Here is a 143029-nt window from a genome sequence, read left to right on the forward strand (position 1 = left end):
TTTGGTGGTACTGGGGTTCCTGGAAACCCTTCTACCTCCAGGCTACACTCCCAGACCTATTTTATATTTTTATTTGGAAACAGGGTCTCTTAAGCCAGCAAGGCTGGCTTTGAACCTGCGTGATCCTCCTGTCTGCCTCCCAAGCATGGGGATTACAAGCGTGCGCCACCACGCCCGGCTACATTTTTAAAAGGCTCATTCCTGGTGACTCAGTCAGCCAATCAGGACTATGTACAACTCTCCAGCCGCGTGGCCCGACCGTCCCTTCCCCCATGGCCGGCTGACTCTCCGGAGGGGCCAGGTCCGAATCAGCGGTCTCTGATAACCCGGTTGGTGTTTTTACCTCCCCTCCAGACCCCTAACTCTATTTTCAACCTAATATTCGCCAGCTCCAGATACTTAGTGAGGCCCTCCAGGACTGAGATTCTGTTTCAAAATAAAGAATATAAAATAGGACTGGGGTTGTTGTACTGTTCAATCCCCAGTACCACACACACACACACACACACACACACACACACACACACAATTAGTAGCTTGTTTCTTTAGCATTAGTTTTTGTTTTTGTTTTTGGTATTGGGGTTTGAACCCAAGGGCATTCCACCTCTGAGCTGCATCTCAACCCTTTTTACTTTATTACTTATTTATTTATTTATTTATTTATGCAGAACTGTGGATTGAACCCTACCCAGGGGCATTCTACCTCAGAGCTCCACCCAGTCATATATATATTTGTGTGTGTGTGTGTGTGTGTGTGTGTGTGTGTTGGTGCTGGGGATTGAACCTCCGGGTCATTCTACCTCTGAGCTACCGAGCTACACCACCTACCTTATTTTTTTATTCTTTATTTTGAAACAGGGTCTCACTAAGTTGCGGAGGGCCTAAGTAGCTGAGGACGCCCGCTAAACATTATCCTCCTGTCTCAGCCTTGAGAAATGCTGGGCTTACAAGCCTGCACCATCACACCCGGCTTCCTTATTGTTTATTTTGAAACAGGGTGTCACTAAATTCTGAGGGCCTAAATTGCAGAGGATGATCCCGGATCATCTTGTCTCAGCCTCTCAACTTCTTGGATTATAGGCGCCTGGTTTTTCCCTTTTTATTTTATTTGTTTCTTTTGCGGCACTGGGGATGGAACCCAGGGGCATTCTACCTCCGAGCTACACCCTCAGTCCTCTTTTTAATTTTGAAACAGGGTCTCACGGAGTTGCAAAGGGCCTAAGTAGCTGAGGCTGTCTGCGAACCGCGATCCTCACGTCTCAGCCTCTATTAATGTCTCCTCAGCAGGGACACTGACAGTCACGACTTGTGGACCAGAATGACTGACACTGGAATACCAATAACTAGCGCCTCCTACTAGGCCAAGAGACCCTGGATCAGGTTCGTCATATATTTCGTTCTGACACAGACATTTCCATGCCATTGATAGATGAGCAGCATCAGATTCTGAATGAAACCGGGACAATCCTGCTGGAGAAGTTTGGGGGTTCTTTTCTCAGGTGTGTCCAAGAAAGTAAAAAAGGTGCACAGAAGTTACTGCACCTGGTGGCTGAAAATTTTCCTTCTTACAGAGATGTAATTCAGTTTAAGGGGAAAAGAATCTCTTTTTACAAACGAGCCCAAATCCTCATGGCAGACACATGGAGTGTATTAGAAGGAAAAGGAGATGGCTGCTTTGAGGATATCTCTAGTATCACCATGTTTGCTGACTACAGATTACTTCAGATCCTTGCTCACCTGGGAGCCCTGAAATACTCTGACGAGCTACTGAAGAAGCTTCTCCAAGGAGAAATGCTTTCATATGGGGGTAAACAAGAGGAGGAAATCCGGGGGTGCTCACTGTGGTGTGTGGAGCTGATCCCGGATTGCCTTCTGGAGCTTACTGCAAAAGAGGGTGAAAAGCCTAATGGAGAGATCAATTCCATTCTTCTGGATTTTTACTTATGGGACTATGCCCGTGACCATCAGGAAGATATGACAGAGATTCCATTTCATCGTACACAGTGCATATATATTGACCCCAAGGGTAAACTGACTGAAGAAAGTTGTATTTTTATATAATCATTGTGTGATCATGCTTTGATATTAAGAGAAGGTGGTAGAGGTTATGGGAATGAGAAAATTGATGATCCCGTTTCAAAAAAAAAAAAGGCTCATTCTTGTACTTGGGAGGCTGAGACAGGAGAATCATAGATTCCCGGCCAACCTCAACAACTCAGTGAGGACCTGTTTCAAAATAAAAAATAAGCTGGGCATAGTGGCACACACTTGTAATCCCAGTGCTTGGGAGGCTGAGACAGGAGGATTGTACAGGTTCGAAGCCAGCCTCAGCTACTTAGTGAGGCTCTCAGCAACTCAGTGAGACCCTGTTTCCAAATAAAATATAAAATAAGGGCTGGGTGTGGTGGCACATGCTTGTAATCTCAGCATTTGGGAGGCTGAGACAGGAGGATTGCGGTTTGCAGACAGCCTCAGCTACTTAATGAGGCCCTTTGCAACTCAGAGAGACCCTGTTTCAAAATAAAGAATAAAAAATAGGGCTGGAGGTGTAGCTTGGAGGTAGAATGTCCCTGGGTTCCATCCCCAGTACCGCTAAATAAATAAATAAATAAATAAATAAATAAATAGGTCTGGGAGTGCAGCCCAGAGGTAGAAAGCCCCTGGGTTCCACCCCTAGTACCACAAAAAGTAAAATAAAATAGGTCTGGGCATGTGGCCAGAGGTAGAATGCTCCTGGGTTCAATCTCCAGTAACACACCACACATACACACACACACACAAAAACGCACACACGCACACACTACTACTAATAATAACAACAGCAAAGTAAATAAATACAAGTTTGAAGCCAACTTCGGCTACTTATAAGGTAAGGGCCTCCGCAACTTAGTAAGACCCTGTTTCAAAATAAAGAATGAAAAATCGGAGCCGGGCATGGTGGCGCACATTTGTAATCCCAGCATTTGGGAGGCTGAGACAGAGGATCACAGTTCACAGACAGACTTGGCTTCTTAGCGAGGCCCTTTGCAATTCAGTGAGACCCTGTTTCAAAATAAAGAATACAAAATTGGGGTGGGGGTATAGTTTGGAGGTAGAATGCCCCCTGGGTTCCATCCCTAGTACCACACACACAACCCCCCCCCCCAAAACCTGGAGGAATAAAAGGCCGTTATGGTGGTATATAACTATGATCTCAGTACTCAGGAGCCTGAGACAGGAGGATTTCAGGTTGAGGCCAGCCTCATCAAATTAGTTTGCTGAGATTGTTTCAAAATAAAAAATAAAGAGGGCTGGAGGGTATATATATATATTTAATCTTCAGGACAAAAAATAAATAAAACATAAAGTTCTGTGGGCTTTGGTATAAAATACCCCAGATGTGGTCATTTCTTCTTTGTGTTCAGATTTAACCCAGGGGCATTCTACTCTCTGAGCTCCATCCCCAGCCCTATTTTTTATTCTTTATTTTGAAACAGGGTCTCACTAAGTAGCTGAGGGCCTCACAAGTTGCTGAGGCTGGCCTCAAACCTGTGATCCTCTGGTTTCAGCTTTCCAAGTACTGGGATTACAAGGGTGCATCACCACACCCTCCCTCTGATAGTTTTTGGAAAAGAAAATGAGGAGAAAACTTATTTTAGAGCCGGGTGTGGTGGCACACCCTTGTAATCCCAGCATTTGGGAGGCAGAGACTGGAGGATCGAAGTTTTTTGGACAGCCTCTGCTACTTAGCGAGGCCCTTAGCAACTCAGAGTGAGACCCTGTTTAAAATAACAAAAGACTGAAAAATAGGGCTGGGAATGTAGCCCAGAGGTAGAATGCCCCTGAGTTCCATCCCCAATACTGCAAAAAACAACAACAAAAAACCCTTATCTTTTTTGGTGTGGTACTGAAAACCCTTCTACCTCCGGGCTACACTCCCAGACCTATAAAAAAATATATATATTTTTTTGAAAACAGACCTATTATATATATATATATATATATATATTTTTTTTTTTTTTTTTTTTTTTTAAACAGGGTCTCTTAAGCTAGCAAGGCTAGCTTCAAACCTGCGCGATCCTCCTGTCTCTGCCTCCCAAGCACGGGGATGACAAGCGTGAGCCACCATGCCCAGCAAAAAAAAAAAAAAAAAAAAAAAACACCTTATTTTAATGGGTGCCAAAATGTGTTATAAAGCTATTGTAATTGGATTTTTTCTTTTGTGTTACTGGGGATTGAACCCAGGGGCTCTGCTACCACTGAGCTACACCTCAAGTCCTTTTTTTTTTTTTATTTTTGAAACAAAGTCTTGCTAAGTTGCTGAGGCTTGCCTTGAACTTGTGATCCTCCTGTCTCAGGTACTGGAATACAGATGTGGTCCAAGGCCAGCAAAGCTATTATAACTTTTTTTGGGGGGGTACTGGGGATTGAATCTAGGGACATTCTACCTCTGGGATACATTCCCAGTCTTATTTTTAGTTTGAAACAGGGTCTCCCTAGGTTGATGAAGGTCTCACACTTGCTGACGCTGTCCTTGAACCTGTGATCCTCCTATCCCAGCCTCCCAAGTGCTAGAATTATAAATGTGGGCCACCAAGTCTGACTAAAACGATTATAATTCAGCCGGGCGTGGTGGCGCACACTTGTCATCCCAGCATTCCGGAGGCTGAGACCAGAGGATCGCAGTTTGTGGACAGCCTCAGCTACTTAGTGAGGCCCTTTGCAACTCAGTGAGACCCTGTTTCCAAAATAAAGAATAAAAAATAGGGCAGAGAGTGTAGCTCAGAGGTCGAAAGGCCTTGGGTTCCATCCTCAGACCCGCAAAAAACAAACAAAAAATGCAAAAAATATTATAATTAAAATAGTGTGCATAAACAGAAATACACAAAAATATTAAAGATTAGAATCAGGTCATAATATAAATGAGAATTGAACATATTTAATGGTAGCATTTCAAACTGGGAGGTGGATTATTTGGGCCTATGAGTTTAAGACCAGCCTGTAATAGCAAAGTGAAATCCCATCTTAAAAGAAAAGTTAGAGATGGGCTTGGTGGCATATGCTTGTAATCCCAGCATTTGGGAGGCTGAGACAGGAAGACCTTGGTTCACAGCCAGCCTCAGCTACTTAGTGAGGCCCCTTGCAACTTGGTGAGACCCTGTTTCAAACTAAAGAATAAAAAATAGGGCTAGGAGGTGCAGCTTGGAGGTAGAATGCCTCGGGGTTCTGACTGTCCCTAGTACCTAAAAAAAAAAAAAAAAAAAAAAAAAAAAAGGACGGCAGGTACAAGAACAGCATGTACTAATTTAGCAACATCATGTTTCAAAATAAAAAATAAGTCTGAGACAGGAAAATCCCAGGTTAGGGGGGTGGGCTGTCTGAACAAGATAGCAAAATTGTTTCAAAAAATAAAAATAAAAAATAAACCCAGCATGGTGGAACAGGATTGTAATTCTAGAATTTGGGAGGCTGAAGGGGGGGCAGCCTCAGCAATTTAGTGAGGTCCTCTGCAATTTAGAACCTGTTTCAATAAAAAAAAAAAAAAGAAAGAAAGAAAGAAAATAAAATGGGCATGGTGAGGCACGCTTGTAATCCCAGCATTTGGGAGGCTGAGACAGGAGGATCATGGTTCAAGAATAGCCTCAGCTACTTAGTGAGACCCTATTTCAAAATAAAGAATAAAAGATAGGACTTGGGCCGTAGATCGGGGGGTTGAATGCCCCTGGGTTTCATTCCCAGTATGAAAGAAAGAAAGAAAGAAAGAAAGAAAGAAAGAAAGAAAGAAAGAAAGAAAGAGATGGGGGTGTAGCTCAGAGGTAGAACATCCTTGGGTTTGATCCCTAGTACCACACACACACACACACACACACAAATCTGAGAGAATAAAAACAATTAGAAAAATAAGGAAAAGACATGAATAAAAAATTGCCAGAAAAGATGGATGTGATGGTGCATGTCTGTAATAGTTGCTAGGGAGCTGAGGCAGGAGGGTCACATACTCCTGACCAGGCCCGGCAATTTAGCAAGACCTGTTTCAAAATAGAAAATAAGCCGGTTGAGCCGGGCGTGGTGGAGCACGATTGTAATCCCGGCATGCAGGAGGCTGAGACTGGAGGATCACGGTTTGCAGACAGCCTCAGCTACTTAGTGAGGCCCTCTGCAACTTAGTGAGACTCTGTCTCAAAATAAAGAATAAAAAAAATAGAACCGGGGGTGTAGCTCGGAGGCCGAATGCCCCTGGGTTCCATCCCGGACCGCAAAAAAAAAAAAAAAAAAAAAAAAGGAAATAAACTGGGTGTGGTGGCGCACCCTTTTAAGTACAGCATTTGGGAGGCTGAGACGGGGATCCAGGTTTGCAGATAGCATCAGCTACTTAGTCAGGTTCTTTGCAACTCAGTGAGATCCTGTTTCAAAATAAAGAATAAAAAATAGGGCAGGGGGTGTAGCTCAGAGGCAGAATGCCCTGGGTTCCATGCCCAGGACTGCAAAAATACATACATACATACATACATAAACACATACACATATAAATACATAAATAAAATAAAAAATAAAAGTCACTCAGTTGCAGAGGGCCCCTGGGTTCAATTCCCAGTATCCTCTCCTCCAAAAAAAAAAAAAAAAAAAGACTGCTGAAGAAATTTCTATAAAAATAAAGCAAATATCTAATGAAAACTTTATAATATGCTCAGCTTACCTAGTGATCAGGAATCAGGGGGAAATTATTTATTTTTATTTGTTGATGTACTTATTTATTTTTGGGGATCCAACCCAGGGGCATTCTATCTTCAGGCTACACCCCAGCCCTATTTTATTTTTTATTTAGAGACAGGGTCTTGCTAGGTTAATGAGAGTCTCACTACTTGCTAAAGCTGTCCTCTAACCTGAGACCCTCCAGGGTCAGCCTCCCAAGTAATGGGACTACAGGTGTGCACTACGACGCCTGGCTGAATTTTTTTTTATTTTCAAACTTAAAAAAGGGGCTAGTTAAGCTGGGTGTGGCGGCACGTGCTTGTAATCTCAGTACTTGGGAGGCTGAGACAGGAAAATCCGGGTTCGTAGACACCCTCAGCTACTCAGTGAGGCTTTCCACAACTTAGACCCTATTTCAAAATAAAGAATAAACCGGGCGTGGTGGCTTACTTGTACTCTCAGCATTCGGGAGGCTGAGACCAGAGGATCGCGGTTCGCAGACAGCCTCAGCTACTGAGTGAGGCCCTTTGCAACTCAGTGAGACTCTGTTTCAAAATAAAGAATAAAAAATAGTGCAGGGGGTGTAGCTTGGAGGTCAAATGCCCCTGGGTTCCATCCCCAGTACCAAAAAAAAAAAAAAAAAAAAAAAGAAAAGAAAAAAAGAAAGAAAAAGAGCTAGTTAATAGGTGAGGCCCTGCATTTGATTCCCACCAATACAAACATACACACCTACACACACATAAATCTATCTATCTATCTATCTATCTATCTATATATATATGAAATCTGTATATATATATACACAGATTTCATATATATACATATATCTATATCTATATATACACAGATTTCATATATACATATATATCTATATCTATACCCAGATTTCATATATCTATATCTCTATACAGATTTCATATATTTCAAAGGGGCAGGCTGTAATTTGCATCCTCACGCTCCCAGTACAACTGTGGGAAGCGGATCTATTTGAGGCATTTACCACGCTTTGAGTGGCCAACAGAGCATGAGTTAAGGCCTGGGGTGCATTTTCCCTTGGTTCCTACGGGGGTCACTGCCTCGTGGTTAAGTTCCAGAAAGATCAGGCGTTATTTTACTTAAAAAGAAGAAGAAGAAGAAGAAGAAGAAGAAGAAGAAGAAGAAGAGGAGGAGGAGGAGGAGGAGGAGGAGGAGGAGGAGGAGGAGGAGGAGGAGGAGGAGGAGGAGGAGGAGGAGGAGGAAGAAAACATGACCCCACAGTTGGCAAGATAAAGAGTTCTGGACTAAATTCGCCATTGGCCTCAATACTCCATGACATAATCGGAGTGGTGGGCAGTCTAGCCACCCAGAGCAGGGTGAGCGATTGCTGAGTTCAGAGGGTCCTGGGTCCGCGGAGGCCGAGTGTGCAGATCACTGAGGGGCGCCGCTGTCCTGTTCCCTGTCCACTCCAGAATCAGGGCCCCGGCCTGGTGTCCCCGAAGCTGGGCTCAGGCTGACAGCCCGCAGGGACTGTTCCCAGGTTCTAAAAATGTACCTTAAGCGTAGATTTTTCTTTCTTTCTCTCTCTCTTTCTTTCTTTCTTTCTTTTTTCTTTCGTGGTATTGAGGATTGAACCCAAGGGCATCCTACCTCTGAGCTAGACCCCAACCCCTATTTTTTTTTTTATTTCTTATTTTTGAGACAGGGTCTCACTAAGTTGCCGAGGCTGGTCGCGAACCTGCGATTGTCCCGTCTCAGCCTCCCAAGTCCAGGGATCCCACGTGGGCCCCCACGCCGGACCGCAGCTGACCACTTCATCAGCCCACACTCTTCCAGGCTGGCGGCCACGGCGAGTTTCACTTGGCGCGAATTACAAGAAAACCAGGAAATTCTTCAAACACAGACACGCCAAGGGCGGCTCCGGCGGGGGTCGCCCGGGGCGGGCCGCGCAGGGTCGGGGCGGCTCCCCCGAGAGCCCGCCACCGGGGCGGCCGCCGCCCGAGGGACCCCAGCCGCCCGGGGGCGGCGGCAGGGCGGCGGGCGCACCTTCGCTCTGATTGGCGGAGCCGCTCGGACTTTCTCTGTGGCGTCACCGAGTACCCGCCTGTAGCGAGGCCCCGTGCGCGTGACGTCACGGCGCGCCAGCCAATGGCGGGCGCCGGCCGCGGCCCCGAGGAGGGTTGTGGGCCCTTTTTTGTGAATGAAGCGGCACGGCCGGCCGTCCCGGGGTCCGCGAGCCGCGGCGGCGCGGGGCTGCGGGGCGGCGGCGCGCGGGCCGGGCGGCGGGGGCGCGGGCGCGCGGGCATGGTGGCGGCCCCCTGAGGGCCGCGGGCGCCTCCATGAAGCGCAAGGGCGAGCGGCGCGGGAGCTGGGCCGCCGCGCCCCCCTGCTCGCGCCGCTGCTCCGCCGCCGCGCTCGGCGTGAAGAGGAGCCGCCGCGCCGCGCCGCAGGACCTGCGCCGCCTGGAGCTCGGGGAGGACCTGTACCTGGACATCACCGGTGAGCGCCCGCCGCCACGCCCCGCGGCCGGCCGGGTCACCTTCCCGCGGCGCCCGCGTGGCCCGGCGCGGCCGGGGCGGCGATCGGGGGCGGCTCCGGCGCCCCGGGGTGCGGCGCTGCCAGCCCGGACGCGTGGGGCCCCGTGAACTCTCTGCAGCCCCTGGCTTCGGAGAGCCAGGCGGGCTCGGGCGGGAGGACAGTGAAGTTAGGCGCTGTTCGGACGGACAGCGTAGGAGGACGGATATTTCGGGCTGATGGACAGCCTAGACGAGGCTGAGAGTAGAGGGACGGTCTCCCGGCGTCGGTCGAACCGGGGAAGCGGAGGGCGCCCCCTAAGTGCTGTCCCGGCTGGCGCCCGCCGAGGTCCAGGGCGCCGGGGTGGCATGGCTGGACCCGCAGCCAGCCCGCCGAGGTCCAGGGCGCCGGGGTGGCATGGCTGGACCCGCAGCCAGCTCGCCGAGGTCCAGGGCGCCGGGGTGGCATGGCTGGACCCGCAGCCAGCTCGCCGAGGTCCAGGGCGCCGGGGTGGCATGGCTGGACCCGCAGCCAGCTCGCCGAGGTCCAGGGCGCCGGGGTGGCATGGCTGGACCCGCAGCCAGCCCGCCGAGGTCCAGGGCGCCGGGGTGGCATGGCTGGACCCGCAGCCAGCCCGCCGAGGTCCAGGGCGCCGGGGTGGCATGGCTGGACCCGCAGCCAGCCCGCCGAGGTCCAGGGCGCCGGGGTGGCATGGCTGGACCCGCAGCCAGCCCGCCGAGGTCCAGGGCGCCGGGGTGGCATGGCTGGACCCGCAGCCAGCTCGCCGGAGGGGTCTCTGGTCTCTAGGGCGTGCGTCCCCGGGCCTGGCCACGGACGGCTGGGGCTCGGGGTCTCCGCGCCCGGCTTCTCACCTGTGCCTCCTAAAGGGATCTTTGTTCCATGGCACTCAAGTCGAAAGCAAGTGGTACGCGGATATGGCACAGAAGTCCTAATTCTAAAGCTGCACAGGAGCGTGTAGAGTTGGTCTCACGGCCACGGTGGTGAGTGAACTGTTGCCAGTGTCTTGTCAGTCTTTCTAGAAACAGACCAGAAATGCAAACAAACGCACGTACGTAACATACATGTTCATTTTTACAGTGCCCATGCGGGGTAGCCTACGGCATATAGTTTTGCGCGGTTTTTCTTAGCTGAAGGATTATTTCGTATTGGTGCATACGAAGCAGCAGTCATTTTGATTTTAATTACTGCCTAGATCAAAGTGTATATGGTTTTAAAGACTAAAATATTGAAAAATGTATATGGACCAAATGCATATGTAAATTTAAATGTCTTACATCTTAGACCGTGTTCATGAACATTTAGGTTAAAAAGGTTTTTTTTTTGTTTTGTTTTTTTTGCCGGGCATGGTGGCGCACGCTTGTAATCCCTGCGCTTGGGAGGCAGAGACAGGAGGATCGCGCAGGTTCAAAGCCAGCTGAGCTGGTTTAAGAGACCCTGTTTCCAAATAAAAATATAAAAATAGGTCTGGGAGTGTAGCCCGGAGGTAGAAGGGCGACCAGGAACCCCAGTACCACCACCAAAAAAACAAGTTTTTTGTTTTTTTTTTGTTTGTTTGTTTTTGCTAGGCATGGTGGTATACCACTTGGGAAGCTGAGACAGGAGGATCACAGGTTCATAGCCAGCTTCAGCTGAGGACCTCAGCAACTTAGTGAGACCGTTTCAAAATGAAAGAATAAAATAGGCCTGGGGATGTAACTTGGAGGTAGAATGCCCCTGGGTTCAATCCCAGTACTTCAAAAACAAAAAGACAAAACAAAAAGATTTTCCTTTGAAATTGCTTGTCTTTCTGATGTGCTGGGCCTTGAACATGCTAGGCAAACTCTACCGCTGAGTTACAGCCCCAGGAAAAAAGATTTTTGACGGCATTAGAGGAAATCCTCCTCCTTCAGGGCAGTAAACTGGAGTGCCTGGCCTTGGAGCAGTGATAAATGAGTTAACTTCAGAAGCCAGCAAGCAGAACACCGAGAGGTGGTATTTTCTATAAAATCAAGACACTGTTAGATTACAAGCCCTATAGTGGAAGGGTCCAGGCCAAGTAAGAAGCCCAATAGTGGAAAGGCCTAGCCCAGTGTAAGGTAGCTCCGAAGGAGTGAAGGTCTGTCAGCTTTTTGAAGAATGTTTCTAGGTATCTCTCAACGATGATCTTGGCTCCTTAGAAAAATAACACTAAGTCAGGAGTGCTGGCGCACACTTGTAATCCTAGTGAGGCTGAGACAGCAGCCAGACTCAGCTACTAATTGAGGCCCTTCACAACTTAGTGAGACCCTGTTTCAGAATGAAAAATAAAAGAACTGGAGGTATAACTCAGAGGTGCAGTGCCCCTGGGTTCAATCCCCTGTACCTCAAAAAAAAAAAGGGCTGGGGTCGGGCATGGTGGCACAGGCTTGTAATCCTAGTACTTGGAACGCTGAGACAGGAGGATCGCGCAGGTTTGAAGCCAGGCTCGGCTACTTACACTTCCCAAATAAAATATAAAATAGGTCTGGGAGTATAGCCTGGAGGCAGAAAGCCCCTGGGTTCCATTTGTAGTACTACAAAAAGAGAAAAAGAAAGAGAGAGAAAGAAAGAAAGAAAGATGGATGATACTAAGAGAGCCTATTTCAGTGTGATGTACAAGGCCAATGAAAGTAACTCTGAGTGCAGGTTGAGGTACTTTTAACTTTTTTTTTTTATGAGGGGGCTTGAGTTGAGGCCTGTATTTCGCCAGTGGCACCAGTCTCTTCTCTCTTTCGCTCTTTTCTGCTGGGGATGGAGCTCAGGGCCAACCATATTCTTCTTAGCTGTGTCCCCAGCACCACCTGCTTGGTATTGGGAACGGAACCCAGGGTGCTGTACCACTGAACTGCACCTCAGCACCTTCTTATTTCTTATTTATTTATTTATTTAGCGGTACTGGGGATGGAACCCAGGGGCCTTGTACCTCCCAGCTACATCCCCAGTCCTATTTTTTAGTCTTTTTATTTTTTGAAACAGGGTCTCACTAGTTGTGAAGGGCCTCACTAAGTAACTGAGGCTGTCTGCAAACCACCATCCTCTGGTCTCCGCCTCCCAAATGCTGGGATTACAAGCGTGCGCCACCATGACCGGCCTTATTTTTTTGAGACAGGTTCTCACTGAGTTATCAAGACCTGGCCTCCGACCGATGATCTTCCCATCCCAGTCTCCCAAGTACTGCTATTATCTGCCGACACCACGGAGCCCAGCTCCACTCACTGTTTTCTGAACTTAAAAGGTGGCACATAAATGTGCTGAGAGGGGGGGGGGGTACTGTGAATCCAGGGGCATTCTACCTCTGAGCTACATCTCCATTCCTTTCCATACTTATTTTGAAATGGGATCTTGCTAGGTTGCTGAGAGGCCTGCTACATTGCTGAAGCTGGTCTTGAACCTGTACGTGTTGTATCCTAGAGGAAGCCAGGTGTGGTGGTGCACACCTTAATCACAATACTTGGGAGGCCGAGACAGGGGGATTACAGGTTCCAGGCTGCCCTCAGCAATTTATGGAGACCCTCGGCAATTTAGCAAGACCCTGTTTCAAAATATAAACTATAATGGAAGTCGGGCGTGGTGGCGCACGCTTGTAATCCCAGCATTTGGGAGGCTGAGACCAGAAGATCGTAGGTGGACAGCCTTAGCTACTTAGTGAGGCCCTCTGCAACTCAGTGAGACCCTGTTTCAAAATAAAGAATAAAAAATGGTGAGCTCGGAGGTCAAATGCCTCTGGGTTCCATCCCCAAACCCGCAAAAAACAAAAACAAAACAAAAAACAAATGGGCTGGGGGTATAGTTTGGAAGCAGAATGTCCCTGGGTTCAAAAAAAAGAAAATGAAACATTACCAAATGAGATATAAAACAGTAGGCCTTTCCTGTCAGTCCCTTCCCCCCAACTTTCTATTTGTATTCTAGCTTCTATGAAATTGAGCATACCTGTGGTGCCCTGCATAGTGTGCCATTATTATGCAGATTTTCTTCCTTGGTGGGTTCTAATCTTTATCTCCTGCAAGAACAGTTCTCTTTAATGGCTGCCTGGCTTTGCATCTGTGGCTGAGTCACGATCTGAAGAATGGGCATTTGGGGTTTGCTGGTTCCAATTTGCCAGTAGCAAAATGGCTGCAGGACGTAAGCGTCCTGTGTGCCTGGGTAATGCCAGGCAGGTATAGAAATGTATCCACTCATCCCTGCTCTTTTGGGCTCTTAGTGAGGCCTGCTGCTGGGAACATTCATATGCAAGTTTTTGCTGGCCAGAGTTTTCAGTTCCTTTGGATACATCCTCAGAGTGGGATGGCTGGGCCCTCATTGTGAGGAGATTGTTTTCCTGGACAGTTCTTGTTTTGGGATTGTGAAGAATCTTTCTTAGTAGAGTTGATTGTAAAAATTAATGCATGTTGTCACTTCTAGCCATCCTGCCCGTAAATACATTTTTAGAAATTTTACTGTAGTTCCTTGACATTTTTATGGTAATCTGTCTGATCTGTCAATTGAATTCCGGTGGACCCCAGGGTACTTCATGTGTGTGCATTTAATACTGGATGTCGAGCCGGGCGAGGTGGGCACGCTCGTAATCCCCGCGCTTGGGAGGCGGAGGCAGGAGGATCGCGCTGGTTCGGAGCCAGCCGCGCTGGCTTAAGAGACCCTGTTTCCACATAAAAAAGTTAAAAAATAGGTCTGGGAGTGTATTCCGGAGGTAGAAGGGCTTCCAAGAACCCCAGTACCACCACCACCAAAAAAAAAAAAAAAAAAAATAATAATAATAATAATAATAACACCGGATGCTGAATGCTTGTTTTTCTTTGGTCACCCTTTGTTATGTGAGCTTTACCGTTTAGCCTCTCACCAGCCACACTGGGCATTTTCTAGAGCAGACTAATAGGGGTTTAATTCCCATCCTGACCCGTTGTCCTCATGCCCATACATGTATTATTGCTCTGTGCCAAGACACGTTTTGTTTTGTTTTTAACTTGAGTTGTATCCCTGCTATAGTTCCAGTGTTCCAAAACAACAGATCATAAACCATGTACATTAAGGTATAGAGACATCGAGCATAGGTATTACTAGGTATTACAAGAAGCTCCTCGTAGTCAAGGAAGCAGAGAGAAAAAGGAGTCTTTTTAGTTGGATCTGAAGCGAGGTAACACTCACCCTGGGAGAAATACCAAAGAAAAAATCTCAGACACAGGCAGCTGTTTGTTTTTCTTTTATGAATCACCTTGATACCAGGCATCTGAATTATTTTCCAATTGTCCCATCCGTTAAATAGGGATTTCCATTAAGTGACACTGTACATTCTCTCTTCCTCTTCATTAATGAAATGAAAACAGTTAAAGAACCTTAATACTAGCCGGGCGTGGTGGTGCATGTTTGTAATCCCAGCATTCGGGAGGCTGAGACGGGAGGATCGCGGTTTGGGTTCGCAGACAGCCTCAGCTACTTAGTGAGGCCCTTTGCAACTCAGTGAGACCCTGTTTCAAAATAAAGAATAAAAAACGGGGATGGGGGTGCAGCTCGGAGGTAGAATGCCTCTGGGTTCTATCCCCAGTATAGCAAAAAAAAAAAAAAAAAAAAAAGAGAGATAGAGAAAGAACCTTAATACTATGGTATAATCTCCATAATCATGTCCAGGCTTAATAGTTGGTACAGACTTTGATTTATTTCACTATTTTTAAAAATACTGACTAGAGCTGGGTGTGGTGGCACATGTTTGTGATCCCACCTACTCTGAAGGTTGAGGCAGGAGGATCATAAGTTTGAGGCCAGCCCCTGCGATTTAGGGAGATCTTGTCTCAAAAATAACCAATGGGTTTAGGGTATGGCTCAGTAGTAGACTGTTTTTGGGTTTCAGCCTCCATGCCTTGACATTCTGCTTAGGAAAGAAAATTGGTAGTAACCACTGGCAAAAAGGTTCTTGATCGTTTGTTATAAATTTCTTTATCTATTTTTCTTGTTTGTTTTTTTTTTCTTCAATACTCAAGATTAAGCCCAGGGGCATTCTACCTATGACCTATACTCCCAGCACCCCCTTTTTTTTTTGCTGGGGATGGAACCCGGCATTCTCCCTCCTAGCTATAGCCCCAGCCCTATTTCTTATTTTTTTATTTTGAAACAGGGTCTCTGAGTTGCAAAGGGCCTCACAAAGTAGCCGAGGCTGTTCTTAAACTGTGATCCTCCTTTCTCAGCTTCCCAAATGGTGGGATTACAAGCTCCTGTCACCACCCCAGGATTATCTTTTTGTTTTGAAACAAGGTTTTGCTTGGTTGCTTGAAGTCTTCCTTGCTAAGGCTCCAGTCTCCAACCAGCGATCCTCCTATCACATACTGGTTTTACAGGAGTGTACCACCATACCCAGATGTTTATCTTTTTTTCCCCTCTAAGTTTTCCAATGCCTGTCATGATTTAAATTTTAAAGAGTGTCTGTAGTATAACAATAAATTTTGATTGGAGAACCTCTAGTTGAGATCAGGATTTTTAATTCTTTTTGCATGCTGGGGATTGAACTCAGGGCACCCTGCTAGCGAGCCAGCCACATCCCCACCCCCTCTGGTTCTGGCCTTGAAGCACTGATGAATACTGGTGTACTGGATACTCAGCAAATGAAATTAAACAGATACTTACCACCACCATCCTTCCTCTTTTAGGAGCTTTAAAATCCACAGCAGCTATCATTGGGGAAATTGATTCATTAATTCAAGAAGTACTTATGCTTCTGTGTAATTACTCATGTATATTCATGTTTGCTCCGATAGAAGTGTATATTTTTTTCTGGATAGAGGAGAGTGCTGTTACACAGTACACTGAGTGAAGAAGAAACTTCGTTTTCTAGTCCTGAGTTTCATGCTGTGGTAGGTTGTTGAGTTTCAGGAATGGAGACTCATCAGAACATTCAGTGTTCATTTTTTTTCTCGCCTGTAACTTGTTTCTGTTGGCTTTTTAGTACGTGGATTTCATTTCCTTGACTTATATGCTTGATTAATTTCTCAGCAACTTTACCTCCTTTTTGGCTGTAAATCTGACCCCTTTGACATTCTAGTACCACACACAGGCAAACATTTAATTTATTTAATTAATTTATTTATTTTGGTGGTACTGGGGGTGGAACCCAGGGGCATTTCTACTTCCGGGCTATACTCCCAGACCTATTTGTATTCTATTTGGAAACAGGGTCTCACTGAGTTGCTGAGAGCCTCACTAAGTAGCCGAGGCTGGCTTCGAACCCGTGCGACCCTCCGTCTCAGCCTCCCAAGCGCGGGGATGACAAGCGTGCGCCACCACGCCCGGCTTAGCAGTTTTAAATGCTACTCCTTAAAGGCACTTACCAGTGGTTGGGCCTATAGGTGGTGGAAAAATGGAAGGGTTACTTGTGTTGCAATGACAGTGCTGATGTTGGGAGCTGCCATAGCAAACTGTAATGCTCTGTGCCTTTGAGTGGCTGTGCCGTTCCTGTTGGGTCAAGGAGAGGTTAGGCCTGAAACCCTATTGTGGATTTTTAGAATGGAAAAGGCATGGGTGTGTATACACATGATATTTCACGGAAAATTCTGAGATTGTCTTTGAGGATCTGAGTTGATAGGACAGGTTGTGTGTGTGTGTGTGTTTAAGAATTTAAAAGATCAGCTGGGGGTGGGGTACATGCTTGTAATCCTAGTACTTGGGAGGCCCAGATAGGAGGATCGCAGGTTTGCAGCCAGCCTCAGCTACTTAGTGAGACCCTGTTTTCTTTTTTCTTTTTCTTTTCTTTTTTTTTTTTTTTTTTTTTTTTTTGTGTGTGGCACTGGGGGTGGAACCCAGAGGCTTTCTACCTCCAGGCTATACTCCCAGACCTTTTTTTATACTTTATTTGGAAACAGGGTCTCACTAAGTTGCTGAGAACCTCACTAAGTAGCTGAGGCTGGCTTCGAACCTGTGCGATCCTCCTGTCTCAGTCTCCCAAGCGCGGGGATTACAAGCGAGACCGTTTCAAAAGAGAGAATAAAAAAAACAGGAGTGGGTGTAGCTGAGAGGTAGAATGCCCCTGGGTTCAATCCCTAGTACCACAAAAAAGAAAAAATTAAAAAAGATCATCTAGAGATAATGCAACCTTTTACTTCCAACCCCTGAGGATACCAAGGGCCAGGGATAAGTGATTAGGCCAAATTGATGGTTTCTTGGCAAAGCCATGACTACCAGGCTTTGACTTTTCCAATAGATTAAGTTTTTCAGAGAGTTGTACGTAAAAGGCAGTCTTTGTCTGTCTGTCTGTCTGTCTCTCTCTCTCTCTCTCTCACACACACACACACACACACACAAAAGAAACAACAACAAAAATCCCAAACGATATGGACGTGGTGGCGCACACTTGTAATCCCAATACTTGGGAAACTGAGACAGGAGGATCGCGCAGATTGGAAGCCAGCCTCAGCTACTTAGTGAGGCTCTCAGCAATTTATGAGACCCTGTTTCCAAATAAAATAGAAAATAGGTCTGGGGGCGTGTAGCTGGAGGTAGAAAGCCCCTGGGTTCCACCTCCAGTACCACAAAAACAAACTCCCAGACACACAATCTCCACCTACTAGTTAGTCCTGTGCTACTTAGGCAAATAGAGCATGTCTTAGTAAGTGCTGGATTCGTAGCATGTGCGACGATACACGTGCGAAATGAATGGTCTGCTCGAGTGCCAGCTGCAGGCACTGCTCTGATAGGCTCTGCTCCCGTGGGCTTGGTTTTTCCTGTTCATGGAGAAAGTAAAATGCGGAGGATCTGCGGAAGAGCTAGAGAATAGAAGGATCCCAATGCCGTGGAATCTTGGGAGAGTTTTGGAGTCCAGCTCCACTAGTTAGGTACGAGGACACAGGGAAGCGAGCCCTTGCCCCGCACTGAGTTGGGCACAGATGGATTATGGGTTAGTCTTCTTAACTTTTGTGATACTGGGGATTGAACACAGGGGCGTTCTACCCCTGAGCTCTGCCCCAGCCCTAGTTTTCATTTTGAAATAGTGTCTTGTGATGTTGCTGAATCTGGCCTTGAACCTGTCATCCTCCTGCCTTGGCATTCCAGGTCCTGGGATCCTAGGCAAGCACTGCTGCTCCGGGCTCAGATGGGTTATTAATCTATCCGAGTCTTGTTCCTTTCATCTGTCACAGATCTGTCATGAGGAGAAAGAAAGTGAAAGTGATGCGTGGGGAACACCTGGCTAGGGCCCATTCATTGCTGCCGGGGCGGCACACGGCCCTCGGGGACCCTGGGTGACCGTCCTGCAGTGTGCTGCGTGCACAGAGGACAGTCACCATGGTTGGAAGGGTTTTTCAGCTAAGAAGCAAATGCTTACCCCGTCCATATACTTGTACGAAAGGTTCTGTGAGTCAGCACAGCAAGGCAGCCTGTTCCTCTCCGCTGCTGAGCGAGGGAGGGTGGAGACCCCGGAGGAGGCTGGCTCTGTACTTGTCACACGTGGAGGAGGATGCTCCGTGCTCCCTCCATAACAGAAACGTTTTTTCCTTGTTGAGCTATTGTGTGCATTTATTTGTGCTGAGGAGTTTGTAGGTTGCTTAATACTAAATCACTGAATCCCAGCCGAGTTGATGGGAATGGAGGTGTCTTAAGCATGCAAAGGCCTCCTGGGAAAGCCCCAGGCAGGAGGGCATAGAAAATGAGGCAACGGTAGGAGACTCCTTTTTGAGTGAATGTACATTTTTCCAAGTGGTTGGTTTGAAGACTGAGCATTCTACCTCCGATCTACACCCCCAGCCCTATTTTTTATTTGAAATAGGGTCTCACTGAGTTGCAAAGGGCCTCGCTGAGTAGCTGAGGTTGGCTGTGAACTGCGATCCTCCTTGTCTCAGCCTCTCAAGTGTGGAATTACAAGTGTGTGCCACCATGCCCGGCTTTATTATTTTTAATGCTGAGGGCCTAAGTTGCTGAGACTGACCTTGAACCCATGGTCTTCCTGTCTCAGCCTTCCAAGTCCTGGCATTACAGGCATATGCCACTGTGCCCAGCTTATATTTGTTCTAAAATAGTGTTTCACAGGTGATTATTCAAAAGATTAATATTAGTAGTGCGTATTATTGGAAGGCAGGGCTTTTTTTTTATGTTTGTTGTTTTATAAAGCAAATTGCCTTTCAGAGGACTTGGCCGTGCTTAATATGTAGTACAGAGATGGGAGTTATTTGGAAGAGTGGAGAGTTAGATATAAATAAGAAATTATATCTTTAAATCTAGTTTTTATTACACTGGGAAATTAATTTTAGTAGTCAGCATTTTATTTTCCTTCCCATCCTAGCTACAGACAGTTTTCTCTCCTACGTAAATTATGCTGACAGTCCTTCCCATTCAAGTTATTTCCATAAAGATCTATAAGCTGAAATGAAAAATGTGGGCAGATTATGGATCTGCACATCTCAAAGCCACTCCTCACTTGGAGCGGGGATCTTGATTAACCCGAAGTAGTAGGTGCAGGAATTGTGGGCACAGAGTGAAGAAATTAGGGCTGGTCTGTGCCTCAGTGGTGAGCACCTGGTAACACGCGCCAGGCCCTGCGTTCCCCAAAACCAGTTAATTAGTGACAGAGAAATGGGTTCACAGGAGCTCACCAATCTTCCAGTATTGTTTCTTGCTGTTAATTTTTGTTTTTTAGCTTCTGAAGTTAATCATTGAGTTTGTAGTTTTTTTGGCGGAGGGCACTGGGGATGGACGCAGGGGCATTCCACCTTCAAGCTACTTCCCCAGCCCGATTTATTTTTTTAATTTTTATTTTGAAACAGGGTTTCACTGGATTGCAAAGGGCCTTACTAAGTAGCTGAGGCTGGCTGCGAACCAGAATCCTCTTGTCTCAGCCTCCAAAATGTTGGGACTACAAGTGTCGCCACCATGCCCGGCTAGTTGGTAGTTTTTTTGTTTGTTTGTTTTGGGTTTTTTTTGGTGATGCTGGGGATGGAACCCTTCTATCTCCGGGCTACACTTCCAGACCTATTTTATATTTTTATTTGGAAACAGGGTCTCTTAAGCCAGGGTAGCCGGCTTCGAACCTGCGCGATCCTCCTGTCTCCACCTCCCAAGCGCGGGGATTACAAGCATCACCACCACGCCTGGCTGAGGCTGGCTATGAACCTGCAATTCTGTCTTAGCCTCCCAAGTACTAGTATTACAAATGTGTGCCACCACGCCAAGTTAAACTTTTTTTGGGGGGTACTGTGCATTGAACCCAGGGACCTTCTACCTCCAAGCTATACCCCCAGTCCTTTTTATTTATTTATTTTTTTATTTTGAAATGGTCTCACTAAGTTGCTGAAGGTTTTACTAAGTTGCTGAGACTGGCCTGGAACCTGTGACTCCATTTTAGCCTCCCAAGTACAGGAATTATAGACGTGTGCTACGGTACCTGGCTTTAAACTTTGTCTCCGTAATTAATTGAACCATGTTTCTAGGTTCTTGCTGAAAGAATACTTAAAAGGAATTGTTATAACTATAAAAGCTGTTTTTGTGTTGTGTGGTACTGGGATTGCCTGCAAGGATGCTTTTCCACTGAGCTACAACCCTGTCCTTTTGATTTTTTATTTTGAAACGGGTTCTTGCTAAATTACCATGTGCTGGCCTTAAACCTGGATCCTCATGCCTTAGCCTCCCCTTCTGGGAATACAGGCATGTGCTACCATGCCTGGCTTATAGCAGCTATTTTTTGAATTTATTCTAGGTTATTAATTCTTTCTAGGCACTTCTGTGCTTAACTCACAGGTTTATATTATATTCATGAGGCAAGAGGGAAATTTCATTAAATGCCAACATGGAACAGACAAGCATTTATATATTCTATTTTTTCTTTTTTGAGGTGCTGGGGATTGAACCCAGGGCTTTGAGCTTGGTCAATGTGTGATTTAATACTCAGCAACACCCCCAGAGTGTCTGTCTTCTCTCTCTCTCTCTCTCTCTCTCTCTCTCTCTCTCTCTCTCTCTCTCTCTCTCTCTTTGTGGGTCTGGGGATGGAACCTAGGGACATTCAACCTCCAAGCTAAACTCCCTGCCCTATTTTTTATTCTTTATTTTGAAACCACGTCTCACTGAGTTGCAGAGAGCCTCACTAAGTAGCTGAGGCTGTCCGCGATCCATGATCCTCCTGTCTCAGCCTCCTGAATGCTGGGATTACAAGCATGCACCATCACACCTGGCTCCTCTCTTTTTTTTTTTTAAAGTTATTTTTGTGTGTGGTACTGGGGATTGAACCCCAGGGATATTCTACCTTATACCATCAGCCCTTTATATTTTTTATTTTTTTATTTAGTTACTTTTTGGTGGGACTGGGGATTGAACCCAGGGACAGGCGTTCTGCTACTGAGCTATACCCCCAGCTGTATTTTATTTCTTATTTTGAAAAAGAGTCTTGTTAAGTTGCTGAGGCTGGCCTTGAACCTGCGCTCCTCCTATCTCAGCATCCCGAGTGTGGGGATTATAGGTATGTACCATGATATCTGGCTTTTTATTTTGAAACAAGGTCTCCCTAGGTTTCCATGTGGAACTTGGACCCGCTGTCCTCCTCTCAATCTCCCACCTATATTCTATTTATTTATTTTAGTATTCTGATTCTCTTTGATTTTCCAGTTTCGCTTAAGGGGCAGTTAGGAAAAGAACAAATCTGAATGGTGTGTGTGTGTGTGTGTGTGTGTGTGTGTGTGTGTAATTTAAAAACTAAGTCTAGTCTCTTGATCTTTGACACAGTTCCTTTAGTTTTGGTGTCATTTATATTCCAGAGGTGCGGTCTCTTCCAGCATGTTTTATTCTCCAGTCAGGTTCAAAGCTTTGCTCTGGTTGTCTTTTGCGTCTGCAGAGCTGCAGACGCCAGGCTGGATGGATTTGTTCTCACTGTCGCCCATAATGACCTCCTTTCCCAGGTAGTCCCTTTTGTCCCATTAAGACTTGGCTGGCAGACTGCTTTTCACAAAAGGAAAACATCTCTTTCCTGGTGCTGCTGGCGCCTTCAGGTTCTCTTTGAGAGTACAGTTGCTTCCTTGACGGTCTGTGCTGTATGATGCGGATCTCTGTGTACCGAGTCCACGGTGCGTGACGTCAGGACCCGTTCTGAACCCCGCAGCCCTGCACTGTAGGGTGGTCGAGCTGAACGCTGCTGCGTTGTGCCGATGGGTGCTCGTGGGTGTGAACTGCGCGGTGGAATGCGTCCTCCAGTGAGTATTACTGTGCCGAGCAAGGAACTGAGATAGGCGTTTTTGAGAAATGGAGAAGAGGATGCCAGGGTGTTAGCACCAGGCGCCTCTCCCCTGAAGATGGGCAAGGATAGAGGAGTCCTGGAGGAATCAGTCACTGCGTGCCTGCCTCTCTTTTTCAGAGTTTTTTGTGTCGGAATTGTCACCCGAACATTCCTATACAAAGTGAGTTCTTTTTTCATATTTGGTGAAAACAATCTATTATAGGATCTCTTCTCATTTGTGCCTGTGTATGCACACTTAAGCTCTGTGTGTGTGTGTGTGTGTGTGTGTGTGTGTGTGTGTGTGTGTGTGTTGTGTGTTGCTGGGGATTGAGCTCAGGCCCTCACGCACTGAGCTACATCACCAGCCTTTTTGCTTTTTATTTGAGATAGGGTCTCACCAAGCGGCCCAAGCTGGACTTGAACTTGGTGATCCTCCTGGGAGACTGAAAAGGAGGATTGCAGGTTCAAGGTCAGCCTCAGCCACTTAGGCCCTCCCCAATCTAATGAGACTGTGTTTCAGAATAAAAAGTAAAATAGGGCTGGGAGTGTAGCTCAGAGGTAGAATGTCCCTGAGTTCAACCCCTAGTACCACACACAAAAAAACCCCCTACATTTCAATTAATTCTATATGTAATTTGAATCTCAAAGTATCCCAGAGGATATAAGATTCCTTGTTTATTCTTGGTAAGCAGTAATTACAGTGTGTGTGTGTGTGTGTGTGTGTGTGTGTGTGTGTGTGTGTGTGCAGTGCTGCTTAGACTGAAGGCACTAAAGATTAAGATTGCTAAATATTTCAGGAACTAGATTTGGTATGTGTGACTTGAGCTGAAAAGCTTTCTGATTTTCCCATTTTTATGCTTGCTGAGGAAGAATTGCTTTGACATAAATTTTTATAAGAGAATTCAAATTTATGGCCTTAGTTTTTTGAAATACGGTCACGATAGCACCTCATACATGAAACGGAAGCGTCTCACATGCATTTCTTCCTCCAGTAACAGCGAAGCATCGAAAAAGCTCTGAGTTTAGCTAGCAAACACAACTAAGCCTGGGATTTTAACTCCTATTAATACAATCTAATTTTAAACTCTTGTGACTGAAAGGGCTAAAGGCACAAATTCCATCAGGATATGTTGAGTGCATCTCAGTGTCTTCCTTGCAGTTATCTCAAGAGCTGCGGTAGAGGTTTCAGATATCACTGCTGGTCTCCAGGAAGGGGCGCTGCCACCCGGACTGGGCACGGCTGACGCCGCCCACTGGTCCACAGAGGAGCTTACCTGGGAAGGTCCAGAACACTCAAAGGTAGCCAAGCCTGTAATCCCAGTCCTGGGAGGCCGAGACAGGAGGATTGCAGGTTCCAAGCCAGCCTTGGCAACGTAGTGAGACCCTGTTTCCAAATAAAAAAGAAAATCAGGGTTGGGGTATAGCTTGGAGGTAGTATACCCCTGAGTTCAATATGTAGTCACACACACACACACACACACACACACACACACACACACCCTCAAAGGTAGATGGTTCTGGGTGAACAGCTTACTTGGAAAGTACGTGTGAGCTGGCTTTTAAAAGTTTCCTTGTAGCCGGGCGTGGCGGCGCACGCTTGTCATCCCCGCGCTTGGGAGGCAGAGACAGGAGGATCGCGCAGGTTCGAAGCCAGCCGCGCGCGCTGGCTTAGGAGACCCTGTTTCCAAATAAAAATGTAAAAATAGGTCTGGGAGTGTAGCCCGGAGGTAGAAGGGCTTCCAGGAACCCCAGTACCACCAAAAAAAAAAAAAAAAAAAAAAAAAGTTTCCTTGTAGCCAGGTATGGTGGCACATGTTTCTAATCTCAGTACTTGGGATGCTGAGACAGGAGGATTGAAGGTTCAAAGCCAGCCTTGGCAACATAGTGAGACCCTGTTTGCAAATAAGAAAGAAAATCAGGGTAGGGGTATAGCTTGGAGGTAGAATGCCTCTGGGTCCAATACACCTACTATTATACACACAGTTCCCTTATGTTCACTCCAGAACGTTCTTGATCACAGCGATACACAAATCTACCCCCCCCCCCATTTTACAAGGTTGAGGATGGAGCCCAGTGCCTCCCCCATGCTAGGCCGTGCTCCCCTGAGCCACAGCCAGGCCCTGCGCCCTCCTCACTGCACCACTGCGCCCCTGTGGTGGCCGCTGGGGGTGGACAGCAATGGCAGGAGCTCTGCAGACCAGCCCCACCAGGCTCTCACTCAGCCGCAAACGAGCTTTACAACATGACACTTCATCTGAATTAAATAATAGCTTTGCCTCAAAAGAAAAGAAAATGAATGAGCTCTTTCTTGCTGGAGAGGGCATGGAAAGGAAAGTATTCCTCAAAGTACCTACTACCTATTAGGGCGAATTCTGGTTCTTACGAACAAATACATTTTTAGATCTTAACTTTGTGGATTCAGAAGATAAGCATGTCCAGGCAGGTGCTGAGGTGTGCGTGCTCAGTACTGCTTGTGCTCTGCCACCGAGCTACGTCCCCAGCCCCCAAGAGATTTTTTCTTAATGGGACAGTTTTGGCCGTTCTTTCCGAAGGAAAGATGTGGGATATTCTGAAACCAAACCCACTTGGGCCTTTTTTTTTTTTAATTAATGCTTTGGAATAAGAACTCTATTTGAAATGATTTTGGGAGCTGGAGGTATAGCTCAGTGGTAGAAGGCCTTGGGTTCAATCCCTGGCACTGCAAGATAAAACAAAGGATTTCAGAGAACAAATAATCTAATACGAAGATTGATGAATAATCTAATAACTGGGATCGATGAATAGGAATTTGTATTTTTTTTCCATGTCTGGGAATGGAACCCAGGGGCATTCGACCTCCGAGCTACACCCCCTGCCCTATTTTATATTCCTTATTTTGAAACAGGGTCTGACTAAGTTGTGGAGGGCCTCACTAAGTAGTTGGGACTGGCCAGGAACAGTGATCCTCCTGTCTCTGGCTTTCCGAATGCTAGGATTACAAATGTACCACCACGCCCAGCTGAATAGGAATTTTTTTTGTGTGTGTGTGGTACTGGGGGTGGGACCCAGGGGCTTTTCTATCTCCCGGCTATACTCCCAGACCTATTTTATACTTTATTTGGAAACAGAGTCTCAGTAAGTTGCTGAGAGCCTCACTAAGTAGCTGAGGCTGGCTTCGAACCTGTGCGATCCTCCTGTCTCAGCCTCCCAAGAGGGGGATTACAAGCGTGCGCCACCACGGGGATCACAAGCGTGCGCCACCACGCCTGGCTGAATAGGAAATTTTTAAGAATATGAAACGCTTCTTGAACTAGTGTGTCGTCTTTGCACAGGGCCATGTTACTCCTCTCTGCACAATTCCAGCTCCAGCATATGTACTACTGAAGCACGCATATGATATAATTTTTGTTTGATACTGCAAATTCAATTACTTGTTTACTTGGTGTACGCCCCAGTAACAGGGCCATGCAGTGCTGCTCCTGAATGCAGTGTCTTCTGAAATATTCTACTAAAAATAAACACGCTTATGTAAACCTGCAGCCGATATCATTATCAGGCTGGCTGCTACTTTGGTAACAGATATTCGATCCCACAAGGAAAGTTGGAGAGTGTAGAACTCGTGCTTATCTTTTTCTTTCCTTCTCTCTTTTCTTCCTTTCGCTCATTCTTTCTCTTTTTTTTCCTTTTCTTGTTTGTGGTATTGAACCCAGAGGCTTTTTTGCCTTTGAACTACATCCCCAGCCTTTTTTTTTTCCCCCCCAGTACTGGAGATGGAACCCAGGTGCATTCTATCACCAAGCGACACCTCCAGCCCTATTTTTTATTCTTTATTTTGAAACAGGGTCTCACCGAGCTGCAAAGGGCCTAAGTAGTCGAGGCTGAAACCGCCATCCTCCTCTCAAATGCTGGGATTACAAGCGTGCGCCACCACACCAGGCGCTAGCCCGATTTTATCTATTTGGAAACAGGGTCTCGCTAGGTTGATGGGAGTCTCACCGGTGACTTGTTGAGGCTGTCCTCGAACCTGCAATCCTATCTCAGCCTCCCAGGTACAGGGATAACAGGCGTGTGCCACCATGTCTGGCACCTTATTTTCTAAATTTTATTTATTTATTTATTTAGTGGTATTGAGGATGGAACCCAGGGAAAGCAGGTAGTTGGTAAAGAATAGAAGTTCATTTAGTTGTGGAGGTCATGAATTCTAAGAGCAGGGTGCTGGCGTTCTGGCATCATGGTGGGGGCTGCTTTCCCTTTTCCTTTCCTTCCTCCTCTTTTTATTTTTATTTTTGCAGTGCTGGCGATTGAACCCAAGGCCTTGTGAATACTAGGCAAGAGCTCTACCACTGAGCGACATCCCTAACGCCTTTTAATTTTTATTTGGAGACAGGGTCTTTATAAATTGCGCCGGCTGGCCTGAAACTTGTGATCCTCCTGATCCTCCTGCCTCAGCCTCGCCAGCAGCTGATACTACAGGCCACTGCACCCAGGTACATGCTGGTTATTTTTTTTAAAAAAGACAGAAGAAAAGTGATCATGATCCTGCTAGCAAGGATGTTTACCCTGTTGGTTTAGTTTAGACTTGATTGTGCTATAACAAGACCTGTCAAAACCCCAGCAGCTGACAGTGTAATTCTTCTGTTCACCTCTGTGGGTCAGCGAGGTTCTACCTCTGCGATTGCTGGGGAACTCAGGCCAGGGAGCAGGGACTTCTCAGTCTCACTTTCCCTTGGCCAGGGAGTGCTGTGGAAGGCTTTGAATAACAATCAGATGACTGGCCAGATTAACCAATGATCCCCGCTTGGGCCTGTTAGGCAGAGAGCTAGAAATACTTGGCAAATGGCACAAATGGCTATCCCATTTTGGCCTTTTAAATGTGTTCAGTGAGGGTTTAGCTATTTAGATATCTCTGTAGAAAACTTTTTTTTTACAACATGCCTTGGTATTTTCTTGATATTTCTTGATATTCTGTGCCGCGGGTTTATCACATTTCTTTGATCTGTGGGTTTGTAGAGTTCATCCATTTGGAAGTTTCCAGTAGTTACTGCCATAAGTACTCTTTGTACCCCCTTCGTTACTACGGCGCCCTGCTCTGAGGCCATTTAAGGCTCCCCGTGACTCACTGCTGCTCCTTCTGGTTCTTGTTTGCTTGGCTTCTCTCTGTTCTGTGGCTAAGCTCAGAAAAAAAAAGAAAAGCTCACTGATCTTTTCTTCTCCGTCTGTCTAATCTGCCATAGTTTCAGTCAGCTTTCTGATCGCTGTGACCAAAATACCCTACAAGAACAGCCTAGGAGAGGGCAGGCCGCCTGGTCCAGGTTTCCCAGGTCTCAGGCTCCAAGGCACGAGAGGTGGTGCTGGTGATGGCAGCAGTGGTGGCCGGGCTGCTGCCCGCCCACTGCAGAAGCCGGAAGCAGAGCACGGAAAGGGTGAGAGGACACCCTCAGTCCTATTTTTGAGTCTTTTTATTTTTTGAAACAGGGTCTCACTGAGTTGCAAAGGACCTCACTAAGTAGCTGAGGCTGTCCGCAAACCGAGATCCTCTTGTCTCTGTCTCCTGAATACTGGGATTATAAGCGTGCACCACCACGCCCCGCCAACTTGTCGATTTATTTTTTATTTTTAGTTTTATTATTTTGTGGTACTGGGGGTGGAACCCAGGGGCTTTCTACCTCCGGGCTATACTCCCAGACCTATTTTATATTTTATTTGGAAACAGGGTCTCACTAAGTTGCCGAGAGCCTCACTAAGTAGCTGAGGCTGACTTCGAACCTGCGTGATCTTCCTGTCTCAGCCTCCCAAGCGCGGCGATTACAAGTGTGTGCCACCACGCCCGGCCAATTTTGTCAATTTCAGTCCTTGAGAGTGTGAGACAGGTTCAAACCCAGCCCCAGCAATTTAGCAAGACCCCATTTCCAAGTAACAATAAAATAGGGATGGAGGTTTAGCTTGGAGGTAGAATGCCCCTGGGTTCAACCCTCGTACTGCAATAAGTAAGTGGAAACAAATAAAATATTATATATTTCTGTGGTTTACTTTAAATAGGGTATGTTATGTAGTATTTATTAAGTATTTAAAATATTTTTAAAAGTCTTTTGTAAACATACTTACAGAATTGCACACCTGTGCCGGGCGTGGTGGCGCACACTTGTAATCCCCGCACTTGGGAGGCAGAGACAGGATGCGCAGGTTCGAAGTCAGCTATGCTGGCTTAAGAGACCCTGTTTCCACATAAAAAGTATAAAATAGGTCTGGGAGTGTAGCCCGGAGGTAGAAGGGCTTCCAGGAACCCCAGTGCCACCAAAAAATAATTTAAAAAAAAAAGAATTTTACACCTGTCACCATGGTCTGTTTTTAGATGTGAATCTTGTACCTAGCCACAGTTCCTCCACACTCCCTTCTCCATCCCAGCCCACGCAAAGACCAACCTTGCTGTCACTGCAGCTTTATTTGGGATACGTCACTTAAATGAGTCATACCATTCGTGATCCTTTGTGGCTGGTTTCTTTATGCAGTTGCTTGTGACAGTCATCCGTGTCGGAGCATGTAATAGTGTTTTCCTTTCTGTGTTTAAGTCCCATTTGCAGCAGGTGAAGAGCACTGGGGACCACTCCTAAAGCAAACAGAGAGGGGGGAGTCTCCCACATCTGTCTTCATACAGAAAAGACCGTCTGCTACAACGGGGTGGGGCGCCCTGAGCGGGCAGCTGCGGGTCACGGGCTTCACATGGTCGGGCTGAGCGAAGGCCGGATGGGGAGGCTTCGGAGAATTGACTGTAATGAGCACGGTTTACTCCAGGCTGGGTCAGAATGACTGCAATTTCTCTTGAGGCTTTATTGGAAACAAAAAGCAACTTGGAGAGAGCTCCCAGGTCGTTTTTGTTTGTTTGGTTGGTTGGTTGGTTGGTTTTGGTGGTGCAAGAGACTGAACCCGGGGATATTCTTTTTTGTTTTTTTCTGGTGTTTGGGTATGGGGATGAACTCAGGGTCCTTCTAGCTCCAAGCTATACCCACAAGCCCCAGCCCTGTTTTTTATTCTTTATTTTAAAAGAGGCAGTGAACTCGTGATCCTCCTGTCTCAACCCACACCAGGCTATTTTATTTTTTATTTGGAAACAGGGTCTCACCAAGTTGCTGAGAGGCTCACTAAATTCCTCGGGCTGGACTGGAACCTGGGTTTCTCCTGTTTCAGCCTTCCAAATACTGGGATTACCAGCAGGTGCCACCAAGCCCGGCTGAATCCAGAGACATTTTACCTTCTACCTGCACACCTGGCCTTTTTTATTTTTTGGGATTGTTTTTTAATTGGTCTGAGTTATTTAGGACCTCACTAAATTTCTGAGGCTGACTTCAAAACTAATCCTACTGTCTCAGCCTGCTAGGTACTAAGATTACAGGTGTTGGGCCTGTAGTTTCAAGCGAGTGATCAAAATCTGTGAGAGTTGCTTAGCAGGGCAAAACTTTTTACCTCTACAGAAGGGTGGGCAGCCAGCTAAAAGCCTGATGAGCATGTGCAGCAAGCTTGCAGCTGTTGGGGTTCTTATCCTGGACTCGATCTTTCCTCTTGCCCAGATTGTTGGGGGTTTGGGTTCACAACATTGATTATCTGTTTTCTAAGACAGACAAACAGGAATCCTGAAACAAAATTTGGCAAAAAACAAAGTTTAAAGTAGAACTCTGTAATGATTGGCTTATTTCTAGGACAAGTAGGAGTGTGTGTGTGTGTGTGTGTGTGTGTGTGTGTGTGTGTGTGTGTTACTGGGGATTGAACTCAGAAGCATTCAACTTCCAAGCTATACCCTAGTCATAGTTTTATTTTGATTTTGAAATAGTGTCTCTAATAGTGTCTCTAAAAGTTGCTAAGAGCTCACTAAGTAGCTGAGGCTGGCTTCGAACCTGTGCGATCCTCCTGTCCCAGCCTCCCAAGCTCTGGGATTACAAGCCTGCGCCACCACGCCCGGCTTTTATTCTTTATTTTGAAACAGTGTCTCAGTAAGTTGCAGAGAGCCTCCCTAAGTGGCTGAGGCTGGCTGCAAACCTGCGATCCTCCTATCTCAGCCTCCCAAGTGCTGGGATTACAAGTGTGCGCCACCATGCCTGGCACTTTTGTGTGTGTGTGTGTGTGTGTGTGTGTGTGTGTGTGTGTAGTACTGGCAGTGGAACCCAAGGGCTTTCTACCTCTGGGCTATACTCCCAGACCTATTTTATACTTTATTTGGAAACAGGGTCTCACTAAGTACCTGGCACATGTTGAAGCCATAGAGATAGGGTGAGCCTCATGCCTTACTCTTAGAGATTATGCACAGCTACACTGCCTGCAGTTAGTGTCTCTGTTTCCCTCCTATTCTTTGTGTTTCAGCCTTGGTATGAGAAAAGTAAATTCCATGTTTTACTTTAAAGCTCCCATAATTGATAAACAACTGATACAGCCCAATACAAATGGAAGTAGAAAAAGATCATCAACCCCTGCACTTAGTAAGTGCACTGCCCAGAGGCAAAGAGGCACCACCTACCTAGGAATAAGTTATTAGCCTGTTGTACAACACTGATAAGAACAAACCAATAAGAAAACTGTATTAAAGGGCCAGGGTCAGAAGGGGGCAGAGTTCCATTTTCAGGCTCTCTAGCACATCTTTCGGGTACACTGCTCTTCTCTTCCCTTTCTATTTCTTACTGACTTTGTTTAAGCTGCACTGAGTTATCTATTAGTTTTAAATTTCTGATTTATTTATTTGAATCAAGGAAAAGAGTACGCCACGTGGTTACAAACCTTAATGTATGCCACATTTTTTATCCATTCACCCCATGTTGGATACTTAGGTTGGGTCCGTATCTTAGTGTTCTAGTCAGCATTCTTGCAGCTATAATCTAACAGATTGACCACATAATTTAGAGGAAAGATTTATTTATTTTCAGTTCTGGGTTCAGTCCATGTGGGGCCGGAGACCGTGGATCTCAGATCATGGTGGCAGGAAATGGAGAGGAGGAGAGCACGTGGGCTGTGCTTCTCGCTTGGTAGAGGCTGGAAGCCAGAGAGACAGCAAGGGGAGAAGGAACCATTTATAAAATTCCCAAGGGGCAGGTGTAGTGGCGCGTGCTTGTAACCCCAGCATTCCGGAGGCTGAGACCAGAGGATGGCGGTTTGCAGACAGCCTCAGCTACTTAGCGAGGCCCTCCGTAACTTAGTGAGGCCCTGTTTCAAAATAATGAAAAAATGGGCAGGGGGTGTAGCTGGGAGGTCAAATGGCCCTGGGTTCCACCCCCAGACCCACCAAAAAATAAAAAAAACCCAAGGCCGCACTCCCAGGGGGACCCACCTCCAGCTATAATGGTTTGAGATATTGCCATGGATTCTTATTCTTAGCCGGTTTAGAAAAAATGACCAGAACTTCATTGCTGCAAGCTTAGGCAAGCTTTTATTATTAAGAAAGGTAGAAAGAACCCAGGCATGTTGGCGCAGGCTTGCAATCCCAGTACTTGGGAGACTGAGACAGGAGTATCTCAGTTCGCAGCCAACCTCAGCTGCTTAGTAGACCCTCTGCAACTTAGTGAGACCCTGTTTCAAAATAAAAAGAATACAAAATAGGGCTGGGGGTGCAGCTTGGAGGTAGAATGCCCCTGGGTTCAATTCCCTGTATTGCAGGGGGAAAAAAAGAAAGAAAGAAAAAGAAAGAAAGGAGGGAGGGAGGGAGGGAAGGAGGGAGGGAGGGAACAATCCCAAGCCCTGCGTCAGAGGGATGCAGTGGAGTACCTTGAAAGTAAGACACTCAAGTCTTTGAACACATAACATTTTTATAAGAATTCATTCTTTCCTTTCCCATACAGTCTAGCCAATAATCTTCCTTTCCCCCCAAATACAGGGGAAGGCCTGCCAGTTATTTCTGCTGTGTGCGCCTTTTCTGTTGGTCATCTTTGTTCATCCTCACAGGGACAGACAGGTCTGACATCACTGATCAAAATGTGTCACTTGGTTAGCAAGGTCAGGGGCACATGGTATATGCTTGCTTTGTTTTTGGTTTTATTTTTACTCTGTATTTATTGCCCACCTGTGTCCTTGGTGAGTTCTTAGTCTTTCCCTATCTCTGTCCACTAGAAGTTACTTATTATGTTGAAAACTTGTTCTATAATAAAGACAGACAGGAATATAGAATAATTTTAAAATTATGGGGGTTGGAGGGTATAACTGTTTGGTGTAATTAGTAACTAATATTGAACTAATATAGCTTGCTTTTTCATCTTCTAACTTTAGTCTGAACTATTGCGAGAATCTATGTACTTCTTTTTCTCAGTGTAGGTGTTGGTGTTTTAACATTCGCCGTTCAGCTGGACTCACTGCCCAGTCTTGGCCCAACTAAAGTCCACCCTGGCCGCAGCCCTTGGCTGACAGCTTAGAGACAGAGAAGGGGACTTTATTGTTTCCCCTAAGTATGAAAACTTTTATTATCATTTTGATCAGGGCTTGGGGTGTAGCTCAGATTGGAATGCCCGTGGGTCCAATCTCCAATAAAACACATGCATACATACATATGCACACACGCTCGCACACACGCATCTTTCTTATATTCACTGCCTAAAAAGCTGAAATGAGACAGACATTGATCTTATCCCAGTACTTGGGAGGCTGAGAATAGGAGGATCACGGGCTTGAGGCCAGCCTCAGCAACTTGGTGAGACCCCACTTCAAAATAAAGTATGAAAAGGGCTCAGGTGTATCTCAGCGGAAGAACACCTCTGGGTTCAATTCCCGGTTGAAGGAGGAGGAGGAGGAGGAGGAGGAGGAGGAGGAGGAGGAGGAGGAGGAATAATCAGAACTTATCAAAGATGAGTTTTCTAAGATGAAAACTTAATCTGAGCGGAATCTCCTGCCGAATTGATTGCTCTGTTTCTCTGGGTCAAGAGCCTGGCTTCTATGACTGTGATAATCCAGATGCTTGATTCAGGGCATGTTAATGATGGCCTGTCTGATATGACTCATAAAATGCACACTTGCCAGAGACAGTTTTATCATGCACAGATCTTAGGACTTCTTTGGTACTGGGGATTAAACTGAGAGGCATTCTACCCCTTTTTTTTTTTAAGAAAAGTTTTTATTTTGAAACACGTTGCTGATTAAGTTGCTGAGGCTAACCCTGTGGTCCTCTTGTCTCAGCCTCCCAAATACTGGGATCACAGGCATATACCATAATGCCCAGATTTTTAGGATTTTTTTTTTTTTTATAGGTAATAGCAACTGCCAAAAAAATTGAGATGTAGAAAGGGTTGAGCTACTTCACACAACACTGCCAGCAGGTTGTAAAGAAATCTAGTCATTAAAGAATGACTAGTAGAGTAGCCAGGATTTGGGAGGCTGAGACAGGAAGATTGCTGGTTTGTGGCAGGTCTCCAGTACTTAGTGAGGCTCTCTGCAGCTTATTGAGACCCTGTTTCAAAATAAAAGTAAAGAATAAAAAAATAGGGCCAGGAAGGTGGGGGGTGTATCTCAGAAGTAGAATGGCACTGGGTTTAATCCCCAGTACTGTGCAAAAAACAAACAAAACCAGAAATGTTTTTCCACAACTGTTAACTTATTGAACACATAATTTATGAGCAAGAAAGTACAAAATAGATAACTGCCTCTATGCTTTGGTCCTCGGTATTCTTAGTACTCTGACCACTCCTTTTAGGAAAGCTTTGCTTGAAGCATGGGATCCGCTTATTCTTATAGCCGCACCAGCAGAACTCCTCAGTGCCCGCAGCTGGATGGAGAGGGCTCGTCTTGACAACCAGACTGAAGTCTCACACTCTTCTCAGTAAGAGTCCTTGGGACATGCGTGTGCGTGTGTGTGCACGTGCGCACGCGTGCTCACACCTACCTTCCAACCCCCTTGTTTATAAGAGACCAGGACGTCTCTGTTGCCCAGGCTGGACTTGAACTCCTGGGCTCGAGAAATCCTCCCGCTGCTGCAGTCGCGAGTAGCTGGGACTAGGGCCTGTTCCAGCATCCTGGGATCCGCCGGATTGTTCTCTGTTCATGTAAGAGTAGGAGCATCTCTAAAATATTTTAGACAACCTTTGTTATATGTGGCAGCCAGTTGACTTCTCTCTCTCTGCCTTTCTCTCTCACTACTCTGTTGCCTAGAGTGGACTAATTCCTGGGCTCAGGAGATCCCTTTGCCTCAGTTTCCCCATTAGCGTAGTAGCTTAGACCCAGTTGAGAGCCAGCCCCTCCCTCCCTCTTTTTTTTTCTTTTTTTTTCTTTTCTTTTCTTGTCCTGGATTGAACCCAGGGGCATTCTGCCCCTGAGCTATGCTTCCAGGCCTATTTTACTTTTTATTTGGAAACAGAGTCTTCTTGCTAAGTCCACGCAAGCCTCACTGAGTTGCCCAGGCTGGCTACAAACCTGTGATCCTCCTGTCTCAGCCTCCCAAGTACTGGGATTATAAGCATGTGCTACTACACCAGGCTGATGGTGGGTTTTCCTTAGAGCCCCTGCCCCCAGATCTAACCCTCTTCCAGGCCCAGTATACTGAATGAAAAAAAGAATTGGTTATCTGGATAGTCCACTTTCCTCCATAATGAATTCCTCAATACATTACAAGCTTCAGCTAAGAAGGCTCGTAAGGTGGCGCACACCTGTAATCCCAGCCCTGGGGAGACAGAGATAGGAAGATGGAGGGTTCAGGGACACCTCAGCAAGTGCCACTCTCAGCATCGGAGCGACACTGCTTCAGAACAAAAAGTAAACGGGGTTGGGGTCGGGGTGTAGCTCAAAGGTAGAAGGCCCCTGGGTTCAGTCTCCAGTACTACCAAAAGAACGTTTTTTTTTCAGATAAGAGCAATTAACTAGGAATTATAGAGCATTCAGTGACAAGGAAACTGGGGCTTGAAGCTGAGTTTCAGAGCCAGAGCGCATGTGAGCCGGGGCTGGGGAGATTGTTTCCCCCAGTGCTCGACCATCCAGGGCCCCTTGCTCACGGAGGAGACTTGATGGACTGGCCTGAGCGGCAGGTGGTCAGCTACCCTGCAGGCACATGGCTCAGTAGCTCTGGCCCAGGGCTGAAGGGAGCTTAGGCCAAGAGAGGCACGTGGGGCCATGGACTAGTTACGAACGCCTTTTCCATTCAAGAGTGCAAGCTTCAGGGCTGTATTTAACCTTTGACTGCACTGGGACAGTAGATCCTGTCCCCGCTAGGAATAGCTGTGGTTGCACCTGGCTGAGCGGGAGCAGAGCACACCAGGCCCAGGGGGTTGTGGAAGGAAAGGGCGGCTTCTTCGCCCTGCCCTCCTTCCAGGGGACACTGATGCCGAGGTTCACACACCGGACAAGCTCCTCCCTCGTCCACCGCCCAGTGCCTTCGCACGGTAACTACTCCAGCTGTTTGGTAGGTGTTTTCTGGTTGATTTTCGTACATATACATTTACATGTAGAGATATGGTTTCATTTTATCATACATGCATTTATACACATATATACATATATAAACAAACTTATACCCTAGGTCATTTATTTCTTTTATTTTTCCCAGGAATGGGGATTAAACTCTGGGCCTTATGCTAGGGAAAGAAAGATCGCTCACCTAAACCCCCAGCACTTTTCCTTTTGTTTTTGAGACAGAGTCTCAAGATGTTACCTAGGCTGGCCTTGAATTTGTAACTCTTCTGCCTCGGGACTCCTGAGTTGCTCAGATTACAGATGTGTACTTGTCTCGTTTTTTAAGACTTAATATATTTTTGTCCTACTGTGGAAAGTTTACATAATGATACACCTTATTGCATTTTTCTTTTTTTTTTTTCCCCCTTTCTATTTTTTTTTTTTTCTTCTTTTTTGCGGGCCTGGGAATGGAACCCAGGGGCGTTCGACCTTTACGTTAACGTGTAGATACAATGGTGCCCTCTTAACTGCGTGGGTTATTCCGACATCCCCTTCCCCAGTGGATGCCTGAAACTTCAATAGTACTGAACCTTTTTCTGTATATGCTGCGTTTTTTCCTGTGTGTATATTCTTATGAAAAAGTAGACAAGGTGGGAAATTAATAATCATGAATAAGAGGAGAAATAGAACAATATACTGTCATTAAAAGTACAGGAGTACCGTCTCACTCTCCATACCCTAATTCCCCACTACACTATAGTAATATTTTCAGAGAGAGATTACCTGAAACCTGGGAAGTGAAACTGTGGCTAATGGGGCAAGGCTATATGGTATCAGAATTCTTTTTTTTCTGGGTTCGTAATTCTTATTTTTATTATTCTTTGGTTTGAGGTAGGCCTCTCTTAAGTAGCTGAGGCCACCTGCAAATCCGGGAACCTCCTGTCTCAGCCCCCAAGTCCTGGGATTACGTGTGTGCACCACTTTGCCTGCATTCTAATTTTTATACAATGTTTTGTGATCGTCTTCAAGTATCTATAGTTATTTTGCCGGACAGTGTTTTTCCATTTATCTGATGGATATTTATTAGAGAAAGAGGTAGTCAACCAGACCCAGAAGTCAGATCAGACCCACAGACAGATTAGCCTCGAGGATGGGTATTTTATTTTATTTTTATTTTTACTTTTTTTTTTTTTTGTGGTACTGGGGTTCCTGGAAGCCCTTCTTCCTCCGGGCTACACTCACAGACCTATTTTTCATATTTTTTATTTGGAAACAGGGTCTCTTAAAGCCAGCAGGGCTGGCTTCGAACCTGCGCGATCCTCCTGTCTCTGCCTCCCAAGCGTGGGGATGACAAGCGTGCACCACCACGCCCGGCGCAGATGGTTTTTTTTAATGCTGGGGATTGAACCCAGGATCCTGTGTATGCCAGGCAAGTACTCTACCACTAAACTATACCCTAACTCCCGGATTTTTTATTTTTATTTTTTTTAAAGACACTTTTCTTTTTCTTTTTTTCTTTTTTTTTTTCTTTCTTCTTTTTTTCTTTTTGGTGGTACTGGGGTTCCTGGAAGCCCTTCTACCTCCGGGCTACACTCCCAGACCTATTTTTATATTTTTATTTGGAAACAGGGTATTTATTTATTTGTTTATTTTTGGTGGTACTGGGGATGGAACCCAGGGGCCTTCTACCTCCGGGCTACACTCCCAGACCTATTTTTATATTTTATTTGGAAACGGGTTCTCTTAAGCCAGCTGAGGCTGGCGTCGAACCTCACAATCCTCCTGTCTCAGCCTCCCAAGCGCAGGGATTACAAGCGTGCGCCACCACGCCCGGCTCACCCCTGGATTTTAAATCGTTCCTTAATCAACATTTGAAATTGTGAGATTTAGTTCCTACAGTATCACATTAGTCAAGGGAGAGTAGGGTTGGTGAACGGGTGTGATAAGGGTATGTAGGCAAGGGGAATTACTGTTTCAGTACTTTAGCTTTCTATTTTTGAAAACAAAAACACTAAAGAGAAGTATGTGGTTTACACGGAGTTAGGTTAATCACGGACCTGTGTGCAGCACTTTGATGGAGCCCTGTTTTAAGCCCCAGGTTGCTAAACACCTGTCCTTCAACCCAGCAAGCCAGTCTGTGGTAGTTCATTGCTCTGCTACCCTTACAAGAGAACGCTAACACGTGGAGAGAGAAGTGGTTTTGCAGATTGCTGGTTCCTCCTCTGATATAAAAAATACTCCTTAGGAGCTGGACGTGGTGGCACACACTTCAAATCCCAGTGCTTGGGAGGCTGAGACAGGAGGATTGCAGGTTCCAGGCCAGCTTCAGCTACTTAGTGAGGCCCTCCATAACTTAGTGAGACTGTTTCAAAATAAAGAACAAGAGCTGGGCAGGGAGGCACATGCTTGCAATCCCAGCATTTGTGAGGCTGAGACAGGAGGATCTGGGTTCCTAGACAGCCTCAGCTAATGCTTAGTGAGGCCCTTTGCAACCCAGTGACACCCTGTTTCAAAATAAAAATAGGGCTGGAGGTGTAGCTCAGACAGAATGCCCCTGAGTTCCATCCCCAGGACCACAAAACAAATATAAAAAAGGGGGGCTGAGGCTATAGCTTGGGGGTAGAAGTCCCCTGTGTTCAATTTCCAGTAACACACACACACACACACACACACACACACTTCCTGTTTGGATCTGGAAGGAAAATCTCTTTTCACTTTACTCTAGCTACTTATATTCTTTATTTGTTTTATTTTATTTTTTGTGGTACTGGGGATGGAACCCAGGGGCATTCTACATCCAAGCTACACCCCCAGCCCTACTTTTTATTCTTTATTTTGAAACAGGGCCTCACTGAGTTGTAAAGGGCCTCACTAAGTAATAGCTGAGTCTGTCCGCGAACCAGGATCCTCTGGTCTCAGCCTCCCAAGTGCTGAGATTATAAGAGTGCACCGCCATTCCCTCCTTCTCCTCTTCCTCCTCCTCCTCCTCCTCCTCTTCCTCCTCCTTTTTTTTTTTTTTTTGGTGGTACTGGGGGTGGAAACCAGGGACTTTTCTGCCTCCGGGCTATACTCCCAGACCTATTTTATATTTTATTTGGAAACAGGGTCTCACTAAGTTGCTGAGAGCCTCACTAAGTAGCTGAGGCTGGCTTCGAAACCGTGCAATCCTCCTGTCTCAGCCTCCTAAGCGTGGGGATTACAAGTGTGCGCCATCACGCCCGGCCTATTCTTTTTTATTTTTATTCTTTGCGCAGGTTCAAAGCCAGCCTCAGCTACTTAGTGAGGCCCTTTGCAACTCAGCGAGACCCTGTTTCAAAATAAAGAATAACAAATAGGGCTGGGGGTATTACTCAGAGGTAGGATGCCCCTGGGTTCCATCCCCAGTACCATAAAACAAAACAAAATAAAACCCTGGAGATTGGGTACGGTAGTGCATGACTGTAGTCCTAGTATTTGGCAGGCTGAGTTAGGATCATAGGTTCAAGGCTAGCCTCAACTTAGTGAAGCTCCTTGTTTACGAATAAAATAAGGGCTGGGGGTGTAGCTCAGATAGAAACCCTGGGTTCAATGCCAAGTGCGAAAGAAAGTGGGGGGAGGAATCACTGGAATTTCAAGAGATGGATAGTAATCAAAAGAAGCTACTTGTCTTAAGTTCTTGTGTTTGAGTATGTAAAAAATATTTTCCAAGTTGCCTTAAAACTGCTTTGAATTTTGCTGAAGAGTTGGCTTTGGGGAACCTCTGTTGGCCTGCAAGTTTACTTTTCAAAACTTGATCATTTTCATATGGTATAAGATTCAAAAGCTATATAAAGTTGGAAATCTCTCTTATAGATACCCAGTTTGCTGCTATGAAGGCACATACTACTACTACCAGATTCTTCCGTTTTCTAAAATTCTGCTGAGGCTGAGACAGAAGGATCGCAGTTCGCAGACAGCCTCAGCTACTTAGTGAGGCCCTTTGCAACTCCGTGAGACCCTGTTTCAAAATAAAAAGACTAAAAGAATAAAAAGTAGGGCTGGGGTGCAGCTAGAAGGTAGAATGTCCCTGGGTTCCATGCCCAGTACTGCAAAATTAAGTAAACAAATAAACAAATAAAATTCTGCTCTGAAAGGTTTCATTTTCAGTCCTATTCATGTATATATTTGTTTTACATGCACATGTGTGAATGGTGGTACTTAGTCTATTTTGGCAATCTTTTCGATTTTTAGTCTTAAATTTCTGCCAAATTGTCCTGTTTTGCCCTTCCCGGAGGTGAACGTAGTTCCTGTTCCTACCCACAGGCAATGTGCCTGTTTACCCATAACCTCCCCACAAATGGATGTGCAACTTTTCTGATTTTTGCCAATATGAGGAAAAACCAGTCATTTATAGCTTAAATTTTGATAACAAAATTGAAATTGAATGTTTTGAGATTAATAAAAAATCCTCTTGAGTTTTCTATCACTTAGGAAAGTGTTCCCTAGGAAGTTGAGGAATTCATGTTCTCTTTTAGGTTTTATATACTTAAAGTCTGATCCACCTAGAATCTTAGAATAAGGTTAGTTTTACATAAATCATACTGAAGTTAGAGTCTTTTTTTTTTTTAAGACTTAACTATGGTATTACTTCTCTTTTTTCTTTGAGGTACTGGGAATTGAACCCCAGAGGGTTTCTCCCTCTGAGCTACACCCAAGCCTTATTATATCTTTTTATTTTGAAAAAGTATCTCACTAGGTTGCAGATAAGTTGCCCAGGCTGGCTTTGAACCTGCAATTCTCCTCTCTCAGCCTCTGAAGTACTGGAATTACACGTGTGTCCTACCATGCCTAGCTTGCTTCTCTAAGGGAAGGTCACCGTGGAGAAAATTTTCGTGAGTTATACTTGAAAATTTGGCAAAACAAAGGAGCCAGTGAAATGGTGCACGCTGCCAGGAAGGGTATCCGTTTTGTTTTTAAGCCATCCCAGTACCATTAAAGGAACACATGACCTCTCAGGCTCGCCTTTAAAACGCCACAATTGAGCCAGGCGTGGTGGCGCACGCTGGTAATCCCAGCGCCTGGCAGGCTGAGACAGGAGGGTCGCGCAGGTTCGAAGCCAGCCTCAGCTACTTAGGCTCTCAGCAACTCAGTGAGGAGTATATCCCGGGGCTAGAAAGGCCCTGGGTTCCACCCCCAGTACCCCTCCACAACAGTACCCCACCACAACAGTACCCCACCACAACAGTACCCCACCACAACAGTACCCCTCCACAACAGTACCCCTCCACAACAGTACCCCACCACAACAGTACCCCACCACAACAGTACCCCTCCACAACAGTACCCCTCCACAACAGTACCCCACCACAACAGTACCCCACCACAACAGTACCCCTCCACAACAGTACCCCACCACAACAGTACCCCTCCACAACAGTACCCCACCACAACAGTACCCCTCCACAACAGTACCCCTCCACAACAGTACCCCACCACAACAGTACCCCTCCACAACAGTACCCCACCACAACAGTACCCCACCCCCAGTACCCCTCCACAACAGTACCCCTCCACAACAGTACCCCACCACAACAGTACCCCTCCACAACAGTACCCCACCACAACAGTACCCCACCACAACAGTACCCCACCCCCAGTACCCCTCCACAACAGTACCCCTCCACAACAGTACCCCACCACAACAGTACCCCTCCACAACAGTACCCCACCACAACAGTACCCCACCACAACAGTACCCCACCCCCAGTACCCCTCCACAACAGTACCCCTCCACAACAGTACCCCTCCACAACAGTACCCCTCCACAACAGTACCCCACCACAACAGTACCCCACCCCCAGTACCCCTCCACAACAGTACCCCTCCACAACAGTACCCCACCACAACAGTACCCCTCCACAACAGTACCCCTCCACAACAGTACCCCACCACAACAGTACCCCACCACAACAGTACCCCACCCCCAGTACCCCTCCACAACAGTACCCCTCCACAACAGTACCCCTCCACAACAGTACCCCACCACAACAGTACCCCACCACAACAGTACCCCTCCACAACAGTACCCCACCACAACAGTACCCCACCCCCAGTACCCCTCCACAACAGTACCCCTCCACAACAGTACCCCTCCACAACAGTACCCCACCACAACAGTACCCCTCCACAACAGTACCCCTCCACAACAGTACCCCTCCACAACAGTACCCCACCACAACAGTACCCCTCCACAACAGTACCCCTCCACAACAGTACCCCACCACAACAGTACCCCTCCACAACAGTACCCCACCACAACAGTACCCCTCCACAACAGTACCCCTCCACAACAGTACCCCACCACAACAGTACCCCTCCACAACTTGGAGGATGCCCCTTGTAGGCAGCCTGGACCTGCACCAGAGGCCGCGGGCCAGGGGGGATGCGGGGACTCAGATGTGTGTTGGGCGGGGCCGTGGGCGGGGCCTCGGAGGCGCGGGGGCGGGGACACAGGTTGTGTGGGCGGGGCCGTGGGCGGGCCTCGGAGGCGCGCGGGGCGGGGACGCAGATGTGTGTGGGCGGGGCCTCGGAGGCGCGCGCGGGCGGGGACGCAGGCTGCGCGGGCGTGGCCTCGGGTGGGCGGGGCCTCGGGTGGGCGGGGCCTGGGCGGCCGGCGCGTCCCCGCCGCGGCTGTGCGGCCCGGCGCCCCTGGGCGTCTGCGTCCCGCGGAGCCCGCGCTCGCCGCACTTCCGGGCGGCTGCAGTGCGGTCGCCGGCCGCGGGCGGCGCTGTGCCGGGCGGGCGCGGCGCTTTAAACTTTGTTTTCCTAACTTCGGGGGCATGGGGGCGGCGCCCGTCCCCGCCCGCGGCCCTGCGTCCGGCCTCCAGATGCGGCGGCGTCATGAGCCGCGAGCGCGCGCGGGCCGCGCTGGTGGTGGAGGTGATCCGAGGTGAGGGGCGCGGGGCGCAGCTGGCCGGAGGCCGGGGTCCAGGCGGCCAGAGGCCGGGGTCCAGGCGGCCAGAGGACGGGCCGGGGTCCAGGTGTGGGTCCAGGAGGCCGGGGTCCAGGTGTGGGTCTAGGAGGCCGGGGTCCAGGTGGCCAGAGGCGAGGGCCCGAGGTCGCCCGCGGTGGCAGGCACGGCTGCGGCCACCAAAATGCTGAGGTTACAAAGCAATACATGGAGCAGTGGCGTGCGCTGAATTGCAGCAAAAAAGAAAAAAAAAAAAGGCCACCAACCAAACTTTGCCACTCGGGTGAAGGCTGCGGGCACCCCAGGGCCCCCAGGCCGGCGGGGCACGGTGCTCGCCAACCGCAGGCATGCATGCATGCACGCAACACGGTCTCCTCCCCTGCACAAACCTCTCATTGCTTGTTTTAATGGTAATTTGACTAACTGCGAAAAAACAAAGTGGTGATTCCAAATTTGATGAAAATAGCGATTCCTAAGAACAGTTGGGTAAACGTACGGTTTGCTTTTGGTTCTGCTAGCTGTAAGCAGTCATTTTGAAGTGATTTTTCAAAGGATTTATTCTCAATACATGGAAATACGTTTTCTTCCCGAAATGTTGATGTAAACAGCAAAAAAAGTCATCTCGAAGCTCGACATAGGGTTTATGGCTGGACTATCAGGTACATGCTGCCTTTGCTGGAGTCCCTTACTCCAGGAGAGCTAAAGTCTTAGGAGAGATTTCTTCAGATCAATCCATGTCGCTATACAAGTGTCATTTGCCACTAGTGAAACGTATGCTTAGAGGCAGCTTGTTTATAGACTTTGCTTATTATTCTCCACCCAAAGAGCCAGAACTTAATTTTTTTTAATTACCCATTGCCACCCCTGCCATCTGAAACACGCGTGGTAAAAATGAAACTGCCCTCCTCTGAAACGAGTTGCATTATGATATATAGGAAGCCTCTTTAATAACGTGAAGGAAGGAACATTGCAATTTTTCCATTTCAGATCGCCTTTGTTTTGCCATTCTCTACAGCAGACCAAAGAGTGCGTCAAATGAACATTATTTCAGCATAGATAATGAGCTTGAATATGAGAAGTAAGTATTGTTTTTAAAAAGATTGCTAGTAGCTTTTGTTTCTTTGGAGGTTCTAAAGGTATGTTGTAAAATTGTGAATCCCCTTAGGTGCTCAGTGCAGAGTGCTTACTTTGAACCTGTGGTCATAAAGCAGCTTTGGGAGGGGATAAAAATGAAACGTAAAGGTAAACATTTAGAGTGGACGTTTAATAGCTTGCACTTTGAGATCCAAATGCGGACCAAGTAAGATCCTGGTTTTGCAGGTAGGACGTATGTACGGAAGACTAGCCTTCTTAATAGGAGGGATTTTTGTGTTAACGGAGGCTGGATTTAGGCCGTAGCGCTTGTCCTGTTTTTGTGTGTTTGTATATTTTTTTTTACCATGTTTGGATGAGACCCAGGGCTGCAGGCCTGTTAGGCAGGTGCACCCAGGCCCCCTGCTGCTTGTTCACACAGGCCTGGTTCCTCCCACTGAGGCAGTACCTTTGACTCGGAGGAGCCATCGATGTGGTTTGGTGGATGCCGTCTTGTCATCCACTGGATCTTGCTCACCCCCCAAAATGCCATTTATATTTGGAGCATCTAGAATATATATGCATGTTTTTGTGTTTCGTTTTTAAAGTTTCTACGCAGATTTTGGACCACTCAATCTGGCAATGGTTTACAGATATTGTTGCAAGATAAATAAGAAACTAAAGGTAATGTCCTTTTTTTTTTTTTTTTTTTTTTTTTTACTTAAGATTTGACTTAAGTAACCGTTGTTAGTTTAGTTTAGTCTTGGAAAAAATAGTAAGGAAGACCTATCAGTTTTTTTTTAAAGGTTTTAAACACATTCAGAAAAAAATTGAAAGCGTTCTTTCTCTTAAAAGAATGCAATTTCTTACTGAAATGACTCTTTAGGATGTCTTAAGAACAGAAATCTGTTTTTCACTGTGGTGGTATTTAGGACATACACATTTTGTTGTTGGTTTTTTTGGTTCTTTTTGTCTCTTAAAGTCATAGTGTATATATTTGTTTTCTAGTTTTGATCCAATCATTTGATTCTGGTTTGGGTTGCTGACTCTCAGAGTACAAATTGGTTATTCTGTAAGCCTTTTACTGTTTGACCTTATGGAACTAAAATTGAACAAGAGAAATTTCTTTCCTTGCTTTGGTCATTTTTCTATCTGCCTTCATTCTGGTTAGAGAGCCCCAGCCAAACTAACAAGACAAATGAAAAAATGAACTCTGCTGCTTCTCATACCTTTATTTTCTTTCTTTTTTCTTTTTTTTTTTTTGCGGGGGGTGATGGTACTGGGAGTGGAACCCAGGGGCTTTTCTATCTCTGGGCAATACTCCCAGACCTATTTTATACTTTATTTGGAAACAGGGTCTCACTAAGTTGCTGAGAGCCTCACTAAGTAGCTGAGGCTGGCTTCGAACCTGTGTGATCTTCCTGTCTCAGCCTCCCAAGCTCTGTGATAGGGTGCCCCACCAGGCCTGGCTCTTATTTTGTGTGTGTGGAGGTACTGGGGATTGAACCCAGAGATATTTTACGTTCAAGCTACACCCCAGCCCTTTTTATTTTTATTTTTGTTTTTGTTTTTGAAACAGGTTTTTTTTAAGATGATGAAAATCTCACTCTTTTCTGAGACTGTCCTGGAGCCTGCATCCTCCTACCTCTGTCTCCTAAGTACTGGGATTACAGGAGTGCCCCGCCTGGCTCTCCTATCTTGAAATGACCACAGTGTACGAGTTGTGACTCTTCTCTTTTACCCTTTAATATGATTAAAGAGTAAGAGATGCAAAGACAGGGCATGTCCTTAAGCTGCTCCACTGAGAATTATAAAAGTATATCTTAGTTTTTTTTTATCTTGTACCCCATTCCTTTATTAAAAAAAAAACAACAAATTTTTTTTTTTGTTGTTTTTGTGTTTTGGTTCTGGGGATGGAACCTAGGGGCATTCTCCCAGGAGCTACATCCCCAGCCCTGTTTTTTTATTCTTTATTTTGAAACAAGGTCTCACTGAGTTGCAAAGGGCCTCATTTAGTAGTCACTGAGGCTGCCTGTGAGCCTGGATCCTTCTGTCTCTGCCTCCCAAAGGCTGGGATTACAAGCGTGGGCCATCACACCCAGCTAAACAACAACAACAACAAAATAAGACTTTGAATTATTGGTCAGGTGCAGTAAAATGTTTCCTTGTAGCACCAGGTTAGTCACTGTAAATTACCAAGTTGAAAATATCTGCATTAAAGAGCAGGCATGTAAAAACAAAACTGTATCCAGTGGATTTTCTACCAGATGACTGTTCAAAAAATCAAATTTGTATTTTTATTTATAAGCAAAGGAGATTTTCCCCACTTTGAGTATTAAGCCAAGATCACTACAGATTTATACAGAAATAGAGCCTGTCCTTCCTGGGCTCCCTTAAGTAGGACCGGAAACATTAAAACGGAAGTCCTATATACTTACAGCCCCTCCCCTTTTATAGTTGCACTGGCAGGTCTTTTATCTCCCTCAGGGCTGGAAAATTACTAAAAATTACTCCTTCTTTCCCCAAACTTGTTCTTTGGCTTAATTTTGCAAGAGCCTATTCTCCAAACCTAGCCATTTGTGAACTTTAATCCTTTAGGTCAACAAAGGTCCTTTTTAATTGCTAGAACAACGTGTAATATGTTAACTAGCCACCCTGACTGAAACATTGCTGCCTGTTCAGCTGCTAGTGATAAAAAGTTTGAAGAGTCTTATTTTCTTTCTTTCTTTTTTTTTTTAACAGAACGGGGGCACTCTACTGCTGAGCTACATCCCCAGGCTTTTATTTATTTTCTTTTCATTTTATTTTATGACTGGGTATTGATAAGTTATCAGGGTTGGCCTTGAACTTCCTCTCCTCCTGTCTCAGTGCCCCCATGTTGCTGGAGTTAGAGGTTTGTTGTACCACTACATTTGTCTTGGTTTTGATTTTTTTTTTTTTTTTTTTTTTGTGGTACTGGGGGTGGAACCCAGAGGCTTTCTACCTCGGAGCTATACTCCCAGATCTATTTTATATTTTATTTGGAAACAGGGTCTCACTAAGTTGCTGAGAGCCTCACTAAGTAGCTGAGGCTGGCTTGAACCTGTGCGATCCTCCTGTCTCAGCCTCCCAAGCACGGGGATTACCAGTGTGCTCCACCACGCCCAGCTTTGTTTTTGATTTTTAATCAGCTTCATTTTCTTACTCCATGTAAACTACTAAAGGAAAATACCTACACATGGAACAAACCCCAAAACATTGAAACACTGAAAAATGGGTTTATAGAAGCCAAGCAAAATGCTTACTGTAAGTCCTGTTTCCATCTTTACCTGAACGTATTTCTTCTCACATTAGTGAAGCACAGCTAGGGAAATGCTAACTGATCATATATTCTTTTTATTTTTAAATCACATTTTTTTATTTATTTCTTTATCGGTACTGGGGATTGAACCTAGGTAAGTTGCTGAGGCTTGCTAAGGCTGAGGCTGGCGTGGAATCTGCCATTCTCTTCTCTCAGCCACTCCCAAGTACTGGGATTGCAGGTGTGTGCACCACACCCAGCTCTTTTTTTTTATTCCTGGTATTGAAGTATAATTTGCACACGGATGTGTGTAGTTCATGAGTGTACAGCCCGCTGAATTTTCACAAAGTGATGTGATCGTCCCAAGGAGCAGATCAGGAAGTCCACCAGCCCTGGAAGAGGCGTGTGGTGCCGTCCTTCCCGCCAGCTCTGCACAGCCCTTCATCAGCCACGCACATTCCTGACTTCTCAGTGCGGATCACGTCTGTTCCGTATACCCTTGAGTTTTAATTGAGTGGTTTTTGGAATATTTACTTCAGAAAGCAGACAGTCAAGTATACATGCCTGTCCTTGTGAAGCTGAGAGGAGAGGATTGCAGGTTCGTGTCCATCTTCAGCAGTGATGGAGCGAGGCCTTCTGTAACTCATTGACATCCTGTTTTCAAATAAAATATAAAATAGGGCTGGGAGTGTAGCTCAGAGGTAGAATGCCCCTGGGTTCAGTAACAGTGCCACAAGCGTACACACACACACACACACACACACACACACACACACAAACACACACACACGTTACATAAGAGAAAGCAAAGGTTTCACTCCTCCCCTTGTCTTTCAAGAGCAGTTCTCTACACTTGCTCTTTTAGGCTTTGAGGTATTTATTTGCTGTCAGTATCACCGGTCACGACTGTGATTCATTGTGCGTCTGAGCACATCTGATGTGTGTGGCTAGCTCTCGGGGAAACGGCCCCGTGCAGTGTAGTGGCTGTGGCGTCCCGTGGAGAATGTCAGTCTTGGGTCCTAGGATGAGAACTCTTGATTCTGTGGCCCCAAAGCCAGCCTCTTTCACTCCCCAGAGGTAGCCTGTCTTTAAGCTTATCTCTGTTGCAGTCCTCTTCTCTGCTGATTAATTTTATGTTTATTCTAATTTAAAAGTATGTCTTTTATGGGAAGATGTTTGGTATTTGGGGTTATTAACATTAATTATTTCAAAGGTCTTGCTAAGGTGAATGCTTTTTTATTGTGAGAGTTGACATTTGTCACATAGTAAAAATTTAGGAAACTTGTAAAGAAAGTACTAATAGCTGTTTATCTTTGTGCAGTCCATTACAATGATAAGGAAGAAAATTATCCATTTCACTGGCGCTGATCAGAGAAAACAGGCTAATGCTGCTTTCCTTGTTGGGTGTTACATGGTAAGTACTTCTAGGTGCTCAACGTCCTAGCAGACGTGTGTGCACTGTGACCCTCACAGTTGGGGTTGATTTGGACATGGCTTTTTCTAAGATAATGTCATCCAGGGGAAACGCGTTGTACTTTTTCATCCTCGACCAATTTAGGGAAACGGCTTCTGCGGAGGGAGGGCAGGTGGGAGATCTCTACTTGCCACTCAGTTTTTCTCTGATCAAAATCTGCTTTTAAAAGCATTAGAATAAGTTTTTTGATCCGCTACTGTAAAAAAGTTGATTAATGTGTTACGACCTTTAGGGTTAGAAGATAATACCACCTAAGCTGCCTTTATTAACTCAGGACTTGTAGCCGGGCGTGGTGGCGCACGCTTGTAATCTCAGCATTCGGGAGGCGGAGACCAGAGGGTCTCAGTTTGCAGGTGGCCTCAGCTACTTAGTGAGGCCCCTTGCATCTCAGTGAGAACCTGTTTCAAAAATAAAGAATATAGCCGGGCGTGGTGGTGCACGCTTGTAATCCCCGCGGAGTATAGCTAGGAGGTAGAATGCCCCCGAGTTCCATCCCCAGTACCACAAGAAAAAACAATAAAGTATATCCTCATGATATCTTTATATAAAAAGGGACACAGCCAGCATTCTCAGGGTCTACTAAGCATTAAAACGGTCCGTGAACCACGATCCTCCAGTCTCAGCCTCCTGAATGCTGGGATTACAAGTGTGTGCCACCGTGCCCGGCTTGTGTTTTATTTTAAAAGCAAAAGAGATTAAACTTTGCAAAACTTAAAATATGGATTTTCATGACCACTCTGTTAGTTCTGTGTGTGTGTGTGTGTGTTGCTGGGTATTGAACCCAGGGGCATTCTACCTTCAAGCTATACTTCCAGCCTTATTTTTCTTTTTTATTTTGAAACAAGGTCTCATTAACTAGCTGAGGTTGGCTGCAAACCCGCGATTCTCCTGTCTCAGTCTCCCAAGTACTGGGATCGCAGATGTGCGCCACCACACCTGGCTTTTGTTTCTGGCATTTTCAGTGTGTAAAAAAGAGCAAAGCATTCCAAGTGCAAAGTCCACGACTTAAGCAAACTTTTGGCACAAAGCCCGCAGATTTGCTTCCTGTAGTGTTTAATAGCTTCCTTTGGCGGAGCTAATTGTGGTAGTGTCTTGTTGGTTTCTGGTCAAAATTTATCGCTCCAATTGTTTATTTTTAAAGCAGCTTTTATAGCCTTTAGAATGACTTACCTTGTAAACATTATTATGGAAATTATGATACTAATTAAATTCTAAGAATATATTAACTCAGCAATCTGTGAGTAGAATCCTAAATGGCCTTGAATTTGATATTGCCTCAGCAGTTACGGTAACAGTTCAGGGACTTCATTAGTTATTTTTGATGATCTTTTGAAACTGGGGTCCACTTTTGTATGAATTCATTATTTTGCTGGGTTGAGGTGTCTGCCAGATGAGGGCATCATGCCAGGGGTGGGAGGAAGCAGTTAACACAATGGGGAGGGGAAGGAGCTGGGTCAGAATCCAGGTTAGTAACCCCATCCCACCGCTCGCCTCTGGGTATTAACAAAGGCTCTGTAAACAGCCATTTCTGTGCAGTCCCCTTCCTGGGTGTTTGTGAAGGGCAGGCAGACAGCGCCCTTGTGCTTCTCTGTAGTAGCCAGGCCTCCACTCAGAGCAGACACTGCCCCAGAACGGGCCGCGTAGTGTAGCAAAGTCTACAGTTTAGAAAGGAGCGGCCTATTGGTTGTGTGGAGTCTTTACTCACAGGGGTTTTTAAAGATTAGGAGATCTTATTTTTTAAAAATTACACACACACACACACACACACACACACACACACATATTTGCTTTGTCTTTTAAATTGTCCCTGCTCCTGAAAACAATGTATCCCCTGGGCCACTAAACCCAGGAAACCAGAGGCAGTTCCTTCTTGTTTAATAAGTATCTGGCCTTGGTGGGTATGTTTGTTACTCAGTTCTTTGTATCTAAATTGAAGATCTTTATAATATCCTGAAATCCATGCGTCCATCTATCTATCTATCTATCTAATGTATGTGTATATATATTTTTTGCAGTACTGGGGATTGAACTCCAGGGGCATTCTACTTCTGAGCTACACCACCAGCCCTATTTTTTATTCTTTATTTTGAAACAGGGTTTCACTAAGTTGTAGAGGGCCTCAGTAAGTAGCTGAGGCTGGCCCTGAACCCAGATTCTCATGTCTCAGCCTCCCAAGTACTGGGATGACAAGCGTGCGCCACCATGCCCAGTTAGTAAATATAATTTGAGCCGGGCGTGGTGGTGCACACTTGTAATTCCCGCACTTGAGAGGCGGAGACAGGAGGATCGTGCAGGTTCGAAGCCAGCCGCGCTGGCTTTAAGAGACCCTGTTTCCAAATTAAACATCAAATAGGTCTGGGAGTGTAGACCGGAGGTAGAAGGGTTCCACCCCCAGTACCACCAAAATAATAACAACAACTTGAAAAGGTAAAACTGTTGAAATGTAAAGCCATCTGATTTGTATGTGTGCATACTACTGAGAATTGAATCCAGGGGTGTTCTACCTCTGAGCTACACCACCAGACCAATTTTACGTTTTTTTTGGAAACGGTTTCACTAAGTTACAGAGGGCCTCACTAAGTTGCTGAGGCTGTCCTTGAAACTGCCGTCCGAGTACTGAAATTACAGGAACGCACCACTGCACCTGTTAATCTCATTATTTTTTAAATGTGATTTTTTTTTCTTTTTGGTATTTGTATAGGTGCTGTGAAAGTAACTTATCTTGTAAAATTGTTTATATAAGTTCATTTTCCTGCTCACTTTTTTTTTCAGAAATTAAATATAAACTTCCATTGATTTTGTGGATGTTCTACACTAGTCAGTAAATAATGACTTTTTTTTTTTTTTTTCAAAAATCAATCACATTCTTGGCATGTGAAAGACTATGCCATCTGGCTGACATGTGAAAGTAGTTACAAGAATTTGTAAGTGCTACAAACATTGTGACATTACCCACAAAGAACATTTGAAAATAGTCGGCTGGCTTTTCTCAAGAGTGCCGCGTTTGTTGTTGGGATTTTAATGCCTCTGTCCGTAGCTCTCCGGTGTGATGACTCATGTAATGTTTTGGTTATTCAGCTGTACCAAAGGCTAAGTATGTAGATAACGCTCCAAAATGTCATGTACAAGAATAGAAATAAGAAACACATGTCTTCCTGGGTTTTGACGATTTGAGGCCTGGCTTGGCCGAATTGAAACTATCAACGACTGGGCTTTGCTTCCATCTCTGGTCCCAACTGCCCTTCGTCAAGTGCGCGCCTCCCAGATTTTGAAACGCAGATTAATAATCCAGGCTCAGAAGTTCTCGTAGGGTCTGGGGCCTATAGCTAGTGGCTGTAAAAATGAAGATAAGATGGTTAGCCGTGTGTGATGGCGCACGCTTGTAATCTCAGCGCTTGGGAGGCTGAGACAGGAGAATCCCACAGGTTTGAAGCCAGCCTCAGCTACTTAGTGAGGCTCTTAGGTAGAATTTATTGAGACTCTTATTTCAAATAAAATAGGTCTGAGAGTGTAGCCCAGAGGTAGAAAGCTCCCCTGGGTCCCACCCCCAGTACTACCAAAAAAAAAAAAAAAATGGAGCTGGTAGAAAGTCCTAGAAATAGCTACCTTTTTTTGTTTGTTTTGTTTTTGCTACTGGGGATGGAACCCAGGGGGATTCTACCTCCAATCTACACTCCAATCCTTTTTTTAAATTTTGTATTTTTGGTAGTACTGGGGTTCCTGGAAACCCTTCTACTTCCGGGATACACTCCCAGACCCATTTTTATATTTTTATTTGGAAACAGGGTCTCTTAAGCCAGCGAGGCTGTCTTCGAACCTGCAGGATCCTCCTGTCTCTGCCTCCCAAGCTGGGGATTACAAGCATTCGCCACAAGCATGTGCCACCACACCTGGCGCCTCAACCCTTTTTTAACCCTTTTTAAAGGGTTAAGGCGCCTTAACCCTTTTTTGTGAAACAGTATCTTTCTGAATTGCTGAGGCTGGCCTTGTACCTGGATCATCCTGTCTTAGCCTCCCAAGTATTGCTATTACAGGCATGTGTTGCCTCTCCCACCACCTCCAGCCCTATTTTATTTTGAAACAGGGTCTCACAAAGTTGTGGAGAGCCTCACTAAATTGAGGCTGGCTGCGAACCTGCTAGTCAGCCTCCCAGGCACTGGGATTACAGGCGGAAACCCAGTACCTGGTTTAGAAATGACTACTTTAGTCAGGTGTGGCTACTCAGCAACTTAGTGAGACCCTCTTTCAAAAAGTAAAATAGGGCTGGGGGTGTAGCTCAGAGTTAGAATGCCCTTGGGTTCAATCCCTGGGGTGGGTGAGAGAGAGAGAGCGCGTGTGTGCGCACATGTGCACAAAAATAAATAAATTATTATTGTTAAAGAGATGGGGTTTCACTGTGTTGCCTAGGCTGGCCCAGAACTCTTGGCCTCAGGAAATCCTCCTGCTTCCGCCTCCTGAGTAGCTGGGATTTCAGGTGCCCACAACAGTGCCCACCTTTCTGTGGTTTTATTTAGCAGAAAAGAAACTTGAACCCTGACTTTCAAAAATATTGCTGGTTTCTTACGCATTTCCTACCACTGTATTTAATTCTTTCTACGAGATTGCTGTTTGTTCTGTCAGAGACATTTCTTACCGTCAAGACAGAACGGCTGGTGCTTCCCTGAGCCACATGTCTGCACATGTCTGCATATATGATTTCGGCTTATCTGTCTTCAGGAGCTGAAAGGATTGTTTTCTTACTCGTGGCTGAGTGTGGCACTGTACCTATCGCCGCCTCGCCCACTGCTGCAGAACTTAGCGACTTAACACAGCAGTAGGCATTCAAGAAGTCCCCATGGGTTAGGGATCCAAGAACGACTTCACCTGGGTGTGTCTGCCTCTGGACTTTCCTAGGCTGCAGTTACGTGGAGGGTTCACTTTTTTTTTATTCTTTTGTGGTGCTGGGAATTGAACCCAGGGCCTCACTAAGCTGAGGCTGGCTGTGAACCTGCGATCCTCCTGCCCAGCCTCCCAGTCCTGGGTTTATAGGTGAGCGCTGCCATGCCGGCTCTGAGGGTGCAGTTCTGTGGGGCTTACTCAGGCCTGACGAGTGAGTGCCGAGTACTCAGGCCTGACGAGTGAGTGCCGAGTACTCAGGCCTGACGGGTGAGCGCCGAGTACTGCGGGGCCTCTGGACTCCACCGTGTGGCTGCCTCCCAAGGTGACAGGCTGCCTCAGCCAGCCGAGGGATGCAAGAGCACGCCACATCTTTTGTGACTAGGTAGAGAAACCACATGTCGTCACTGCGATCCTCCTCCACACAGGAGCCCTGTTGCCGTGGGAGGGGCTGCGCAAGGGTGGGAGCGCCAGGTGAGATTTCCCGGGGCTCTGGGCACTGGTTGCCACAGCTGCTTGTCTCTTCTGCTCTTCACGCGTTGTTTCTGGTGTCAGATAGCACTGGGACAGAATGGCATTCCGTGTACGAAGCTTCTGATGAAATATGCCAGGAGAACTTGAGAAGTGCCGACTGCCCAGCTGCCAGGAGCGCAGTGCTAAATCATAGAATTGGTTATTTTAGGATTTACTAAGAGAACGCCCTCGTGTGGGCATCATCTAATAAAGGTTCGAGTAGAGCACATTGAGACTCCCTCTGGGAGGGGCTGTGAATTGGGAAGATGTGCAGGTGAGTGTAAAAGCAACAATGAGATTGCTTTCAAATAGTTCTTACGTAGTTGTATAAATAGATTTAGTCAAGCTGAGTGTGGTGGCGCACACTTGTCATCCCAGCACTTGGGAGGCTGAGGCAGGAGGATCGCACTTCGCAGCCAGCCTCAGCTACTTAGTGAGGCCCTTTGCAACTCAGTGAGACCCTGTTTCAAAAAATAAAATAAAGAAGCCGGTGTGGTGGCACACACTTGTAATCTCAGCATTCAGGAGTCTGAGACAGGAGGATCGAGGTTCACGGACAGCCTCAGCTACTTAGTGAGGCCCTTTGCAACTCAGTGAGACCCTGTTTCGAAATAAAGAATAAAAAATAGGGCAGGGGGTATAGCTCAGGGGTAGAATGCTATTGGGTTTAATCCCCAGTACTGCTAAATAAATTTAGTCAAAAACCTATACATTTTCTTGAGTTTATCTCATTGTACTTTGCATTATATAGCATTTTCTAGTCATCCCCCAACTGGATTTTTTTTGTGTGTGTGTGACACTGGGGATGGAGCCCAGGGGCATTCGACCTCCGAGCGACACCCCCAGCCCTATTTTTTATTCTTTATTTGGAAACAGGGTCTCACTGAGTTGCAGAGAGCCTCACTAAGTAGCTGAGGCTGGCCTTGAACCTGAATCCTCCTGTCTCCACCTTTCACATGCTGGGATTCTGAGCGTGCCCACCACGCCCGGGCCCCACTGGATTTTTAAATTATAGCTCTTTATTTAAAGTTTCTCACTAGGAATATAAGGACTTTCCCTCCATGGGAGAAATATGTTATAATGTTCTTTGAACTTGTGTTCCAAGGCAAAAACCACAGTTACTTAATGTATTTGAAACTATTTTTGTTTTGAAAATTTCAAGGAAAGTATACCATTGCAGTATTGACAAAGAAACCAAATAATCACAGTCTAGAGAAGGAAGAATTCTCTTAAATTGGTACTTAAGGAAAAATTTGAGAGGTCTTGGACATTTAGAGGGTTTTTTGGGTACTGAAGATTGGACACAGAGGTACTCTGCCACTCAGCTGCCACCCTCGCCCTTTTTAGTAATGAGATGGGGTTTCTCTAAGGTGCTGCCTGGAACTTGTGAGACTCCTGTCTCTGCTTCCCAAGTATAGAGATTATAGGCATGCAGCAACATGCCTGACTAGAAGTTGAGGGAAATCCTAAAATCTTAATTTTATTACTTTATTTGAATTACATATATTGCCGGGCGTAGTAGTGCACGCCTGTAATCCCAGTACTTGGGAGGCTGAGACAAGAGGACCACAGGTTCACAGTTCAGCAACATAGTGTGTCTCTCAGCGACCTAGTGAGACACTGTTTACAAAAAAAAAAAAAAAAAAAAAAAATTGCCGGGCATGGAAGAATCTTGGCTGAGACAGGAAGATTGTAGGTCCGCAACCCGCCACTGTGCCCAGCTTACTACAACTTTTATAATCAAGACATGCTCTTAATACCGGGCGTGGTGGCGCACGCTTGTATTCCCCATGCTGGGGAGGCGGAGACAGGAGGATCGCGCAGGTTCTACCACTGAGCTACACCTCAGCCTTTTAAATTTTTGAACCAGGGTCTCACTAAGTTGCTGAGGTCTTGCTCAGGCTGGCTTGAAATGTACAATCCTTCTGTCTTGGCCTCCCAAGTACTGGATAGCTGAGGCTGTCCACTAACCACGATCCTCCTGTCTCAGCCTCCCGAATGCTGGGATGACACGCGTGCGCCCAGACTATTTGCTTTTAAATGTCCCCACATACCCACTAAAGGTGCTTTTGCCCCAAGGGCAGAGTATAAGGTGGTGCTATGGTTTGTTTCTGAAGTGCTCTCCAGAGGCCATGTGTCCCCAGCCTGTGGCACTACTGGGAGAAAAGGAAGTGATGGCATTGGCAGTGCCCTTGGGCCCCTGTTAGTTCCTGTAGGGACCTTGCCCCCCCCCACCCGATGGCCACCAGGTGGACAGGCTTCTGAAGTTCCCCCTCTGCTGTGTTGTGCTTCGCCACAAGCCAGAAGCAGCAGAGCCAAGGGACCATGAACTAACACTCTAAAACTATAAGCCAAAATAAACTCTTTCTGCTGGGCATGGAGGCGCACGCTTATAATCCCAGTGCTTGGGAGGCTGAGACTGGAGGATCCCAGGTTTGCTGCCAGCCTTAGCTACTCAGTGAGGCCCTCCACTGAGTAGTGAGACCCTGTTTCAAAATAAAGATTAAAAATAGGGCTGGGAGTGTAGCTTGTAGGTAGAATGCCCTTGGGTTCAATCTCCAGTATTGCAATAAGTAAATAAAAATAAACCCTTTTCTTCTTATAAGTTATCTAATTTCTATTGTCATGATGGAAAGCTAGGCACTGACAAACTGGAGTGGACACTGTCTTCCAGCAGTTTTCAAAGCACGTACCAGAGCTCCATGGCCTCCTGGTCTGTGACCCGAGCTACACATCCTTTGGGGTCTGCTGGGAAGTTGGCGTTTTTGAGTGGGGAGGCTCCTCCATTATACATGAGTCTGTTCTGTTAGTTTTCCAAGACTCATCGTTAGCAGTCACGGAAAACCTAGCCTCAGTGCGAGTCTCGGCACTCGTCTCCTTTAGCTGTAGGCCCACAGGCCTGGCACCTGGGGCAGGGGCAAGACGGTAACCAGATTCCAATATAAAACTTTGCTTTGTTCAGAGTCAGCTACACAGATAGTATAGCGCAGGGAACTTTCCACCTTCTGCCTGTGGTGGTAACAGATAGCAGATTTTATTTTGCAGTTTAGTTCAGTACTGTTGGTTTCAGACTTTCTGCAGTCGTCTCAAGCACTATTGCTGGACATCTGTTTTAGTGTCTTTCTCCTCTCTACTTGCTATTTGATTTTTTTTTTTCTTTTTTGTCAAAACCAATGGGTAGATGAACCTCATGTAGCAGCAGCAGTGGTATAGTCAAGGTTTTGCTTTTTAACATGGTTTTGGGGATGTATTTTGGTAAGGGATCTGCCGGAAGCCCTGAAATCAACTGGAGGAAATAAAATAGACTTTACTGAGGTTATCTGGTATGTGAATCAACTTCGGTTACTTTAACAAATACCTGAGCTAATTAGCAGAGAAGTAGAAAAGGTTTAATGGACATGGTTTTGGAGGTTTCAGCCCATGGCTGGATGGCCCTGTGCCTTTGGGGCCTCTTAAAAAGGAGGAAGAGACCAGCAGCACCGCAGTTCTCCAAGGCACACCCCAGTGACCTACAGCCTCCCACAGGCCCTGCCTTTAAAGCTTCCCGGCCTTCCAGTAGCCTCAAGTGGAGGACCACGCCTGTAACAGCCTTTCCAGAGCCAAACTGCAGCATCTTTTGAGTCTTAGAACAAGAAACCAGATACATATTAGAGTCTAAAAGGAAGTGAAGGAGTTTGGGGGGAGGTTGCATTTTTAACGAGTTGTAATTTTTATTACTTATAAACACCCATCAGACATGTGATGACGACACGTGTATCTTTGCTAATGTCTCTGCCATGATGACTTGAAAGTCTTCTTTTGATCCGTCTAATGTCACTAAGTACATTCAAAGTAATCATTGAACTCTGGAACATTAAAAAACATAGTGTCTCTAGCCCGGTGTGGTGGCACACTCTTGTAATCCCTGTGCTTGGGAGGTGGAGACAGGAGCATCATACAGGTTCAAAGCCAGCTGCACTGGCCTAAGAGACCCTGTTTCCAAATATAAAAAAAGTATAAAATAGCCGGGCGTGGTGGCGCACGCTTGTAATCCCCGCGCTTGGGAGGCGGAGACAGGAGGATCGCGCAGGTCCGAAGCCAGCCGCGCTGGCTTAAGAGACCCTGTTTCCAAATAAAAATATAAAATAGGTCTGGGAGTGTAGTCCGGAGGTAGATGGGCTTCCAGGAACCCAATACTACAAAAAAAAAAAATTATAAAATAGGTCTGGGAGTGTAGCTCGGAGGTAGAAAGGCTTCCAGGAACCCCAGTACCACCAAAAACAAAACAAAAACATAGAGTCTCTAAAGTAATGCTTTGATTCTGTTGAATGAGATTATATATGATATTCTTGTGGAAGGGCCATGATAAATTGTAATCTCCGATGAGTCAGTAATATACTTAAACTTATTTGATATTAGGTAAGATTTAACAAAACGTTCATCTTAGAATTGATTGTTCGTGGTTAGGCTTTTTTTGTGAGTTTATACTACTGTAGATAAATAGATATTTGACGTTGGGCAGGGTGGAGCATACCTATAATCCTGGTACTTAGGAGGCTGAGATAGAAGGATCAAATTTTTGAAGCAAGCCTTAGCAACTTAGGTGAGACCCTGTCGCAAACAAACAAACAAACAAACAAACCTTGGAGGTAAACTGCCCCTGGCTCAGTCCCCAAGGAGCCCTGGTGAGGGGGAGGGGGGGTCTCCAGGATCGGCTATATACGGTCCTGGCTGCTGCTGGGTTTTGTCCATTAGTACAGGGAGCCTTGGTGGTGACCTGCTGGACTCCAAAGTAGGATTTCTGGTGGACTGGCGGTTCTGGATCGGATTCGTGCTTTGGGCTTTGGCTTTTCTGTTTGGTGTATTGTGTGTTGTTTGGGTTATCTTGACGTACCTTTGTTCGTTGGTGGTGGTTTTGTTCTTTTAGCTAGCATCATTAGTTGCTCTTGCCCCTTGTGATGCACTGTGCTAGGAGAGAGTAGAGAGGGTGGCCAGGCCTCATGGCCAGCTTCCCTGTGAGAATGGCCTCGTGGACGAGCCTGAGCGACGTTGGTTGGTCTTGCTCGGGGTCAAACTGGACTGCCGTATCGTCTCCAGGACTGAGGTGGCTGTGAAGGTCTTGCCTTTGTTTAGAGACAGCCCTTTTGTTCAACTGGAAACTGCTATCGTGAGGGTAGTGAAGCACCCCAGTGTCGTCCAGCTGTTTGAGATCGTAGACTTGGCCAACTTGATCTACCTGGTTGGGGGCACATGAGCGGAGAGGGGGCCGTACAGCCCCCGTCAGGGAGTCGGGTAGCTTGGAGGAAGAGGAGGCCTGGAGGGGTGTTCTGGCAGATTGTGAGTGCAGTGTGTTGCTTCCACTAGAGGGGCGTCCTGCACAGGAACCTGAAGCCATCCTCCTGGACTCAGAAGGGAACGAGTCATTGATTTGGGCTTAGCTGCTACCTCAAGGCTGGACACAAGTTGACCACTGCCTGTGGGATGCCTGCTACTGTGCCCCAGGGGTCTACCAGGGCCACAGATAGGGTCCTGAGGCAGACCTGGAGCCTGCAGGCTATTCTCTACTCTATGCTGGTAGCCGATTCACCGCACCACCTTGGAGCAGCTGCAGGAGCAGGCCCTGCAGGAAGTGTATTCAGTGCCCCTCACGCTGCCATCCAGATGTGCACTGTCCTCAACTGCTACTGACTGCTAACTAGACGTAAAGTCCTGGTACTCGGGGCTGAGACAGAATAAGGAACGTTCTCCTCTTCCTTGGGAGCTGCTTCCCAAACACCTGAACCCTGAAATTCTGAGAGTCATGCGTTGACCCACACCAGACCTGGTGACAGTGCATGGAGCAGGGTGCACCTTCCAGGCTGGGCCCGAGGTTCAGTGTGTGGCGCCCCTCCATTCCCAGCAGATCCTTCTGCCTTCCCGGTTCCGCCCAAGGGAAGAGACGGCCTGCCTGCCATTCCCCTGAGCTGCCCGCTCTAGAGGACCCTACTCCCAGCACAGCCCCCCAGCATGGCCCTGAGGACCCCAGGCCAGCACCTGGCAACCCCAGGGTTAGTGTGCCTTCAGGACCCAGGACAACAGGAAGAGCTGGAGGGGGTGACCAGGAGGATTATTACCCACATCATCTGTACGTGTTGCTGCTGTGTGCGGCCCCTGGAGCCCAGTCTCTCCAGAGAGAGGAGGGCAGAGGTGCCCTGATGGTTGAGCAACAGAATTGCTCCAGAGAGTAACCAGACAGAGGAGGATGGAACCAACTCCTTGGATCCCGACTTTGGCCAGAGTAGATTGAGCTACAGGATGAAGTGCTCCAACTGCCAACTGCTGCAGGCATCTACACACAGGTTCCAGTCCAGAGACCTCTGTCTGGGAGAAAGTGGAGACTATTTTCCTAGGAAACTCACTTTTACCTGAGATGATTTTTTTTTTTTTTTGGCAATACTGGGGCTGGAACCCCAGGTGCATTCTACCTCCAAGCTATATTCTTTATTTTGAAACAGGGTCTCATTGAGTTGCAAAAGGACCTCACTAAGTAGCTGAGGCCAGCCCAGAACCGGATTTTCCTGTCTCAGCCTCCCAAATGCTGGGATTACAAGTGTGCTCCACCACTCCTGTCTTACCTGAAATGATTTTTTTTTTTGGGGGGGGGGTGGTACTGGGGTTCCTGGAAACCCTTCTACCTCTGGGCTACACTCCCAGACCTATTTTATATATTTTTTTAATTTGGAAACAGGGTTTCTTAAGCCAGCGCGGCTGGCTTCGAACCTGCTCACTCTTCCTGTCTCCGCCTCCCAAGGCGGGGATGACACTCATGCCCACCACGCCCGGCCAAAAAGAATTTTTAAATGCTTCAGGAACACTAGAAATGAAAAAGTATTGGAACAACAGAGAACACTGAGGAAAAGCCTGCGGGACAAAAATTCCATCACTCCATACATAGCCAGTATGTCAAGGTAGGGAAAAGTGGAGAAAATGTGGAACATGGAGAATCCGAGCCTCAAATGCTCAAGCACAGATGATACATTACCCCACCTGAGTTGAAACATACTGTCCCAAAGACAAAAGCACTGGAGAGGAGGAAGCAAAGCAGTCCACAGGAAACTCAGTGCCCAAGCCAAAGAGACAGCTGCTCCGAGGTGCTAGACCGCTGTGGCCCAGCAGTGGAGTGCTTGCTTAGCTGCATGAGGGCCTGGGTTTCACCCCAGCACGAAGAAAGTCTTTGTCTGCTTTGCTTTTGTGGCTCCTACCTCCCCCCCAGCCCCCCCCCCACTTTATTTTTCATTCCAGTGGATGTTTAGGAAGGAGATAAGGTGTTTGTCGCTCTAACACCTTGATTTGGAAAATCCATTTTAAAATGTTATGCTTGTTAGCATAAGAGGTTGATATGAAGAGTTTTTAATCAGGGCTCATTTTGCAAGCAACAGAAACTGAGACAAGGAATTTGCTGACGGGGTCCTGGGTGTTCAGGATCCTTGGGGAGGCTGGGAACTCGGCTCATTGGGTGGAAATTGTGCACAGCTTGCTTTGTAGGGAAGGTGGTGTATCTTCATTTAGAAATGAATTGCTTTTTTCTCTTTTCAAATGTAGGTTATATATTTGGGGAGAACGCCAGAAGATGCCTATAGAATATTAATCTTTGGAGATACATCCTATATTCCTTTCAGGTAAATATAAGAATGATGTGATGGGTTTATTTAATCAAATCACTGCCAGAAAATATCTTGGTAGTCGTGAAACAAGAAGACCTGGCAGGTAGGCATGTTGGGGTGGTGTAAGTAGTACTACAGAGCTGTGGTTCCTGACAGCGACGCTGCTGACATTTCATCATGGGACTGCAGGACGTTCAGCCACACCCGGGCCTCCGCCCAGTAACCTCCCCACCTCACTCCAAATGGCAAAATCTAAAATGTCTCCAGACGTAGCCAGATGTCCCCGGAAGTAGATGGGACGGAGTGGGGGACAGATCTGCCCTGATAGAAGGAAGCTTCACCCTCAGGTGGGGGACCTGCGGTTACTGTGCTCAGAGCGCCGCCAGGGAGTTTGCCTCCTGAGGAATAGTCGCCCCAGTCAGCAGTAGCGGCCTTCTGGGGCCAAAACTGACAGCAAGGACAGCGAGGAGGTCGCCGGTGTGGAAGCACCGGGTCCTCAGGTCGTAGAAGTGACGTCTTTATAAATGCATGACCACCTCAGCTTGAGCTTGCTTTGTGATGGTCTTGAAAGAAAAAAATGTGTTTACCGAAATCAGATTAAGTTCTAAAAGTTTCTTAAGTGTTTGATTCGGCTGTATAACCTAAATACTGGTCTGGTGCTTAATGATAACAAATGTGCAAAGTAATCCACTCATTGTATACTTTATTGATAATTTCTTGCTTTACTGATAGCTGGATTGTCTTCCATTCACAAATTAGTAGCTTCAGGATTGTAACATGTTCCTCAAATGCCCAGATTTGAAGTTCTGGACTTGCCTTTGAGAACCTAAGATTATGAGTCTGATGTCATTGTGGGTGGGCTTTGGACTGACTATTCTCAAGTAGCTCTCTGGGGGCCTTCCTTGGGTTTACCTCCACACAGGAGAATGTCCTTGGGATACTCTGCGCACTTCAGTAACATACTTCACTAGCAGGCTAGCTGACTCTGAAGTTGGGTTTGAACTCGCTGCCCTTCCTCCTTCTCGCTCATGGCTCATCTTGTCTACTGTTATTGGAGGTGTGTAGGGAAAGGCGGAGATAAAAGTCCCACACTGAAATGTGTGCGTTCATCTTCTCAACTTCTCACAGCATCACAGTGTTTATTTTCTAAGAAATCCTTGTATCTGTGGCCCTTGAACCACTTGCACATTTGTTATCTCTTGACAGACAACAGGAATCTTGTCCCATAGAATACTTTTTTATAAAGGTCATCCTGCACACTGCCATTTTCAGAGTACACAAGGTCCATATGTGAATAAGCATATCTGTTTTACATAACTTAGGTAAGCTTCCATGAAACATTGATGTAAATTAGAAGTCTTGTATCCATTTAAATAGAAGTCTGAAATCTGGGTGTGATGATGCATGCCTGTAGGAAGCTGAGACGGGGGATCACAGGTGAAGGCTAGTCGCAGCAACTTAATAAGACTGTTTCAAAATAAAAAAATAAAAGCCGGGCGTGGTAGTGCACGCTTGTAATCCCAGCATTCTGGAGGCTGAGACTGGAGGATCGTAGTTCACAGAAACCTCAGCTACTTAGCGAGAGCCCCCTGCAACTGAATGAGACGCTGTTTCAAAATAAAGAATAAAAAATAGGGCAGGGGGTGTAGCCTGGAGGTCAAATGCCCCCCCTGGGTTCCATCTCAGACCCGCAAAAAAAATTAATAATAAATAAAAAATAAAATAGGGCGGGAGGGTGTACCTCCGAGGAGAATGCTCCAGGGTTCAGTCCTCCATTACCAGAAATTAAAAATACAGCTCTGGAAAACAATGTTTACTTGAGTCTTGTGTTTGGGCAGTGAGAAACGAAGCCAGTTACTGCTGGTCCTAGGAGCACCAACCAGAAATTCTCTGAAAACAGGACTTGGGTTTTCTGAAATTTGAATCTCTTTGGCCGTAGAGTGCAGATACTCGTTTGACCTAAAGCAGTACTTCTTAAAGCACAGCTTGTGAACTGGGCCAGTCAGCGATTAATAGATAAGTAAACAAATAATAAATTGCGAGTTAGCTTTTAGAGACAGTTATAGTAACTTAGTAGTTTGTAAGACTGAGTTTAGATTGGGATTTTATGGGTTTTTTGGCCCTTCCATTTTTCTAGTAGTTTTATTTGCAAAAATGAGATTACTGCATCATTATAAGTATGTGGTAGTTAGAATTTTTATGTTGTTTTTATATTTACAAAAGAATCAGCCTATGATGGACTTAAATGTTAAAATACGGCATTTATCTCATTTTCCTGTTCCATAGAACCCATTGGGAAGTAGGCCTGATAATATTTTGAAAGAAATTAAGAATAAATATAACAACAGGTGTAAGAGTAACATTCATTTATTGTAAATAACTTATGTTGAAGAGTAATGTTTATTTTGAGTTAGTTAAATTAAGATTTTTTTTTTTTTTTGTAGTACTGGGGATTGAACCCAGGGGCATTCTACCTCTGAGCTATACTCCCCAGCTCTATTTTTTACCCGTTCATTTCAAACAGAGTCTCACTAAGTGCAGAGGGCGTCACTAAGTAGCTAAGGATGGCCAGGAACCTGTGATCCTCTTGTCTCAGCCTCCCAAGTGCTGTGATTACAAGCATGTGCCACTACGCCCAGCTGTAAAATAATTCTTTTAACCACAATTTTTTGTTTGTTTGTTTGTTTGTCTGTTTTGTTGGGTTTTTTTGTTGTTGGTTTTTTTTTTTTTTTTTTTTGGCACTGGGGATGGAACCCAGGGGCATTCTACCTCTGAATTACACCCCCAGTCCTATTTTTACTCTTTTAGTTTTTGAAACAGGGTCTCACTAAGTTACTAAGGGCCTCGCTAAGTAGCTGAGGCTTTCCAGAAACTGCTATCCTCTGGTCTCTGCCTCCCAAATGCTGGGATTACAAGCTTGCGCCACCACGCCTGGCTTAACCACTGTTTTGAATAAAAAGTTTGTGTAAGCCATGTGTGATGGTGCACACCTATAATCTATAATTTGGCATTGGGAGATTGAGACAGGAGGATCACAGATTCAAGGCCATTTTGCAAGACCATTAGCAACTTAGTGAGACCCTGTTTCAAAATAGAAAATAAAATAAGAGCCAGGCATGGTGGCATAGGCATGTAATTCCAGTACTTGGGAGGTTGGGACAGGAGGATTGCAGGTTCAAAGCCAACCTCAGGAACTTAGCAAGGCTCTCAGCGTCCTAGAAAGACCCTGTTTCCAAATAAAAAATTGGGCTGGGGGTATAAGTTGGAGGTAGAATGCCTCTAGGTTCAATACCCCGTACCAAAAAAAAAAAAGGAAAAAAGAATAGGGCTAGAGGCCTGGCTCAGAGGGACAGGGCTTCTGTGTTCAGTCCCAGCCACACACTCACAGAGTATGTGCATATAAGCTTGGTGTGGTGCATGCTCACAATCCCAGTACTTGGGAGGCTGAGGTAGGAGGATCCTAGGTTGAAGATCAGCCCCAGCAACTTAGTGAGAATTTCAGCAAACTCTTTCAAAATAAAAAAGGGCTAGGTTGTAGCTTGAAAATAGAATGTCCCTGTGTTCAATTTCCAGTACCAAAAAAGTACATTTATGTGATTCTTTATTAAATATTTTTGTCTAAATGAAAAACAATGACTACATCATTGTTTTCTGAATATGTTGGGACCATTGTTATAAAGATCATATACTTGTGTTATTGGTATTACCTCTAATACTCTGCCTCTCGGGTCATGCACATGGGCACACGTTTCATGGCGCTGGGAACGGAATCCCATGGCCTGGTGTGTGCTGGGCAAGTGCTCTACCACTGAGCTGCAGCCAGCCCGCTGCATTGTTTCCTTTCTTTTTTTGGTCCCTGCTCTAAAGGTATAGTTTGTGTGACTGCTGATTGTCAGTTCTGCCACTGTCATCTCTCTGGTCCTCTACAAACTTGGGCCTTGGTCTTCTCGTCTATAAATAAGTGTGAGGATAGCATCTACCTACACGAGTTAGGAGGACCGAGTGAGAGCCTGAGTGTAAAACCCTTGAGATAGTGGCTGGCCCACAGCTAACTTTAATTCAGTATTCATTCTCTTCTTTTAAGTTGATTATAGCTGAGGTGCGTTTTCTTTTTTCTTTTTCTTTTTTTTTTTTTAAGAACTGGGGTTTGAACCCAGGGGCATTCTACCTCTGAGCTGCCCCCCCACCCCAGCCAAATTTTTTAATCTTTATTTTGAAACAGGGTGTCACTAAGTCGCAGAGGGCCTCACTAAGTAGCTGAGGTTGTCTGCGAACTTAGATTCTCCTGTCTCAGCCTCCCATGTACTGGGTTTGCAAGTGTGTGCCACCATGCTCCGCTGGTGCATTTTTTTTTTTAAATAAAGTGTATAGTATAGTCAGGGCTTATGTGTGTGTGTGGAACACAGATCAAAATACATGCATCATATCGTCACCTCCTGCCATAACTGGATAGGAGACCTGTCAGTCTTATGAGAAGATACTACTAGTATTTAACCAAGGACATATGGTCTTTCAGATACAGTTTGACACTTTTCCTGGTCTCCCTTGACAAATTGAATTTGGTTTGGGCTAAACTACTTCATTTCTTGTCTTAGCTTCTCTAAAGCTACAAATATTCCTTATCCTTTGAGAAAAGTATTTCTCTGAAACAAATGTTTGTGTTGATTCTGTCAGCTGTGATTCCTGGTCACAGGGAGAACCTCCTTAGATGCCAGTGGCCGCACCTATGCGTAGAGCCTGGCGCAGGGGCAGGTGGAGCCCGAGCGCTTCCATTGCTAACACGTTGGAATGGCTGATTCTGCTGGCCTGAGATCACTGAGAACCACCTCTACAGACCATGTTGTTCTCCTTCCCGAGTTAACTAGCCCATAAGCTACTCATAAAATAGTTGTCTTCTAGTGGATGGACACCTGTTGGAACTTTTTAGAAGAGAAACTATTAAAATCAGAATGAAAATGATGTGTTATAAGACCTTGTCTCCAGTCCTTAATGCTGGCTAAAGTAATTCAGTGATTCTAATTCGAATTAACCACTCAGTAGTATCTAATCTCTAAAACTCTTTTACCTGAAAAAGATGCCCTATCTTTCCCCAGTTGTTAGTTTTTTTGTTTGTTTGTTTGTTTTTATTTTTGGTGGTACTGGGGTTCCTGGAAGCCCTTCTACCTCCGGGCTACACTCGCAGACCTATTTTATATTTTTGAAACAGGGTCTCTTACGCCAGCGCAGCTGGCTTCAAACCTGCGCGATCCTCCTGTCTCCGCCTCCCAAGTGCGGGGATTACAAGCGTGCGCCACCACGCCCGGCTCAGTTGTTAGTTTAAGAACTGTTATAAGCAGTAGTCTCAACCCTTGAGGTTCAGGCAAAAATTTAAAAGTTAAGATGCAGTTTAATTTTTCAGGTGAGTTGTGAAAAACCAACTAGAGTGGGCAATTAATAATAGCTCCCCTAGCAGCCAGGCTCCACCGAGGGCACACATGGAGCTTTTCCAGTACACATGGTCGTTGCTTGGCATGCCTAAAGCCATCATGGATTAGTTTTCTCTTGCCTAATTCCAAGTTTTATTTATCTTCTGGTAGCTGAAGGATAGCCAATAGACAGAAGCAAGTAGGGTGGTGACCCTCATTTGACCCCAGGCCTTATTTGGGGGAGCTTAAACGGCATAAATTCGTGGTGAAATTACTGATGGCATTGATGCAGTGGTTGGGTGGGGTTGTCTGTAAACTAATTTAAAGTGCTGAAGCACTTTGCCAAGAGTAGAACATTCCTACCCAAGATAGTAAACACCTTCATTCTGGTGCTTTTACTGTTTCTTGAGAATCAGGAGTTGCTGGATTAAATTGTCCAAAACCCTACCATTAAGACAAGAACACAGCGCTTGCTGCGGTACTCCTAGTGTTTCAGATATTACCTTGATTTCTAAGGATTTTTTTCCTTTTTGGATGGAGATACATGCACACATACGCATATTTAGATACACAAAACACAGAATCAAAAAGCAGTCTTTCCTCATAAGTTTGATATGGTGTTTTCCAGTTTTAAGAAAAAATTTAAATGCCCTTCCCCTTTAGCAGGAAGAGTTGATATTATTGATGGGTTGGATTTAAGAAGGATGTTCAAGCCAGGTGTGCTGCCACATGCGTGTAATCCCTGGACTTGGGAGGCTGAGACGCGAGGACTGCAGGTTCATGGCCAGCCTTCACGGCTTAGTGAGGCCCTGCTTCAAAATGAAATGGGGCTGGAGGTGTAGCTCAGAGTTAGAATGTCCCTGGGTTCAAGCCCCAGGACCACCAAAGAGGAGATTCAGCTGTCAAACTAGCCAGGTGTGTGTGGTGGTACCTGCCTATAATCCCAGGACTGGGAAGCTGAGATTGGGGGATCACAGATCCAGTACAACTTGAGCAGTATAGTGAGACTCTCATCACCCTGTTGAGACGCTTTTTCCAAAGAAAAAATAAAAAGGGCTGGGGTACAGTTTGGAGACATGATGCCCCTGGGTCCCAACCTCAGTACCAACACACACACACACACAGGAAAAAAAGAAAGAAAAAAAGAAATCTAGACAGCATTTGAAACACTTTTAACTTTTAAATTCTAGTCAGGTCAGGCATGGTGGAGCACACCTATAGTCCTAGTATATGGGGAGGCTGAGACAGGAGGATTGCAGTAGTGAGACTCATCAACCTATTAAGACCCTATTTCAGAATAAAAAGGTAAAATAGGGCTTAGCATAGAATAGCACAGAGACAGAATGCCCCTCAGCATTCTGAGGTAGTAAATCCTCAGAACCACAAAAATAAGTGAATAAATTCTACTCGGCCTAGTTTTGAGGTAACTGTACTTCAGGAAATGACTTGAGTTATATATTTTAATACTTTTGGAATTTCAGAGATGCTGCCTATGGAAGCTGCAATTTCTACATCACACTTCTCGACTGTTTCCACGCAGTGAAGAAGGTAAGCACTACAGGACGCTGGTGCTCGTGGGGACTAAAGCACAGTCTAGAGAGAGCGTCCCCACAGGTCTAGGGAGTATTTTCCAAGATTGTAATGATATCGGGGTTTTTTTTTCTTTTCTTGTTAACACTAAAACACAAAACAGTTTATTCTGAATTTCAAAGTGCTTTTGTGTATGAGTTGGAGGAACTTAAAAACCAGTGACAGGGCTGGGGGTGTAGTTCAGTGTTGGAGCGCTTGCCCGGCGTGCCGGTGTGAGGCCCTGGCTTTGACCCAGCACCACAGAACAGAACAAGACGGGACAGTAAGAGAGAGCTGAGTAAATGGATTCGAAATACAGAATTAGTTTTGAGCATGTTTGATTTGAAAGAAAAAAGGTAAATAGGTTATTGGTTTCCAAGTTCTCTTATTTGTGTGTTTTATGGGATCTTATTCTAATATTATTTTCAACAGACATCTCTGTAATACAATAACTGGAACACAGATTTTGCTTCTCCAGGTGTTCAATTTCTAAAGAACTTGGGTAGCAAATGAGTTTGTTACAAGGTTTCTTTAGAACTCACTGGGTCCTATCACTTCATCAAAATGGGTTTCGGGGCTGGGGTGTAGCTCAGTATTAGAACTAACTCATCCTTACAATGGATGAGGCTCTGGGTTCGTTTCCTCGGCACCAAAAATGAAAGCAAAACCAGCCCAAATAACTGGTGTGTTCGAACCTCGTGTGTGTCGGAGTCCAAGGGACATATTTCATTTCCGTTTCCGAAGTAACACGTGGCCTCTTTGGGCTGTGCAGGCAGCGAGCCCTGGTTATAGCAGCACTTCAGGTGTATTCCTTGAATGCAAGAAACTAGACTCTGTCAATCCTTAGCACATGGGTCAAAGAAACTTTCAACAATAGTTAAGATTTTATGAGCCGGGCGTGGTGGCGCACGCTTGTAATCCCAGCATTCGGGAGGCTGAGACCTGGAGGATCGCGGTTCGCGGACAGCCTCAGCTACTTAGTGAGGCCCTCTGCAACTCAGTGAGACCCGGTTTCAAAATAAAGAATAAAAAATAGGGCAGGGGGTGTAGCTTGGAGGTCAAATGCCCCAGGGTTCCATCCCCAGACCGCAAAAAAAAAAAAAAAAAAAAAAAAAGATTTTATGACTCTTTTCAGAGGCAAAAGGAACCCATTTGCTTCCTGGTGTAAAAGCACACAGTAGCTTTCTGGGAATTTTCAAATTTTGTGTCTTCAGTTGCGAAGAGTAACAGGTGTACGTGTTCAGAGGCTGACGAATGTGCCCTGTGCCCTGTCCCTGGGCAGCCAGGCTTGGGGTGCCGAATGTGCCCTGTGCCCTGTCCCTGGGCAGCCAGGCTTGGGGTGCCACGTGCTTGGATCCAGTCGGCGCTCTGTGGGTGTGGAGCTCTCCACGTGGTTCCTCCCAGCTCTGAGCCTGCTCCCTCAAGGAATGTAGGGATTTAGGAGTGTATGTGTAGGAGGATGTAGTACACACAGTGTGCGGGCCTCTCTGGTTTTGAGCGGCCACTTCAGTCCTGGAACATAAGCCCTGCAGATGGGGGCAGCTCCTGTGGTTGTGTATATGTATGTGTGGAGGGGGCTGGGCTAACCCAGGCCAGCCTACCCCTGAGATACACTCCCAGCCCTATTTTATTTTGAAACAGGGTCACACTAAGTTGCAGAGGCTGACCACAAACCTGTAATCCTTCTCTCTACGCCTCCCAATTACTGGGATTATAAGCATGCACCACCACATCCTGCTTGTAATTTATTTTTAAAAATAAAGTTTTATTAGTATTCTAGTCTTATTTTACATTTAATTTTAAACTTTCAAGATGTCCTAATTCTTTTTGTGTGTGGTACTGGGGATTGAACCCAGGGACAGTTTACCTCCAAGCTGCACCTCCAGCCCTATTTTTTAATTTTTTAATTTTTTAATTTTTTGCAGTGCTGTGGGTAGAACCCGGAGGTATTCTCCCTTCAAACGACACACCCAGCCCTATATTCTATTCTTTATTTGGAAGCAGGGTCTCACTGAGTTGCAAAGGCCCTCACTAAGTAGTAGCTGAGGCAGTCTGCGAACCAGGATCATCATCTCTCAGCCTCCCAAGTGTGCGCCACCACACTTGGCTTATTTTTTGTTTTGGAAGAGGACTCTAAATTGCTGAGGCCCGCCGCAAACCTACGATTCTCCTATCTTTGCCTCCCAAGGACCGGGATTATAAGCACATGCCACCATGCCTGACTGTATTTTAAATGTGAAGACTATTTACAAGTTCATTCCCTTTGAGCCAAAAATACCCTGTGGATCAGAAAGTCTTGATCTAATCCTGTCCGCCTCGGTGAAGAGTGAGCAGGCGTACACCTGCTCTCAGTTCTTGTCCTGGAAACAGATGCGCTGCTCATGCTGCTTCCTGTCGCCTCCACTCAGTGCAGCTAAGAATGAGGCTGCAGGATGGAATGCGATTATTATTATTATTATTATTTTTTTGAGTGCTACTTAAAGAGGCAACCCAGGGACTTTGTAACTCCAGGCTATACCCCTAGACCTATTTTACTAATTTTATTTACTTACATATTTTTGAGGAACTGGGGGTTGAACCCAGGGCATTCTACCTCCAAACTACACCTCAGCCCTATTTTTTATTTTTTATTTTGTAACAGGGTCTCACTAAAGTTGCATAGGGCCTCACTAAGTAGCTGAGGCTGGCTGAGAACCTGCAATTCTCCTGTCTCAGCCTCCCAAGTACTGGGATTATAAGTGTGCGCCACCATGTTCTGCTAAAAAAAAAATTTTTCTTATGGAAAGTATTTTTTCTTTTTGCTCAAAAATTTGAATTTTAGTGTTATTCTGGACTTAAGTTTTTAAAATAGGAAACATTAATCTTAAGAATTTTCAAGTGAAGGTATTTATGAAATGTATGGGCTTTGTTCGAGATAAAGCAGCTTGTGGTTTCTTTCCTCATTAGTATTTATTAAGAAACCACTAGGTTATGTGTTATATTTGAGTTTTAAATTTCTGAAAATCTTCAGCCGGGCGTGGTGGGCACGCTTGTAATCCCCGCGCGTGGGAGGCTGAGACAGGAGGATCGCGCAGGTTTTAAGCCAGCCTCGGCTACTTAGTGAGGCTCTCAGCAACTTAGTGAGACCCTGTTTCCAAATAAAATATAAAATAGGTCTGGGAGTATAGCCCGGAGGTAGAAAGCCTCTGGGTTCCACCCCCAGGACCACATACACAAGAAAAAAATTCTTAATCTTCAACCATAGGTGGTAGTAAGTAGGATTACTTTGAAGGCATAAATTAGTTTTTCGGTATGCACTGGTAGGATACTTGGTGGATGAAAATTAAAATTGTATTTCATTACGTACGGTTGCAGCTAACTTCCAGATAATGGGAGCATTTAAAAGGCATAGTCCCTCTAAAACTACTCATGAAAAGTAACACAGGTAGTAAGGCTTTCCTGGGGTGTCTCCTGATACTATTAGAAAACGGACGGGAAATGGTTTTCTTATTTATGTCTTTGTTCTTACAAGCTTTCTTTTGGATTTTAGGCAATGCAGCATGGCTTCCTTAATTTCAACACGTTTAACCTTGTTGAGTATGAGCACTATGAGGTAAGTTTTCAGAGACTTTCCCCAGCTTTACAGGGCTTAACTGACAAACACTGTTTGTATTTAAGCTGTGTGAGTATGTTAAGTGGACCTGGACACTGAAATGATCTCCACGTTCACGGTGATTGGCACCCCAGCACCCCAGTTGTTGCTTTCTGTGTCTTGGTGGGAATACTTGAGGCCTGTTCTGAGCAGACTCTGGCTGCACAGTGTTTGTCTTATAGCTCTAAAAAAGTTTGTGCTGTGACTGGAACCCCCAGTTCTTTGCTCTTTTTAGCTCTTTAGTCATGTTTTACTTACAGCAGTAAAAATCTTTTTTTTTTTTTTTTTTTTTTTTTTTTTTGGTACTGAGGATGGAACCCAGGGGCCTTCTACCTCCATGCTAATCCTCCAGACCTATTTTATATATTTTTTAAATTTGAAAACAGGGTCTCAGTAAGTTGTTGCTAAGGCTGACTTCGAACCTGCGATCCTCCTGTCTCAGCCTTTCAAGTTACTGGGATTATAAGCGTACACCACCGCGCCCAGCTGAAGATTTAAAATTTAAAATGAAGTAAAAATCATTTTTAAAATAAAAATAGTTTAGATGTGCATAAAGTAAAAATCTTCATCCTTTTTCCCCCATTTCCTCAGCTTCAAATCATAATGATGATTTCTGGGTGTGGTTCCTGAGTGAAGGAGTGTGCACCTATGTTTTTCATAATGCCAGTGTTTTAAAGTTTTTAACCTTGATGACTTTATACCCTGATTGAGATAAAGTTTGTAAAACCCTTAGCATAGGGTATGATAAGATGACTAGTCATTGTATATCTAATTATCTGAGAGAAAGCTTTTATTTTATCATAATATTTTGTTTATATTAAGTTACGGCATTTGTGCGGCAAGTTACAGAAAGTGAATGTAAAAATCTTGAGGGAAAAATTGACTAGATCCCATAAATTAAAACTCCAGGAGAAGGTGTGCCTCGAGCGTGACCCATCTGCGTGCTCAAACACTTAGGAGAGATTGGACCAGCTATAGCGTAATAATACAGATGGCTTCCAGCAGCTTTGGTCCACCAGGGTTGGCACACCTGTCAGAAAAAAAAAGCACTTAAGCCAGAAGCAGCGACTCATGCCTGTAATCCCAGGACTCAGGAGCCAGCCTGAGACAAGTGGTTTGCAAGTTTGAGGCCAGTCTGGGCAACTTCGCAAATCCCTGTCTCAAAAAACTTTTTAAAAGGCTGGGAGTTTAGCTCAGTGGTAGAATGCGGGGAAGTGCCCAGCTGAGCAGAGCACCTGTGAATGCCTGAACCTGTCATTGTCCTGGTTCAGACCGCATGTCAGGACCTGAACCAGCCTCTTCTACAGGAGGGTTATGCAATATTCTGGCCAGACTAACATCTCCAGCAATCCCAGGAGTTGGGGTGCTACACAGACAAGAATAAAGGGTAGGCAGACCAGGGAGAAAGGACCAGGCAAGCAAAAGCCACAGGGTGTGTGTGTGTGTGTGTGTGTGTGTGTGTGTGTGTGTGTGTGTGGAGAGAGAGAGAGAGAGAGAGAGAGAGAGAGATGGATAGACAAACACTGAGACTGACTTGACGGGCTCTGACTGGGGAATGAACCTAGGGGCATTAGATCGGTGAGCCACACCCACAGCCTTTTTTATTTTGAAACAGGGCCTTGCTAGATTGTGGAGAGTGCTGCTAAGTTGCTGAGACTGGTCTTGAATCTGAAAGCTTCTAGTCTCAGCCTCCCAAGCATGAATTATAGGCATGAGCTTTCATTCCCAAATGAAAAGTTTGTTTCTTAATAAGAATTTTGCATAATGAGAATTCAGATAAACAAAGCCGCTTTCCATAGTGTACTTTGGATGGTAGCAGTCAGCTCAGTTTTTCAAGGCCTGGCTGCCCTCGCAGAGGAACTCTGTTAAAGACAGGAATGTGGGCCAGGAGATGTTAGCCAGCTGTTTATTCTCTGGAAACACTGGTGGTGGAGCCGTTTGCAGCTGTCTGTCTCTTGGTCATTTATGAAAAGCCGCTGGCATTGAGGTTTTTCAGACTCAGTACTGAGAAGGGAGGTGGGGGCGATACTGAGTCCATAAGTAAATTGTGCTGGTCTTCCCTTTGCAGAAAGCAGAAAACGGAGATTTAAATTGGATAATTCCAGACCGGTTTATTGCCTTCTGTGGACCTCACACAAGATCCAGACTTGAAAGTGGTATGCAAAGCCCTGGGATCAGTAGAGTTTGTGACTGGATATACACTTTATATTTTCTTTGGAAAAACACCAGAGAGTTAAAACCATGCTTGACTATCATTTGAATTCATCATTTTGACTGGATTTTGACTTTTTAAAATTTTGCTTTTTACAGTTAGGATCCAGTTGGTATTCAGTCCCGATCCAGATACTGTTTCTACCCGATTACAGACGGCACTATTATCCATTGCTTTCTTTCTGCATTTTACAAGATCCAGTGCATTTCTTTTCGTAGGTTACCATCAGCATTGTCCTGAGACTTATATTCCCTACTTTAAGAGTCACAATGTCACTACCATTATTCGTCTGAATAAAAAGATGTACGATGCGAAGCGCTTTACGGATGCTGGCTTCGATCACCATGATCTTTTCTTTGCGGACGGCAGCACCCCAACCGATGCGATTGTCAAAGAATTCCTGGATATTTGTGAAAATACTGAGGGTGCCATTGCAGTGCACTGTAAAGGTATGTCTCTCGGGGTGATGGAAGGATGGTATAGTGTATGAGTGTGTGTGGAAAAGCACACCTTCTCGGTTACGTTAGGTTGCATGGCACATGCCTTTGTTTTATTTATTTTTACGGTGCTTTTAAAACCCTAGATTCAGAGCTGGGCGTGGTGGCGCACGCTTGTAATCCCAGTACTCAGGAGGCTGAGACAGGAGAGTCTTGGCTCGTGGCCAGCCTCGGCTACTTAGATCCTCTGCGGCATGGTCCTAAATAGTCAAAGGGTAGAAGTAACCCAGATGTCGTCAATACTGGAAGGTATAAAGAAAATACATACGTACAGTGAAATGTGATGCAGCCTTAAACACAGTTTCATGGCCAGTGCAGGTAACTTAGACCCTGTTTCAAAATACAAAGGGCTGGGGATGTAGAATGCCCGTGGTGCAGTCCCCAGCACAGAGGTGGAGGTAGAGATGAGGGAAACACATTTACCCATATCAGGAGCTGCAAAAGTCTCAAATCTGTGTCAGCATCAGCTTCACGTTCACGGTCTCCTCTAGAGATCATGTGGGGCCTGGGACACAGCTTAGTGGCAGAGTGACTGCTTTGTATGTGCAAAGACCTGGATTTCAGCCCGAGCATAGAGGGCAGAGAAGAAAAAAGAAAAGTGTAGCCGGATGTGGTGGCTCCCACTTGTAATCCCAGGACTTGGGAGGCCGAGACAGGAAGGACCTCAGGTTCGCGGCCAGCCTCAAGTATTTAGTGAGACCCTCTACCACTTAGTGAGACCCTGTTTCAAAATAAGGAATAAGCTGGGCGTGGTGGCGCACACTTGTAATCCCTGCACTTCGGAGGTGGAGACAGGAGGATTGCGCGGGTTCGAAGTCAGCCTCGCTGGCTTTTTAGACCCTGTTTCCAAATTCAAAAAATATATAAAATAGGTCTGGGAGTATAGCCCAGAGGTAGAAGGGTTCCATCCTCGCTACTACCAAAATAAATAAATAAATAAATAAATAAATAAATAAATAAATAAATAACAAAGAAAAAAATAGAGCTGGGTGTAGCTCAAAGGTAGAATGCCCCTGGGTTCTGTCCCCAGTATCACAAAAATTTAAAGTATAAATATCTCCAACAAGTATGAGACCTAGAATGGGATTCATCCCGTAGACAAACATTCCTTCCCATCTGTGAGCTAGTGACACAGCAGATGAGTTAGGTATCTTTAAGATAACGGTAGGATTTCCTTTCCAAAGGGGGGAGATCAGAAGATGTTACGGCTCCCAGGCAGGTCCCAGACCCAGCAAGACAGATACCACTCGCTCTTACGGCTAGAAAGCAATCCTCGTTGGCTCAGGGTGGTGCCCCAGTCCCTCCTGCATGGTGGTCTTGGCCCTGAAGCCATGTTAGTGGCTTTGTTGCTGAGGCCTTTGGTAGGAGGAACTGGGGCCATTGTTACTGGCGGAAGTGAGCCACCCATGAAGCCGAGAAGTAGCAGCCTTGCCTGGGCTGGTGTGTCTTGGAAGCAGTGTGGCGCTGGCTCTCTAGGGCCGTTCTTTGTCTAAAATGACAGGGTCTGGGCCTGTACTCAGGTAGCTGTGTGGTGAGAAGTCTGAAAGCCTTTCTTCACTCTTCAGTCCAGACTGGCAGCACCTCTGGCGGTGTGACCCTCTGTATTCTTGGCTTCCGCTGATGCTGACTCAATCTTTGGCAGTCTCTTCATGGGAGGATTGTTCTGAACTTCATCAGCTTTTGCCATATAAATAGGCTGAGAATTTTCAGAATTTCTGGTCCCTTATCTCACAGTCCTCTTTCATCTTTTGACTTTTGCATTTTACTATAATCCTCAAGGAGAGGCCAGGCTGTGCCTTCTAAAGTGTGTGTGTGTGTGTGTGTGTGTGTGTGTGTGTGTGTGTGTGTGTGGTGCTTGGAGTGGAACCCAAGGGCATTCTACCTGCAAGCTACACCCCCCAGTCCTGTTTTATTTTTTATTTGGAGTTGTGGCGAGCCTCCGTAAGTTGCCGAAGCTGGCTTTGAACCTGCAGTCCACCCGTCTCAGCTTCCCAAGTACTGGGATTGCAGGTGTGCCACCATGCCAGGCTCTATTTTAATTTTTAAGTAAACCTCTGCTAAATAGCCAAGGTTGTCACGTACAAATTCTGTCTTCCACAAAACACTAGAACAGTGTTTTAGTGTTTAGCAGCCAGTTTCTTTGCCACTTAATTATAGCGATTGCCTTTTCTCCAGGTTCCAATAGGTGGGTGGGTGTGTAGGTGTGCACGCACGCACGCACGCACACACACACGGAGCTATGTCCCTGGCCCACAACTTTTTCTAATTAGTGCCTGAAAACTCTTCAGTAATTTCAATTCTCAGTCCACTTCCGTATGTTGGTGTAGCGGCTCCCCACTTGCTGACCTGCGTAGTAGTATTAGGGTCCTCTAGAGGAACAAAACAAGTAAGATATTTATAACTGTAATGAGATCTAGTCAAAGGAATTGTCTGGTACGAACATGGGGGCTGAGAAGTTAAAAATCTGCTGTGTGGCCAGGCAGCCTGGAGACGCAGGGGAGCTGGGGGCTGCGGAGGCACAGAGGCGGCCTGCACGCCTAGGTCTGGGCTGTAGCTCTTCCTAGGCCTTGGGTTCAATCCCCAGCACTCCCACACACACAGAGAAACTATATAAGTGGGTGTAAACACGCGTAGGAGATGCAGTTGGATGTTGCCATACCCAAGGTAGTGGGTGTGAGGCTTACACAGAAAGCACTAAGCTCCCTGAGAGCCATTGCCCAGAAGTTGGTTGTCAGTCTTGGCTGCGCATCGAATTACTTGGGGTGAAAGTTTCTCCCTGGCTGTGCTGCGCACCAGTCAGATCTGCATTCTGGGGACGGAACCACGCGCCAATCTTTTGAGGCCTTTCTAGGTGATTCCGGTGTCGCCAACCTGAGGACCACTGTGAGCAGGGCAGGACCATGAGGCATCTTGTAAAGTCGCTCCTGCCCAGAAGCTTCTGACGTCCTTAAGCCCGGCTCTCATTGTTTTTTTGTTCTGCAGCTGGCCTCGGTCGAACGGGCACCCTGATAGCCTGCTACATCATGAAACACTACAGGATGACGGCCGCGGAGGCCATGGCGTGGGTCAGAATCTGCAGGCCCGGCTCCGTGATTGGGCCTCAGCAACAGTACTTGGTCATGTAAGTCCTGGGGCGTTTGTATCGTTCCTCAGTCTGGAGACTGATGGAAAGGGGGATTTTCGATAGTTTCTAGTTGACAAGGGCTAGTCTGGTAGGAACAAAAGTTGTTCATATATCTTTCTGGAAAGCTTTATTTTGATGTTACTTACTAGGAAACAAGCGAGCCTCTGGCTGGAAGGGGACTATTTTCACCAAAAGTTAAGGGGGCAGGAGAACGGACCCCACAGAACAGCCTTCTCCAAACTCCTCTCGGGTGTTGATGACATTTCAATAAACGGGGTCGAGAATCAAGACAAGCAAGAGCCTGAACCGGTAATGGAACCATTCCCAGTGCGCTGTTACCGCTGTTTTAAATGTTGTTGAGAACCCTGTAGGGCCTGGAGAACACTGTCAGCAAAATAATAAACACATTTTGAGGGATTATTGTCACACAGTTTTTTATATATATAGTCCTGCATAGGAACCTTCTTTTCAAGAGTAAACTTATGTTGGAGCCACGCGTGGTGACGCACGCTTGTAATCCCAGGAGGCTGAGTCAGGAGGGTCCCGGTTCATAGACAGCCTCCGCTACTTAGTGAGGCCCTTTGCAACTCAGTGAGACCCTGTTTCAAAATAAAGAATAAAAAATAGGGCTGGGGTGTAGCTCAGAGGTCGAATGCCTCTGGATTCTACCCCCAGTACCGCCCCCCCCAAAAAAAAAAATTGTTCATAAAACAAAATTTTTTTTACTCTTGGCACAAGTGGAAAATAGAAGTCTGTGAAATGAGCTTGCTAGATGCATGTAGATCCCTCCCACCCACTCCCCTTTTTCCTTTCCTGACAGCTGAGCAGGGAACCAGCCCTTCTCAAAGGGAGAGCTTGTGAAGAATCAAGCCTTAGAGGACAGCAGTACTCACTTAAGTGGTTGTAAGCAGATGGTGACATTGTAAAAAGAATGATTTTAGAACTGACACCATGCCTCTTCACTGCCCACGTGGCTTACAACAAGAGGCTGCTGGGGTCTGGGCCTCAAAGCCATAGGCTTTCGGTTGTGTGGGAATTTGACGACAGCTGGATTCTGAAGGGTGTATTAGAGTTCAGCAGTGTGTGCTAGTGTGTGTGCGTTGGCTAGGGAGCCACTGCGCTGTGCTGCATCCGTAAGTGCAGTGAGGCTCACTGGCTTAGTGTCTTTTTACTTACACAGTACAGTGATGACGACGAAGTCAGTGGCGTGACACAAGGTGATAGACTTCGGGCCCTGAAAAGCAGAAGACAATCAAAAACAAGTGCCGCGCCCCTCACGTGAGTCCGGGTTCCTTGCTTGTGGCCGATGGCGTTTACAGTGTGTGCAGGGTCGTTGTGAGCATTTTCTCCTGCACAGTTTCTTTACAGATGCATGCCCTTGCACTGTTTGCAGGCGTTACCTTGTTACTTAAAACCTAGGGGTGCTTGTCTGAGAGGTGCTCAGCCACTCACTGCTGTGTGTCCTGTTAGGACTTCAGGAGCAAGTACAGGTAGGAAGCAGTGTTAGGAAATCTTTCTCTCCAGGAAGGAACTACCAGGGACATTCTATCTCCAAGCTACACCTCCAGTCCTGTGTGTGTGTGTGTTTGAAACATCATCTTACTGAGTTGGTGAGATTAGCCTCAAACCTATGATCCTCCTGTCTCAGCCTCAGTACTGGGATTACAGGTGTGTGTTACCATGCTAAAATGATTACTTTCATTAAATTCACCACCATATTATAGAGCATCAGTTTTGATATGGTAGAAGTTAGTCTGTGACATTGTTTGGAGTCAATAATGAACTGCTATAAACTATATTTTAGCTGGGCGTGATGGCGCACGCTTGTTATCCCTGCGCTTGGGAGGTGAAGACAGGAGGATTGCGCAGGTTTGAAGCCAACCCTGTTTCTAAATAAAAAAGTATAAAAATAGGTCTGGGAGTGTAGCCCGGAGGTAGAAGGGTTTCCAGGAACCCCAGTACCACCACCAAAAAAAAAACCAACTATATTTTGCATATTTTTATTTGAGGAATTATTTTCATATTATAGAAGGTTTAGCACAAGAATAACACGCACCATCTTGTGTTCATGTGTTGGTTTGGACTCAGCCTCGTGGGACATTCAGTATTGTTAGATAAATAGGTGTCATTGTGTTTTGTTCTAGGCTTCTTTTTTTCTTTGTTTTTGTTTTTGTTTTTGTAGTACTGGGGATGAAACCCCAGGGGCATTCTACCTCCAAGCTACAACCCCAGTCCTATTTTTTATTCTTTATTTTGAAACAGGGTTTCATTGAGATGCAAAGGGCCTCACTAAGTAGCTGGGGCCTGTTGCAAACCTGCAATGAACCTGCAATCCTCCCGGCTCAGCCTTTTAATTTACTGGGATTACAAGAGTGTGCCCCTGGGCTTGGCTTTTTTCTTTGGTAGATATTCCAGCCTGTGTCATGAATCCCTTTTTTTTTTTTAATCTCCCTTTCACTGTGGGGCCATCACATCACTTTCTTTTTAATTAGAAGTGGTTCTAACTGGTTGTGGTGGCACACACCTGTAATCCTAGTACTTGGGAACCTGAGACAGGATTGCAGATTCAACGCCAGCCTCAGCAACTTAGCAAGACACTGTTTCCAAGTAAAAATCAAATAGGGCATAAGGTAGCATTCCTGATACTTAAAAAAAAAAAAAAAGGAAGGAAGGAAAATAAAGGTGGTTCCTCAGTGGTGTGTCCATAATTCTCATAATTTAAAGTTCTGAAATAGAATGACTACAAGACACGGGTTGTTCCCTGAGAGGTTCCTGGCCATAAACAAAGCTAAGAGTCGTTTCCCAGTATAAAACGCCTCGTGAGTGCAGGGTGTCAGTATTGGTTTCATGCATTTATTAAGAATTCTCTTTGTAGCTTAGTAGTGCCTCAATTATTGAGACATACAAGTAGATTGTATAATATACTTTTAGCTTCAATGCCATTTTGTTTTTAATTTCATGTTTTTTTTTTTTTTTATTGAGATGGGTCTCAGTGTTCTTTCCAGGCTGGCCCTGAGCGCCTGGGTTCAAGCAGCCCTCCTGTCTCAGCTGTTGGGGCTGCAGGCACTACAAGCACATGCCCAGCTTGTCAAAACTTTTTTATCTGAGGGCAAAGTGGAACATCCCAGTACTTGAGAGGCTGAGACAGGAGGATCACAGGATCTTGGCCAGCCTCAGCTACTAAGTGAGGCCCTCTGCAACTTAATGAAACTTTGTTTCAAAATAAAGAGTAGCTGGACATGGTGATGCACACTTGTAATTCCAGCATTTGGAGGCTGAGACCCGGAGGACTGCGGTGGTACTGCGGTGGTTCGTGGACAGCCTCAGTTACTTAGTGAGGCCCTTTGTAACTCAGTGAGACCCTGTTTCAAAATAAAGAATAAAAAAAAAAAAATAGGGCTGGGGGTGTACCTCAGAGGTAGAATGCCCCCCCTGGGTTCCATCCCCAGTACCGCAAAAAAAAAAAAAAAAAAAAGACTTGGGGAAGAGGTCCCAGCCCTCTGTGCTACCGTTACACCTCACTGCCTCTTCTCGTATATTAAAACCAGGTAAGCCAGGCACGGTGGTGCACACTTGTAATCCCAGGATTTGGGAGGCTGAGACAGGAGGATCACAGGGTCTTGGCCAGCCTCGGCTACTTAGGCCTTCTGTGACTTAGTGAGACTCTGTTTCCAAATAAAGTATAAAAAATAGGGCTGGGGGTATAGCTCAGAGGTATTCAACCCCCAGTACCACACAAAAAAAGTAAATAAAAAACAGCAACAAAGGAGGTAGCTGGGAATTCCCTTTTTTAAATTGTAACCCTAAAAATAGAATAGTCCCAAATTACCTGCACCACACACACACACACACACACACACACACACACACACACGCACCACAGAGTTAACAATTTTTTTTGGTTGGTTTTATTTTTTGGTCGTGGTACTGGGGTTCCTGGAAATCCTTCTACCTCCGGGATACACTCCCAGACCTAATATATATATTTTCGGAAACAGGGTCTATTAAAAGCCAGCACGGCTGGCTGCGAGCCTGCACAATCCTCCTGTCTCTGCCTCCCAAGTGCAGGGATTTCAAGCATGCGCTACCACGCCCAGCCAGTTAACAAGTTTTTAGGTCACACTTTTAAAGAAAAGCAAATGTTGTTCTTTTAATCTCTTACTTAGTGTAAAGACCCTGGAGGCTTTTCTGTGAGTCACAGAAGACGTCCTTCTTGGTTCCTTAGGGTTTGGTGATCCCCACCTTGCTTTCCAGACCCTCTTCACTATTACACGATCTCACTCCTGTTGGCGGCTCTTTCGGCCCTAGGAGAGAAAGTCAGCTGGAGGTTACCTTTCTTTCCCTGCCAAGTCTTTGTTGTATTTTAGAAATAAAAGGCCCCTGAGAGAGTGTACCATAGCAACTTGGGTTGAGGAGTCTAAATTGAAACCCCGCCTCCGCACGTCAGCTATTACTGTGGGTGAGCCGCTTCGCCTGGATGTTGGTGTTGAGGCTCGTGCAAATGCCTGTGAGAAGTATATACACCCCTGTGATGCAGCAAGTGTTACTCCAGTCAATACTGGGGGAGCAGTGAAGGTCGCCAGAGATGGTAAACAGCCCTTTGCTCAGCCTGTCTGGCCCTGACTCCTGTGAAGACAGTATGTGATGTAGCGCCAGGATCTGACCTCCAGGCCTCCATGGCAAGTATATACTGTCTGTGGTGAAACTGACTTGGTAGGCTTGATAACCTGAGCCTGCTACCAACGTGTCTGTGCTGCCAGTTTTGTCAGAGCTAAGTGACGGGACCGTAAGGTCAGCGCCTGCAAGAGAAGGTTGGGGTGGGGAAGGCATTCTGTAGGCTGAGCTGTGTGTGTACTGATTTCTTATTAATGTGCTACTGGTAGATGTGTTATTTTGCAGGAACATTAACTGAGATGATGTAAGTATGATTTGTGGTATTACTTCAGGTCCGGCCTGCCATGTGTTACCTTTCCATAGACCTCTTCATGACCATAGACACGCCTGTGGCAGCCTCAGGGACCAGAACATAGGCACTTGGCCCACACTCCGACCTCGGTCGGCCCAGTGCCTTGCACGCAGCACACGCTCAGCAGAGCCGTTGGTGTCTGGTCACGGAGGTGTCCCAGCAACCGTTCGCAAGAGTTGTGTGTGGAAAAGCTACTGCTCTTCTGATTCAAGGTGGTTTCCTTGCACTGAGAGAACCCAGCCCTGTAACAGTAAGAAACACCATGCTCACAGCCAACTTGGATTGCATGGAGAAAAAAAAAAAAACTAAGCAAAAAGATCTCGTTGGATTACATAAGTGAAATTTGTCGTCCCGAGTTGAATGACATCTATAACCCATGTTGCCCAAGAATGCTCTTTGCCTCAACTCCTGGACGACGTAGGCTCTGTAGTTCAGTTGGGTTTCACTCATAACTGTGCATCCTGTGATCTTGTTAATAGTGTAGGCTTCCCCATAGGTCATTTACCTATGACCAATTTCAGTATCATAAAATTAAGTTAACATGGGCCGTTACCCAACTAGACATTGAACCTAACATTTGTTCCCAAGAGCCAAATCTTTTTCACCTGAAAATAGCATTTTCCTCAACATAAAATGTCAAAACGCCATCCTTGTTTCCCTTCCCTTTGCATCCCAGTTGCTGTTCTGGGCTTTCTAGGGTGTCTAAAGTTCACACATGGCTTAATATATGTATTTGCTTACTTATGTATTACATTGTTTATTTTGGCTTCCCGGTTTGAACACCTGTTCTTTCCTTCACCCCTTCCAGATGTCCCCTAGCTGTGCTGACCTCTGCACTGTGTAGTGTTGTCATCTGGTGGATTGTGTGTGACTACATTCTTCCCATCCTGCTGTTCTGTCTCGATGGCTTCGACCACAGTAGCCATCAGGACCTTTGACAGACAGCTGCTGTAAGTCCCATCACTCCTCGCTGCCGCCCGCTCTCGGCGCACGTCTCCTTGCCGGCCTCCGGGCTCTGTTGCTTGCTGTTCTCAAGGTTCTTCCTCTGAGTCTTTCCATGGCTGGGATGGTGGCAGGGAGGGCGGCTTCACTGTTTCCTTCGTACCAGGGATAGTACAAGTTACACATTTTGTTTATAAGTTACACTTAACTCTTAACATATTTTAAAATAGCCATGACAAATAAAGACACCGGAGCAGTCTCTTTTCCTATCAAAAGCGTTTATTTAGTGTGTGATACTTGGGATGGCTTCCTTACGGTCAGTGGCTGTATGGCTGTCTCTTAGTTTTCTAACCTTGAGCTTGCCCTCTCCAATAGAGCAGAAGGAGTTTCTTTTCTCCTACTGGTATTCTTTCAGTAGCAGGTGGGTCTGTAGCCTTGAGGTCTAGTGAAGATTGTGTCCTGGCTTCTCCCGTCCCACAGCAGCTCTCAAAGTCTTGTCTTTAGTGTACAGAGCGATTTCCTCTCGTTTTCTCTCCTCCTCTCTAGGGAGTACAGTAAGTGTAGTTGTTAAGCCTTGGTATTAAATGAACCTAGGAAACGTGTGTGTGTGTGTGTGTGTGTGTGTCCACTTGACAGACTCCTCTCCCAAAAATAACCAGAGTGTCTGTTAAATTAATATAGACAAGCTTGTATTCTCTCGAGAGCTTTCATCCTTGAAATGAATATCTTAACAACAAAGACACTCCTTTTCTACAGAAGAACGGGGCCAGTCGAGATCACAGCGAAGCTGTGCCCTGACGTGGAGGCTCACCGCCTCTCACCTCTCGCTGCATTATGTTTCAGAACTTTTCTTTCACGCATCTTTCAAAAATGTCTTTTCTTCTCCCAGTGTGGACTTGGAAATTACAAAAGAATACAGAAATTCCTTCTAGGATCTCTTCTTAAGCAAAATTCCATTACAGCTCACACTGATACTTTATGGTTGCTGTGAGTTTTTTCTTATGGCGAAGAAAGACTAAAAAATGAAACAGGTTCCACTCTTCAAACTTAAAACCTGCTTACCACATTCATATTTATGGCCTTCTCTTGAATATCTTATTCAAACAAACCATGGACATATACTCACATGTGCATATTTCGGACACAGATTAATCTTTTAGGAATGTTTTCCTTTACTTCTCTTAAGTTTTAAGTTCCCCAGATTCTGACTCAAGAGCATCAGGCACTGCAGAGATTTTTGTCTTCTCAGATAATTCCGAGTGGCAAAGATGTTCTGAATGGGTGGAGTTGATGGTAGTAATACTTAGGCGCTTCATTCCCAGTTTATGTTTTTTGTTTGTTTGTTTTGTTTTGCTTTGTTTTTCTTTGTTTTGTTTTGGTTGTACTGGAGTTCCTGGAAGCCCTTCTACTTCTGGGCTACACTCCCATACCTATTTTTACATTTTTATTTGGAAACAGGGTCTCCTAAGCCAGCGCAGGCGGCTGGCTTTGAACCTGTGCGATCCTCCTGTCTCTGCCTCCCAAGCGCGGGGATTACAAGCGTGCGCCACCTCGCCCGACCCCCAGTCTCACCAGAACTCACCCCAGAACTCACCTCTATCGGGCTCTTTCCCTTTCACTGTTCTCTGTAAAAGACAGAACCTCTCCTGTTACTGATGTTTGTCATTATTGTTCAAGATAAAAGCAGAGTATTCAGTTTAGCCCACCTGTTAATTTGAAACTTGGAGAGGCAAAAAGCTTTCAATGGCAGCGACTAATGATTTTGACAAGTGTGCTCTCTGTAGCCAGCAGCCCCCCCCCCCCCCCCCGCTCGCTCGCTCTCTCGGAGGCTGTTTCATAAGGTGACCGCTCCTGGGCGCCGTCCTTGTCCTGTGTCCCCGGGCACATGAGGGGCATCGCCTGGTTGGTAGGTTGTTGGGGTGCAGCAGCCCCGTCCTCATGTATTGGACTAGAATGCCGCGCGTTCCCACATCAGACTCCGGTGGCAGGAAGGTGCCCTGGGGGCTCAGGCCTCGGAGCCCTTGTCCCCGTGCGTGTGAACAGTGCGCAGTTCCTTGGGGCGGGACACTCGAGCGTTTCTGGCTTGGCGGTGAGATGCCTGGCTTTTCCTTTTTTCTTTCCCGTGAGCCTTGCATGACACGTATTGCTGTGTCCAAAATCAGATCCTGAGGCTCCAGAGAAACTGGGAGAGAAGAGTGAACTGTGTTCCAGGAGCAAGTGAGACTGAGCACGTGTCAGGTAGGATGGCAAGGAGAAAAGGCCGTGTTGCTCAGGAGAAGCCGGAGTGGGATGTGCCAGGCCCGCGGCGGCTCTGCCTGGCCCAGGAGCGCTCGCTGCCTCCGCCGCGCCCCTCGCCACAGCGCAGCGCTGCTTCCAGGCAGGCAGTGGTCTGCTTGGTGCAGCTGCGGGGCCTTCTCACCTCACCGAGTCACAGCCTGCAAATAAGCGTTATCAGTACAAATAACGAAGCTTCACTGGTAGATGAATGCATCTGATTCCTGTCATTCTCTTAGTTTCAAAGGTCCATAGAAAGGATTAGCTACTAATATCCGTATATTATTTCACATTTACTTAGGCTAACTTTATACAGAAATAAGTACTTTTTATTATTTATTTGTGTCTGGTAGTGGGGATTGAACCCAGGAGCATTCTACCTCTGAACTACACCCCCAGTTCTGTTTTATTTTTATTCTGAAACAGGGTCTCACTAGGTTGATGAGAGTCTACTTGCTGAGGCCGTCCTTCAACCCGTGATCCTCCTTTCTCAGCCTCCCAAACACTGGGATTAAAAGCATGCATCACCATGCCCAGCTGTAAGTACTCTTTTTTTTCTATGTTTCTGGGGATTGAGCCAGGTGTAATATCTCAGAAAAAGCCAGCAGGAGTCTCCTTTCTCCTTTTGTAAAGGAGCAGTGAGGGGGATCCAGGAGTCTTGGCTGCACCTGGCGCTGGCGGAGGCTTCAGATTGAGCACAGGGCCTCCTGCCGCTGGACGCGCCCTCTGCCACTGAGCTGCAGTCCCCCTGCCTCAGCCCCCCACAGAAGCTGGGATTGCAGGCGTGCACTCCCACACCTGGCTTGTGTTTCCTTTTTTCTTTTTCTGCTCCCCACCCCCAGGGATTGAACCAAAGGCATTCTACCTCTGAGCTACACCCCCAGCACTGTTTTTTATTCCTTATTTTTAAAGAGTCTCAATGAATTGCAGAAGGCCTCCAAGTAGCTGAGGCAATCCGGGAACTGCCGTCCTCCTGCTTCAGCCTCCCACGTGCCGCGATTCCCAGCGTGGCAGCATGCCTGGCTTTGTTTTGTTGTTTTTTATGCAGTGTTCTAGGTTCAGATCCTTTACAGAAACTAATATTTTCTCCTCATTTTATGTAACTGGAAAGCATTCTTAGCTGGATAAGAGGAATAACCTGTAACAGTCTATAGCTCAGTATTGGGTAACCGTGGTTGACAATTGATATGTCAAAATAAGGGAAGATTTTCAAGTGTTCTCAACACTGAGAAATGACACACATCTGAGGCTGTGGGTCGGTCGGCTGCTCTGTGCTGAAATGTCACACTGTGCCCACAGATATGTGCACTGATTATGTGTGTATGAATTCTCTAAATCATTTTTTAAAGAACTTTTCAGTACGTCCTTGTTCTTACGAGCAGAATCATGAACCAGGGCGGTTGCTGCCTACACGTCCACATCTGCACATTGCCGTCTCTGTTCTGTTAGGACATCCAATATTTCAAGACAACCCAACCTCATGACAAGTTCCGCTTTGTGCGCTAGCTGATTTATCCAGGATCAGATTCCCTGCGTGAGATTGAGGGCTTGTTTCCTAGGGTTTTCAGAAATCCTGCGGAGACAAAGGGCCACCCCTGTGCTAGCAGCCTCCACCTGCCCCAGGCCTCCTCTTCCCCAGACAGCCTGGTGCTGTGGGCTCAGGAGACCGAGCCGAGTGGGGAGATGTGTTGCACGTACTCAGAGACCCTGTTTCAAAATAAAACAAAACAGCGTGGGAGTGCAGCGTGGGGGTAGAATGCTCCTGGGGTAATGCTCCTGGCGTTGCTTGTGCTTTGTGTGGTAAGCCCATTGCTGTGAGAGTATCCCTGGCCACGCTCCGGGCCTGGCTTTGGGTCTGACTGCGCCTGGTGACAGCCCGGGAGGTGGCCCGCGCCGCGGCTGCAGCCCGTTGGCTGTGGCGAGCTGGGTTCTTGTTGGCAGTTGTTGGCTTTCTCCGCTTTTCTTGAAGATGAGAGGACAAGGCCTTGCTAAGCTTACGCTTTCTCTTTCAGGCTGTAAATGTCGATCATATAAAATGAAAGTGTATGCAGCTTGGTTTTTAGTGACTAACTTGAAGTAAAGACTTGTCTTTAGCCGGGCGTGGTGGCCACGCTTGTAAATTCCGCACTTGGGAGGTGGAGACAGGAGATCACACAGGTTCGAAGCCAGCTGCACTGGCTTAAGAGACCCCGTTTCCAAATAAAAAGTATTAAAATAGGTCTGGGAGTGTAGCCCGGAGGTAGCAGGGTTTCCAGGAACCCCAGTACCACGAAAAAAAAAAAAAGACTTATCTTTACAGTCTTGTTTTTTTTTTTTTTTTTTTTTTTGGTGGTACTGGGGTTCCTGGAAGCCCTTCTACCTCCAGGCTACGCTCCCAGACCTATTTTATATTTTTGAAACAGGGTCTCTTATGCCAGCGCGGCTGGCTTCGAACCTGCGCGATCCTCCTGTCTCCGCCTCCCAAGCGCGGGGATTACAAGCGTGCGCCACCACGCCCGGCAGCAGTCTTGGTTTTTTCTGCTACTGTCCCTGTGACAGTTGAAGGAGCTGAGAAACCCAGTACCTCCACTTGCTAGCAGGGTCTCTGTGGCTCCCCTGGGCTCTTCACGATTGATGGATTTGTCTCTGGGGCATTCTGCTGCCACGGGGTTCTTAGAGTTTAGTCATGGCAAGTTCCACGACATTTAGTGATTTCACTTTAATGGTACTTGGAGTTTAATAAGTAGTTGCAATCCAGACAAAACTCAGTTTGCTTTAGTATTGTTTAAATGTTTGAAAATGTTATGTAAAATCATTTATTTTTTATTTATTACATATGCTTTCAGCACTGATTGTGAATATTTTAGTGCTACTTCCTGAATTTGTATTCACATCCTTTAGAATTTTGGGTTTATGACTCATTTCCATGTCTGGAAATCTAAGTCTGTTTATAAAGATTTGACGGATGGATTGCTGTGGGAAGTGTTTATAATTCCAAGCCTTTCTTTTTCCAAAAGCAAAGCACACTGGTTATCTTTGTATAACTTTCAAAGGAAAATGAAATACTTAATTTCAAAGATCCTTGATGTAAAAATACATTTTAGGGTTTTTTTTGGCAAATGTATTTATGGAAATTTCTATTGATTCTCAAAATAATTTTAGTGCAAAATAATTTGCATTAAAGTGCAAAAATGCCTTCCTCCACCAGGTATTTGAAAGTTGTTTCAGTGAATATAATCTTATGTTTTTCCAACTGTTTTCAGAGTAATTCTTCAGTCGAGTGTTCAGAGCTGTAAAACGTCTGAACCTAACATTTCTGGCAGTGCAGGCATTGCTAAAAGAGCCACCAGATCTGCTTCGAGGAAAAGCAGTTTTAAAAGGTGAGAAAAGAGTCCAGTTTTCCTGAAGATTTCCAGGCATCTGTTTGAAGTGTAAATTTCTAGACCCTTTTTCTCCTGGAGATTGACATGAAGAGAGGAGACAGTAGAGTCCCTGTGATGGGAATAATTCATATAATGTGTTTTATTTGTTCATCATCGACAAAAACCTGAACCGTCTGAGTGTCAGCTTTCATTTTATTTTGTTGTTCAGAGGCAGTTCCCCCACTGGAAGTGTGATCTGTGATCATGATACGGAAAAGTTGAGAATGTCGTTCTTATAATGTTTTCAATTAAGAACTTCAAAAGCTCCGTGTCAGGGCTTGGAGGAAACCATTCTATCCCTCGTGAGCTACAGCCTAATCATTGGAGAGTAGCTGCGAATCAGGGTGGTGGTGGAAAGTGAGATCGGACGGCGTGGGCCCCGCTCGGCCCAGGCTGCGCGTCCTCCGGGCACGTCCCCGGGTGCGGCTATGCCCGCTTTACCCCAAGACGTGGATCCAGCTCTGACAAGGAAGTGGGCATCTCCTGGACCAAGCCAGCGAGTCCCCGTGGTCTCTCCAGATCTCCTGTGGATGAAAGGCAGACACTTCATTGTTACGGGATTAGGAAAATAGGTCCTTTTCCAGAGCAGAGTGGGTGATTCCGTTGCTGTTGTCTCGAGTGTGGCAGGCAGGGGCCAATTTCTAGTACCAGAAATTAATAAAAAGTATCTCATTAGAGCCGTAGCAAGTCTTCACACTCATCTCGCGCTCTCATCCCCTTGACAAGAACATTAGAGGTTGAAGGTTTAGGCACACTGCGACAGATCGGTGTTGCTTATGGCAGCAGGTGGCAGGAGTGGGCTAGAGCGCCCTCGGGGACCCCAGCGACTCAGGAGCCGTGTTCTCATTGACTGTTTCTGGTGCCGGCCTTCTCCCAGGGCCTCACCACGCCGGGCAGCGCTCTGCCGCCGAGCTGTGCGTTTAAAGAAAATGAAACGGCTGGATCAGTAAACCTACTGTTTCTGAACCAAAAAAGCCCACACATAGAACTTTTGAGAGACTGCTATTATTTTATAAATGTATATTGTGTTGTATGTAAAATGTAGAGCTATACAAATACAGTCATACAGATTTTTGTGTATATATAGAAAAAAGAAAGGAAAAAGTCTGCTGGAATACAGGCATTTTTATTTCTGCTTACTTTCGGTTGGTTCCTTTTCTTATTTTCCAACTTTTCTACAATAATTGGCAGTAAAGAAGCGTATTTTAATTCTTACACTTTTAGGCGAGTCAGACTCGACGCTCACAAAGCTGGTGGTAGTGACCCTCGACATCTCTACACGGCCACGCTGTTGTGGGTCTGAGTGCTCAGGCTCCACTGGTGTGCGCCACCAAAGCCTCGCGTGTCTTTACGTTTGATTGTGCTCCTTCGTACAGCGCTCTTTTAAGTTACAGAGGAATGAGAGTCCCGGAGCCCAGCCCGAGCTCGCCAAGCTCCCGTGTTCCCATGAGGAGCGCCGGCCGTATTTCCCTCTAAGTCTCACGGCATCCTCTGTCCCTGGAGTGGCCCACGCTTGGGCTTCTTAGGAGAGGTGACCCCTGACTGCCTGAGCATTGACTGCGGGCCCTGGCTGGGCTGCTTTGCCGAGGATGCTGAAGTAGACTTCAGACTTCCAAGCAGGGCTGGACGGCGAGCTAACCCAAAGCAGCTTCCAGAAATGTGGGACAGTGTTGAAAGTAAGAAAGACCTCTGTACACTCTCAAGTAGATTCTCAGAGATGATGTGGAGAGGAGCAGAGGAGGAAGTAGCTGGCTTCACGGTTCCTTGACCGCCGTCCTCTGCGGGGTGTTCGTCCCCTGCCTTCCCCTGCATCTTAACACAGGACAGAGAGAGCGTGCAGTGCCCGCCTGCTCGAGGCAGGCCAGGCGGCGGAGCTTTTGTCTACTGAACGTGACTCGTTTTGGCTGGAGGAGAAGGAGGGATTAACATGCTGGTGTGTCGTCTGACTCAGGTGGAGGAGTATGAGCTAGGATTATTGAGTAAGGCTGCGGTGCCAAATTGAAGTCCTTTCCTTAAAAAGCAGCACAAAAAATTAAAAGTCATTGTTCTTCGAGGCTCCAGGATGAGTACTCCGTTGGCCATTTGCTTTTGCTGAAGAGGCTCTTCGGTCTTGGAGAACTTGTTTCCCAAACCAGTCAGCGCAGTGACCGGGCAGGGCAGGGGCGGGGATGTTGTCCCGCCTCCTCGTTGTTGGTTGGTGGGAAGGCAGTGCCACCAGGTTTCCCGTGGCCGTTGGAGCGAACATGAGCCCACCCGAGTCGCGGGACGCCGCATGGCCAGCACAGCAGACAGGAGGGTGGCCGAGAGCGCTGGCCTCGGTGCTGGGAGGCCCCGGGTGGCTCCTTAGTCAGGGTGAGATTCGTGGGTTCTCAACTCTTACTTGCTGTAGAGCTGTACGTCTGTTTAACATTTCTTCTTTAAGATTTCATAAATCCAGTGAGTATTGGCTAAATGCAGTCGGCCTGGCTTTCAGGGTTCTCGCACTGCCTCCGGGAGCTCAGACATGTCTTCACACCTCCGGGAGAAGCGGCACCTCCGCATCTGCTAACACACTTCAGTTATGTCTTCACACAGCCCCCCGAGCACGCTCCGAGAGCTTCTGCTCTTCCTTTCGTGTGTGTGTGTGTGTGTTTACTTATCCCTCTCTTGAAGAAGTCTGTCGTGCACGGGTGACTGTTTTCATTCCAAGTTGCGTCTCCGGGAACCAGTGCTGTGCGCCAGCCGCCACCCACCTCTGCCTGTGGCCGGGAGCGGCCGTGCGCCTCTGCTCCCCTGGGGGCCAGGCTCCCTTTTCAGCCCCACAGCCACGGGTGTTCCTATGAGCACTCCAGCTGGGAGTCGCTGCATTTGCCTCTCTGACTTTTTAAGTCCTCCTTGCGAAGCTAGCCGCCTTCGAGCCTGGCCGTGACTGAGCTTTGACTCTCGGATCGTGGTGCTTTTCCTGTTGCCCCTGGACTCAGTGCGTGTCCTTCCATGGTCTCCGAACACATCCGTCAGCGTCGGCGCCCCAGGATGCTGTCTCTGCTGTTCTCAATGCCGGCTTTCTCTGATCCTTTACTATTCATTGGCATCCCTTTGGAATTCCAGATACTTTCCCACCTGTCTCTACCAGGCGGCCTGGGCCTTTTGGCTCAGTCCTCTGGGGTCTCTGGAAGCTAAAAGGCCAGTTCAGGCCTTCCTGGTGAGCGCGTCCTCGTCCAGTGCAGGGCCCTGCAGAGTCGGCGCGGTCTTTCTCACGTTGACGTTTCCTTCTCTGAGCTGCTGTTGAGTTGGAGGTGTGAGGGGACGCTGGGGAGAGGAAGCAGGCGGTGAGGGGTCGGTCAGGTCCTGAGCCGCAGGACGGGGCCTGGGCGTCCTGCCGGGCCCTGCGCCGCGCGCAGACAGGCTGTTGTGTGAGGAAGGCGGGCCGGAGGAGCTGGAAGCTGTCGCGGCTGGCGCCTTACTGGGCCAGGTTCTGGCTTTGGACTATCCAGTAACCCCTGTCTATCTTCTCGTTCTCCCACTTCCCCACAGCCTGGGTCCTCGGCGGGAGAGGAGGAGGAGGAGCGCTTTGCCGCAAATGCCCTTGCCGGCATTATGGTATTCTGATTGCTCTGCCGCCCTTGCCCGCCCATCTTTGTTATTTCTATTTATTTCTGTTTTTTTATTTTATTTTGTTTTTTGCAGACTTGAACCTTTTCTGCCCTGCCTTTCTCTCCTGTTTGTCTTTACTTTATGGTTGACGCTGTACTGTCTCCTCCAAGTATCTGTCTGAACACTGTCTGGAGTCTATCCTTTTCGCATGTCAGTATTTTTATTATGTTGCCGTGTCTTTGACAACGTCCTCTGGGACACTTGAAAACCTTCATGGTTAAAACCTTTCTTCTCTCTCTCTCTCCTCAGTCCCTCCGTTTCAAGGACTAAAACGGTCTTGCGTTAAGTAAAGCCCTGTGGCCAGAACTGAAGGAAGACTCTGGGAGCAGAAAACTCCAACAGGACTTAGCACATTATTTGAGAACAAACTTACAAAAGCCTTAGTTGCTCTCCACCTAAGAAATGTATTCAAAGAAGGAAGCGTCCACTGGAGTTTCAGCAGCTCGCTGAGTCTGGTGCGACGTGAAGGCCCAGCGCCTCTTCCTAGGAATCGTGTCGGTTGCACAACAGAAGCGCTGTCGTGAGCGCAGTCTCAGGTGTATCTCTCTGGCCCGCCGCCCGAGCGCTGGCTCTGCGTGTGGCCGAGTGTCCTGTGATGGCCATCGCGTTTGGCTGGCCTGCGGGAGCCCACGGCTGTGTTTTATGTATTTTCTGTTCACCCTGTGAACCAGAGTTGAAGTTTGTGGACATGGCGATTGTGTGGGACACTGTTCAGCCGGCCTCCTCTGTAGCCGTGGTCAAGCCCCCGCTGTGAAGCGCCAAGCTGCTCGTCTCCGCCGGAGTGCTTTATCAACGAGTCTGTGAAAGCCACTTCAAACACTGCTGCCTGTTGCAAAAGCAGGTGGTACTTTGACCACCCAAGACTTGCCAGAGAATATTAATGGAAGCTTTAAAAGACTCAGGAGGAACAACTGTTCCAGAATTAGAAGATTGTTGCAAGTCCCTTTTTTTTTTTCTTTTCTTTTTTTGTCATTGGGTTGCCCAGTCATACAAAGTAAAATCTTTCCTTCCATGATGGAACAAAACAAGCCAGGCACAGCAACACATGGTTGTAAATCCTACTACTTGGGAGGCTGAGACAGGAAGATCCCAGGTTCAAGGCCAGCCTCATCAACTTAGTGAAACCCTCAGCAACTTAACAAGACCCTGTTTCAAAATAAAAAGAGATGGAGGTGGAGCTGGGCGTGGTGGCGCACGCTTGTAATCCCCGCGCTTGGGAGGCTGAGACAGGAGGATCGCGCAGGTTCGAAGCCAGCCTCAGCTACTGAGTGAGGCTCTCAGCAACTTAGTGAGACCCTGTTTCCAAATAAAGTATAAAATAGGTGGAGAGTATAGCCCAGAGGTAGAAACCCCCTGGGTTCCATCCCCAGGACCACAAAAAGGGGGCGGGGGTTATAGAGGTGTAGCGTGGCAGTAGAACAGCTGGGTTCAATCCTGAGTACTACCAAAAGAAAAACCACTCTGTTAATTTTTACTGGAAACAGCATCCCCAAATAATGGCGGCTTTAAAAACAAATATGTTAACCCTGTTTTAGAATGTTTCTCTGTAGCGCTGTGGGTTTCTCTGTGACAGTCTGAGGCCATTGCGCGTGCGTTGGCTTCAGTGACGATGCCCCGCTCCCTGTGTTCATAGTGGAGAACTCGCTGTCGCCTTGGCTAGGGAACACACCTAGTAACTGCAGAGTGCCTTCCCCAGCCTTCCTGAAACACAGCAGAGGCTGTGACTTAGAGCAATCACAAAAGCAACTGTCTGCTGCTAGCACACACACACACGCGCGCGCGTGCGGCCATAATCAAACAGTATTTTGCGATCAGTCACCTTGGTTACCTCCATCATACCAAGCGCATGGCTCTGCCTGTTGGTAACCAGTTTTCGCCTGTCCTAGTTAGGAGCCTGGAGGGCGCTGCATGGAAAGGCCGGAGGCAGGCGCCTTCCAGGACGAGGTGCATGCATCAGGCGACCAGGCAGTTCCTCTTAGCTGCCTCTTGGGCAGTGGAATTGACAGCTGAAAGGCTTTTAATGCAGAAGCAACTGAATGGGAACCCAGACTGGCTCCCCGGGTCAGCGCGTCCACCTTGGAGTGGAGCAGCCTGGCCTCGACCCCGTGGCGGGAGGGAGGGAGCCAGCCCCAAGGCGGCTCAGATCGCCAGCTTTTAAACCCTGGGGGACAGATCACAAGAAAACTGGTTTCCTGTCCCTGGAAATGGATAGGCATAAGATCTGGTAGGAGGGCGAACATTCCGTCCGTGAACAGTGCTGTGAGGACACTAAACATTCACGTTGCACCCCGTGCGCAAACACTGCGTCCCCAAAACAGCGCTGCCTCCCCCGGCCGTTAAGGGCCGTCTCCCTCCCTCCCGCTGCGAGGACACGGCGCCATCTGCAGCAGGCCTGGCTAGCGCTCCTGGCGCTGGAGTAGGTAGGTCCAAGGCTCTTGCTAGGTTCTGGCTCCCTCCCGGTTAGCAAGCTGGTGGGAGACGCCTTTGGCCTGCAGTGGTAGCCACATGCTTTTTTTAATATCATAAATTGCCCTTTCGTGTTGGCCCCTCAAATTCCCAGCCAAAATTGCTGTCTCCATGGCTCTTGGTAAAAAGCCCCGTGTATAACTCGCTCGCTGAAGTTGGTTGCGGAACCTGACGCGAGTGAGATGCATTCCTGGGAGTGCCAGCTGGCCCGGCAGCGCTGCAGCAAGTCAGCAGTGCTAGCCAGCTTCCCCGGACATCCTGAAGTCTCCCGAGCGACCTGGAAAGCCCCGCCCGCTCACAGGAACAGTGGACGCCCCTGCCCGCCCCACACAGCCAAAGCCACAAGACGCCCAGGTCCTCTGGGATTCTGTGTTTGTAGAAGACCTCGTTACTGTGGAGTGCGACAGTGTGCCAGATGAAGAGATTCCTTTAACTTACATAGCTTTGAAAGTCTACAAGGCCCACTTCCAGTGGGGTTCAACTTAGAAAGGAGTGTCTGTAGCGGTGCCCTGGGAGGTAAGGGTCTGGGGGCTCCTGGAGGCTCCTGGCTGGTCCATCTCCGGAATCTCATCGTAAACCTGAGCCTTCCCCTGGCCACACCTGCTCCCCTGCCCGCCCCCTGCCCCTGGGCCGGTTTCTACCTCTTGGCTTGGGCCCAGGCAGGTCGTAGGCATTGCCAAGCGTTCTCACGAGGCCAGCGTGTTTGTCTCGGAGCAGGGTCGTCGGCGAGCCGTGGCCTGCGGTTCTGTGGGCACCCCTTGCCCGCAGCACCTCGAGCCTCCCTCTCCTCCAGTCGCCATCAACGACAAGTGCGTGCAAGGCGCATTTGATATTTGTTCCAGAAGTGGCTCGGCTGCTTCTGTTCATTTCTTTAAAAACAAATTTCGACTGCATTTAAGAAAGCAGTGCTCGTCAAAAACAACCGTCAGACCCTTGATTTCTTGACTAGCTCTCCAACTGAAATGTCCGGAGGCCGGCTGCTGCTCTCCGAAATCTGAGCGTTCTCCGAGTGGCTAAGTGGAAATATACGATGCTTTTAACAGACTGGACATCTCTCCTGGACTGTCCAGAAAATTACCTCCTTATTACCCAGTACAACTGTCAGTCGACACGTCCCTCAGATTAGAGCACTGCAGTTTTATATTAATAATTTGCAGGCTTTTATCTAATGTGCACTCATGTACAGATTATTATAAAAGTTTTAGGACGTAACTGATTAATCAATATTTGATCATTGTCTTGTTTTTTATTAAATTGTATATTTCTAATATTTTTAAAGCTGAGAGAACTGGTTGAATGTTTATTTTCTTGAAGGTATTTTTAAGATAAAGCTTCTTAATGGCCTATAAACCTTGCATATATATGTAGTTTGATACATATTGTTGCATTTGGAGATCTTGTGTATTGTAACTTGTTTTTTTACAATTCTGAATAGTGGAAATTGTATAATTATAATTGTGTAATTAAAAAAGCATCAGTCAAACAGCCTTCTGGTTAGTATCTTCATTGAGCACTGAGCTATGTCAGGCGCTGGGTGAGGCCAGAGCCTCCAGAACAGAACAACGTGTCTGGGTGACCGTGTCTGGGTGACCGACAGAGCTCGGCTGCTCAGCCCCGGCCCCGGCCGCCTCCTGGCTGGCAGGTGTCACCTCCAGCCGGGCCTGTACCCTTCCCTGTGTCCTCTCTTACGAGGCCCCACTGGATTAGCTCAGGCCCTGCCCCAGCTGCCTCTCAGGGTGTCTCCAGGTGCAGTCAGGTCCTGAGGCTTCTGCACTTGGAACACAGGAGGAAGACTGCACCGGGCTCCTGCTGCAGGCGCCTGTGCGGGGTGGGCTGGCAGGCCGCCCTGGTTCGGTGGCCCCTGATCTGTGCTGCCCTGGGTGCCTGAGGTCGCCAGGCACCGTGCCCAGCTGTGCTTGCCACCCCCACTCCTGAGGCCTGGTGCCACAGCGCATGGAGGTTGTCTAGGACCTAGGACCTTTGGCGTTTTGCCCGTTCTCCACTGGAATACAGATTTTCTTTACTTTTTTTTGGGGGGGAGGGGTTTACTGGGGATTAAACCCAGGGACATTCTACCTCCGAGCTATACCCCCATTCCTTTATTTATTTATTTTGCAGGTCTGGGGATGGAACCGGGGGCATTCAACCTCGGAGCTACACCCCCTGCCCTATTTTTATTCTTTATTTTGAAACTGGGTCTCACTGAGTTGCAGAGGGCCTCACTAAGTAGCTGAGGCTGTCTGCGAACCACGATTCTCCTGTCTCAGCCTCTCGAATGCTGGGATTACAAGCGTGCGCCACCACACCCGGCTCTCATTCCTTATTTTGAAACAGGGCTTCACTAAGTTATGGAGGGCCTCACCACTATTCAGGCTGGCCGGGAATCTGAGACCCTCTGTCTCTTGGTCTCCTGAGTACTGGGATATGCAGTGCTGTATTTATTTTGAAATAGGGTCTCACTAAGTTGTGGAGGGCTTCACTAAGTAGCTAAGGCTGGCCTCGAACCTGTGATCCTCCTGTCTTAGCTTCCCAAGTACTCAGTGTGTGCCACCACACCCAGCTTGGTGTAAGCATATCTATTTACTTATTTTGGTACTGAGGATAGAACTTGGGGACATTCTACCTTTCTATCTCTGAGCTACATTCCCAGCCCTATTTTATTTTTATTTGGAAACAGGGTCTTGCTAGGTTGATGAGAATTTCACTCTTACCAAGGCTGTTCTTGAACCCATGATCCTCCTGTCTCAGCCTTCTAAGTACTGGGATTATAATCACGCACCACCACGCCCAGCTTGGTGTAAGCTTGCTTTCTTTCTTTCTTTTTTCTCTTCTTTGCAGTACTGGGAATGGAACCCAGGGGCATTCTATCTCTGAGCTACACGCCTAGCCCTATTTTTTATTCTTTATTTTGAAACAGGGTCTCAGTGAGTTACAGAGGGCCTCACTAAGTAGCTGAGGTTGGCCAAGAACCCAGTCCTCCTGTCTCAGCCTCCCAAGTGCTGGGATTACAAGCCTGCACTACCATGTCCGGCTAGTGTTAGTATTTTAAAGGAGGTAAAATAAAGTGACTGGGGGTGGGGAGTCCCGTTCTCTGAATGTCTCTTGAGAATGGCCCCACCAGAGGCCAGGCTGGGGCACTGTTAGTTTTTTGTTACGGTTTGGTTTGGGGATTGAGGTTTGAACCCAAGGGCATTCTACCTCTGAACTACACCCTCAGCCATTTTTTATTTTAAAATCAGATCTAAGTTGCTACGGGTCTTGCTAGGTTGCTGGGGCTGACCTCGAGCCTACGATCCTACTGGTACTGCTTCCCGAGCGCTAAGATTACAGGCTTGCGCCACTGACCCTGGCTTGGGGTAGAAGAGGCCCTCTGTGAGGCCCCAGTTGGTAGGGATGGAAAGAGCACGTCCCAGCCATGTGCCGCGCCCTGTGGCCTTGGGGATCTGCCTCTGGGCGTCTCTTCGTACCTCGGTGTGGTGGAACCACATCCAGGCGTGGTGACACACACCTGTAATCCCAGTGCTTGGGAGGCTGACACAGGATTGCAGGTTCGAGGCCAGCCTTAGCAATTTAGCAAGACCCTGTCTTAATAAATAAAGCCGGGCGTGGTGGCGCACGCTTGTAATCCCAGCATTTGAAAGGCTGAGACAGGAGGATCGCAGTTTGCGGCCAACCTCAGCTACTTAGTGAGGCCCTCTGCAACTCAGTGAGACCCTGTTTGAAAATAAAAAATAGGGCTGGGGGTGTAGCTCAGAGATAGAATGACTCTGGGTTCCATCCCCAGTACTGCAAAAATAAAATAATAAATAAAAAAGGGCCAGAGGTATAGCTGAGGGGTCAAATGCTCCTGGATCCAGTTTCCAGTAAAACACACACGCACACACACACACACACACACACACACACACACACACACGAACCAGAAAGTGCAAAGGAGCCAGGTGTGGGCACACTTGTAATCCCAGTACTTGAACAGCTGAGACAAGAGTAGCTCAGGTCCACGGCCAGCCTCGGCTACTTAGGCCCTCTGCAGCTCAGTGAGACCCTGTTTCAAAATAAAGAATAAAAAATAGGGCAGGGTGTATAGCTCAGAGGTAGAATGCCCCTGGGTTCCATCCCCAGACCCACCCCCCAAAAAAAAAAGTAGTGCTGGGGATGTCCAGGGGTGTGGCTGCAGCTCTGACCCCGCCCCCTCCAGGCAGCCGCTCGGTCCAGCCCTGGCTTCATTGGAAGGCAGCGTGTTGGCACCGTGTCCATAGTAACCATGACTTGGATTTTTTGCCCGTGGACCATGTGGAGGGTCTCTGCCTCTTTACTGGTTACAGCACTGGTTGAATGTTCTCATTTGTAAATTTTGCCTAAGAAGTGGGATTATTTCCTTGGGGTAAATTCTGACCAAAGAAACTCCTGGATCAGAGGTGTTTTTGTTTTGCTTTGTTTCTGTGGTATTGGGGATGGAACCCAGGAGCATTCCACCATACCCCCAGCCCTATTTTATTCTTCTATTTGAAACGGTCTCACTAAGTAGCTGAGGCTGGCTGCGAACATGAGATCCTCCTGTCTCAGCCCCCCAAGTACTGGGATGACAAGCGTGAGCCAGCATGCCTGGCTGTGGAACAAAGATGTACAAAGAAAAATTAGTTTTGGTATTGAGGATTGAATCCAGGAGCATTCTACCTGTGACCTGTACCCCAGCCCCATATATATATATATATATATATTTTTTTTTTTTTTTTTGGTGGTGGTACTGGGGTTCCTGGAAGCCCTTCTACCTTAGGGCTACACTCCCAGACCTATTTTATACTTTTATATTTGGAAACAGGGTCTCTAGGCCAGCACGGCTGGCTTTGAACCTGCGCGATCCTCCTGTCTCCGCCTCCCAAGCGCGGGGATTACAAGCGTGCGCCACCACTCCCGGCTATATATTTTTTTTAATTTAGTTTTTGAAACAGTCAAGTTGCTGAAGGTCTTGCTAAGATAGTACGGCTGGTCTTGAACCTCCGGTCCTCCTGTCTTAGCCTCCCTACTAGAGGGATTACAAGCATGCCCCACCATGCCTGGCTGTGGAGAAGTGTAAAGTCCTGGCTGCACGCTGCATCAAAGAGCGGTCAGGGTCTCTGGGAAGTGTGGGTTCTGGACCAGCCTGCGTGGCTGAGGCTTGGCTCTGCCCACTGGTCTCCTGTGTGCCTCAGGCCAAGTGCCTGCCTCGACCTCATTGAGTCTCCAAAATGGGGATGGCAGTATCCCTCCTACAGAGTTGTATGTGGATTAAATGGGTTTGTATTTTGCAATCACTGGGAACAAGTATCTGGCACATAGGAAGAGCCATATGCATTGTGTTTAATGCTATAAAGCTCTCCAAAAGGACTGTGACAGCGTACGGCCGCCCCTCGCCCTGGCAGCTGTTGCAGACATGAGCAGGTTCGTGGGCAGGATGCTGGCCTCAGCCGAGGGTCATGGAGTTGGAGGTCATATGACATTTGTCTTTCAGCTGTTTTATTATTTGAATTTGGGGCACTTTGTCTTCTCAGCAGTTGGCACAGGTGGCCCTATGTTAGAGTCACAATATTTCTGTCAGTGTGTGGGGGGAGAAAGTGGAGACCCCTGGATAGACTTGGCCAGGTGCCCCCCGGGGACACCAGCCGTGGGGAGCTGCAGGGCCTTCCATGCCAGCCCCTAGGTCTCCTGGCCACCTAGCCCCTCTCTGACTGTGTCTCGTCTCTTTGCCAGCAAGTCTGCATGACTTTGACATGCTCCTGGACGATGAGGGCTCTGTCTACACTGAGATCCCCAGGTAAGGAGGCTCCTGCCCACCGGGGCCCAGCCAGCACAGGCCCAGACTCACTCCCTAGCTTCTCACAATGGCCACAGAGCATTTATTTATTATTTACTTATTTATTTATTGTGGGGGGAATAGCGGGGAGTTGGCCCAAGGGCATTCTATATCCAGGCTACACTCCCAGTCCTCTATTTTTTTAGTTTTATTTTGAAACAGAGTCTCACTAGGTGGAGGAGAATCTCACTCCTTGTTGAACCTCTCCTTGAACCTCTGATCCTCCCGTCCTGGCCTCCCAAGTACTGGTAGAATAGGTGTGTACCACAGCACCCAGCTGTGTGTGTGTGTGTGTGTGTGTGTATTTAAAGCCAGGGAGAGGCTTTGGGTGGAAAAGAAAGTGGAGGAGATGGTGTGGTTGTGTTGGGTTTCTCTTCATCCCAGGTGTCTCAGCCTCAGGAAAGTCCAGACACCTCAGACAGCATCAAGGGGGCCGCGCTGCCCCGAGGGGACCACTGACGAACTTCGCATAGGCCTTTTTTTTTTCAGTATTGAGGATTGAACCCAGGGCCATTCTACCTCCAAGCTATACCTCCAGCCCTATTTTAGTTTTATTTTGAAACAAGGTCTCACTAGGCTGATAAGAGTCTCACTACTTGTTGAATCTGTCCTTGAACCTGAGATCCTCCCGTCTCAGCCCCAAGTACACTAGGATTCCAGGTGTGTGCCACCATGCCCAGCCTCCTAAAGGCCATGTACTGGGCGATGTCACAGAAACTCTACCGGGAGCTCTCAGCAGGAGTGAGCGTTGCTTTCCTGCTGCGTCTGCTCAGGCTGGTTGGCCCTGGCAGGTATCTTGGCAGAACAGTCAGAGAGAGGGCCTGTTGTCACCACCCCAGGGGGAGGCGTCTCTGTGGCCAGCCGCAGGCCGCCGGGCCGCCTCTGCGGGGCTGTGGCTGCACACCCCTCAGGAGCAGTTGGGTTCCTTTGGCCTCGTGGGCAGGACGGCACGAGGGGAGGTGGCCGGTGGCCGCCTCAGCCCTGCTCAGAGCCTCTCTGCTCTGGCCAAGGATGTGGCTGCTGTAGTAAAGTCACCCTTGGTGTGGGAGCGCATGCCGGTAATCCCAGTACTTGGGAGGCTGAGACAGGAGGATTCCTAGTTCAAAACCGGCCTCTGCACCGTAGCGAGACCTTCACAACTTGATGCGACCCTGCTTCAAAATCAAAAGCAGCAAGACTGATGGAGTAGTTTGGAGGCAGACGACCCTGGGTTCAATCCCCAGTACCACAAAAGAAAGGAACAAAAACTGTCCAGCTCTCCAGCAATGCGCCGAAACGGCTCGCTGCGGTCAGCTGGACCTAACGGTCTCCTCCTTTCCCAGTGACGGCTGGCTGTCCCGGGCTGTGACCTTCCTGGACCGGTTTTTGCTCTGGCTGGGCATCCACAGGGAGTAAGTCTCCAGACAAGGTTCCCTGGGCTCCGCCCCGTGCCCACGGAACTTCTCTCCAGGCTCCCTGAAGCCTGGCTGGGCCTCCATCTTCCGCTGACCTCAGGATTCCCGCCCAGCCCTTCGTGGACGGAGCATGCAGGAGGACCGGGGTGGGGAAGGGACCAGGGCTCTGCCTCTTAAAGCTGCTTGTTGGGAGCTGGGTGATCACCGTGGAGGCTGACATGCCGCCTCCTGGGAACGCTGACGCCGGGCTTGGGAAGGGCCTGCTCCAGGGCCCCGCCCGGCTTCCCAGGGTCCTGGCTCCCCACGCGTGGTTTCCAGGGACCCTCAGTAAATGTTCACCGCAGCCCGTTCGTTGCCTCTCAGTCACTCGCCCACTTCCCACTCCTTCCTTCCTGACAGGCCGCCTGGGCTCCACCCCTGACCCCCTTCCCCTCACCAGAAACTCCTCCAGCGCCCTGCTCACTCTCCCTGTCATTTTCGGGCCTGGGGATGGAACCCAGGGGCATTCTGGGGATTGAGCCCAGGGTGAGCTACACCCCTCAGCCCTGTTTTATTCCTTATTTAGAAACAGGGTCTTAGGTTGATGAATCTCACTACTTGCTGAGGCTGTACTCGAACCTGCGAACCTCCTGTCTCAGCCTCCCAAGAGCTGGGATTCTAAGTGTGTGCCACTGATTGACCCGGTTCCCCGGAGGGCTTAGGTCCCTCCAAGCTTTCCTCGCTGTTGCCCCGCCGCCAGTACCTGGGTGGGTGGGCCACACCAGACAGTTGTGGGGGGCGCATCACACAAGTCCTGGCTCCTCACGCCAGACACAAGAGGTACCCGGGCCGGTGGCACAGAGCAGCGCAGGCCGCCAGCACTGGTGGTGGAGGTGTGATGCCGGCGGGGTCGTCCAGGCCACCCCCCTGCGCGGGAGAGCCGTGGACATCCACACCGTGCCCGGCCTGGTCCTGCTGCCTGGGGCGCGGTCGCTGCCCACGCCATGGCCCATGACACAGCGTCCCGCGCACCCGGGCCTTCGGCCCTGCTGAGCCAGAGGCCCTTTCCCTGCCCTCCGCACCACTGCCCGAGGCTCTCCGTAGCGCCTGGCACACCTGCCACGCCACAGGTGCCCGCATTGGGTGGGAGTAGAGCCTCCTTGCTGGCCAGGCCTGCGGTGGCCACAGGACCACGGCTTGCAGGCTCCCCGCCCGGGTGAGGTGAAGAGGGCATCCCTCAGACCGCAAAGGTGCCCAGATGTCCAAGTAAGTGTAGACCGCAGTGCCCAGGGCGCCCCCTCGGGCGAGGACCCTGTGTGTCAAGAGAGGGGCCTTTGGGGGAGGGGAGCTGGTGACGACATATCCCAGAAGGAGGGAGGTGTCAGTGTAGGTATTGGTCGCACGCAGGAAGCTTTCAAGTTTTATCTGTGCTTAACAAAAGTTTTTTTTGTTGTTTTTTGTTTTTGCAGGTCTGGGGATGGAACCCAGGGCATTCCAATGCCGAGCTACATCCCCAATCTCACTTTTTATTCTTTATCTTGAAACAGGGTCTCACTAAGTTGCAGAGGGCCTCACTAAGTAGCTGAGGCTGTCCGCCAACCATGATCCTCCAGGCTCAGCCTCCCAAATGTTGGGATTGCAAGCGTGTGCCACCACGCCCGGCTAACAAAAGGTTTTTACTTTTTTAAAATTTTTATTTATTTATTTTTGGTGGAACTGGGGTTCCTGGAAGCCCTTCTACCTCTGGGCAATACTCCCAGACCTATTTTATATTTTTATTTAGAAACAGGGTCTCCTAAGCCAGCGTGCACAGTTGGCTTCGAACCTGCATGATCCTCCTGTCTCTGCCTCCCATGCGCAGGGATTACAAGCGTGCGCCACCACGCCCGGCTACTTTTTTTTTTTTTTAATGGAAATTAATCCAGGTGTTCTACTCCTAAGCCACATCCTCAGCCCTATTTTTGTTTTGAAATAGTCTCTCTCTAGGCCACAAAAAATCTGAGTTGCTAAGGCTGGCGGCAAACCCGTGATCCTCCCGTATCAGCCTCCCAAGTACTGGGAATAGAGGCCTGCGCTGCCCCGTCCAGCAACAAAAGGTTAAGATACTCTTCTTTCCTTAGTCCCTCCCTCCCTCCCTTTCTTCTTCTTGTGTGTGTGTGTGTGTGTGTGTGTGTGTGTGTGTGTATGTGTTACCAAGGATAGAACCCAGGGACATTCTATCTCTGAGATACACCCCCAGCCCTATTTTATTTTAGTCTTTTTTTGTGGGTCTGGGGATGGAATCCAGGAGCATTCAACCTCCAAGCTACAACCCCTGCCCTATGTTTTATTCTTTATTTTGAAACAAGGTCTCACAAAGTTGCGGAGGGCCTAAGTAGCTGAGGCTGGCCATGAACCGTAATCCTGTGGTCTCAGCCTCTCAAATGCTGGTTTGTTTTTTGGGTTTTCTTGGCACTGGGGGTGGAACCCAGAGGCTTTCTACCTCTGGGCTATACTCTAAGACCTATTTTATATCTTATTTGGAAACAGGGTCTAAGTTGCTGAGAAGCTAAGTAGCAGACGCTGGCTTCGAACCTGTGTGATCCTCCTGTCTCAGCCTCCCAAGCGCAGGGATTACAAGCGTGCGCCACCACGCCCGGCTTGAATGCTGGGATTTTTAGAAACAGGGTCTGAGTTGTGAAGGGCTTTGCTAAGTAGCTGAGGCTGTCTGTGAACTTCAATCCTCTGGTCTCTGCATCCCAAATGCTGGGATTACAAGTGTGCACTACCATGTCCGGTGAAGTCTTTTTATTTTCATTTATTTTTTATTTATTTTTTGCAGGTCTGGGGGTGGAACCTAGGGGCATTCAACCTCTGCGCTACATCCCCTGCCCTATGTTTGTTTCTTTATTTTGAAACAGGGTCTAAGTTGTAGAGGGTCTAAGTAGCTGAGGCTGTCCGAGAACCGCGATCCTCCAGTCTCAGCCTCCCGAATGCTGGGATTACAAGCTACGCCCGGCTAAAGTTAAACTTCTTGACCTTCACTTTCCAAGAAAGTTTTGGGGCCTGACACTAGTTTTCGTGTGGAGCTAAGAGGGCCTCCGGTCTGGAGGGTCCCTCGGCTTTTGCTTTGGTGTCTTCTCCGGCCCAATCTAGAAAGGACATGGAGAAAACCCCGGCTCAGAAAAGGGGCCGCACCTTGACGGTGCCAGGGCGGAGGCCGCCGGGCGTGCGGAGCGTGCGGGGTAAGTGACAACAACTCGTATTACAGCGACGGGCTCGTAAACGATCTCTGCAGTGCCCGTCTTCAAAGCAAGGTAAAGCAAGCGGCTACAGCCCCACTGGGCAAGGCACAGGCCAGGCCGCGAGCAACACCCACCCGCGGGGCGCCTGCCTCCTCCAGGGAAAGGAATGCCAGTCGGTTCCCACCCGCAGCCCCACACCTCACTCAGACCAAGCGCAGGCAGTCACCCAAAGCAACACCCAGGACTGTCACTCAGGTTCAGTTTCCTCACTAAAAACCATGCTGAAAGGACTTTTAGTACCAACAGGATTGTTTTCTACACACAGTGGAGGGGTCACTGACCTTTATTTGCACTTAGCTTCAGTTTAAAGCCATCTTTGACAGTGCTACAAAGTGGGAAAGCCCAGACCCAGGACCAGCCTCACCCACTATCCCAGTGAAGGGGCCGGACGTGTCTCTGACGTGACCCCTGACCCCAAACTTCCACCACAGCCACAAGAAATGCTCAAACCGGGAGGCCACCCATGTTAGAAGCTTGCTTACGGTGGCCAATACACACAAGTGATGTACAAGGCTGCTTCTGTACACAGGCGTCCCGAGGAGAACCTTTTTCATTTGAGTTAAATAACATCATTTTTAAAATCTTACATCTAATATTCATCCTAAAAACCACCCAAACAGTAAATATGCACATATGTATATATATATATACACACACCGAGTGTGTGCGCGTACACATGTATATGTATACACCGAGGTGTGTGTACACAGAAACCACGAGGTAGTTTAACCGCCCCTGAGGAAATCAACACTTTGTCTGTCAGCGTGGCGGCCACGGCTGGCTGCCTGGTGGCTGTTTAACTACTGGAGCTCAAGAAACTTCAGGAGTGTAGCATTTACAGGTAGGCCGTCTGGAGTCTGCGCAGGCTCTAAGCGCGGCTTCCGGGGTGACAGGCTCCTGAGCGGGTCTTGGAGATTGTTTTACAGCTCGCTGTGCTCCCCAGGCTTCTGTGCAGGGCTCAATACAATATGTACATGTTTTTAACAGTGTCCTTGAACTTCATTTGGAATCCTTTAAATAAAAAATAGTGACTACTCTTCACCCCGGAAAGTGCTGGCTAACGCGCTGGTGGGGATCTGCTCTCAAGCATTCGGAGACACCCGTCCTTCCCACACAGCACGAACCAAAAAAGTGCAACAGAGGACACGGGAAAAGCAACATCTATTGTTCTTAGAGTCTGACTCTCTTCCCACAGCGAGGAAAGTCTCTTCATAGGTGCTCCGGGTTGCCCGGGAAACGCTCACGCCAGAGCGGGGAAGTCCTCAGGGTCGTCTGGGTTGGGAGCAACATCTTGTGTCTGCAGAAGAGAAGCAGGTGTGAAGCTGACTGCACCACCCATCCCAGCACAGCACCCGGTGAGGAGGGAGGAGCCAGGGCCGGGCCCAGTGAGGGAGGCGCCGAGGCGGGGCGGCTGCCAGGACGTCGCGTCCTCTCCGCACAAGCAGGGGCCGCTTCCCTTTCCTACCACAAATGACAGGCCCAGAAATGTACATGACATGCTGAGCACCAGAGATGCAGGGGGCAAAAGAAACCAACAAGGCTGAGCGGGACCCGGCCACAGGACAGACCTCTAGGTTGGCTTGTTGGTGTGGGACTGGGGCTGACCCCGGGCGTTCTGCCCTTTATACTTTGTATGCTGAGACAAGGTCTCGCTAGTTGCCGAGGCTGGCCCTGAACCTGCAATCCTCCTGGCTCAGCCTCTCAAGCACCACCATGCCTGGCCAGACTAGGTTTTCTGAAGAGCAAGTTCCCTGGGATGAGCTGTGATCGTGCCCTGGCAGCAGCCGAGGGGCGGCCCCGTGCGAGCTGTAGCGGCCCAGGGGCCCTCAGTCTCAAGAGTGCCGCCGGTGACTGGCACAAGTTCCTCCTCCCAGAATCATTCTCGTTTTACACTGGCCTCATCTGTACCCAGAAACAAACACGTTTTGTTCTTGCTTAAGTTAAAAAAAGAAACTATAGGCACCTCTTCCAGGACTAGTCCCACACTCAAGGGAATTCGGCAGCAAGGAACGTGTCTGAGCACAGCCCAGGCAGGCCACAGAGCTCAGCTGGAAGCTAAACGGGTTCATACGTTGGTTCCAAAAGCACTTACGAAGCCCCTACTGCTACCGCGGGTGTGGTTTCTGTCCACTAGAGCGCGGACACTCAGTAACCCTACTGGCCTAGGAGGCCACAAGGGGCTGCTTGGGGCACGAAGGCCAGGGAGGAGCAGCTCCCGGTGAGAGGACAGCGTGGGACCGGGCAGTTGGCAGCAGGGTCACCACGGGATCCTGCACCCTGATGGCCTGTCAGCTGGCCTGCTTCCGTCTCAAGCCTGCAGCTCTGTCCCAGGCCGTTAGAGTGACCTTCTGCAGTTCCAGGCGACTCACAGACCCCGCGGAGGCGGGGCAGCTAGAGGAGGGCCCGCGTCTGGCTGCCACCCATCCCGCAGCCACGGCACCCTGGCCAGAAAGGCAAGTGCAGAGCCCAGGGACCGGCCCCCCAGGAGGAGCGCAGCACCCTCGCAAGTCACCACTCACCGCCACTGCTGCTCGAGGCCCGTAGTTCTCTGTTCTCCTGACCCTTCCCCGGCCTCCCCGGGTGCCGCCTCTGGCTCCACGTCCAGGGCGAGGCAGGTTACCAAAATTAATCTCCAGCTGCGATGTGATGTCATTGGTGGCTTTCCGGAAAACATGGGAATCGTCATCCTGGTCGTCCTTCACCATCTGCAACAGTTACAGCGTCAGACAAATGTGCACAGCCGCCTCCAGGACTTGCGGGCTGTCCTTGGACAAGCGTCTCCCACCGTGGCACCGAGCTGCCCCTGCGGCCGAGGGCCCTCTGCGTGCCGCCGGGCCCGGCCAGGCCAGCAGGTGACGCCGTGCTCCTTACAGGTGCTCACTTCCACCTGACTACAGAACTCAACAAACTACAGACTACAAACTGCAGACTACAAAACTCAAGCAAACATGAGGTACTGCTTCAGGGCTTTTGCCCCTTCTGGTATGGAGAGCAGAGTCCACCAATGGCCTCACCATCTGTGTGTGTGTGTGTGTGTGCGACATTGGGGATGGAACCCAGGGGCATTCTACCTCCAAGAGACACCCCAGCCCTATTTTCTTTTTAATTCTTTTTTTAATTTATTTTTTTGCAGGTCTGGGGATGGAACCCAGGGGCATTTGACCTCCCTATTTTTTATTTTGAAACCCGGTCTCACTAAGTTGCAAAAGGCTGTTCTAGAACCGCGATCCTCCTGTCTCTGCCTCCCAAGTGCTGGGATTACAAGCGTGTGCCGCCACGCCCGCTTGCTTTTTTTAAGAACAATCCCCAGCTAGAATCCACAATGCCATAAGATGATCGAGGACCAAAGGCACCTGATGGGTGCTGATGATGGGCCTCTGACTCCACACCCCAGCTGCTTCACGGACTCTAGCAGGCCTCTGGAGCCAGGCGGATGAGTCTGACGTTGACTGAGGAAGAAGCTTCTATTTTTACCTGAAATGTCAGCTACATGTTTCACAGCTTGACAGCGCAGCTGTTTCAAAGCTTTATTTGTCCAAACAGAACAGAACCAAGAAAGTGGACAAACAGCCAAGCAGCCAGCAGGCTTACCAGACCCCTCACGGGGGCTTCTGCGAGTCAGGCTCTGCTTGTCTGTAAAAAGCCACTTCTCTGGAACATCTCAAAATGTGTTAGTAAGACCTCCTACAGCCTGGCCTGACCAAAACGGGAAGGCAGAGGAGGTATGGACCATAAAGGACCCTCTCAAAGTACCCAAAGGGGACACCAGTGCACACGTGAGGACCGCGTCTGCGACGCTGTGGCTCCTAACCGAGCCCACAGACGTGGTCCTCGGGGGCACTATCAGGAAGAGTGGCCTGGCGAGGTGCAGCCGAGTGGACGGAACTGGGCAGCGGGCGAGCCCTGCAGGTCCTGGGACCCAAGGCCCTCCCCTCCCTGCTCCCCGGCCACCGTGAGGCACAGCCTCCTCCGCCACACACTTCTGTCAGGATGTCCCACTCTGCTACAGGCCCAGACGCTGGGCCAACATGAGCCTTTCCTTGTAACTTGTCACGGGGACAGAGAGCCGGCAGGAACAGAGACGACCTCCGCAGCATCCTGAGCTCCCAACGAAGGTCGAGAGCAGCACCCGGCAAGCAAGTCTGCCGGGCGCACAGCCGAGGGTGGCTGCGGGAGACGCCAACTAACCCCGCAACGGGACTGCTCCGGTGCGCCTCAAGCTTAGTACTGGGCGGCCAGCGGTCAGCCTGGCAACAACTGCAGCGCGCGTCCCCGCAACGTGTCCCTCTACAGCCTGAGGCGTCGGACAGGGAGCTGAGTAGAAACCAGGAAATCAGTCTTTACAACACCAGGGATCCCTGCAGGCCTCACAGCAAGGCTGGATGCTGGAGCGAGGTCAGACTGCGCCGTCAGGCCGCCCGGGACCGTGGTCCGCGGTGAGGAGAGGGAGCGAGGCTGCTGCGACCTCTGCTCCTCAGCTGGGCGTGTGGAGCACGCCTGCAACCCAGTGCATGGGAGGCTGGGACGGGACAGCCTCGGCAACTGAGTGAGGCTCCCTCAACTCAGTGAGGCCCTGCTTCCCAAAAAAAGGAAAGAGGGCTGGGGGTAGCTTGGAGGTACAAGGCCTAGCACACAGAAAAAGGGTAAGGGCTGGAGGTGGAGCTTACAAGTAGAATTTCCCTGGGTTCAATCCCCAGTACCAAAAAAACCCACACTACACTCAACTACCATTTAACCAGACAGCAGTAACCTAATCATGTGAAGTTATCCCTTGAAATGGCATTCTACCTCTCCCTTAGAAGATTAAAATTTTTAAAAATAGCCGGGCGTGGTGGCGCACGCTTGTAATCCCCGCGCTTGGGAGGCTGAGACAGGAGGATCGCACAGGTTCGAAGCCAGCCTCAGCTACTTAGTGAGGCTCTCAGCAACTTAGTGAGACCCTGTTTCCAAATAAAATAGAAAATAGGTCTGGGAGTATAGCCCAGAGGCAGAAAGCCCCTGGGTTCCACCCCTAGTATCTTACACACACACACACACACACACACACACACACATGCGCACGCATACACACACACTTAACAGGTGTCTGCGCAGGCAGCTCCCAGGTGAGCAGAAAATACACTGTTTCTACTTTGGTGTCAAAACATGTTTAGCTGGGCTTGGTGGCGCACCCTTGCCATCCCTCCATTTGGGAGGCTGAGACAGAAGGATCGCGGTTCACAGACAGCCTCAGCTACTTAGTGAGGCCCTCTGCAACTCAGTGAGACCCTGTTTCAAAATAAAGAATAAAAATAGGGCTGGGGGTGTAGACGTAGAATGCCCCTGGGTTCCAGTCCCAGTACAGCAAAAAGAAATTAAAAAAAGAACCATCCTGTTTCAGTCATTCTCTGATTCCTCTTAAGCAGAAAGTGGAATGCTAACTACTACCGTTCCCTTTTCAAAACAACTGGAGTCCACTCCGTTTCCACACGGTAAAGCAGAGAGCACCCCAGGTACAACGCGCCGTCAGTGCTTACGTCGTCTCTGCATCTGGACCTGTGGATCACCACTGCCTTTGAAGGGACGGTGGACTCTGGCCTCCGGATGTTAAACTCGGGCTTTGGTCTGGTCTGCTCCTGAAGACTTTTCCATTCGTCTAAAGTCATCTCTTGAACTTGAGTTTCTTCTTCTACTTCCATCTCAGTAACTCTAAACATGCATAATTACGAAAAACAATTTTTAATGGGGCTAAAATGCCTATTTTATAAAAGAAAAAGTTATGACCACTAGTTTAACATATTTCTTTTTTTATGTGTGGTACTGGGGATGGAACCCGGGGTATTGTACCTCCAAGCTCTACCCCCAGCCCCATTTTTTATTATTTTGAAACAGGGCCTGAGTTACTGAGGGCCTCACCAAGTAGCTGAGGCTGGCCTTAAGCCGCAATCCTCCTGTCTCAGCCTCCCAAGTACTGGGATTACAAGCGTGCGCCACCACACCCGGCTCCTTTTTTATTTTTTGAAACAGGGTCTTGCTAAGTAGTTGAGGATGTCCATGAGCCGCGATCCTCCAATCTCCGCCTCCCAAGCGGGGATTACAAGTGTGCACCACCACGCCCGGCTGACTTTAACATGCGTCCGTGGTACTGCATCTCAACGGTAAATAAGGTACGAAAACCTTTGAATGATGGGCTTCCGTATTTATTTTCAGCGTTTTACGCTATCACTGCCAACTGAGGACCCTCCTGTCTGCTGGAATCCGTCTGTGGGATGTGGGAACTGGCTGCAATGACCTCGCCACGGCCTCTCCCTCCAGACGGCCACACAGACAACACGAGCCAAGTGCGGAAGCCGCGAGGCACTGTGGACACGCCGCAGGAAGCTGAGGGCAGACTGAGTAGCGGGTCATAATGCAGAGTCCGGTGGCCGGGCGAGGTGGCGCACGCTCGCAATCCCAGTGCTCGGCAGGCTGAGACAGGAGGATCGCAAGCTCGAGGGCAGCCTCAGCAAGTAGCGAGACTCATCAACCCAGTGAGACCTTGTTTCCAAATAAGAAATAAAGAATCAGGCTGGGGTGTAGTTCAAAGGTAGAATGCCTCTGAGTTCAATTCCCAGTACCATGAAAATGAATACATAAAAATTAAAAAAAATAAGCAAATGCAGAGTCTGGTAAACAGCCTCATTAACGAGAAAAAGAAAACATAGCACTTCTTTGCAGAGCCCTCCAGGCCGCGCCCACAGCCGTCAGGCTGAGCATGTTCTCTTTCATTTTTTGTGGTCCCGGGGGTGGAACCCAGGGGCTTTCTATCCCCGGGCTACGCTCCCAGACCTATTTTATACTTTATTTGGAAACAGGGTCTCACTAGTTGTGGAGAGCCTCACTCAGTAGCTGAGGCGGGCTTTGAATCTGCGACCCTCCTGTCTCAGCCTCCCAAGCAGAGGTTCCAAGCTGCGTCCCCACGCCCGGCTAAGCATGCTTTCTTACGGGTTCACCCAGAATAGCTCCGGCGCTGCCGCGGATTCCCACGCTTGTTCTCACCACACCGAGTGCTGGCAGCCTCACCTTGGGGCCTTTGACAATGGTGAGAAGGTTTTATTGTTCTTCTCTCTGTGTCATCATTTAAATGCTAAAGTTTACCAGGCACGGTGGTGCACATGTGTAGCCCAGTTCTGGGGAGGCTGAGACAGGAGGATCCGGTTTCACGGCCAGCCTCCTGCTGACCTCATAGAAAGCCCATGCTGCTGCGTAGCCACGCTGTGGCCAGTAACATCCAGAGGCTCCTGTACCCTGCGTGTGACCTGCAGCGCTCGGCAGAGGGTGGAGGCCAAGAGGAGGCCGGCTCAGGAGTCCGGCAAGGCGCAACAAGAAGCCGCGGGCACGAGCACAGCGGGCCAGGGGCCTCGGCTCCGTGGGGGCGAGGGCAGGTGGGCAAAGGCTCAGCAGACACCAGAGACAGACAGGGAGCTGGCGGTGAGAGGAGAGTGGTGGCCGCCGCCAGGGTGGAGAACCCTGTCACCCCAGGGCTAGGGAGGCCAACACGGAAGAAGCACAGGATGCAGGACAGCCTCAGCAAGTAGCGAGACCCTCGGCAACTTAACTAGACCCTGTTGCAAAATACAAGTAAAATAGGGTCGGAGGTGTGGCTTAGAGGTAGAATACCTTAGGTTCAACCTCCAGTACCACAAAAAAAAAAAAAAAAAAAAAAAAACCGAGAGAGAGAGATAAAAAGAAAGGGAGAGCGGGAAGGAGGGAGAAAGGAAGAAAACTGGTGTGTGCTGAGCATGGAGGCGCATGCCTATGATCCCAGTACTTAGAGGCCAGTGAGACCCTATTTCAAAATTTAAAAATCTGGAGGTGAGCTGGGTGTAGTGGTGCACGCCTGTAATCCCAGCATTCGGGAGGCAGAGACAGGAGGATCGCGGTTCACGGACAGCTTCAGCTACTTAGTGAGGCCCTCTGCAAAGTGAGACCCTGCTTCAAAATAAAGAATAAAAAATAGGACTGGGGGTGTGGCTCAGAGGTAGAATGCACCTGGGTTCCATCCTCAGTACTGAAAAAAAAAAAAAAGCTGGAAGTATAGTTTGAAGGTAGAGTGCCCCTGGGTTCAATCCTCAGTAACACACACACACACACACACACACACACACACACACACACACACACACACCAGAAAAAATAGATATTATGGGCAGTGAATAGAACACTTGAATTTAGCCCATTAATTATCATTAAAATTTTTTACTGCTTGTAATCCCAGCATTCAGGAGGCTGAGACAAGAGGATTCTGGTTTGCGGACAGCCTCAGCAACTTAGTAAGACCTGTTTCTAAATTAAGAATAAAAAAATTGGGCAGAGGGTGTGGCTTGGAGATCTAATGCCCCTAGATTCCATCCCCAGACCTGCAAAAAAACAAAAACAAAACAAAACAAAAAAACCAACTTTTTTTTGTGGTACTGGGGTTTCTGGAAACCCTTCTACCTCCAGGGCTATACTTCCAGACCTATTTTATATATTTTTTGGAAACAGGGTCTCTTAAGCCAGTAAGGCTGGCTTCGAACCAGCGTGATCCTCCTGTCTCCGCCTCACAAGCGCGGGGATTACAAGCGTGCGCCACTACACCTGGCTGAAAAAAAAAATTTTTTTTACTAAAGCCTGAAGTGGTGGTATATACTTGTAATCCCAGTACTTGGGAGGCTAAGACAGGAGGATTACAGGTTTGTGGCCAGCCTTAGCTACTTAGTGAGACCCTCTGAAGTGAGAGTGTTTCAAAATAAAGAAATAAAACTATAGGGCTGGCCAGGCGTGGTGGGCACGCTTGTAATCCCCGCAGTTGTGAGGCTGAGACAGGAGGATCACACAGGTTCGAAGCCAGCCTCAGCTACTTAGTGACGCTCTCAGCAATTTAGTGAGACCCTGTTTCCAAATAAAATATCAAATAGGTCTGGGAATATAGCCCAGGGGTAGAAAAGCCCCTGGGTTGCACCCCCAGTACTACCCAAAATAAATTAAATAAATAAATAAATAATAAATAAATAAATAAATAAATAAATAAATAAAATATAGGGCTGGAGGTGGTAGCTCGGAGGTAGAAGGCCCCTGGGTTCAATCCCCACAAAAAAAAAAAAAAAATTAGGGCTGGGTGTGTAGCTCAGAGGTAGAATGTCTCCAAATTCAATCCCCAGTACCACAAAAAAATTTTTTTTCACTAAATAACTTGAACTTATTAGTTTGATCATTAGTCATTAACACATTAACAAGATGAGCCCTCTGTAAAATGACAAGGGCTGAGCTCTTAGACATCACCAAGACCTCTGCCCAGGGGGCAGGCTGAGCGGAACACCCTACCTGGCCGGCGAGTCCTCTTCCAGCGTGCCCTGGGACTCCTCCGGCCCTGAGGTCAGCTCCATGGGGGCTGGCAGCTCCGCCTCACTGAAACACACAAGCACCCGCCTGTCACCAAATATGCACACGAGCACTCTCACATATGTGCACAGAGAAGGCACAGTTGCGTCCTTTTCCTTAAGACATACTCTATAAGGAAGGACAGATACACACAGGTACCCACGGCAAGAGAAAGAAACGTTTGGGGCTGCTTACCCATAAAAATGACTTCAGAAATGCCAAAAGTTCCTTAATAAATGGAAGTTTCCATGAACAAACCAAAACTAAAATAAAACTGTAAATTGTTTTTAAAAATAAAAGGTATAGGCCAGGTATGGTGGTGTAGGTCTGCAATCCCAATACATGGAAGGCAGAGACAGGAGGATCACAGGTTCGCAGACAGCCTCAGCCACTAGTGAGGCCTCCTGCAACTTAGTGAGACCTTGCTTCAAAACAAAGAATAAAAAGAAATAGGGCTGGGGATATAGCTTGGAAGTAGAATGCCCTGCGGTTCAATCCCCAGTACCACAAATAAATAAATAAATAAATAAATAAATAAATAAATAAATAAATAAATAAATAAAATAAAATAGGGCTGGAAGTATAGGTCAGAAGTAGGATGGCCCTGGGTTCAATCCCCAGTGCTGCCAAAACACAGACCCGAGGGCTGGGAATGTAACTCGGAGGTAAAATTCCCTCTGGGTTTAACCCCTAGTACTTTCCCCCAAATATTAAATAAAAATTTTAAATTAAAAAAAATAAAATTATGCCATGTAAAACTTTTCTAAAACAGCAATAAAGTAAACACAGATCCCACAAAAACTAGCAAGTACGATTTCAAACAATGGTACAGTACCAGTGCTAGAAAGCAAGGTCTCAGAACACTAACCAGACAGACACAAGAACAGATCAGAGCCGGGCGTGCCGGTGCGCACTCCCAACCCCAGTACTTGGGAGGCTCAGACAGGAGGACTGCGGTTTGAGGACAGCCTTAGCTACCTAGTGAGACCTGCCACGACTAAGTGAGATCCTGTTTCAAAATAAAGAATAAAAAATAGGGTTGGGGGTGTAACTCAGAGATAGAATGCCCTGGGTTCAATTCCCAGTGCCATACACATCACACGCGCGCGCGCACACACACACACACACACACACACACACACACACACACACACACGAAATGACAGCATGATCTGGGTGTGGTGGCGCACACTTGCAATCCCAGCATCTGGGAGGCTGAGACAGGAGGATCGTGGTTCACAGCCAGCCTCAGCTACTTAGTGAGGCCCTCTGCAACTCAGGGAGACCCTGCTTCAAATAATGAATAAAAAATAGGGCTGGGGGTGTAGATCAGAGGTAGAATACCCCTGGGTTCAATCCCCAGCACCACAAAAAAAAAAAAAAGGAAAGAAAGAAAAGAAATGATAGCATGAGAAAAAATTATTTGAATCTTAATTCACATGACGTTAATTTTTCCTTTTTATTTTAACATCAGTCAACTTGAACAATACTTTAAAAAAGTTTCAGCAAAAGAAAATTTTCACTTCCAGTAAACTGCTAAAATTAGTCAATAGATTCATTAGAAATGTCTTACAGTCTACATCCAGAATCCAGCATCCTAGTTCAGGAAAGATTCAATCGGGCTTTACAAATAAGGATTTTTGTTGTTGTTGTTGTTGTTCACCTAAGCTGAGCTATCACAATACAACAGACCTTTTTCAAGTTAAATGATCTCTTTGCTGAGACAGGAGGATTTCAGGTTTGCGGCCAGCCTCAGCTACTTAAGTGAGACCCTCTGCAACTTAGTGAGTGACATCCTGCTTCAAAATAAAGAATTAAAAAAATGGGCTAGGGGAGTAGCTCAGAGGTAGAATGCCCTGAGTAAAATCCCCAGTACCGCCAAAAAAAAAAAAAAAAAAAATCTTTGTGCGTCTGGGGTTGGGGAGGAGTACTGGCGCTTGAACCCAGGGGCATTCTACCTGAGTTAAATCCCCAGCCCAATTTTCTTATTTTGAAACAGGGTCTCACTAAGTTGCAGAGGGCCTCATTAAGTAGCTGAGGCTGGCTGCAAACCTGTGATCCTCCTGTCTCAGCCTCTCAAGTGCGGGGATTATAAGCATGTGCGCCACCACACTTGGCTCAAAAATCAGTGTTCTTAAACTTGAGCAATTAACTACCGATTTTACAGAAAAGAAAATCACAGATTACCCCCTTGTGTTGACCTGAATTTTTTCCTTCCTTTTCTTTTTTTTAAAGTACTAGAGGTTGAAATCCAAGGTCATTCTACCTCTGAGCTATACCCTAAGACCTTTTTTTTTTTTTTTTGGGTGGTACTGGGGGTGGAACCCAGAGGCTTTCAACCTCCGGGGTACACTCCTAGACCTATATTATATTTTTATTTGGAAACAGGGTCTCACTAAGTAGCTGAGGCTGGCTTTGAACCTGTGCGATCCCCGCCTCAGCCTCCCAAGCACCGGGATTACAAGCGTGCACCACCACACCCTGCCTCCCCAAGACCTATTTTATTTTTAATTTTCAAACAGAGTCACAATCCGTCACTGAGGCTACCCTTACTAACTTGCTGAGGCTGGACTCAGACTTGCACTCCTCCAGTCTCAGCCCCGCAAGTACTGGGATGACGGGCACACGCCACCACGCCTGGCTGACCTGAATTATTCTTTTTTTTTTTTTTTTGGTGGTACTGGGGTTCCTGGGAGCCCTTCTACCTCCGGGCTACACTCCCAGACCTATTTTATATTTTTGAAACAGGGTCTCTTACACCAGCACGGCTGGCTTCGAACCTGCGCAATCCTCCTGTCTCCGCCTCCCAAGCGCGGGGATTACAAGCGTGCGCCACCACGCCCGGCTTGAATTATTCTTTAAAGAAACATAAAACTTACCTTCTGCTTACAACTCTTAGAGTACTATATGACCCAAACTACAAAATGAGTCTCAAAATCAGCAACAATTTGGCTAATTTTTTTTGTGTATTCTACCTCTGAGATCTAACCCCACAAACCTGCAATCCTCCATCTCAGTTTCCCAAGTACTGAGTTTATAGGCATGTGCCACCATGACCAGCTTGATAAAGTTCTTGAGTTAAAATCACCAGTGCTGGATTCATTAGAAGAAAAGATACACCTCCAGATGTCTATAGTGTGGCTTCAGTTACGCCAGTGCAGTGCAGAAAACGCCTGTTTGTGTACGTATGCTCTACACAAAGATGTTGCAAGCCACAGCTCAGCTACCTGCCTCACGTTTAATCAGGCTTCACACTTAGCCGGTCTCTAACAGGGAGCACATTTCCATCAAATATTACTTGATAACAACACAGGACTGCCTTGCTCTTCACCATACAAGCTGGGAGGCAGCTCTACTGAAAGTTGCGTTCATGGGTGTCTATTACAATTGTCAACAAAACACTTTCTTTTGGTACCAGGGAATGAACTCAAGTGCATTCATTCTACCTTGAGCTACAGCCTCAGCCCTGTTTTTTATCCTTTATTTTGAAACAAGGTCTCACTGAGTAGTTGAGGCTGGCCGCGAACCTGTCATCTTCCTCCTGGGATTACAAGCATGAGCTACCATGCCCAGCTTGGTTATACTTTATAAATTACTACGCATGAAAAATTCTATTTCAACAGATACTGCCAAACTACTGACGTAAGCCAATGCCAACCCTGGGAGTGGCTCAGTCATGTCCGTTTAAAGCATCTCGTCCTCAATTCCAGTTATTGATCCAGTGTTTTCAAACGGGAATACTAAGCTACAGCTAAACCATACGGCACCTGGAAGCCCTGGGCCTCAGGCCGTGAAGAGCACATCGCCCATGGTAGGCTCAACTCCACCTTCCCCTCGCTGATCAAAAGTGCACAACTTTGCTGCCCTCTGCTGCCTTCACGCTGTCAAAACACTCGATTTATTAAGAAATCAGTCTCTCCCAGCATTCAGGAGGCTGAGACAGGAGGATCGCGGTTCACGGACAGCTTCAGCTACTTAAAGGACCTCCGCAACTCAGTGAGACCATGTTTCCAAATAAAGACTAAAAACTAGGGCTAGAGGTGTATCTTGGAGGGAGAATGCCCTGGGTTCAACCCCCAATACCACACACAAAAAATAATAAATAAATAAAATAGACCTCTTATAGCAGTTTCAAATTTAAATGCAATACAGAAATGTTGTTTTAAAAAGTTATGTCCTGCCAGGCTTGGTGATGCACACTGTAATCTCAGTACTTGGAAGGGTGAGACAGGAAGATCCCAGGTTCAAGGTCAGCCTCATCAGCCTAGCCAGACCCTCAGCAACGTTTCAAGACCCTGTCTCAAAACGAAAAGTTAAAATGGGCTGGGCATGTTGGCTGGAAGGCAGAATGCCCCTTGGTTCAATCCCTGGCATTACAAAAAAAGTTATGTCCCGGCTAAATCTCAGGTCTAGGTATGAGAGAGAAAGAGAGAGAAGAGAGAGGGAGAGAGGGGAGAGAGGGAGAGAGGGGAGAGAGGGAAAGAAGGAGAGAGGGGGAGAGATGGAGAGGGGGAGGGAGGGAGGGAGAGGGGGGAGGGAAGGAGAGGGGGTGGGAAGGAGGGGGGAGGACAGCCAGAGAGTCCCACAGCTCTGCAGCCCTTAGAGGGCACATTTCCACCTTACCTGGTATCTTTAACTGATCCCCAGGTGCGAACTCCACATCCACCCATGCCATCCTCAGTTCTGACTGCTCTAGAGAAAGAAAGAATATTCCCTTAAGCCAGAAGCTATTCTCCAGGCAATTTCCAAATCAGAAAAAGGTGATTATAAAAGAGATCCTGGAGCCAGGCATGGTGGCCTGCGCCTGTAATCCTAGTACGTGGGGGGCTGAGACAGGAGGATCACAGGTTCGTGGCCAGCCTCAGCTACTTAATGAGGCTCTCAGAAACTTAGCAAGATCTTATTTCCAAATAAAAATAAAATGATGTAGAGGTACTGCTCAGAGGTAAAATGTCCCTGGGCTCAATCCCAGTACCAACACACAAAAATATTCTGGGATCACCTTCCATAAGAAAAACAGCATACTAACAACTATGAACATATAATAACATATTCCAAACGTGTACTGCCAAATCTTAAAAAAAAAAAACAGCACTTATAAAGAACTTACATTTTTTCATTCCCACTGTATCTTTCAAAATCTTGTTTCCCTCTCTGGTCAAAAGTGTCAAACGCTCGGCTCCCAGGACCACCTCTGCCCCGGCCTCGCAGGCCCCCTCTTGGGCCTCCTCGTCCTCTGAGGGGTCTGTCTCGATCAAACCTGTCAGTGGATCTAGGAAGAGATGGATAAAAGTACAGAGCTGGATCAAAGGTCTGAAGCCTCTCTGAGGAAAAACTCTGGGAAGACGCTACGGCTACAGCATGTTGGAGAGGGCGGCTTGGGGGTCACCCTGAGCCTGTACTGCGTACGCCGCGCGCACTCCACAGGCACTCTTAACCCTCAGACGGGAATCCTTCCCGTCATCCTTCCAACTTCCCTAGAAATCGGAAATCATTTTAAAGGAAAAAAAAAGAAGTCTCTTTCCATAATTCCGTCTCTCCCCCTTACGTATGTGCATTATTTCACTTACTAGACAGCTTTTCATGTCACAAAGATCTATTTCACCTTTTTTAAAGGCTACGTACTCTTACTACTAAAAAAATAGCATCTGAACAATTTTATTTCCACAGAAATCAATCTCTGAAGGAAAAAAGTGTAGACATTTCCCAAAATTAAATAGCTCTAATCCAAGAATCTTTTCACCACAGCAGGCAGACGGAGACCATTACACAGCAAACGATGGTGATGTGATGAAGCCTGTCTAACCCTTCTCCCCCGCAGTGAGCCGCGGCACCTGGGGCTCTGCATTGACCGGCTGGTAAACAAGACCTGCGGAGGGAACGCAGCGCCGCCCTCTCGCTCGCAGCCACTTTCTGCTACACTTTTCCCGGGGGAGTATGTTTAATAGACACTGGAGCATAGTTCCAAACAGCCATGTTCTTAGGTTGAAACCTATGCCAAGATACTAAATGCAGTCGGCAGCCGCAGGACTCTGGGGACAATGCCCCTCTGACATTTAGCGCTCTTGTAGTCTTCTAGCTTCTCTGTACAGTCAGCCCTCCACACCCTGGGTTCCAGTCAGGTCCTCAATCTCTGCAGTCAACCAACCTCTGATCCAAAATATTCAGAAAAGGCTGGGCATGGTGGCACATGCTTGAAATCCCAGTACTGGGAGGCGGAGACAAAGGATCACAGGTTGACGGCCGGCCTCAGCTACTTAGTGAGGTCTGCTGCGACTCACTGAGACCCTGGCATTACAACCTCCTAGGTGGAGCTATAGCTCGGAGGGAGAATGCCTCTGGGTTCAATTCTCATCACCAAAAATAATAATAATAATAAACTTAGTAAAATAGGTTGGAGTGTAGCTCAGAGGTAGAATGACCCAGGTTCAATCCCCAGCACTGCAAAACAACAACACTGCATCTGTACTGAATCTAGACAGACCATTTTGGGCGTTATTCACTAAACAATGTAAGGAAACAATTATTGCCACAGCATTCTCACTGCCGGAGATACTGTACTTATCTAAATGTATAAAGGAGGACCACGTGTGGTGGCACATACCAGTATTCCGGCACTTGGGAGGCTGGAACGGGAGGATCACAGGTATGAGGACAGCCTTAGCAAGTACTGATACTCTCAGCAATCTAGGAAGACCAATTTTTTTTTTGTACTGGGGATGGAACCCAGGGGCATTCCACCTCTGAGCTACACCCAGCCTATTTTTTATTCTCTATTTTGAAACAGGGTCTCACTGAGTAGTAGCAGAGGGCCTCACTAAGTAGCTGAGGCTGTCCGCGAACAACGATCCTCCTGTCTCAGCCTCCCAAATGCTAGGATTAGAAGTGTCCACCACCATGCCTGATTAGAGAGACCATTTCAAAAATAAAAACAGCTGGGCGTGGTGGGCACGCTTGTAATCCCAGCATTCGGGAGGCTGAGACAGGAGGATCCTGGGTCACAGCCAGCCTCAGTTACTTAGAGAGGCCCTCTGCAACTCAGTGAGCCCTGTTTCAAAATAAAGAATAAACAATAGGGCTGGGGGGCGTAGCTCGGAGGTAGAATGCCCCTGGGTTCCATCCCCAGTACCACAAAAAATAAAAATAAAAACAAAGGAGAACTGGGAGTGCAGCTCAGAGGTAGGATGCTCCTGAGTTCAATCCCTAGTACCACAGGGGGAAAAAAAAAAGACAGAGGATGTGTGGATCTGTGAATCCACAGACTATGGAACCCCTGGGGATCCTGGAGCCAATCCCTTGTGGGGACTAGGGGTAAGAGATGACAATGTTTTCCTTTAAATATGGCTCACCAGTTCTTTCTATTTAAACTATGCTACAAAGTCTGGACCGCAATCTTGCTGGCGCTAAGCCTAAGACACACAAGCGGCACTGTGTGGATGTGGGCTTCGCCTGCGCGGCTAAACTCGGTGCCGGCACACACCTGCCCCACAGCTCCCACGCCAGAGCGCTTGCTAGAGAACGTACGCGAACAAGAGCTTACACAGCACAGGAGGCGTCTTCACACTGTATCACGGCAGCCTATTGTCCTGACTGTGGGTTTACACCCTGCTCAAGTATGTTCAAGAGTCTGAATTAGTAATGCTAAATTAAAGCCATAAGTATATCCCTTGCCCCAAATTAGCTCCCTACACTAGAACTTCAAAAGAATGTTAACAAATTCAATACTCTGCTGTGTAATTTTTTATGAGTACTTTTCAGTTATCTATCTGTGTATATAATCTATGCTGGGGACTGAACCCAGGGACTCACTCATGTTAGGTGAACACTCTACACCCTCACTCCGCAATTCCCCCCTTTTTTTCAGTACTGGGGATGGAACCCAGGGGCATTCTACCTCTGAGCTACACCCCCAGCCCCATTTTTATTCTCTATTTTGAAACAAGGTCTCACTGAGTCGCAAAGGGCCTAAGTAGCTGAGGCTGTTCTTGAACTGCGATCCTCCCTCCTGTCTCAGGCTCCCAAATGCTGGGATTACAAGCTTTGCCACCGCGCCTGGCTCACGATTCACCTGTTTCACCTGTTTCTTTTTCTTTTTTTTTTTTTTTTTGTGGTACTGGGGTGAAACCCAGGGGCTCTTCTACCTCCGGGCTATCCTCCCAGATCTATTTTACACTTTATTTGGACACAGGGTTTCACTGAGTTGCTGAGGGACTCATTAAGTAGCTGAGACTGGCTTTGCACCTGTGCGATCCTCCTGTCTCAGCCTACCAAGCGCGGGGATTACAAGCGTGTGCCACCACGCCTGGCTCACAATTCACTTTAAATTGTACAATCATTTCCTGAACTAAGACATAAGATCACGCATGAGATGAATGGAAGACCCTTCACATGTCCCAATACGTGCGTCTCACATTGGTAAAATATTCCTAGAACAGCCACCACAGGAAGGTCTCTAAGGCTAGCGCGTCCTGCAAACCCCGCAGCTCCCCACGCTCCCGAGGACCCAGCGCGCACTTGTCGTCTGTGAACTTCTCGGTGGTGAGGTCGGCCTGCCGCTCGGTCTCGGTCTCGTGGGGACGATGCTCCCTGTAGGGTCTCCGCTCTGCTCGCTCCAGCGTCACCTCTGGGCCCCGGCTGTCACTGCACCCTTGCTGTTCCCCTCTTCTCGGAGCATGCTTCTGGCCTGCCAGGAGGAAACCAAGGAAAGCGCTGGAACACAACATCTGCAGGAGCACAATGGAACCTGGAGGGACTTCTAAGTTTCAGTTTTCTAGAAATCAAAGTCATTGGAACATTCAGGAAGCCTGGAAAATTTCAGAGAAAAAAAAGGTGCTGACACTTCTGTTACCTAGAGTCTACTTCTGCAAGTGTATACGTGTGTGTGCGCACGCGTATGTGGTAGGGGTTGAACCCAGGGACATTCTACCTAAGACCTACACCCTCAGCTCCTTTTTATATGCTTTGTTTTGAAGCAGGGTCTCACTAGGTTGATTAGAGTATCACTACTTGCTGAGGCTGTTCTTGAACCTGCAATCCTGTTGACTCAGCCTCCCAAATACTGGAATTACAGGTGTGCGCCACCACACCCAGTGCTGCCCTCTAGTTTTGATGCTTTCTTTTCTTTCTTTCTTTCTTTCTTTCTTTCTTTCTTTCTTCTTCTTCTTCTTTTTTTTTTTTTTGTAGTACTAAGGATGGAACCCAGGGGCAGTTGACCTCCAAACTACACCTGCAACCCTTTTTTTTATTATTTATTACTTTGCAGTACTGGGGATGGAACTCAGGGGCATTCTACCTCCAAGTTAGACCCACAGCCCTGTATTTTCTTCTTTATTTTGAAACAGGGTCTCACCGAGTTGCAGAGGGCCTAAGTAGCTGAGGCTGTCTGTGAACCGAGATCCTTCTGTCTCAGCCTCCCAAATGCTGGGATTACAAGCGTGCGCCACCACACCCGGCTTATTCTTTATTTTTTGAAATGTGGTCTCAGTTGCTGAGGCTGGCCTTGAACCTGTGATCCTCCTATATTAGCTGCCTAAGTACTAGGATTACAAGGGTGCCCCATCACATCTGGTTGGAATTATTTTTCTTAACTGCATTTTCTGATATGTAGCATATGGTTAATAAAGACATAGTACATGCTTAATTAAAAAAAGAAATACACACACATACATATTTTGGCATTTTCTCACAATGTTTCCTACCTAAATGTTATAGCTTGGACACAAGTAAATATCTGGACTTATTTTAAGGCAAAAATCATGTCTGTGATGACATCACTAAAACAAAACTATGCAACTTACTACTTTTAAATTATTTATGTGTGAAAAAAAGTTAAGTTCAATCTGCCATGCTTTAATTTCCCATACCTAAAATTATTTAAATCCAGTTTGCCATCGCTTCTTGGCCTTTTGGCCAAGATCAAGTGTAAGTCCAATTTGCATCCTCTGGTGAAGTCACAATCTAAGCCTGAGACATGTTTAGACATGGGAAAGATGTTCTCATAAGCAGTGCATCACAGAACATGCACTGCCAAGAGATGAAAACTGGTTATCTGAAGAGAAGGGAAAAGGTCATCATAAAAATTAAGTAACATTGAATTATCTTTTTTTTCTTGTGGTACTGGGGATTGAGCCCAGGGGCATTCTACCTCTAAGGTACACCCCCAGCCCTATTTCTTGTTCTTTATTTTGAAACAGGGTCTCACTGAGTTGCGGAGGGCCTCACTAAGTAGCTGAGGCTGGCCGCGAACCTGGAGCCTCCTGCTTTTTTTTTTTCAGTACTGAGGGTTGAACTCTGGGGAATTCTACCTCTGAGCTACACCTACAGCTCCATTTTTTATGATTTTATTTGAAACAGGGTCTCAATAAGTTGCAGAGAGCTTCACAAGTAGCTGAGGCTGACCGGAAACCTGCGATCCTCCTGTCTCAGCCTCCCAAGTACTGGGATTACAAGCATGCGCCACCACACCCAGCTGTTTTTTGTTTTGCAATACTGAGGATGAAACACAGGGGCATTCTACCTCTGAGCTACACCCTCTGCCCTATTTATCATTATTATTATTATTATTATTATTATTATTATTATTATTATTATTTATTTTTGGTGGTACTGGGGTTCCTGGAAGCCCTTCTACCTCTGGGCTACACTCCCAGATCTATTTTTTATATATATTTTTATTTGGAAACAGGGTCTCTTAAGCCAGCGCGGCTGGCTTAGAACCTGTGCGATCCTCCTGTCTCTGCCTCCCAAGCGCGGGAATTACAAGCGTGTGCCACCTCACCCGGCTTCTTTATTTTTTGAAACAGGGCCTCACTAAGTAGCTGAGACTGGCCGTGAACTACGATCTTCCGGTCTCAGCCTCCCGATTCCAGTCTCCAGAATGCTGGGATTACAAGCCTGTGCCACTATGCCCAGTTTTTTTGAAAGAGTATCCCTAAGTTGCTGGGGCCATCCCTAAGTTCCTGACGCTGGCCTTGAACCTACAATCCTCTTCTCAGCCTCCCAAGTACTGAGATGTATTACAGGCATGTGCCATCATGCCAGACTGCAATGTTAAAATTTTTAAAAATCGACTCTCGACTTCAGTCATCATATTTGTCAGCAGTAACAAGAATTTCTGATATTTTTCCTCTGTAAAACAATATATATATTTTAGGCCAGGCGTGGCTGCACACGCTTGTAATCCCAGCATTTGGGAGGCTGAGACGGGAGGATCCTGGTTCACAGACAGTGTCAGCTACTTAGTGAGGCACTCGGTAATTTAGTGAGACCGTGTTTCAAAATAAAGAATAAAAAATAAGGTTGGGGGCGTAGCTCGGAGGTCAAATATACCTGGGATCTATCCGCAGACCCTCAAAACAAATTTTTTTTTGAACCGGGCGTGGTGGCGCACGTTTATAATCCCAGCATTTGGGAGGCTGAGACAGGAGGATTGTGGTTCACGAACACCCTCAGCTACTTGGGTTCTCTGCAGCTCAGTGAGACCCTGTTTCAAAATCAAGAATAAAAAGTAGGGCTGGGGGTGTAGATGGGAGGTAGAACGTCCCTGGGTTCAATACCCAGCACCATACAAATATAAACAAATATTTTGTACAGCCTCAGATTTCCTGTTTATAACCCGTAGTTAAAAAAAAAAAAAAACTTACCGCCATTTAACTACAGAATTATTTGTGTGCTTAACCCATCTATTTTCTGCTTCCTCTTTTTTTTTTTTTTTTTTTTTTTTGGTGTGTGTATGTGTGTTACTGGGGATTGAACCTATGGGCATTCTACCTCTGAACTACTCCCACCTTTATTATTATTTTTTTTTTTAATTTGTTAGCGGTCTAAGTTGTAGAGGGCCTTAATTGCTGAGGCTGGATTCAAATATATGCTCCTCCTGTCTTAGCCTCCCAAGTACTGGGATTACAAGGGTGCACCACCACACCAGTTCCAACTTACCTTTTACTTGCATCCATTAAATTTGGAATTCAGCAAATCTAAACTGAACATGGCATTTACCACATACTTTATAGTAAAGTCTCTCCCGAAGTTTGGGTATAAAATGAAAATTGTAAAATACAATTGACTACTTATTCACCTAATTTACCAATACCCTACAAATACTCATTTTCCCTCTAAACCAAAACCACAAAGATAATCAGTGACTGATTTCCCCCCACAACTGAGTTCTAAGAGATCAAGACTGCAATTGAACCTCACTTGTTTTTCTCTGCCGAATCAGCAACTCCAAGTAGGTAATGCTAGCACTGCATTTCACCAGCCTTTTCCAATAAAGAGCTAGCCCCTGCACTCTGCCTACTTATCTAACAGAATACAAATACAGGAAGAATTACAGTGAGATTTCCCATCAAACAGACTTGAGCTCTGATGACTCAAGAATGAATGTATTGGGCAAGATTCATGCACATCGCTAAAGAAGAGCCCAAGATACTAAAAACACCTATATTTCCATAGAGAAATCTTATGACTTCCATGTTTTTTGAGATTAATAAATGTTTCTATTACATGTCAAACATGTTTGATGTTTATGCTGAGCATTTACTTATATCATTCAAACTAAAAATTTATGAGTGCATAAAAATAGAGTCCCTATCAATTTAGGGCTAACAGGAGTCTGAGTAGGTTTCTAACGTCCATTATAAATGTAATGCAGTAACCACAGTAATGGCAATGAATGAAATGTCCGCTCCGAAACTAGGCATACTTGAACTACAATGACCACATTTCCATTCTAACCACAGATAGGTCTCAAAAGCCAGACTGCCTATCCTGCAAACTGACAAAATTACGGACACACTAATTACAATGTCAGCTAAAAGAAACAGGCTGCAATCCAGTTCGTACCATTTACATTTAGAAAGAGAAACGTCACAGTGCGTTTATAGATATAAACTTTGCATAGAGACACCAGGCGTGAACAGCAGAAAACTGGGGTCTTCGCTTAAACTAACACATTTTGGGATTAAAATTTTCATAAAGGCCGGCTGTGGTGGCGCACACCTGTAATCCCCGCGCTTGGGAGGCTGAGACAGGAGGATCGCACAGGTTCGAAGCCAGCCTCAGCTACTGAGTGAGGCTCTCAGCAACTTAGTGAGACCCTGTTTCCAAATAAAATACAAAAGGTCTAGGAGCATAGCCCGGAGGTAGAAAGCCCCTGGGTTCCACCCCCAGTACCACCAAAAAAAAAAAAAAATTATAAAAATAATTTCCAACTCTAAATAAGGCTAAAAAATCAACATATTAACAGCACTGACTGTAGTTCACGCTCTCCTAAAAGAGTGCGTATATTCACTTGTTAAGAAAAACATAAAAGTCCAGCCTTGCTCGATTCCCTCACTTTCATTAGACTTATCTGAGTAAGAGTAACAGAATACAGACAGATCCCTCCCTCTGCCGCGCGCGTCCAGCTCTCCAGCCGCACTCTGCGTCCCGCGGGCCTCCTGCCCGGGACCTGACTCTGGCCCTCGTGGGCGCCCTGGACGTCTCCCCGCCGGGCCCCGGGGACCCGAACTGGCGGGGCCCCTCCTCCCGGCCCCCGCGGGCTCGGACCCGCCGCGTACCGGCCGGCGGCTGGGCGGGCCCCGGGCGGCCCCGGCGCTCCCGCGGCGGCTCCCTGCGGGCGGGCCCGGGCTTCGGGGGCCCGGCGGGGCTCCTGCGGCCGCGGCCGGCCAGCTCGCGCAGGACGTCGAACGGGTCGGACTCGTCGTCCAGCAGCTGGTGGAAGCGGTTGGCCACGACGCAGCCGAAGCTCTCCTGCATGGCGGCGGCCGCCGGGCTCCCCGGGGCGCCCTCCTGCCGCCGGCTCTGCGGCCCGCCGCGGGCAGCCACGCGCTCAGCGAGGCCGGCAGCGAGGACCCATGCCGCCGCCGCCGCCGCCGCCGTCCCGCCGCCGCCCGGGCCCGCCCAGCCGCCCGCGGCAGCCAATCAGCGCGCGCGGACACGCCCCCGGGGCGGCGCGCCCGGGCGGCCAATCACCGGCCCGCGGCTGTCGCGTCACCGCCCTCTGGGCCCCTCCCTCGCCGGCTCCGGGGGGCGGGGCCGGGCGGGGCTGCGGCGGGGAGTCCGGAGCCTGGCGACCGCGGGGCCCGGGCCTCCGGGGCCGTCCCTCGCGTCGTCCGCGGCTCTTTGGAGGCTCTCTGTCCTCTTGGCCACTCAGAGTTATAGATGAGCCGGGCGTGGCGGCGCACGCTCGCGATCCCAGCCCTTGGGAGGCTGAGACGGGAGGACCGCAGGTTGGAGGAGTCACTCGGCAAGTATTTGAGACTCATCAGTTTAGCCAGATCCTTTTTCGAAATAAAAATAAAGTAGGGCTGGGTGTGTAGTTTGGAGGTAGAATGCCCCTGGGTTCGACCCCAGTACCAAAAAATAAATAAATAAACAGCAAACTCTATGTGCCAGACATTGTGTTGTAAGAGATACTAGCTCCTAGCCAATGGCACAGGGCCTGATCACATCGGCCAGGCTTTCCTTAGGAAGTAATGGGCGCAGGTGTCGTTGGGTAGGGCTGGCAGCCTCTGGGAGCTCAAAGTGAACTGGAGTAGAATCAAGTGTTCCGTTGTTTTTTGGTACCAGGGATTGAAACCAGGGAAACTACCTCCAAGCTACACCCTCAGCCCTCTCTCTTTTTTTTTTTTTTTTTTTTGGTGGTACTGGGGTTCCTGGAAGCCCTTCTACCTCCGGGCTACACTCCCAGACCTATTTTTTTATATATATTTTTATTTGGAAACAGGGTCTCTTAAGCCAGCGCGGCTGGCTTAGAACCTGCATGATCCTCCTGTCTCCGCCTCCCAAGTATGAGGATTACAAGCGTGTCCCACCACACCCGGCCTCAGCCCTCTTTTTAATTCTTTATTTTGAAACAGGGTCTAAATTGCAGAAGACCTCACTAAGTAACTGAGGCTGGCTGTCAACCTGCGGTCCTCCCAAGTACCGGGATTACAAGCGTTCACCACCACACCAAGCCTACGAGCAAGTTTTGAGCCTAAGCAGATTTACTTTTGAAAAGACCACTGCATATCGTGAAGGAATGGTTCGGAGGGGGTTCCGCATGGATGCAGGGATGAGGCAGGCCAGAAGGAATAAAAGGAGACATAAAGAGAGAACAAGGAAAACGGAGCTTTAATTTGGAAGCCTGTTGCAGAATTTTACTCCTTAACCAGGAGTGTTCGTTCCAGGATTCCGGGATTTACTGGCGTTTCTGTTTACCCTGAGAACCGTTAACTAGCTTCATAGGTAATCTATTGATCAGACAATAGAGAACACGCACGAGAGCCAGCTGACCAACCTGTAAACTCACAAAATACCTTGAGCTGTTAATTATTCAACCTAGGGATCCTCAGGCAGAGAGAGAGAGATCTGTTGGTTGGTCAGAGTGTCGGGGTGAAGAACTCAGTACCTCAGAATCCTTGACTAACGGCAGCGCCAGTCAGAGACATAGGCGCAGGTTTATTTAGGAAAGTAGGAAATACATGTTCAAGGGAGAATGCGGCCGACTCAGAGACGTTTTGGGGCGTGCAGGGCTCTTTTCTTATAAGGGACTTTCTCTTTTTTTTTGCGGGTCTGGGGATGAAACCCAGGAGCATTCAACCTCCGAGCCACACCCCCTGCCCTATTTTTTTTTATTCTTTGATATGGGGTCTCACTGAGTTGCAGAGGCCCTAAGTAGCTGAGGCTGTCCGCGAACCGCAATCCTCCGGTCTCAGCCTCCAGAACGCGCCCGGCTCCTGTCTGGTTTCTACACTTTCCTCCTACATCTAGAGGACGGAGGTCGCACAGAGTGATCCTGTGTGCCGTGAGTCGTCCCACCTACAAATGGTTTAAACAAAATATCAGTGTCCTTGAGTACTGTCAGCTGTCCTCTAATAGTTTAAACAAAAGAGATACTTATTAGAAGATAGTAAAGGCCTCATCACGACCCTGCAAATGACCAAGTCATTCTTTTTTTTTTTTTTTTTTTTCCAGTACTGGGAATTGAACTCAGGGCATTCTACCTCCAAGCTATACCCCCAGCCCTATTTTATTTTTATTTTGTACTTTATTTGGAAACAGATCTCACTAAGTAGCTGAGGCTGGCTTTGAATCTGTGCGATCCTCCTGTCTCAGCCTCCCCAGCGCTGGGGTTACAAGCGTGCACCACCACACCCAGCTATTTTATTTTTATTTTGAAATGGGGTTTCCCTAGGTTGCTAAGAGTCTCTGCTTGCTGAGGCTGAACCTGTAATCCTCCTGTCTCAGCCTCCCAGGCACTGGGATTACAAGTGTGTGGACCACCACGCCTGGCTTGAGATATTCAATTCAGGCCTAGAGCTCAGAGGAGAAGGCTGGATGGGACTTCCTCCTGGAAATCTTGCCTGGCCGCAGGTGGAACTCAAGGTAGAATAATAGCCTTTAGTTCCATCCCCATTACCGCAAGAAAAAATCAAATAAATAAATAAAGGCTTGTTGAAGCTGTAACAAGCTATTAGTTTTAATTTTTCTATTCAACAAATACGAGTTGAATTGGGGAAAAGAGCCCACAGCGCTGTTACAGCCTGTTCCACTGAGTAATAGGTTTTGTGTTCAATCTGGCAGAACAGGTAGAAGGGAATATTCTGGCAAAGTTCTTGCACTTGAAAAGGGTTGAGAAGGAACGTCTTGTTTCTCCCCCACATTTGTGCTGGGGTCCGTGTGATATGAGGAGGGCATACGCTGGGAGTTGCTGAACCTCGACGTGACCGTGAGGGTACTTGATGTCCTCGAGCTATTGACGACCCCTCCAGAGGCCGCCCTCCCCCCAGGACGGTGATGGCGTCACTACTTAGCTTCTCTTCCTTGTGTCTGCTTCTGGCATCCAAAACCGTCCTGCTAAAGCCCCTTGCTCAGGTGCGTCACGACCAGCTTCGACTCTTCCTGCAACTACAGGTGAAAAGGGAACCCTTTCTTTCTTTCTTCCTTCCTTTCTTTTTTTCTTTCTTTCTTTCATTCATTCATACTGGGAATTGAACCCAGGGATATTCTATCTCTGAGCTACACTCCCAGTCCTGTTTTATTTTTTATTTTGAAACAGGGTCTCACTGAGCTGCAGAGGGCCTTGCTAAGTTGCTGAGGCTGACCTCAAACCTGTGATCCTCCTGTCTCAGCCTCCCAAGTACTGGAATTAAAGGCATGTGCCATGATGCCCAGCTGAAAAAGGAATTGTTAACCCTAAGTGCTGAGAGTCCTGTGCTTGACTCATTTATCCAGCTTCCCAAGGAGGATTTCTGCTTTACTTTTATAGTTTGGATTTAGAATTTCCACCAGGCCTCCTATGGCAGATGAAGCAGCTCACTTGAGACCGTCAGCAACTCGGTGAGACCCTGTTTCAAAATAAAATAGGGCTGTCTGGGCGCGGTGGCACACACTTGCAATCCCAGCATTCAGGAGGCAGAGCCTGGAGGATCGCGGTTCCCAGACAGCTTCAGCTACTTAGCAAGGCCCTTCGCAACTCAGTGAGACCCTGTTTCAAAAATAATAGGACTGGGGATGTAACTCAGGAGTAGAACATTCCTGGGTTCGATCCCCAGCACCAAAAAAGCTTTTGTAAAAATAACAAATTGTATGTGTCATTGGCCACGACTGGAGGTTGTAGTGAGGCCTGGATGAAATGCTGCAGAAGTGTTCAGGGCAGTGCCCAGATTAAATCCTCAAAGTCATTTTTAGCCAGATGTGATGGAGCACACTTAAAACCCCAGTATTTGGGAGGTTAAGACGGGAGGATCGCAGGTTCAAGGACAGTCTTGGTAACTTAGCAAAGCCCTTAGCAACTAAGTGAGACCCTATTTCAACATAAAAAATAAAATAGGGCTGGAGGTGTAGATCAGAGGTAGAACACCACTGGGTTCAATCCCCAGTACCATTAAAAAAAAAAAAAAAAAACATTTAGCCGGGCGTGGTGTCGCACGCTTGTAGTCGTCGTGCTTGGGAGGCTGAGACAGGAGATCACACAGGCTTGAAGCCAGCCTCAGCTACTTAGTGAGGCTCTCAGCAACTTAGTAAGACCCTGTTTCCAAATAAAGTATAAAATAGGTCTGGGAGTATAGCCTGGCAGTAAAAAGCTCCTAGGTTCTACCCCCAGTACCACAAAAAACCCTATTATTATTATTATTGTTATTTATTATTATTATTATTATTATTATTATTATTAATTATTTTGCAGTACTGGGGATTAAACACAGGGACATTCTACCTCCGAGCTGCACCCTCAGCCCTATTTTTTATTCTTTACTTTGAAACAGGGTCTCACTAAGTTGTGGAGGGTCTCACTAAGTAGCTGAGGCTGGCCGCAAACCATGATCCTCCTGTCTCAGCCTTCCGAATGCTGGATTACAAGTGTGCGCCACCACGCCTGGCTCTATTCTTTATTTTGAAACAGGGTCTCACTAGATGGTGGAGGGCCTCACTAGATAGCTGAGGCTGGCTGTGAACCTGCGATCTTTCTGTCTCAGCCTCCCAAACACTGGGATTATGCCCAGCCCCACTCATTATCATTTCAAATCAGACTTAAAAGGAGGAAGAGTTGCATTTGGAAATTTCCCAAGATTCTTTGGGAAGCACTGTGAGAAGCACTGCTTCAAGCTGGCATTGTCTCCTGCATCATTAAACTATGTATCACCAAACTGCAACATCGTAAAAACTGTGTGTGTGTGTGTGTGTGTGTGTGTGTGTGTGTGTGTATGAGAGAGAGAAAGGAGAGAGAGAGACAGAGACAGAGACAGAGAGAGAGAGAGAGAGAGAGAGGGAGGGAGAGGGGGAGGATTGGGAACTGAACCCAGAGGTATTCTACCTCTGAGCTACATCCCCAGCACTATTTTATTTATTTTTTATTTTGAAACAGGGTCTTAGTAAATCGTGCAGGGCCTCACTAATTCGCTGAGGCTGTCCTTGATACTGCAGTCCCCCTGTCTCAGCCTCCGAAGAACTGACATTACAAGCGTGTCCGGCTGGCCACGGGCTTCTGAAGGAGTTGCTGATGACAGCGGCCTTGCAGTGATGTGGTAAGCAGCCCCACCTTTTTCACGGACCATTTTCTCTGCTGGGATATTGTTTGCATTCCTAAGTGCATTCCTGAAGAACGGCCCTACCATATTAGCAGGAGTCCTTTTGTGTTAAATGTGGTCAGGTTAGTAGGCTAATCTTTCTAACAATCCAAGGCATAAAAACAAACCTTAATACTTATAATATCAACAGAAACTCATACACACGCGCGCGTGCACACACACACACACACACAAATAGTGTAGAAAAGCCGGGCGTGGTGGTGCACGCTTGTAATCCCCGCGCTTGGGAGGCGGAGACAGGAGGATCGTGCTGGTTCGGAGCCAGCCACGCTGGCTTAAGAGACCCTGTTTCCAAATAAAAAAATATAAAATAGATCTGGCAATGTAGCCTGGAGGTAGAAGGGCTTCCAGGAACCCCAGTACCACCACCAAAAAAAAAAATGTAGAAAAGTAAAGCAAACCAAAAAAGGAACGAGGTGTGGACGCTGAACAAGAACCACGGCCCTCCCACAGTTATTATATAAATTCAGAGGTTATTTTCATCGAGAAAAACGCAGTCAAGTTTAACTGCAAGCCAAACGCAAATCACTCTCAGCTCCTCAATAGATAAAAATAACATGGCGCACGCTGAAGTCCTTACTGACTTAAAATTCACAGAACAAGTCCAGCATTTTAAAAGAAGGGGCTTGTGCCCTTCGCTGGCGTGGAGAGCAGCGCCTGGGCGAGGCACCGGAGGAGGTAATTGCCAAAGCGCTGCGCCTCCTCGCGGTGTCCACGCTGGGTTGTGGCTCTCTTGCTCTTTGTCCCCTACAGAATTGGGATTGTTGTTAACCTTCCTGTGCTCCTCTTTTGGCTGAAGAGAAAACAAAACTAAAGAGACACAGTGAAAAAAAGTTTAAAACCTACATTGTTGTTTGGTTGTATCTGCTTGCATGGTGTATGCAAGGACAAAAATATTTTTTAAATCTGAGGGCATCTGACCTGTGTTTTCTTTTCTTTCCTTTTTTTTTTCAGAGGCGGTCTCTCACTGCGTTGCCCAGGCTGGCCTTGAGCTCTGCACTCAAGGGCTGTTTCTGCCTCAGTGTCCCCAGTAAGCACTCCCCATGTGGACCGCCACGCCTGGCCTGATCGCTCTCTCTTTTATGCCAATTGAATTGATAAGGATACGATCCATGAGGTTATAGGTCCTCATTAGCTATTCCAAGGTTGTTTAATGAATTCAAAATCAGTTTTCCACAAGTGACTAGAGCAGTGGGCATGGTAGTGCACATTTGTAATCCCAGTATTTGGGAGGCTGAGACAGGGTCACGGCCAGCCTAGTGAGGCCCTCTGCAACTCAGTGAGGCCCTGTTTCCAAATAAAGAATAAAAACTAGGGCTGGGGATGTAGCTCTGAGGTAGAGCGCCCCTGGGTTCCATCCCCAGACCTGCAAAAAAGAAAAAGGCCTGGGGATGCGGCTCAGTGGTAGAGGACCTGTGGGTTCAATCCCTAGTACTGCTGTGTGTGTGTGTGTGTGTGTGTGTGTGTGTGTGTGTGTGTGAGAGAGAGAGAGAGAGAGAGAGAGAGAGAGAGAGAGAGAGAGGAAGGATAGACCCCAGGCATTCTACCTCCAAGCTACATCCCCAGCCCTATTTGTTATTTATTTTGAAACAGGGTCTCACTGAGTATCTAAGGCTGCTGAGAACCTGCGATCCTCCTGTCTCAGCCTCCCAAGTACTGAGATTACAAGTGTGTATCACTGTGCCTGGCTTAAAAAACTGTTTAATTAAAGAATAGTGTTGGGTCTCCAGTTGCAACTTCCATAAAATCTAAATAAAATAAGTTGGGATTTAGAACGGTGTCAGCTTTGGGTCCCGCAACAAACACCTGTTCTTATAACACAGTTTAAAAACAGCAGAATGTTCTGTTTGTGTGATATTGAACCCAGAGTTATCCCACTTTTTTTTTTTTTTTTGGTGGTACTGGGGTTCCTGGAAGCCCTTCTACCTCTGGGCTACACTCCCAGACCTATTTTTATATTTTTATTTGGAAACAGGGTCTCGTAAGCCAGTGCGGCTGGCTTCGAACCTGCGCGATCCTCCTGTCTCCGCCTCCCCAGCGCAGGGATTACAAGCGTGCGCCACCACGCCCGGCGAGTTATCCCACTTTTAAGACACACCCCAGTCATAGATTATTTATATTTTGAAACAGAATTTCACTAGGTTGATGAGAGTCTTACTATTTGCTGAGGCTGTCCTTGAAACTTCAACCCTCCTATCTCACCCTTCCAAGTATTGAGGTTTATTGGTATATGCCACCACACCCAGCTTGAAAGATTTTTTTTTTGGGGGGCGGGTCTGTGGATGGAACCCAGGGGCATTCAACCTCCAAGCTACACCCCCTGCCCTATTTATTTTTTGAAACGGGGTCTCACTAAATTACAGAGGGCCTCACTAAGTAGCTGAGGCTATCCGTGAGCCACGGTCCTCAGGTCTCAGCCTCCCGAATGCTGGGATTGCAAGCGTGCACCACCACACCTGGCTTTAAAGATATATTTTGGCTCAAGGTCTCTGAGGTGTATCTGTGGTCAGCTGGCTCTGTGGCTTTGGGCCTGAGGCCAGGCAGAACATCTTGGTGGAAGGGTGATGCATCCAGGAAGGAAGGAAGGAAAGAGAGAAGAGAGAGACAGAGACAGAGACAGAGAGAAAGAGAGGGGGGGGGAGATCGCCTACCAGGGGCCTCTCTGCTTTCTCTCTACCAGTTTCTCTCCCCTGGTGGCCCAAGAGTGCCATGATGGAAGCCTTATGGTTCTAACTCAGCAGGAAAAGAGAACCTTACTATCAAAGATTGCACAAAAGTCCAAGAATCCTTGTCGTCTCTTGGGTGATGTGCACATCACCAGACCCATTCCTCTAGTGAAAGGGCATTTTTTTTTTTTTTGGTGGTACTGGGGTTCCTGGAAGCCCTTCTATCTCCGGGCTACACTCCCAGACCTATTTTTACATTTTTATTTGGAAACAGGGTCTCCTAAGCCAGCGCACGCAGCTGGCTTTGAACCTGCGCGATCCTCCTGTCTCTGCCTCCCAAGCGCAGGGATTACAAGCGTGCGCCACCACGCCCGGCTTGAAAGGGCATTTTATTCTCTATCAGCCAGGCCCAGAGCACAGCCCAAGCAGGAGTCTGATGGGGATTGGTCTCCCATGAGCCACCAGGGCTGATAGCTGAGGAAAATAACCTTGCAAGTACCAGCAGATAGGAAGAGATGCCGGGCAGGGAGCAGCAGAATCCCTCCCAGGAAGCGCTTAGCATGAACATGGTATTGGTACGCCTCTTGTAGTGCTGGGCTGTTTGGCCCTGCATTATGATTTTCTCATTTCTCCTCCCTAAGGTCGGAAATGATCTCTAATTCACTTCTGAAGCCCCCTCTCTTCTCCTTTCTGGCCTCATTTATGGTGCTTGGAGTGACACCAAATATCTACTAAATTCCCACTTAGTAAATATTTATCGTTTGGATGAACGAATTTCTTGTTTGTATACATATGCTCATGGCAAGTCGTTTTGCATGTGTTAAAAGCGAAGTAAAAAAATCCCACAAATTAATGAATTGACAAGAAGCTGAGAAATACATGGCATTTGATCAAGGGGCTGTGATACCATTTCTCTCTCTCTCTCTCTTCAGTACCGTACCGGGGATGGAACCTAGGGGCATTCTACCTCCGACCTACACCCTCAGCTTGATTTTTCAGTCTTTATTTGGAAACAGGGTCTCACTAAGTTGCAGAGGGCCTCACTAAGAACCTGAGGCTGGCCGGGAACCCAGATTCTTCTGTCTCAGCCTCCAAAATGCTGGGATTACAAACGTGCACCGCCACGCCTGGCTCCATGTCTTTCTTTCCAAGAGATTATTTTACACCTTCGCTGGTAGTCAGCTGAGTCTGAGGTGCCGGTCATCATTCTGAGCATTTGCTGTCTGTTCATTTCAAGCTTCCACCAACCTGTGACACAGACGTTTTTACGTCCCAAGAGCCAGCCTGTGGATGCGGGCATTGCCGCTCGAGCCTGCTCTGACAGCATTATGCCTTACTGCTAAGCACAGAGCTAAATGCTGAGATTTGGGTTGGGTCTGAATTTCCAAGACCCATGCAAGCAAGAGCCTTATTGTGCATTTAAGGCACTAGCTCTCAGAAAAGCCTTAGGAACCTTGTGTGGGTCCACGGGCCAGTAGTTACATTTATACGACAGAACACCTGCTAAGGCTGTAGTGGGAGCAGGTGGTATATTTAGATCCCAAACACTGATTTGGAAGTCTGTGCTAAGGTTAGACTGTGATGTTTCAGGATGCCTATTCTTGTATTACAGAAATGTGTTCAAAAGTACACTAACAACTGGGCGTAATCCCAGTCAATACTCGGGGGGCTGAGAAAGGAGGACCGCAGGTAACAGACCAGCCTCAGCAGCACAATGTGACCCTCAGCAACCTAGCGAGACCCTGTTTCAAAACAAAAAGTTAAAGGGCTGGAGGTGCAGCTCAGAGGGAGAACATCCCTACGTTCCATCATGGGTACTACTAAAAACAAAAAAGTAAGCTAGCGTCTCCTCTTCCCTCGGGATGGTCTGTGGACCAGTAGCTCTCTCTTCCCCGACAGCCTGCTAGAAACGCAGAATTTTAGCCCCGCAGTAAAGTCATGTAAGCAGAATCGACCCTGACAGCCTCCCCGGCAGAGGCTTGCACGCCAAGCTTGAGCAGCGCTGAGCTCCAGTGGTCAGTCGCTGGGCCCGGCAGCGCCCTCTGGTGGCGGCCTGCTGGCCCTGCAGGGCTGACCTGGAGCATTGGAGTAGGCACATGGCTGGAGCAAGGCTGTCACCTGGGAAGTAGGCACAAGGCTGGACAAGACAGATTCTTTGGCTGGAGCACAGCCTTGTGTGTGTTCTGGGGCTCCTGGCTATCCTGCCGCTTCTCAGCTTGAGACTTGGAAAGCTAAAGCCGAGCAGCCAGAAACACACAGAACTCTCAGGGCCAGGCAGTGGACAGACTGCAAGCAAGCCTTCCAGAACCACTGGCTCCCCAGCGCCCTCTGCTGACAGGGCTTAGCATTCAGCTGCTGGGAAGAAAAGCTGTGCGTGTGTGCGTGTGTGCGTGTGTGCGTGTGTGTGTGTGTGTGTGTGTGTGTGTGTGTGTGTTGTGCTAGGGACTGAACCTAGAGGCTTTCTACCTTCAAGCTACACCCCCAGCCCTAGTTTATTTTGTATTTGGAATCAAGGTCTGGCTAAGTTGCTGAGGCTGGCTTTGAACCTGCCATCCTCCTGTCCCAGCTTCCCATTGTGTAGCCAATGGCATTGCTGTTGACTGACTGATGAGAAGTCTCTCACAGCAGCTGGGGAGGAGGGAGGTGTCTTCCACTGCCATCTTGCTCTTATTGAGGTTATAACCAAAACACTACAAGAAATTATTAATCAGAGGAAATCAAGCAATCATGGGGTGAGTCGGGGAATAACACCAAGGCACTCACAGATGAACCAGGAAGGAAAGGGTAAACAAGGAAGCTGCCGGGTCTTTGCTTATCAGCAGGGTCCCTGCTTATGGGCCCATTTGGTCCCTGGAAACCTGTTTGTGTGCAAACAATTCCACTTGGGGGGGCAGTATGTGCCCCTCCCAGGCCGGGCTGAGGGGGCCTTAGGGCTGATGAGTAAGAAGGCCCCCCACACCGTTGGAAAACCGTTCTAAAGGTCCAGATCCAGTTTCACAGAGCAGACAATGAAGGGTGAATCTGGAACTACGATCGTTAAATCCACAAGTGCGGTGTTGTGTGCCGTTTTGATAAGAGTTGATAATCAATGATAGATAATTTAGTTAATAACTAGTTAAGTAATAAGTTTTTAATGTCCTATATGGATTTGTGCTTGTAAGTTTTGTTTTAAAATTGACAGGCAGAGAGCAGCTGCCCAGGCCTAGCCCGCCTGTGTGTCTTAGATAAGAAACCCCCGCCTATGCCTAGTTTGAAGTTAGATGCTTTAGGAGTTGGTTTAAGTTTTATAAGTTTGCTGTGACTAAAAATAAGATTAGTAATTGTGACCATAATATTATTGTAATAATATTATTGTATGAGATAATAACAATCAATAGTATTGTGATCGGTAGTATTGTGCGCCAATAGTTCAATAGTATTGGGTGTTAATTATAAGCCTATAGTTATAAATTTAATAGCAGAAATTTGTAAGAGCTAATAATAAAAATAAGATAATAGGTGATTATAAAAGTGTTTTTTATAAACTTTATTAAAAATGTTTTTAATTGTATGGACGTTCCATAAGTTGTAAGCTCAAGTGGCCAATATTAACTGGCAAATTCCTAGAAAAGCTAAGTGTAGAGTATCTGCCCTGGCTAAGAGCACGCGCCCCTACCAGGGCTGTAAACCTAGGTAAGAGACCCGCTGCCTCTACCCCGTTATCTTAAAAAAATGTCCGTAAAAGTTACGCGGGAAATTTAAAAAACGTCATCAAGCCAGGCGTGGTGGTGCACGCTTGTAATCCCCGCGCTTGGGAGGCTGAGACAGGAGGATCGCGCAGGTTCAAAGCCAGCCTCAGCTACTTAGTGAGGCTCTCAGCAACTTAGTGAGACCCTGTTTCCAAATAAAATATAAAAATGGGTCTGGGAGTGTAGCCCGGAGGTAGAAAGCCTCTGGGTTCTACCCCCAGTACCACCAAAAATAAATAAATAAAAATAAAAAACATCATCAATGATATAAAAAATGACTTGCAATTTGATGTAAAACTGTATAAATTCGACCCCCAAATGGAGCTCTGGGCCCATGCCATTTCTGCTGTGGCAGAAGTGCTTGGGTCCAGGTTCAGACCTGTAATAAAGTGTGGCTTGACGGACTAATAATTGGCTGTGGACAGTTATGCTCGCTACAACACCACGTAAAATCGTTAAAATCGTTTTTCTTGTGTGTTACTGGGGATTGAACCCAGGGTGGGTCGTCTACATGCTTGGCAAGTGTTCTAACCCTGAGCTACACTCCAGCCTCCCTCCCCGTTTTTTTTGTTTGTTTGTTTTTGGTGGCACTGGAGATGGAACCCAGAGGCATTCTTTTGAGCTACACCCAAGCCCTATTTTTAAAATTCCTTATTTTGAAACAGCATCTCACTGAGTTGCAGAGGGCCTCACTTATTAGCTGAGGCTGTTTGTGAACCGCAATCCTCCTGTCTCAGCCTCCAAATGCTGGGATTACAAGTGTGTGCCACAACTTGCAGCTCCTCCCTTCCCATTTTTAAAATTTATCTTGAGACAGGGCCTCACTAAGTTACCCACCCTGGCCTTGAACTTTTGATCCTCCTGTACCGGCCTCCCAAGTAGCTGGGATTACAGGTGTATACCACTGTGCCCACGGGCTAGGTAATCCACTAAAAACTTGTGTGTTATACCAGTTACCTACTAATGAGTATTTTGGCATTTCCCATTTCTCACCTTTCTCAACACACTTCTAAGAGTGATCCTAGACACACACACTCTCAGAGAGATGGTTATTACCAGAGAAGTTTCAATTGAGGGGAACATGGAGACATCTGTGTCCTCTCCTTGGGTTAATCAGTCACATTAAGCCCTGGCCTGTGTGGTCTGGGCCACGTAGCGAGATCTGAGTTGCCTGGGTAATTGGTCCGCAGGCAAGAATGAACCATAAGACACAGGCATACCCTATAATCCTGTTAAACGTCCAGGAATGGGGGTCCTCAAACTGACGACCCAATCGTCACCAGTCTCGGACGCATGGTCCCAATGGACTGGAAGACAAGGGTCCCCAAGTGCTTGTTTTGGGGTCTGAGTGGACCCGTATTGAACCCAAGTCTGGAGGCAGAAAACCGGAACCCGCTGACCAAGGGAAGAGAGAACTTACCGAGTGCCAAAGCATGGAATGGAGTAGTGCCGGCCAGTGCCGAGGCTGTGGCCCCGGGTGGGGTTTGGGAAGCGACAGGAGGGCTGAGCCAGAGCTACAGTAGCGGGCTCGCAGCTGCCCTGTGCGCAGCAGGGCCTGAACGGCTGTGAGGTGTGCGTGGCAGGTGCTGAGGCCAGGCCATGGGGCCCAGGCAGCTGGCAGCACTGGTGCCAGTGGCAGCTAGTGAGGTGGAGGTTTTGGCGGCACCTGCATGGAGCCTGCCAGAGGTGGCAGGAATGGAGCCTGCAAGCCAAGCACCAGCGCAGGGCCGCGCAGGCAAGCAGCTGGCAGGTTGGAGAGTCTGGTAGTCAAAAATAGAAAAAGAAAAAAAAAAAAAGAAAAAAAACCCGGGTGTGGGCACACTTGTAATCCCCGTGCTTGGGAGGCGGAGACAGGAGGATCGCGCATGTTTGAAGCCAGCCTTGCTGGCTTAAAAGACCCTGTTTCCAAAAATATTTATAAAAAAAATAGGTCTGGGAGTGTAGCCCAGAGGCAGAAGGGTTTCCAGGAACCCCAGTACCGGAGCCAGCCGGCAAAAGTACGGGTTCCAAAGAGAGGAGTGAGGATCAAAGAATTCAAGCCTGGGAGTCACTGCTAACACCAAGGTTATTCTCTCAAAGCCGTTTTATACAGTTTCTAGCTTTGGGTTGCACAGGAATGCAAGAAAGACACGTC

The 143029-nt window shown here is 47.4% G+C and overlaps 3 protein-coding genes across 5 annotated transcripts; 2 read left to right on the forward strand and 1 right to left on the reverse strand.

The window, feature by feature from the left end:
* Positions 1–1336: 1336 nt before the first annotated feature.
* LOC308272274 (queuosine 5'-phosphate N-glycosylase/hydrolase-like) lies at positions 1337–8970 on the forward strand (the record flags this gene model as incomplete). Its single annotated transcript, XM_080709017.1, has 3 exons — positions 1337–2026; positions 8121–8188; positions 8485–8970. The coding sequence occupies exons 1-3, from the start codon at positions 1417–1419 to the stop codon at positions 8968–8970; spliced, it is 1164 nt and encodes a 387-aa protein (XP_080565143.1). The 5' UTR covers positions 1337–1416.
* A 17-nt stretch (positions 8971–8987) lies between these two features.
* Positions 8988–93377, forward strand: CDC14B (cell division cycle 14B; the record flags this gene model as incomplete). 3 transcript variants are annotated; one of them, XM_080709391.1, is made up of 14 exons in its annotated part: positions 8988–9147; positions 43590–43680; positions 44282–44357; positions 48275–48367; positions 61376–61452; positions 68324–68390; positions 71941–72003; positions 74111–74198; positions 74473–74703; positions 77734–77872; positions 78025–78184; positions 79056–79153; positions 89300–89416; positions 93341–93377. In XM_080709391.1, the coding sequence occupies 14 exons, from the start codon at positions 8988–8990 to the stop codon at positions 93375–93377; spliced, it is 1497 nt and encodes a 498-aa protein (XP_080565517.1). The 3 variants fall into 3 exon arrangements, with proteins under 3 accessions (XP_080565517.1, XP_080565519.1, XP_080565518.1); XM_080709392.1 differs by lacking the exon at positions 8988–9147 and adding an exon at positions 42533–42581; XM_080709393.1 differs by lacking the exon at positions 89300–89416.
* A 13910-nt stretch (positions 93378–107287) lies between these two features.
* Positions 107288–129186, reverse strand: HABP4 (hyaluronan binding protein 4; the record flags this gene model as incomplete). The annotated part of the gene is made up of 8 exons (XM_080709018.1): positions 107288–107344; positions 108567–108752; positions 111564–111735; positions 115372–115455; positions 120052–120120; positions 120539–120700; positions 123943–124137; positions 128849–129186. 8 exons carry the CDS (start codon positions 129184–129186, stop codon positions 107288–107290), a joined length of 1263 nt encoding a protein of 420 aa, XP_080565144.1.
* Positions 129187–143029: the final 13843 nt, after the last annotated feature.

Source organism: Muscardinus avellanarius (assembly GCF_963383645.1).
Source record: "Muscardinus avellanarius genome assembly, chromosome: 13".
NCBI classification, from domain to species: Eukaryota; Metazoa; Chordata; class Mammalia; order Rodentia; family Gliridae; genus Muscardinus; species Muscardinus avellanarius.